We start from the raw sequence: 133575 nt of genomic DNA on the forward strand, positions 1-133575 counted from the left end.
CTCACCAGCCAGCCAAACACAACTGCTTTCTTCAGGTAGCCTCAGCTGGAAGGATGAGGGCCAGCACCAACAAACCTGCAGGGTAGCTGACTTCAGAACATGAATTTCCGGAAGGAATAAGAGGGGTTTATATGCCAGCCAAAAGCTTGGTATTTAAGCAAGCTGGAGTTCTGCCTCCTTGGAAGAGAATAGGAGAGGCGACGTCCTCACCTTCTTAAACCAGTTCTGTATATAATGTTGCAATTCCATTGTGCGAATTGGCAGTGGCATTTGGGCCGTGACATGTTGGAACCTGCTGTGTCATTTATATTATGTGTGATCACCTCCTTTGCTTCTGTTCACTGCCTCCCTCCTGCGCAGTGGTGCCTGTGAGGTTGCTGTGAAATGTGCACAATGAAACATTCATTCCCCAGCCTGGGGCACGTAACGTTAATGGGATGTAGTTTGGCAAGAGACTGGTACCAGAGACTGACTGCTGCATTAGCACCCACCATTACCTGAGTGGGAGGTTCATCGTGCAGTGACTGCTGCTGAGCTACATAGGTGACACTCCTGTGGTGCTGGGTGACCTCACCTTCCCAGCTCCCCTGTCTGCCTGCCTGCCTGCCTGCCTTTGTCTTTTATACATAAACCATTCAACTGCATCCTTTGAATTCACACAGCTGAACTGGGTGTACCTGGGAAACATCACGTATCCTCCCATTGTGCCTCGTATTTGCTTTTAACACCCAATAGTGAGGGCACATTTTGGAGACCTCCATTTAGCTGGAGTTAGTCCTTTTCTCCCATGGTAACAAATCCCCTTGGCTTAGCTTGTTAACTTTTACTGACACTGGGGGTTGGAGGAGCAAAGGGAATGCAGTGGAGTATTTGAGAAGCAGGGGGGCAGGGGACAGATTCATCCTTGGGTTAACTCCCTTGAGTTTTGTTCCAGATAAACCTACAGCTACAGTCACCACCTGTGTCTTTGAACCTTAATCAAACAGCGGATCTCTGGGTGGAGGGTTTAAACCATGTACGTGGGTTAAGAACATGCTATAAGGAGTGATGAAGTAATAGGTGCATGATTCGAGGATCACGAGAGATGTGTGTCGTGCATGGGCTGTTGGTGATGTTACAGAACAACTTGTGATGACCTAAAGACACAGAAATTAATATTGGGAGCCATGCATCTGCCTCATGCTAATCTCCTATGGAACTTACTAGTCAAATGAAAATATTTTCAAGCCAATTGCAATAAAAATATGGAGCATCAGAACATAAGAAATAGAATAGTACCTCTGCAGTCCATAGGTGTCACCTTTAAACATGCTGTTCTCCATGCTTCGCTAAATACTTTGCAAATCTCACTTAAGGGATCTTGTCTCTTGCTATACTATAAATGTGATATCCATGCCTTGCATTATGTCCAGTCAGTGGGGAGCAAGGGAGCCCACACTCAAGGACATCAGAAATCCTTACATGACAAGGGCTGTCTCCAGAGTTCATGTATGTGGCTGGAATTCACTGAACACTATTTCTAGCTGCTCTTCTTGCCATAATAAACGGGGAGTGTTTTTAAAGGAACTAATGAAAAACTTAAATGGTAAATCAAAATCTTCAGTGCATTTAATCTTCTTGGCTTCAGTATTTTCAAGGCTACAAGGAAAGCAAATGCACACACAGGAAATAAAGAACTGACACACAAGTGCATCTTGGGCTATATAAGTTAACATTCAAGTAAGTGGATGTGTGTGTGTAACAGTAAGAGGTAATAAGACCACACATGTGCCGTTGACAAGAGGCTGTAATTTCACCTGCCACCAACATCCTAGAGTACCCTGGCCGAGCAAACAGTAAGCCTGAACCCAGGTGCATTGGTTAAAAATACTTAGCACTTTGCAGACATTGGGTAATCTATTACCACACTGGCCTCCCATGACGGAGCACTGGCCTCCCACAACAAAGCAATGGGCTGAAGAAGTGGGTCTGTCCCACGAAAGCTCGCCTAATAAACTATTTTGCTAGTCTTTAAAGTGCTACTTGAGTGCTTTTTGTTTTGATGGTGTATAGACTAGCACGGCTCCCTCTCTGTTACTATTCAAATTTCACAAAGGGGTTCACCAAGACAGAGGGGTTCAGCTGACTTCCCCAAAGTGGCCCAGGGAGTGGGTGTCAGAGCTGTCGGAGTGCCAGTCCTGTTCTCAGCGCAGTAGACTGTTCCTCTCCTTCAGGACCAAATCCTGGTTTGTGCTCGCAAAGGCTAAGTACATGAGACAACACAAGGGGCAAGGAACGGCCAATCAGTGAAGTCCTTCCATTGCGGCCATTCCAGCCCAGGGCTGCAGTGTGGCCGGCACCTCCTTTACCCTCACCACATGTATGTCAGAAAGAGGTTTGGGCCAGTGGGGCCACATAGTTGCACCCCCGTTGGATATTTCCCCAACACTTCAGTAGCCCCTTCCACTGCAAAAAACAGGGGTGTCCCTCTAGGGTGTGCTGGCAGAATACTGCTGCGCCGCAGGCAAGGACAGGGAGTGTGCCCTGGGGGGCTTTTTGCTGGCCTGACCTCCCAGGCTGAAGAGCCTATGCTTTGCCGGCATTGCACAGCCAATCAAGAGGGCAACCGATGCAGGCCTGAGTGAAGAGCTAGAACCTGTTCAGCTTAACTGCTGCTCCCCTCACAAGGGTGGAGTGGGTTGTGTGCTCTGCACACCACACAGGAGGAAAGGCGGCAGCTGACCGGCCAGCAGTGCAGCTGAGGCACTGTGCCGCTCGGAGCCTGAAGTGTCTTGGAAACGAATGCACCTCTGGCATAGTGCTATGGCATGTGTGTTAACAGCTCAGCGCCGCCATCTGCACGCACACCCTGGGCCGTGGGGAGTTAGACTAGCTGGAGTATTTGGGCCAGATCACTGCTTCTGCCAGGGACATTGTGTGGAAAGAGAGATAGGAAGAGGGTGAGTCAAGTTCCCTGTGGTTCCCCTATCGGCACATTTCCCCCATTGATCCATGAAGGGGTTAAGGCTCTTCTATAGCTCAGAATGCCACGTCGGAAGGTTACGCTAAGTTACACCGTGAATCCTGAGTGAGTCAGGTGAGGGGAATGAGGGAGACCAAGAACTAGGGCCAGAAATAGTGATTTCTTAGTTATTGACAGGAATGTGTGTGTGTGTGTGTGTGTGTGTCTCTCTCTCTCTCTCTCTCTCACACACACACACACACACACACACAGACGTATCACACAGCTGATTTCCCCAGCATGTACCACAGGGAAAGTGGTGTGTGACGTGTACATATGTGGGGTGGAGGGATGGGGAGCTGTGCGAGGCGGATATGCCACTGGGGCCTAAGCATGCTGTGGAAATCCCAAAATGGAGAGCGGAAGGCTGGGCCAAAGCAAAGGGAGGAGGATGGAGACAAAGCAGCTGCAGTTGGCTGTGGAGGGGGGGAGCTGGTGAGGGTTCTTCTGGTGAAGGAGCCATAACAGTTTCTAATGATCTCCAGCTGAAGGAATGCAAAGCATGCCCTGGGATTCATTACTCGAAGTACAGACCTCCAGTCCTGCTGTGGGCAGCATGGGTTATTGGCGGGATCAATCAAAAACCCAGCAAGGGGAAGGGAGTTATTTCAACATCTGGTCTGTGAAATACTAGAACCTTGTTTGAAACCGGGACGGGCCAATCTGTCACTGCACAGTGCCCCTCTGCCATGTATTCAGCCGGCACATCTTTGTCTTCAGGGGATGGCATGTCAAGGTGCATTGGGGGGTACAAGAGTAGAGGGGAGAAGATAACTTTAGTGGCTGCAGCAGGGTTTCAAGGGACCTGGAGCAAACACCCAAGATAGTCAGTGCTTCTGTCAGGGAATGTGAAACTAAAGAAAAGTTTCCTCCTCAGCTCACTGTCGGTGCAACTCCTTGAGCTCCAAAGTGTCCCCTGCTGGGCAAATCTTGTCCAGTTTTGCTTGCCACAGCCATACCCCTCCATCCACCCTCTCCATCCCTTTTAGAGCCGAAACCTGATGCTGTCTGGCCTGCACAAAGGAATGGGGAGGCTGGGGCGTAACGGGCAGTGAGCCACAAGGATTTGCTCTGAGGCAGGCTTTGGGGGACACACAGAGCCTATTTCAGGAAACCACAGAACTGCAGGTCCTTATTCTGTAGGAATGGATTGGAGAGCGAGGGCAGTGTCCAGCCATCTGTCTGGTGCAGCTGAGCTGCCTTGCTAGTAACTATCACACCTCGCAATGGAGCTCCTCAAGGATGGCATGGGAGCCCATTGTTAAAAAGCCCCCAACCAATCTGCAGGTTTCAGGAGTGGCCCTCTCTCACCCAGTTCCAAGAGAATCCCTGGTTTCCAGGGCAGAGTTATGGTTACCTTTGAAACCAGGAGGCTGCTAGCATTTTCCAGTGAGTACTATTTTAAGTCAGACCCCAGACTTAGGGTATAAACCCACAGACCTTGAAAGACAAGGGCAGGGCAGGGCTGAGCAAGGCCAGTGGTTTGCATGAAACCCTGTAGACAGATATGTCTCATATTCCCTACAAATGGAATCAGCAGCATTTCTATCATGGCTTCTGATAGCAAACGTTAACCCTACCCTGTTGCTACCTGCACTTGCATTGGAAGAGACCGTACTCACGTGCTATAAGAGACCATGTTTTGGGGGGGGGGGTGCACTCCCAAGTATGTAGTCCCTTTGCTTAAGAATCAACCTTTGCTCTGAGAACTGATGGACTGTTACTGATGGAGTTAGAGCTCCTTTGTTAAGCCCCCTTGGGTTTATTCATTTTCCTTGCATTAGCTGTGCCAGTTAATGACCATGCAGTTCTGTCCAGGCAGGTACAGGATTTGATTCCCCCTCATTCATAATTCCAAACCCTCAATACTTCCCAGGCAGAGACGTTACTGGTTCCATTCCGAGAAGGCAATTTTGTGTCATGCCCTGAAGCATCTTGGAGGGAGGAACAGACTCCACACTCTCTATGGTCTCCAGAACATTGTGACCAACCTCCACAAAGCTGGAATGTTTAACCTGTACCTTTTTGGAAGCTGAGCCCCTGAAGTTAGTCTTGTATTAGACTCCACATTTCCCCTGAGCCATTCAAGGGAAAATTTAACAAAGGAGAGAAGTCTTTATATTGACCGCAGAACCAAAATCCAGTATCGCTGGGGCTTGATCCTGGTTGGAGCTTGCTGAGCTAAGTCCAAATGCCAATTTCCATCACCCTGAAATCTGTGGCAGTTCGGATTTGCAATCTCAAATGTTTAGGTTTGCACAGATGTTGTTCTATTAGCAGATAAGATGCTGTATCTGGTTCTACAGTTGGGATGGGGGGGTTCTTGTCTTTTGCTGTGTTATGTGGAGCCTTCCCTCCAAGCAGATTCCCAGTTGCTTTACAAGCCTATATAAGGGTTTATAACCATCACTTTGTCCATTGCTGAGATGAAGCCACCAGTGAGGAGTATTGCAGATCCAAGTGAATGACTCCTTCCCCCTCTCCTCAGTGATACTGGCGTGTTTCATTCATAAAATAAAGAAAACCGTTGTAATTGCAGGGTGGGGCATTAGGGTGGGCAGAACGTAACTATATTGACTGGAATTTCCCAAGAACAGGGTAGAACCCCTTTTTGTCATGTGATTGTCATTGCTCTGGCACAGTCGAGGCCTTGGTCTCACCTTTCCTTCAGAAGACAGCACCACCAGCAGGACAGTGGATCCCACTAGTAAGCAGGGACGTAGATCTAATACGGCGTCAGAAAGAAGAGTACCACTCTACTGTGAAGCATCAGCATGCTTCTTGTCAGCCTCTCATGATATACAGAACCTGCCTAGGGCTTGTGTGACCTAGACAGCAGTCCTTGTTCTGCCTCTCAACTCCTGTGAGCCCACGGGCAAGTCACATAAGCTCAGAACCACACATATTTAGGTTCCTAATTTCACTGGAAGTTAGGAGCCTAAATACATTTGTGGCTCTAGACAGCCTCTGTTCCTCAGTTCTCATCTTTAAAATGGGCATTACAGCACTGCCCTACCTCCCAAGAGTGGCAGGGAGATAAATTAATTAACAGTTGTTAGGTGCTTGTAAGTATCAGTTCTATTCCAGCTCCATCAATCAGCTAGAGCACCCACCCTCAGGCTCCCAGATCCCTTCCTTGGGTGGAGACATACGTCTTGCTCCCTTCTGGCCGGAGTATCTTCAGGTGGAATGGTTCCCTGACTATACTGTGAGTGCCCCAGCAAGTCAGATTGCCCCAGGAGGCCTGCTCTGCTTTTTCCTCAGAGGCATTACACAGTGTAACTGCCTCTAGGTATAAGGTACCACACAGCCCTTTCTGAGCAAACATGTTATTTGTAAGGTAAAACCATTACAGAGAAAACATAGTAAATCGACAAAAGAACCTACACATTTGTGACTAAGTTTACAAGAGATCACAACTCTACCAAGGGCTCTGGCCTGCGAAGTTCCCTTGGGTCCCCACCTAAGTTGGTTTTGTGAGCTCACAAGTTTGTAACAGCTACTAGTTCAGAACAAGCACCCCCCATGAATCCGAGACTCATTTCGTTATGGAGTTTGGGCCTCTGGTATGGTCTTCATGTAACAATAGGTTTCTCCAGAGGGCACAGCTTCATTTTTTTAATACAATGAGCTTTTAAAGTATTTAAACTTACAGAATTAAGTTTAATTTAATGAGGTTTAGCCAAGATATCGCAGGATATTGCCGTACCTGTCACACATAGAGAAGACACTGCTTCCCTTAAGTCTTTGGATCCCTTATAAAATAATGTGGCTGTGCTAGGAATTTCAGCCTCTCTTGACCCAAAACCCAGCCCGAAGAGTGTAGCAGTCTCAAAGCTACCATGTAATCGATGTTCAGGTTGCCAAGTGATTGTCCTACAACTGCAGCCCAGAAGAACTCATGTCCCGGGAAGTGGTAGGAGAGGACTCTGGTAAGTAACAGGACGAGAAGAGCCCACAGTTGGAAGAAGAGTCCCATGAGTGGTGGGAGAGCATCTACGCTGCAGAAAGTGGCATTGCAGGAACCAAGTCAAAAGAGTGCTCCATGCTAGCAGCCCTGATTTACCACCCACGCTTCACCCTCAAGCAGAGCGACTAGAGGTCCTGATTTAATAGGGACAGTCCTGATATAAAGGGCTTATATAGGCTCCTATATCTGCCCTCCCACCCCACATGCACCTCTTACCCTGATTTTTCACACTTGCTATCGAGTTACCCTGTATTCAAAGCATGAACTCCACTGTGCAAAGCGTCATGATATGTACGTTACTATGTGAACACATTGTGATGCAATCAGAGTTTGAAGAAATTATGGATCCAGAACCTGAACAAAGTCCATATTTTTGGCTGTATTAACCTTATAAAGTACCATTTCCCACAATCCTTCTGCTCCCTGATCAAATGAATCGAGCTAGAACCTCTTCTCCCTTTAATGTCCCAGGCATCACTTAGCAAAGATCTCTGGGAGGCAGAGAGCCTGAAAGCTGCTAGAAAGAAACAGATCTTGTGTTTTTCTTAGATGTGTTTGTCCCAAAAGCCTCTGTCAGAGTGAGACAACACAGTTATAGTATTACACAGCAGGAGAGAGGAGGAAGTAGAGCATGTTAAGGAGGGAAAGATACAGCTTAATTTCAGGAGAGACAGAGAATGAGTGAAGAGATGGTGAGTCAGAGAAGCCAAACCAGCAGTCATGTAGCACTTTAAAGACTAACAAAATAATTTATTAGGTGATGAGCTTTCTTGGGACAAACCCACTTCTTCAGATCCATAGCATGTCCAGTCCGGACTTCTTTATATAGTGAACAGGTCCAAAAAATTGCAATAAAAACTAACAAATCAAACACATGGAACTGAAGGGGGCCAGGGGGAGGGGAGGAAAGAATAGTGGATATTAAGTTTCTTGCCAGAGAAGTCAAGAGGTACTGCCAGAAGGCTGCTCCAGACTTTAGGAATTTCAAAAGTGAAGATTCTTGAACCAGTAATGCCATGATGGTGAGGAGGAACTGAAGGGCTCCAAAGGGTGTATCTGAGGCTATGTGTACACTAGGCAAATGCAGATACACAGTTGCACTTGTGTAGCTAGAATTGACATATCTGCACTGGGTTTACTTGACTGTCCTTACTGAAGAAAGTCAATGGAAGACTTTCTCCCAGTGACCTCCCTTGCGCCGCGAATCTCGCGAGAAGCACAGTAGTCGATTGTGATGTCTGAGAGATTGATTTCACGCATCTCTACCAAACGTACAAAATCCAACCTCAGAAGATCAACCCCTAAGTAGAGAGGGTAGGAGGGATGTAAGAAGATGTTAGGAGCCTAATTTTCCTTTCTCCTGGACATTACACCTCTGTAACTCCATTGACTTCTGTGAGGTTGCTCTGGATTGTCACTGTGTCAGTAAGAGGCGAATCTGGCGCCAGGATCTTGAGAGACGTGGAAATCGCTCTGCTGTGAAAGCTTTTTTTTTTTTTTTTTTTTAGAAAAAAACAAGACAGTCATTTTTGCTCTGGACCTCAATATGAACAGGGAGGGGGCCAGTGGAGTTGTTTGAGGCCAGGTTTGCTCACTCGTGATGGACAGTGCAGACACACGGTGTCCCCCTAGCTGCAAAACTTCAGAAAAGTGGCTCACAATCATCTCTTGTCCAGTGCAGTGCTTGAAACCTGATCTTTTTATACTGCGGCATCAGCTCTAGATTTCAGTGGTTGTTATCTGTATTCTAAAAAATACCAGTGCCTTATTGAAAGCACATCTCTTGAATGGGAGTTTAGGCTCCATAAATGTGGTTTTAATAGTGAAGTGGTATTTAGTTTACATCTGTAAGTGTGATATTAAAACTAAATGAAAACCTCATTGGGAATGCCTATTTTTAAAGTGTGGTGGCCCTTGCTGGTGGAAGCAGGATCCATGGGTAAGAGATGAGAACTGCTTCAGAGGTGCTCAGACTGGTAAAAATCTGAAGTTTACCCAGGTGTAACTAACCTGCATAAACATAAGTGCACAATGGAGGTGAGTGAGGATTGAACACAGGATGGGCCTCACCCAAGTCAAGGACTTGAGCTTTTGAATTAAAGTCGTGTGGGCTAATAAAAGGCTGCTGAAATCACAGTGAGCAGCCATTAGAGGGAGACATGATCGCATGTTCTGTGGTCGATGCTTCTAGGCCATGTGTCCAACTAACCACTGCTGGCCAGAGTGACTGCAACAAACAGCCTGGTAAAAGTTCCATCAATTTTGGCTTGGTTATGAATTTTTCATTTTGGGGGTATCTGCATGGCCTGGCTCTGGGCTGGAAAGAAGCAGAAGGGCACAATTTCCATGCTGACTAGACTCTGGCTGGACTCAGGCAATGCCAGAAATCCCCCCAGACTGCACAGGCAGTGAGTTGTGCAGGCCTGTGATGCCCAAGCTCCACATGTGTTGGGCTGGGTCTCTCCCCTAGCCCTGCCTGCTGACTCCAGTGCACCTCCCCTGAGTGTCCCTGCTGGCTGCCTGACCTGAGGGACCTGACCTGCACCCTGCCCTTCCAGCAGCCTACTTGGAGTGGTCTCCCTTGCTAGCTGCTGCAGCCTGGCTAGAGGAAGCAGCCCCAGTACCCTGCAACTGCTGCCACTGCTGAGGCAGGAGGGAAGGAGGCACATGGCATTCCCCATCATCCCCAGGCAATCTGAGAGGAGTCCTTCCTATCTGAGGCTTGGGTGAATGTGTTGGTGCCAGGTTGGGGAGAGGAAAGGAGAGGAGACAGAGGGAATAGGGCCCTAGCTCCAAATAACTCCCACACCTGAAGGACCTCATCCACACCCTAAGGCCTTCCAACTCTCTTCCCAGCCCTGAGCCCCTCCCAAACCCCAAACTCCTCATCCCCAGCCCCACACCAGAGCCAGAATCCTCACACACCCTGACACCCTTACTCAGCAAGTTGGGGGAAGGGCTGGGACCCACTCTGGGACCTCAAAAATTAGACAAACCTGCCAGACAGCCCATCTCAGGAAATGCCCAGCCTCATTTTTGCAAACCAAAGAAGTTCTAAAATGGCTCTGAGTGAAAACTCCATAGGAGTTTCATGTTCTTTCAGTTGGGATGCAGGCATCTGTCGTTTGGGTGCTTACCTAAAACAAGTCTCTGAAAGGTCTGAGCTTCAGCTGTTAGAAAACAGACACTTCCCTGATCCCTGAGCTACAGAGTGTGAATCATAAATCCTAGCCCTTTAAAATTCCTCTAGAGCTAGAGGAAGGTGGTCAGCATCACTCAGTAGAATTCATCCCACAGATAGGAAATCCTCTGTCCGACAGGAGGAATTTTATAGGGCTTGCAGAAGTAGTGTCAGTGAGTGCCAAAGTCATGCCAGTAATAAAAACAGTAGGATTTTTTGTCTCCATGTGTAGGCGAGGGGGATTTAAGATAATGTTCCCCCTAATACTCCAATTCTGGGAGGCTTTAAATCAAGGCTGGGTATGTTTCTAGAAGAGGTGCTCTAGCTCATGGTTTCTCAAACTGAGGGGTGTGAAGAAATTCCGGGGGTGGGGGGCACGAGGCAACCCAGCCTGCCCTCCCCCCCATCAAAAGAACAGGCCTTTGCTTCTGGCCCCTGCTGTTTTACACGGGTGACCCAGCACAGCCACTATAAAAAGCAGGCAGCCAGCAAAGACCCACACGCAAAGGTGAGTGAGTGTGGATTGGGGTGGGGGAGGAGGAGGAGGAAGATGGGGTTAAATGGGAAGCTGGGGGTGCCTGGCTCCGGAATGGGGGATGGGGATGGGGTAAGAGCAAGGGGTTGGTGGTGCCTGGCTTTGTGGGAGGGGAGAGGCTTGGCCAGGCAGTTTGCAGGGCTTGCAGGACTCAGGCAGCTGTCTGGCTTGTGGGAGTTGTGGGGCTTGGGCGGCTGGCCCTGGCATTGCAAGGCTCAGCCAGCTCAGGCTGGCAAGCGGGCAGTTGGCCCCAGCAGTGCCTGGCTTGGGTGGGTTGGACTGGCAGGTGGGTGGCTGGCCCCAGCAGCACGGCACTTGGGAGGCCCCGACTGGCAGGCAGGCGGCTGGCCCTGGAAGCGTGAAGCTTGGGTGGGCGGCTTGGGTGCCTGGCCCACAGCTGGGGTGGCTGGCTGACCAGAGCTCGGGTGGCCAGCAGGCAGGTGGCTGGACAGCTGGTCCCGGCGATGTGGGGCTCGGGTGGGCAGCTCTGGCAGTGCAGTTCTCAGGCAGGTGGGCGGCTGGTGTGGACAGCTCTGGCAGCTGGCACAGGGTTTGGGCAGCTGACTAGCTGGAGCTGCACCAGGCACCCACAAGGAGCCAAGATAAACTATGTGTGCTTATTTTTAATTTTAAATAACATTTTTATATCAAGTTTTGTGTTTATTTTAAATTACAAGTTGACTTTTTTGTTAAAATGGGAGATGGATGATGGTAAAGAGATGGGGGGCATGAGGGTTTCTCAAAAATCAAAATGGGGGCATGATGCCAAAAAGTCTGGGAACTGCTGCTCTAGTTCAACCAGAAGTGATAGGCTTGATCTGGAAATTATTGGGTGAGCTTCTCTGACCTGTACTATGCAGGATGGGTCAGATTAGGTGACCCTAAACCTTAAAACCCATGCCATGACAGTTAATTTCCTCACCATATATTGAGCTGTGGACTTTCTTGAAAGGAAAGTTGCCATGGGAAGGAAGAGTCTGGGGCTGAGAATAAACAGTACCTTCGCAATAATAAAAGCCAAGCCAGTGAGTTTATGCTGAGTTTTTTTGCGCAAGAGCCATGCCTGGAGAATGTCAGTGTTTACCTAGGAGATAGCGGAGCTGTCAGGACACATGACACGTGGCCACACATGGAAACACAGTCAGGATTCCTTGGCTCAGAAGGATGAATGAAGGAGGAGGAGGGTCACAATCACAGGAAAAAACCCACACAAATCACAAAGTCACACAGCCAGCTATGCAATCGCTCCTATTTTTACTTAGCAATTTACATACCTGGCCCCCTTCCTTATTTCCTCCATTATTAATCTACAAATATCTTCCAGTTCTGCTGAGACAGTAAATCGAGGCTCTTTGAAGATGTAGGGCTGCAGTACAGCAACACACACACTTTTTAAAATAAATGTTTTAGGGGTGAAGTCTCCCTTTGATGTGTGACATGCAAACCGTATCCTACGCGCATACACGCTCCATGCTGTTATTAACACATTACTTTCTCCTAACACACTGATGTTGTGTTCATGGACACAGGAGAGTTCTAAGTATGACATAAATGTATTAGTCATACAAAAATATGTTAAAAGAGCATTATTAAGGTTGCAAAGTCAAGCACACAAAGAATGCCAGCAACAGGACCACAGCACCTCTAGTAGTTTGCTAGGCCAATGTTCAGTCTTGATTCAGAGAGAAGAGTGAACTGACATCACATTGTGCCATATCCAGGCTTTCCCTTTGAGGAGTCACATCTATGGACTGACCTGGACTGACCCTGATTGATATGAATTGACAGGCTGTCAGCAGGAGGTAAGAACTGTGAGCTTATTGTTTGATCTGCCAACCAATGCCCACTCTGTCTGCAGAGCAACTTGAGGCTGGGAGCATGAAATTAAGGGAAGGGAAATCACTGCTTCACTAGGATTCTTTATGGTAAAGCTCATGTGTATTCTGCGGTTCTTTGGCCATAGAGCTGGGCTCCAGAATCCAAGATTTCATTTAAAAATGTTTCTAGCCCATATTGTCCTGAAAAAAAAAACATCTTGAAGATCTGATGAGTGTAACTGATACAATGTTGTCTTTCTAGGTCTGCCGAGAGCCTGAAACATTAACTCTGAGAGCATGTTAACTCTGAAACCTAAAGACAGCAATCCAGGTGTCTGTGGAACTATTTCACAGTTGGGCATTTTGTGAGAAACACACTGCTGAGGTGCCAGCGCCACAGTCCGAACCAGCCTGTCAAACCTCCCTGGGTTCCAAAAGCCCCTACTGCCCCTTGCTCGACTGCCCAGGCCTCTCTCCTGACAGCAGTTTCAATGCAGATATTTGTTGTCAACACAGAAACCTGTGGCATATCAAAAAATAAAAATATGGCAACAGCTGTGGGTTGCGTCAGGAGCCCCTGGACACCATTCCAGACTGGCCGTGGAGGCCCCCTGTGTAAAGACACTCCATCCCTGCCAATTACCCACCCAAGGCATATAGCGGTGGATCGTAACTGTTTATCAGGCCCAAGCCGGACAGTTGCAAAATCTGCACTCCCATTTGCCCCAGGTAGCAGTAGGAGGCCTGGCCTGGCCAGCCCCCAAAGGAGGTAAGAGTGAGGGAGTTCACATCATGTGTTGGGGCAACCACTGTGGCTTTTAGCAGTGGACACGTTTCCAGAAACATCATGCACTGCACTGCGGACAGATTAAGTAAGAATAATAGTGTCGTATTGATTCAGTTTCTTCTTCATATTCCCTTCCTCTGTTCCCAAAAACACAGCAAAGCAGGAAGGAAGCACTAAAAACTATCTGATGCAAATGAATATCCAGTGAATGCTGCTAAGTGAGTCTAACCAAACCCTGATATCTGACACAGCTGAAGCCCTGGTGAGACAACTTGACAAGTGGGATCCAGCTCGCTCTACAGGCCTCAGTGTGAGCTGGAAGCAAACCATGCCGAGTTGTTGTTGCTCAGGGAAGCAGAGGAAGGGGCTGATGTTTAGACAGATGTAGGTTGTATATCACAGGCAGAAGGGGCTGAGCGGAATGCAGAGTCCCTCATTGTATGTTATGGATTTATTTTTTTCCCCACTACAGTTTTCACCATCCCAAAAGAGTTCTCAGTCCAGCTGATGGCTGAGTTGATTGAGGTTTGTGAATGAGATGCTCTCTGCTGAGGAGTGGGTTATGCACTTTTTTTTTTCGGTCAGGAAAAGACCAGTGAGGGATATTCTATTGGGAGGGAAGGCTTTTCCATGTCGAGTTACACAAGGAAGACTTTTTAAAAGGGCCTCACCCTGTGCTCCCACCCTGCCTCATTCAAATGGGTGCAAATCATGGAGGTACAAAAATGTCTGTGATTGCACCTACCAACTGAGTCCCAGTAGAGAGATGTCTCCCTCCGTCGAGTGCATGTGTTGAGTTGTTTGTTTTTGTTAGGGGGCTGCAGGAGAAATGGAGATACAGAGAAGTTGCGACAAGTCCCAACTTTCAGAATTGTGAATAGAACTCAGGCGTTCCTGGCCAATGCTGTCACCGCTGTCTCCTGGCTCTTTTCAGTTGCTTAATCATTGAAGTTTTTTGTTTCTGTCTCAGGAATCCTGCAGTTTTCTGCCTCAGGTTTCACTGAAGCAAACAGCAAGGAGGGCTGTCTTCCATATGACCCTTGTTATGGGAGAAGAGATCCCATGCTGTCCTACTTCCATAGAGCAGTTTAGAACACAGGTACCATAGATGAAGAAAGATGGAAAGGAATTCGTGGTCACACTATTTAGAGCTGAGCAAACATCAGCAAGTTCCATTCAGATGAGCATCCAGGAGCCTGAAGGCCTAATTCTCCCTGTCTTAGATTTTGGCTGGTCTGATGCCACTGGCTTTATTTGAGTTACTTTTCATCTCCATCAGGATCAATGTAAGGAAAATCAAGTCCTGCATTCTCATCTAAAACTTAGTAAACACTCCTAGCTGTGAAAACCCTGAAAAAAACTGTTTTTTTCACGATATCTCAGTTAATACCTCACTTGGGTCAAGGTAGAAATGCAATGACAAGCCCTTCACAGGCTATCTGAACAACCACTAGCATTAATGGTTACAGTACAAGCCTGAGGATGGAGATGGAGAGATTGATTTTGTTCCCAGTGCTGCCATGACTTGCTGGGTGGATGGGTCATAGCAGCATTTTGAGCCTCAGTTTCCCCATGTGTAAAAAGTTTTATAATACTTATATCTCACAGGGGAGGTGGGGCCTGGGTGGGAAGTTAAAAGGCTTAGCCTCTGCATGTTAGTGCAGTGCTGTGAGCTCCTTACATGGTAGGAGCTTTAAAGAAATACATCTTAAATGACGTACAGCCATTCTCACTTCCAGTCAAAATTAGTGCAGAGGAATCACAAAAATACGGGCCCAAACCAAACCAAACCTCTGAGTTTGTGAACCTGTCTCTAGAATAAGCTACATTTGACCATCCATAACTGGGAGAGAGTTTAGACAGACTAACAGATTAAGTCAGGACCAAGTGTTGAGATGGCTTTACCTTTTAGAGAGGAAGGAGTGTGAAGACAGATGTGGGTCAAGAAAAAGGAGGCAGATGGGGAGGCAGGGGAGAGTGAAATACCTTTCTCCTTGCTTCCTTCAAAGCTCTAAGAACTTTACCTGGTTCCATCTTTCTCTCTTCATATTTGGCACCTCAAGAGGCTTGCAGATGGGCTGTGAAGTGGGAAGTCCAACTGGAGGTCACAGTTCTGAGTAAATATCACCATTTGGGTGTCTTAGGGATGTAGCACATGTGAACTTGGCAATAAATCTCAAATTGCTCTCAGAAATCTGATCTGATAAAATGGAGTACAAGGTACTGATGGGAAATTAGGTCATAGACTGTATGGTGTTGCTACATCCTATTGACACCGCTTAACCCTGCCTAGATTCTCAGACAAAGAGATGTTTTTATTTCTGGGAGTTTTATAAATGCCAAGGGCCTAATTCTCCATTGCAGGGGTCTGGTTTTATCCTGGTGTAAATCCATTGATTCCAGATGAGTTACTTTGGTGTAACTCTGGAGTAAAGCCATTGAATATTTTTCATAGTGAGTGTAATTAGGGGGTGGCTTCTCCATTGCTGCCCATCATCAGGGCCAACAGCTACCGCAGGCCCTGAGCAAAGTGTAAGGGGGCCTGGCTATGTACCCCAGGAGGGGCGGGGCCAAGGAGTTGACTTTATCTCCACCAGGGCCACAGCACTGGGCCTCCCACAGCTGCGCAGAGCAGTGGAGTGGCACTGCCAACGCTTCAAAGGAGTCCAGAGCGCTGGCTGCTGCCACTGCCAAAAAGGCCGAGCCTCTTGCCCCTCTGCCCCCTTCCCCACCACATCAGCGGGCCTGCAGACCATTTTTAAATCAAGGTGAGAGTTTTGCTAAAAGCGCTGCTCTAGGAATTATTTTGTGGCAGTTCTATGGCCTATGTTATCCAGAAGATTAGACCAGATGATCACAATGGTCTGGCCCAGGAATCTATGAATATATTAATAACCTCTGACATTACAGCTAATGTAGATCTTGGCTTATAAATTATTTTCCCAGACATAAACTGACTTCCTGGACTCTCAAACTTTGTTTATATGTAATCCCTCTAGATTTATTTAGATTGTGAAGTCCCAGGAGAAGGACATTGTCTTCCAGTCTTCGGTTAAGTATCATGAATATTTATGATGCTTATTTAAATAAATATCATCCCAGATTACATTGCAACAAAGCTTGAATAACTGTTATTTCACAATTGTTGTAATACTGCAGTCCAGTCCCTTGGACTTTCACTGCAAACAATGGGGCTAAAACTCAAGCCTATCTGCTTGATTCAGCAGTGGCTGCTCTCAGTTGAGCAGAAAGAAAATCGCACTCATCTCCCTGCAAACTAGGGCCTATGACACACAATAGAGCCATTCCAATTTTTCTCCTATAGAGGACTTTAGTAGTTAGTGCACATGTGGAAATTCATGCATGTATGTCATTTGCTAGGTTCTGTTTTTTCCTTTCTGGAGTCCTGACCAAACCTAATAACTCCCAGTGATTATCTCAAAAGGTTTACGTATCTCCATGGATCTTGGTTAACAAGCATATGAAGCTCAGGCATGAATCTGTGGCCTGGTTTATTTCTTCATTGAACTTGTGACAGGGACAGGCCTCGCCAGGTGCATAAATATATCAGTTACCTCAGGATGCTCTTGGACAGCTCAGCCAGAGTGCAGATGCTTTGTGTTCTGACCCCAACATTGCAGTCAATTCTTGCTACCAGCTTTATGACAGAGAGGAGGAGGAGCTCTGGACCACTGTTAGTTGTTTGCTGAGAGTCCCTTTTAATTTGGTTTAGTAAGCTCTAGCAATGCTTTCAAACACAGCCTGCTTTAATTCACAGCAATCTCTTGAGTGCCCCATGAAAGGAGAGCTCCATATGGACTGGATTATAGGGTGGTGCAGTTGCTTTTATAGCTACAGATTCCTGCATGTGTTTCAGAGCTGAGCATATGTATGCACAGACAGCCTCGGGATATAAGGGCCTACATTTTTTATGACACTGTGGGTGCCTCAGATATTTGGATGCCCAGCTTGGGATACCTTAAAGGGCATGGAGTTTCGCAAGGCAGGCTTGTCGCACTTTTGAAAATCATACCTCAGTTTTATCAGATTAGGTTCCTTCAAAAGAGTAGAGGCAGTCAAAATCACTCCAATCACGTGAAAATATAGGCCAACGGGTGGGAAGCAGACCCAGCAGTGTGATGTCAGTGGGAAAATACTCTCGTGCTGATTTTTCTAGCATTTTTACATCTACTCGGCACTGGCTTTACCTGAGTGTAAATAAGTGCCCCACATTCAAGGTGTGATGGGGTTCAGGGGTCCCCATGTTCTGCACCCCGTCGGCAGGCAGGAGTGACTCTCACTCGGCAGGAGAACAGCAGGTTTATTAGCTGACAGGACATAGCATTGTACAGAAGAGTCAGCACAGCAGGCAGCAACAGCCAGTCCAATCCATGTTGGGGGAAGGAGGCCCCGAGGGGCCCACGGAGCCAAGGCCTTGCCCTCTCCTTTGTCTCTCTCTCCCCCAGCCCAGACTCTCTGCTTTCCAACTCCCAGTTCCAATTCAAACCCCTCAGGCTCCACCTCCTCCTTTGTCTGCAGTAAAGAGGTGTCACCCGGTCTCCCGCAGCAGGAGCCCCACACCCAGTGCGCACAAGTATCTCCCACTACATCACACAAAGCACTGGACAATAAGACCCAGAGTAACACCACTGAACTCAATAGTGTTAGACAGGGTTTACACCCATTAGTAGGCCAGAGCTAAATTCTGCTTTCAGTATGTAATGAATTTCAACAGAGTTCCTCTGAATTTACAACACTTTACCCAGGATCAGAATCCCTTCCCGCAGCTTTTCACCCATGCTTGTTTCTCAGCTGTCCAGAAAAGCCTCTTGGAGTTGCCCTAGTGTTTAAGGAAAGAGACATTGATGCTGTGTGGATGACAAGGCAAAAAACATTAAATTAAATTAAAAAGCAGCAAGTCTTCAAAGAATTTGCAGCTGTCCCTCATCTCCACCCCCAGCCATTGTCAGCTGTAAATATTTATCTGGCAGGCTCTAATGAAAGACCTGGACCAAAATAATCATAATTTCAACATGGCTGCCCTCCAAGGCTCTGAATTCAGAAGACTGCACTTTTCACCAAGGCTGTGTTAGCCAACGGTGCCCTGGGGTCATAGGTAGTGGAGTGAATTCTTTGAAGAGAGTTGCATAACATCCCAACTGTGTTTTGTTGGATATAAAATAAAATCCCCAGTGTGGGAATTCAAGAGAGCTCTATCACCCTGCCATTAACAAGCTGGAGCCAGTTGGGAATTAGCAACAATGAAAGAAGAATTGTGAAAGACAGATGGGGTTTGTTAAGGGCTTTTCTAAATCTTTCCCAGAAGCCACAGACTCGTTGTGATTGTGCTTTTCCATTGTTCATCCCAAAGTGCTTTGCAAACTTTGCAAGAGGGGAATCACTTTGCTCACCATTGGCAGGCGTCCACCCTGGGATGACGTGCTAGCTAGTCTAGTGCATGGCAAGGCTGTGCAGCAATTTGGGACACGCAAAGGTACCAGTGATCAGCAGTTGTGCGTGTGTCTCAGTTTGGGGATCTCCTACTTGTGCCTCTTGTTTTTCAGGAAGTTCTGCTTCGTCATCTCTTAAAAATCAGACTATGGTTATGTGTCCCAGTTGGAAACCTGAAATCGCTAGTCAGTGCCCAGGGCTGGTTACATGTCCAACTGAAAGTGCAAAGGGGAGTTTAGGGACGACAGAATGTCACAACCGAGTCAGAAATTTGCGGTAAGGGTATGTCTATAGATACCACACGTTCGGTGCACGCAATCAATTCTCTGGAGTTTGATTTTGCCATCTGTGGAGATGTGGCAAAATCAAGCTCTATGAGTTCCACAGACAACCCTGGTACTCCACGCTATTCCATGGTTTAATGAATGTTGGCGCAAGCCCAAAAAGCTCCAATCTACACCAGGGAACAAAGTCAATCCTGATTTGTCCATTCTAGCTACACTAATGGCATAGCTAGAATTGCATATTTGGGATCGACTTTATTCCCTGGTGTAGGCCAGGCCTAAAAGTGGAGTTAATGGACTGATCTTATGGGGGAACGTTAGCTCCAAACAGGGGTAGGCTAGTCTCCCCAACAACAAAAGTAAAAATAAAAAGCACCACTGGGTGCATTAGAAGGCTTGGGTCTAAGTCTGTACCCTTGGAGATCTGGGTTCAAATCCCTGTTTGGCTATCATGTTCCTGTGTGATTTTTAGAGTTGTTTTTCAAAGCCTCAGTTCCCTCTCTGACCAATCATGCTAAAAATAGTGCCCTGCTTCACAGAGGTTTGTGAATGTATTAAGGATCAAGAGATGCAGAGGAATCAGCGATAGGATTAATTGCTCCATGAGTGGGCAGTGGGTGTCTAAGTAGATAAGTGAAACTGAAAGATGGCACAGAACCGTTGGCTCAGAGGGAAAAAATGCCTGCCTGCCTGTGATGGGCTGTGTGTGTGAGAGGAGTGGGGTCCTTGGCAAGACCATGCTTAAAACAACACCACCGTGCTGAGAGGATGATGAGGTGATAACCCCCCTTTTAATGGAGTCACCCCTCTGTGGATGCTGCTAAAGCATCCCTGGGGCACCAGAAATATTACTGAAGTGTAATTATTTTGACCTTTTGGAATGAACTATTGCAAAGATGTTTTTAAAAAATGTTCTAGAAGAGGGTGCCTCTCCCACTGACCCCCCCCCTCACCCCCACTCCCACTTCCACCAGCCCTTGCTGAGCACTGTGCTATACTCCCAGCATGCTCAGGAGCTTCTTCTGGAACAAAGTCTAAACATTTCCAGCAAGTGCACTTAATGTGTTTTGGTTTGCCAAGTGGCGCAGCCTTCTTCTTTGATTGTGGTTAAGAGAAAATGTTTCGTGTTTCATTAGGAAAACCAACCCATAGTTTCCCCCGTGGCTCAGAGACTGCCTCTGCAAAAACAGCAAAAAGTCTTGTGGCACCTTATAGACTAACAGATATTTTAGAGCATAAGCTTTCGTGGGCAAAGACCCACTTCATCAGATGCATGAGTGGGGTCTTCATCAGATGCATCTGATGAAGCGGGTCTTTGCCCACGAAAGCTTATGCTCTAAAATATCTGTTAATCTATAAGGTGCCACAGGACTTTTTGTTGTTCTTAAAGCTACAAACTAACATGGTTACCTCTCTGATACTTGTCCTCAAAAACAGTTCCACTCTCCCACTGCCCCCGAGGGGCACAGGATTCATCACTGGTGATGGGGCTGAGGCTAGTGCTATGGGAGCCCCTCATGAGAACTTTGGCAACACATCACTGCCCTGGGGTGTTGTCATCCATTGCTCTGCCTTGCACAGCCCAGTTCCATTTTGTTCATAACTGCTGACTTTATCATCTATGTCTTCTAGTGTGATGGTCAATGGTCATTCAATCCAATATTGTTGTTACTTCACCCACCTTGGCTCTCTACTATCCTGGGATTGACACAGCTACAACAGCACTACATGAGATGGTCTCAGCTGGGAGCTGGCTTCTCACAAGGAGTGTGCCTTTCGAAACTGACATGGACTCTCGTGCTGATGTTCACTGTGGGATGCACTGCAGATTTCCAGTGCCGCTGGACCAGCCGCATGCATTGTGGCTGGAAGATTTCACTCTCTGTGTGACTTTTCTTCATGCTCAGGAGCATTTGGAGGCATTGCAACCATGGGTAGCAGCTACCATGGGCAAGGGAAGACATTGCCTTCCCAAACTACCTGAGGAGTTCTTGTCCATGTGCTACCTGTAAGCTCCCTTCTGTTTTCCTGGTGCACCCGTGGGGCTGCACTGGGGCTGGCAGCTCAGCCTTGGGAGCGGGACTTCATGGGCAGGCCAGGTAGCGCAGTTCAGGGAAGCTGGGGCCACACCAACTGCCCAGCACTACAGAGCTGGGGGGGGGGAGGGGGGGCATGTTGCCTGGCAACCCCAGGATCCTGAGCCAGGAAGCAGGGGCCAGCAATAGCAATTGCAGGTGGGGAGGACTTAGGCAGTTGGGTGCAGAAGGAGCAGAGATTCAGGTGGGAGGGCAGCATTGGGGGCTGCCTTCCCTACTCTAAGCTCACACCCCAGGACTGCAACCACCTCCTCTGGATTAAGTTTAACCTTCCAAGGGGACATACAAAGGAATACTGGGGCAAGACTAATGTCACTGCCCGATACCAGTCATGTGACGTGAGCCAGGGTTACACCAGGCTGTTCTGCTGTCGCATGGCAAGTCTCAGCGTGCAATGATTCCAGTAGCTATCATGACAGCAAACCTCCTTCTTGGAAACGGGTGCCGGACTCTGCCCAACTGGGTGGGGGCAGGGCGGTCTGTCTGCCCAGCAGGAATGGATCCTGCTTGTGCCCCAGGGGGTTAACCTGCACCCAACTCCCTGAGCTGTACTTCTAATCATCTGTTTTGTAACAGGCCCAATGTCTTGCAGGCCAGAGCGTGTGGTAGTTGGCTCCTCTGTCAGCTTCCTGTCTTTCAGTGCTGGCCGTTACCACAGCAATCTCCTGAGCAAGGCAGACTGCGGCAGGGCTGAGGGTTATTATTCCACCACAATATGAAAGTGCTGCTGCTTTGCCAGCTGCCAGCCAGGGCCTTGTTATCCCACGATCCCTTCACTTTTCTTTCAGGCCAGTGGGTGAGATGCCAGCTCAGACTGTCGTTGCTGGCTGCCTGTCAATTTGCAGGGAGGCAAAGGGGCTGCGTGGCCTCTGCTCTAGCGTTGCTAACCCAGGCAGTGAGCAGAGTGCCCACTCAAGGATGCACTCTGTCCTCCTGCTTTGCTGAGCCAACACTTTTAATCTTAATAAAACCTCAGCAGTGTAGAAACAACTCCTTTTATCTCCACCTCTGTTCAGGCTTGGTATTAACTGAACCTCCCTTGGGATTTCTAGGCCCTGTGTTTGCTGGGAAGGAAACAAGTTTTCTGTGGTTCTATGCCACGTATGTTTTAACCCGTCCTTTGTTGCTTGGGGCCATCGGGGTACTTTTCACTTTGCACGGCACTGTCAATCAAGTTTTTGGTTTGTGAAACCAGCAGTAATTCAAACCCAGAATCTCATTTTTATGTCACTCTGCCAAGTGTGCAGAGACAGCGAGGGGGCTGTTGCTCCACTGTCAGCCCCCCACCCCCAGCCCATCTGCCTGTTGCTGGCCTGTGTACCGGGCAGCTCAGCTAGGCCACGTTCATAACATGAAAGGACGATCTGAGCTACATCCTGTATGTTTCCATCTCTGCTCTTTTGGCCCAATCCCAATCCAAATTACTAGCCAGATACTGAGGGAGGGAATGGAAAATTACTTCTGTGATCAGGAAACCTTTGATTCTGAGGAGGAAGAAATATTGTCCCCTCTGGTGCATGCGATGCATATCCAGTCCCACCAGCAAGTAAAGGAAATCTGTCACGCCCTTGTTTTAAGTCTCATCAACAAGCATCCAGGCCCATAGACTGGCTGTGGAAGTCATGGCCCTTGGCCAGAGATGTCCCACGTCAGGATAAAGTGGCCATGGCTGAAGAGGAAGGTTTATTGTAACAATCTCTATAACACAAGATGCCACAGTGGAGCCATCCCTCATGGACAAAGGCAGTAGAGCCTAGCAACACACACAAGATAAAGGACAAAATACTGGGGCTGTCAGCAGGCTTCAATAAGACGAGGATTTCACCTACAGGATGGGTGTAAATTGGCATACCTCCATGGAAGTCCAGCAAGCCCCCTCAATTTCACCAGTAGAGGATTAACCCAAAGAGTCAAATCCTACAGAGCTTAGGGCAAGGGATCCATTCCTACTTTCATGTACATGTATGCAGCAGCCAGGACCTCAGGGCAAGACCTGACTTCACCAGGAACTGCCCCGCCACTCCAACAGTGAGGGCTGAATTGGGTACGATGGGTCAGATGTACCTCTCATGTAACTCTGTAAAGCCAGTGGGATTACACCAAGCATTACTTCCACGCTGAATTTACTCCACGGTCTGAAGCGCTACAGGATTATTGCAAGGCGGGGAGGAGAAAAGGAATGTAGTTTTGCCACACTAGTGCTAGAAATCTCTCCTAGTCTAACAGGCCCATGTACAGCAAAAAACCAGCTGTGTGAGATGCCCAAGCTTGATTTCCAACCCACTGTGTGATCTTGGTCAAGTCATTTACACCACTTTTGTCTCAGCTCCTCCACGAGTTATATGGCAATATGGTCTCCTTTTGCCATGTGCTCTGAGATCCTTGCAGGGCCCATGTCCCCAGTGAGTAAGTGTCAAGTATGTGATTATTAATATACTAAACACTGTTGCTCTAAGCCAAAAAACATATGGCCAAAAGCACAAGGAGCTAGGCTTCCCATGACCTGCAAATACATTTGCCATTTAACATAACTCCAGCTGCGTATCCTGCTAGTGATCTGGAAGTAATTTGCATGGTTAGTTATGCTGCCAGAGCTATCTAAAGCTTCCTGGACCGAGCAGACACTTTACCCACCCTATTCCATTGCTGCCACAGTCATAAATTCCAAATCAGCCACCGGAAGAAATTCCGTATAACGAGAAGCTTGGATCTCTCAGTTTTGGCCAGTCATGTCCAGCTTGTGGCCAGTACTGAATCACTTCCTGTAAATGCCTTTTACATGGCAGGAACATTTGAGTTCCTCAGCTGCCTGTGGGCTACGTGGGATGTTCTGAGAGTGTTTATCTCGCTGGAGAGGTCGTGTGTGACAAGATGGGGGTGTCAAGCTGCAGAGCATGAATTTGCACCCCAGTAACACAATCCTTGTGGCCCCTACTGCTGCACACTAAGGCTACGTCTACACTGCAGTGATCGGTCAACAGAAGTTACTGTTGGAATATATCTTCTGACAAGACTTGTCTCAACTGATTGTGGTTACATACGAAAGCAGCTCACTCTGTCAATCCACTCTGTCTCTCTCAGCAGAACAGCCAACCGGAAGCACAGCAGCCAGGGCTGCCCAGTGACCTGCTAGCCCTGCCTGTCAAGGGAGGGCCCCACCTGGAGCATCCACATGACATTTTTTGGACAGATTCTGTCAAAAAAGGCATTTTGCCTCATGGGAGGGAGGGGAGGTGGAAGGCTGTCGACAAAAATGTCAAGTTCTGTCGCTAGCACGCATTTTTAGTGTGAACAAAACCGGGTCTGTGACAACAAAACTCTCTTGTGTCGACATAGCTCAAAGAATTCCCTCATTGACACTGACCTAGTCCCATTGGAAAGAGCAGTAGATCAAAGAGCATTCCCAAAGAGTGAGCCACTGAAGTCCAGGTCTTGGTTCAGGGCGCTCCAGCTGCCAAATCAATGAGCTTGAGCACCACGGGGGTATTTTTTTTTTTTTTCATAAATTTTTCCACTACATGCCTCAGTGCACAAGCAGTGCCTATCATCAACCTTCCTGGCACAAAGCCTTCTGGTTCTGAACTATCCTCTCCTCCAGTTCTTAGGCTCTTTATCAATGATCCTTGCTCTCATAGTTTAATTGTATGACTCATCACCTCTCGACCACTACAATTTGTGCAGTTGCCAGCAGCATTTTTCCCCTGTGTATCAGCACCAACATACTTCACCTCCATGTACCAGGGATCTTTTACCTGCTCACAATTGACTTGAACTGGAATGCTAGGAGAGGGATGGTGTCTGGTCCAAGCTTTTTTCATGCTTCAGTATTGAATTCTGTGAGGGTCTAGAGCCTTATTATTTTCCTTTGCTTTCACAGTATTTGCCATTTTATCAGGTGCGGTAGGCACCACTCCACCAAAGTTCATTATTTTGAAGTCACATTGTGCCCTTAAGTATTTTGCACCGGAAAACTGTTTGTAATACCTTCTTCATTACTACTTTATTGCGTAATATTGGTCAGTACCATATCATAGTTGATGAATCTCACTTCCTTTATAGCGTTGTTACTTCTGCCCTGTGTTTTCACTAACCCATGTGCTTCTTTTCACACTCTTACTTAAAGTTCCCCCAAAACTATTGCTTTCATTTTCACAGTAACATTTCTGGCAAATCTCTTTATATTGTTGTATTCCTCCAGATCTCATTTGCTCCTACTCTCCTGCCAGAATTTAAACTTCTTTTCCCTTACTTTTATTGCTTTTTGTTCTTCACTCCACCACCAAGATTTTTTTCTTTAAGAAAAGTATTCCTTTTTGAGGCACCCACAGCATGTTTAGCTCTCTGCAATGTATTTATTGCCAACAAATATCAAAATTAATTACTCCTTCCATGTGGTACCAACCACTACAAACAATTTCCTAAAGTTCTTTGGTACCAACCGCTTCTTCTCTGTAACCAAATCCCCAAAGTCCTCGTCAGCCTTACCCTGGAGTTTTTGCCACCTTATTTTTGGTGTTTCATTCTTTGATTTTCCCTGTAGCTTCATTCGAAGACACACATATAAAACTACTGGTTTATGTGAACTAGTAAGACTCTCATTTTATTTTCCCCCCAGGAAACAAGGAAGTCATCTGGCTTCTAGTTCCTCCACTCTTATGAATAATTAGATGTTTTTCTCATTGTAAAGAATGTATCAGACGTATATGCTGCACTTTCACCTTTTATTCTTGGATTTGTAAGGGACGAAGATGCTCTCCCATCAAATCGTGCAGGCTCTGAACTCCTTTTCTTCTTCTGTTTGTATTGGATTTTTCTCAGAGATCTCAAGTAATTGTACTATTGAATTACCATTGACCTGGCTCCTTGGTCTTTCCCCTCTCTTGTTTAATGACTGCTTTGAAATAGAGTGGGTGGATATGTTTGAATAATATTACACGGGCCACAAATGACTGAGCTTTTTTGTTAATTGTTTTATAATGATCTAGTTAATACAGTATTTGTCATCATAGATGGGAGCATGTGGTGCCACAATGGGTTTTATTGTGGTGGCCCTGCTTCAACACGCACGGAGGTCAGTGTGTATTTTTCCATTTACTTAAACAGGCATTAGAGCAGGCCCTGAGCCCTAAGTTCTGCCCATGGAGACATTCAGAGTACACCACATCCAACTGAGGGCAGAAATAGGGGCAGTGTGGTTAGGCCCAAATGCTGGGCCCAGTGCATAGCAGCGTGCCCAAAAATGCTGGTAGCGTACAGATTTTCTACCAGGCCAAGTAGAATGACAGAAAAGCTAGTCTTTGGCTACTTCTACCTGACAACACTGTGAAAACCTTCTTCCTCCTCCTCTTGAGTAGGGAGGAACAGCTGGTGGACCCATGTAATGAAGCCCATCGAGTCTGTCATAATCCTGTGTGTTTGCACTCACTCCTGAAAAGACTCGACAGTTCTGGCTTCCAACCCTGTCTCTGTCACACTCTCCTTGTGTGATCCAGGGAGATTCTTTAAGTTCTCTGTGCCTCAGTGACCCCATTAGTAAAATAGGAACAGCATGGCTTTGCCTTCTACGATGCCGTAAGGCTCAAGGCATGACAAGCTCTGAAGTCCTTCATTGTTCTTGGATTGCAGGGGCTACACTGAAGCCACAACTGAGTTTCTAACATGGCTGGTTACCGCTTGTCTCAGGTGAGCATCAGACCCAAAGACAGAGGGACTTCCACAATTCCTCAAGTGCAAGAAGCTAGTTCAGCTGTTCTGGCATGCCCCGTCAAACAACGTTAACAGGCCTGGCTATCCTGAGGGCTTATTCATGGGAATAGAGAGCTTGTCTCCTGTATAACCCTGGGGCCAATCCAGGCTTAGGTCAGGAGACAGACTTAAAGCTATCACTATCCAACAGCCTGTTTAGTGACCAATGTTGAAACCAACTGGTGGAGACGCAGCACCATTACTTGACACTCTGCTTGGTAGGCGCATCTTTATGATGCCGACAGGACATGTGCCTGCTGCATTCCTCGTTACCAGTCCTGGTGCTTCAGGAGGAGCATCACAGAAACACCCTTTGTAGCCAGAGCAACAAGGACTATTTAATAAGTGAAGTAAAATTGTCCCCACTTTCCTGCATGTGATGGGGGTGGAGTAGAGAGAGCCATGTACAGCAGAAAGATGGCCACATAGCCAGCTCAGTTTTAACCAAGTAAATTAGGTAAATCGCAGGCTTAACAGGCATGCTCCCTGAGATAGGAGCGGAGCTGAGGCCATGACTCAAAATAACAGCCTCTCAGAGGAAGCCGAGGTGAGTGGGTAGGGGCTGGCAAGCATGTGGTGCTGGGGAGTTACGCTGAGACGGGTGTTGCACACAGATTGAATTATTATTGCAGTTTAAAGCACAAGAACAAAATGTTTGGGACATGTTAGCAAGACCAGGAGAAACAGCCGCACTTTGATTGGGTAGTGATTGTTCTAACTATTTTTCACCTGAGTTGACACGACTATAACATAATTGCCCTGATTATTTCCTGGCTCTGAATATGGGGAAGAAAACAATGCCCAAAGATCAGGGTGGGCTTACTGCTGAGGGTCAGTGCAAAACTAGACAAGGGCAAAGCACCTTTCCAGAAGAGAGCCCAACAACCTGCTCGCAGGCTGGAGAAAGCCAGGTTGGCTTCCCCAGGTGATGTAAAGACCCAGGGCTTGGCTGTGTTCCCAGTGGAGTGGCAGCACTGCCTGGCGCAAGCAGTGCCCAATGCTTCTCAACATAAGAGGCTTCCTTATGACTTTGCCGAACCATAACCATTCAGGCTGAAATATTCCATACCTTGGGCCTGCCAAGGCAGAATGTTCTTTTGGAAAATTTCAGCAAAAATGGCTCAGTCATTTCAAAAATAGGGTTCAGGGAAACGACATTGGTTTGCCCATGTCAAGGCTCGCTTCTGGAAGAGGGTGGGGCAAGGGGGCCCAGGGAGAGGCGCTGGCTGGGAGTGTGTGGGACGCTCAGATTGGATCAGTGCTCTGTGTGGGAGACTGGGACCGGCTAGGCAAGGAGCCTGGGGAGGGGGATGGGGCTCGGACAGGGAAATCGTAGGGGGAAACAGGAACTGTCTGTGCAAGGCATCTGGGAAAAGCAGCTGAGGGTGGGTGGGGAGACTGGAGTGAGGGATCTCAGATACAGGCTTGGGGCTGGATGGAGGGCACGTAGTAGAAGAGGGTACCCTTGAGGGGCTGAGGGACGGAGGGGTGTGGCCATTAGAGAACGTCCCACAGCACCTAGAATGGAACCCAGTATTCCTGGGTCTAATGATTCCTTTGCTGTTAGCAAATTCCTCTGAAATCCACTGGCAATGTGTCCCCTCTCCCTGTCGTCCCCACATAGAGGACATAGGTGTGGGAACTAGGGCTGCCCCAGCACACACAGGTTTTGCATAGGGGCCCAACCTGGGAGCTCCACTGCAAACCCAGGTCCAGGGTTCCACACCTGTCTTCAGCTGTGGCCCCCAGCATCAGCTGCCTCCCCCATAGCCAGGTCCCCAACTCTCAGAGCCACTGCCCTCCTTCCAGCCCCAGGGTAGGTGAGTGGCACAGCCAAGTAAGAGGAGGTGCACAGCCCACTCTGACACCTGTTCCAGCCCCACAGATAGAGGATGACAACCTACTACTGCCACCAGGTACTCTGCCCATTCACAGTGGCTGTGGCACGTGGCTTAGTGATTACAGTGAAAGTCCCAGAGGGCCATTCTGCAGAAGACAAATTTCCTTCCATTGCAGCTGACAAATGCCACCAGCAGTGGTTACGCTTTGCATCTGACTTTTTTAAAGTACATCCCTTTCCGCATTTCTCGGCTCAGCACTCAGTAGCCACAGCAGTTTCAGTTCTTCCACTCATTTGACCTTGGAGCTAGTGGGTTGTGAATGTGTCATATTGGTTCAGCAATCGATACCAAGCTGGCCAACCTGCTAACAGACAGAGCTATTATTATAGTGGGCCCTGGAGTGTTGCAGCCACAAAAAGGAAAACAGATTGTTGGGCTCCTTGTATGTCCGGAGATATCTGCATATCCTGTCCCGGGCTAACTGAAAACATGTGGTCAAGCACAGTCAGCTACGCCATTTGCTAGCTACTGAAATCTCAACGTCTTTTCTTTCCTTACCTCGTGGCTTGTTCCTTGACGTAGACAATTCAAAGCTGACTGTTTGCCAAGATGCTTGTGTTTTTAAATGCATTTCGTCACAAATACTAATTTTTCTTTCCCAGGTCCATTGGCCTTTGAACCTTTCCTCCCTCTCCCTTAATGATTCCACTCGCCCATTGCAACATGAGCCAGTGAGTTATTGAGGGAAACCTGCCTGTGCTTGGCGCAAATCCCAGACAATAGATCCTTGCTCACCTGTCACACTATACCCTGGAAATCACACATAAAGCAAGGTGGTTTCTTGCCATTTCTCAGCAAAGATCCAAGGGCAGAGTCACTGGTGAGGGCTTGATACGCTAAGACTGTTTGCAAAAGAGAGGCCTGGTTCTACTCCCATCTAAGTGTGTGGGAATATGGCTCCTGGCTCCAAGGGACATCCCACAGAAAACATCTGTTAACAGACTGTGATGTCTTATGAACCAGAATTAAAACTACGTCTGTCAAATGACAATTTGTGATGGAGCAGACTTGTTTTTAATTACAGTTGTCCACTTGAGGCCCAGATCACGTGTCTGTTCGTGTAAGTGTCAAAAATACCCACTGACTGCAAAAATGCAGAACAAGGCTCTCAAAATTCAGGACTTTTCGGTCAGTCCAGCATGAAGAGTTTATTGGCATGACAAGCTGTGCAAGGGGTGCCATAAAGTCTGCCAGGCTGCAGCGCAAATTGCTGAACATCAGTAGGTTCCTATTCCAGAAATGCAGCTGTCTCCCCTGCTTCTACAAACAGACCCTCTTCATGTATGCGTGTCCTACCCTCATCACCTTCATCTACAACTGCACCCTCCTCAACTACACTTGTGTTGAACACCTGGCATACCCTAAGCACACATCACTGCCCCCTCTCCCAGTATCTATCATCATCCTGTGATGGCGCTGCAGAGCAGAGGACCTCAACACCCATCAGCTCCCTCCCCACTGTAGAGTCCCTGTCTCATGGCGAAGGAACTATGTTGCCCGTCTCCCCTTCCCCAGGCTTCTAAGGAGAAATATGATAGTCCTGTATATACAAATCCATGGTACACCCATCTAAACACCATGCGCAGCTGTGGTTGCCCCACCCCCAAAAAGATACCTTGGCTTTGGAAAAGGGCAACAAAAATGAATCAGCTGCCATAGGAGGAGAGAATAATAAGATGGGGACTTTTGAGCTTGGGAAAGAGACGACTAATGCAGGATATAACAGAGGTCTATAAAATCATGACTGGTGCAGAGAAAGTGAATAAAGACGTATTATTTACACCTCACAACACAAAAACTGTGGGGCAGGAGGGTTACCAAATGCAATTAATAGGCAGCAGGCTTAAAAGGAATTATAGAAAGTAGTTCTTCATGCAGTGTGGTCGATCTGTGGAACTCCTTGCCAGAAGATGCTGTGAAGGCCAAGACTTAAACAAGATTCCAAACATAACGAGCTAAAACCATGGAGGATAACTCCATCAATGGCTATGAGCCGGGTTGGGGAAGCAGGGTATCTCTAGCCTCCATTTTGCCAAATGCTGGGCATGGGTAACTTGATGATTTCCTGTTCTGTTCATTCCCTCTGAAGACCTGGCATTGCCCATTATTGGGAGACAAGATCCTGGGCTAGCTGGCCCTTTGGTCTGACCCCTATGGCTGGGCTTATGGTCTTAAAGCTTGTGAGGGAGCAGTAGCAGCTGAGCAGTAAGCCAAGGCAGAGGAGATTCAGAACGATGCTGAACCTGACCTGGAAACCTGCAAGCTCCTATTTGGTTGAATAAAAAGTGGCCTGGAGAAGGCAACCCAGGCTTCAGGCCTGAAGAGCCCTGACTCAATGGGGCTGCCCCAGGGACCCAAACTGGACATGCAGTTGCTCACTTTGAAATGTTTCTGTTTAAGCTGCAACCTTTCCCTTCCTGCCAGCTCTAGTAAAATGCCCTTCCCTCAGTCATGTGTCTGTGTGGTTGCTGGGACCCACCAGGGTTAGCCCATTCAAGGTTTAGCTACAGGAGCACCGATAGGTCTTGCTTGCGAGACATGGTGTACTGGACACGCAGCTGGAATCCCAATCCACGTGCTACAACACTAAGCCCACTCTTCAACTCAATATTACGTCACAGGAAACTAGGCAAATATAGCCAATGGATAACCACAAGGAGGGAGGTGACAGCCCTTGGGATGGTATGTTTGCATTTCACTAGTTGCTTAATGGTGGACGCTAAAGCGCGTGATGCACCAGAACAACAGTTGGCCTTTAGAACAGGCTTTTAAGTGCCCCACTTCAGTATGTTGATGAGGACAAGGACATTCCTAGAGCATGACCCACCCAGTCATACCGAACCACTGCATTGGGTAGTTTGGGTCCATGGCTCAGCATATTGGGGGAAGGGGGAACTTTGGCTCATCAGCTGGATAGTAAATAGATTTCTGTTGGGATGGATGAAACTCAAGCAGCTTGGTGACTTGGATAAGAATCCAAAAGGTTCAATATTTATCTCAAGGGCCTTGCCCTGGCAATGCAGCCAATTAAAAGTTAATACGATTGCTAGTCAAATGGTCCATATAACAGCCCAGTTTGCAATGCCCTGGTCCTCTTTCTCTTCTTGTGTCAGTGAAATTCAGGAGTGGCACCACGAAGGGCAGTGGGGACCCTGGATCCCCTCTCCCCATCTGCCTCCCTCAGGATGAGAAAGCAGCAGAGTGTGACACAATCTGCATCATGACTGTGGCACAACATCTGTTGTTTCCCAGGCAAAGTTCAACAGTGTTCTCTGTGCTGAGCGGGAAACACCTGCATGTCTCCAGCTAGAGACATCAGGAACAGGGGTGAGGGCTCAGAAGTTACAGGTGCTGCCCTGCTAGTCAACCGCAAGCAACTCCCACAGCTATACGCTGCAGGGGAAGGGCTCACTCTGAAGCTGTGAGAACCCAGGAATCAGGAGAAGCCAAAAAGAAGCCATGTTGAACCAGTTCATGCTCAGATGTGCTCTGCTTACCCATCAACCTTCCACCATCGTGTCTACAGTAGGTGACATGAATCCTGGGTACAGCTTGCGCAAGGTCCTTGGGAATCCTCAGGACTGAAAGAAGCTGTATACCTGCAAGTTATTTATTGGGTGACTGTTACTGTATGTGCTTGACATCACATCAAGAATTGCAATATTTGATGTTTAACAAAGTCCCCAACCACGAGAAACAATGGATTGAAGATGAATTTAAGCTTCCCTCCCCAGATGACTTTGAGAAAAGCTTAACAGACATAACCCAAATGCACCCTACTGTCTCAGAAATCAAAAATCCCCCACATAGTTATTCAGTTTTTAAGCCAATCTCTTGATTAGTTTTCATGGGGGCGGGCGGGGAGGGTGACTCATGACTGAGTAAGGTTTGGAGATGGCAATACAGCCTCAGCGCTTATATCTTTCTCCCTTTGTAAACATACCAAAGCCTGAAACACCAACAGGAGGGGACACATTAGCTGTTAAAGTTTAACTTTATTCTTCTTTTGATTGAAAAAGAAAAGAGAGAGAAACGTTACAAAAGTACTAAAGAAAGGCAACGATACAGACAGGAACTCTCTGTTCTCCATTCCCACTTTGTAGACTATCATACAGGGACTGCAGTCCAGGGCCCCTCCTCAGACCAATAAAAACACATCCCTTTGCTGAGCAATCCATAAGGCGCCTTAGGGCTGGGGGCCCCCACACTGTGCCCAGCTGAGGCCCACACCTAATATGCAGAAAGGGAGCCAAGATACAGCTGCCCTCATCTTTAATAAGGAGGTGCGACCCCAGAAGATGTCAGCTCTCACCATGCACTGCTCACACTTGATCGGCAGCAGTTATTAAAGACCATAGGCATCATCAGAAGAAGATATAAACAGAGCCCACCCCCAGAAGGGAGGAAGCTCAACTAGGAGTGACAACTGCTTTGAAATGAGTGTGCCCGGCCAGTAGCCATGAGAGGTGTCACTCCCAACACAAGCACCCAGAGCATAAATCTAGCCAAGGCCCTGATTTAATGCTGGTGAAAGGGGCATCAGCCATAGCCCTGAAACCTGCTCACAGCAAGGGCAGCATCAGACACGAGTCCCCCACTGTCCTCTCCTGCCCATGTGCCCCAACTCAGACCTGCAAAGAAAGAAGAGTTCAGTCTCCGTGGCCCAACTGGCCTCTCTGCTGAGGGTCCAGTTAGCCCCCCCTTGTGCTCCAGAGAAGACGGCAAGTTACTGCAGCCCTGGAAAGGATGAGGCTTACTCCCTCTTGCACCAGCCCAAAGCTCAGGATGCTTGCGTGAGGCTGGTGGGGAGGGAACGAGGACTTGTGCACAAGACAGGGATTCAGGATCTGAGTGTGTGGAACATGAAGACTCCCTGGCTCAGCCAAGTGAACCAAGGACAGCCCTATGTTTTCTGCCCCTTTAGTAGCACAAACCACAGAGCTGTCCAGTGAGACCTCAAAACTGGTTCCAGCCTCACTGGTGAGGAGGCCTTGAATGGTTCCTACACCCATGCCATGCCTCCCTAGGGAACGTACCGTGGTTTTCAACCAGAGTTCCTTCCAACAGGCACCAGCCACCATGCCTGTGTTGAAATAATTGGTTCTGCTGGTAGGTCCAGACACAAGTGAGCTCAGGATGTATGACAGCCCCACTGCCAAATCACTGGCAGGATGAGGGCTCAGCAGATTTCCGAGAGAGCATGTTGGACTTTCTAGAACAGGGCTGGTGCCACCAAACTAAACCCTGTCTTGGGCCAAGAGGAGGGTGGTACCCCATGTCAAACCCTACAATGCCTCTTGCGTAGACACAGCCCCAGTGGAGAGAGGCCCCAAGGACACCCTGCCCCATTCAGTTTTTCACTCTATCCCTGCAGCATGAGGACTGAAAGTTGAGGCCTCATGGTATCCATGGAAGGCTGAGTACAGACCTTCTTTTTCCCAATGCAAAGCTCAGCAGTTGTGGGGATTCCCTTATGGCTGGTGATCTCTGTCTGCCCATTTTGACCATCTTTAGATCAGACCAATGCCCCAGCAGCAGAATTATCAGGAGGCAACTACAGATTCTACATTCACACTTTGGACCCCCAATTCCCAGGGCCCCTCACCTGCAGCAGGGCTTAAAATGAGCATCAGTTCAACAACCTTGCGGAAGGACCCCATTCTCTTTGTAGGGTGTCCTACGCAACCTCTGTCTCCAGCCCTGAGAACTCTTCCCCCTGAGTCTGGGGGAGGCAGCTGGCTCCACAACAAACCATTAAAAGGCAGAGCACCTGGAGAGAATCTACTCAGCTCTCGTAGGCATACATTAGCAACCGGCTGCACGGTGACAGCCTGCTAGCCCTGCAAGGCTAGATACACCTGGCATGTCCACATGTCTGACGCCATCTTCACGGATCCACTGTATCTTATGAAGCAGAGTTGCTCATTTCATTCCAAATGCCGCGAAACTGGGCACTGGTACAAATCCACCTCTTTCTCCACCGCCACGGAGATTGCTTCTGCAAAGACGTCTCTCTTCCCCACCCCAAATCCCATCCCACTCTATCCCTGCCAGAGGGGGTTGAGTGGTATAACAGTTCCTGAGGCTTTGGAGAAACTCCTTCAGTAGGCACATGATGGTTCTTCAACGGGAGCTACAGGGCTCAGGGGCTTCAAGGTGCTGAGGGAACGGAAGGCAAAGGTTGATGGGTCGTACACTAAGTGAGAGGGTGGGCGGCTCCCACTGACACTCTGTATAGAGAAACAAGCAAAAGGAACAGGTTATTGCTCATGCAGGCTGCAAGCAGTGAGCAGGTTAGTGAGTATGTATATGACTGCCATCTCCTGGGTGGAATCACATCTGGTCCTGTGTGGGTCACTGGCCCTGCACCAACAGCTAACAGCACAGACAGTATAGTTATTCCCTCTTTTTTAAGGCTCCTGGGAACCCGTGTGATGATGACCCATGGCCCCAGCCAGTAGTTCAGTAAGGCAGCAGTGAGAAAAAAAGGAAAGGATGTCAAGTTAAGAATCACCACCCCCGGACTGCAAATTCCCAGCCACTCAGAGTATCACCACAAAACAAACAGCCTTGATATTTCAGTCCGTATCTGTCAGCGATGGCCCAGAACCAAAACCCCGCAATCCTTGGGGTCTGGATCAGGCTCTGGCCCCTGGGTCCATCCCTACCTTCTAGCTCCCAAATCTCTCATTTAGTCTCTCTCACCTCTTCCTATTCAGTCTTTAATTTCTCTCTAGTATGACTCACCACTCCCAAATTTCTCCCTCTAATTTGTTTAGTCTGCTTCATCTCTTCCATTTTACCCCGTCTTCCTCTAATGGCTCCCTAAGCTTTGTCTTCTCTAATCCCCGCGCCCCCCAGCCTCTTCCTTTCTGCTGTCTACCTCTACACAGATACACACACGCACATGCACACACAGCAACTCCACATGAATGAGCCAGGTTTAATAAACAGGAAATAAAATAACAAGGTTGCCAAGACAGCCCAAGATGTAAAGTGGGCGGGTGGCAACCCATGGAACTGATCTTATCTGAAGAGTTAGCAGAGAGCCCGTCCCAGGCAACCGACAATGTTGTTCCACAATCAACCACGCTGCCTTCGAAGAACGGCCAGCGGTTGGCTGGAGCACACTCAGGATTGATCGCGTATCAGGGCCTCACAACCTGGTTTGTACCATGGCCCCCACGAACCCCTCCCCCTACGGCCAGCACGGAACGCGCAGGAGCAGACTAAAGGCCCTGCCGTGATGCTGCCTTGCACAACAGGATGGAAACGCTGGTCCCTGGGAGGCCCTGTGGAATGCAGGCCTGGGATTTGTGGATCAACCAAATCCGTCCCTGGCCAGGGGTGGGACTAGGGTAGAGATGGAGGTTCATCCACCTTAGGGAGGCACAGTCTCTCCCTTGCATCTCACTGGGGTTTTCTATTACAGCTACATAAACTATCCAGAAAGACCTCCAGTCCCTACCCCAGCTCCACTCCCATGCCAAGCCCGCCAGTCCTGGCTCTGCCCACCACTCCCAGGAATGCTCTCCTCAAACACAGGCGAAAGCACAGCACAGACTGAGTTGTGAACAGCCCCAGCCTGGCCTGTTTTCAGCCTATCTGACATTTAGCTCTGTCCATGAAAGCACAAAGTTCTTCTGTCCCTGAGGAGGTAGTAATGAATCCACTCATAGAGCACAACACCAGCTCTCCCTTGGCCATGAGTGGGTCTCCAACAGCGTCACTAAGAGGCCGCAAAGCATGCAAGCGAGAATCCTGTGCAATCCCCCAGAGAGTGTACACCCTGCTAGTGGGACAGTGTCAACCTGTGGTTTGCATTCCTGGCCAGAAACCTCCTCGTCCACTTTATCTAGTTTCTAAGGTCAATGGGAATTGGCTATGCGCATCAGTGAGAGCTGCGTGTGCCTGGGAGAACGGCAGCTGTGGGCTGCACCTTAGACCACTCTTTTATCCGGTGGTACCAAAGACATGAGCACTACATCTCATGGTTATCTCATATCTAACATGTGGCAGCCATAGACAATGGGGGGCCCCTCAACCTTTGATCCCATTCTTCCCTGCCCTGATGGATTTTAATGTGGGATCAGCAGGGGGACACAGCCTTTCCTCACAGGTTTTCCGAACAGCAGTGCTAGTGGATAGGGTCGTTCCACCTTAAAATAGAAAATAAACTGCTAGACCTTTCAGCCCCTGCAGCATTTTCCCATCTTGTGATGAGAGCAGGGACTGGAGGCAGGTGTGTGTTTGTCATTTTTTCTAGGTTCTTTTCCCAGCTTGTCACTAAACCTCTGTGTCCCCAAGGGACCGTATTTATTTTAAAAGGAGACCCTTGTGTGCACACCCCTCCCTGCATACGCAGCTGCCCCCTCTACCCCAAATCATGGTGGTCCATCAGCATGGAAAATGCCAGGGTTGTGCCTGCCATCAAATCTGCTGAAAGCTCTAGCCAGCCAGTGGTGCCGGGCTACCTCCACTCACACCTCAGCTGGCCCTACGAGAAACAGGTGAGGCAGATTGAAGAGCCTCTGCTCAATGGCCTCCTGCTGTGGGTTATATATGGTGTGTGCTCTGGCAGGGCTTGGAGCTGGAGGGTAACACAGCAGCCCCCATGGGGGGCGGGGGGCAGAGAAGCTGTATGTCCATGCTAGGAGGGGAAGGGAACAAAGAGCAGGCAGTGCCCTCCATTTTGAAATGACAGCTGGGATCTGGGACAGTGTCTGAATGAGCCAATTTCTGGCAGGTAGCAAAGACCCAGGCAGCAGGAAAAAGACGTAGGGAGAGAGGGGCCCAGAGGACCTATGCACAGCCACCCACAGTACTCATCATGTCTTGGGCAGAAAGGAGCCCTGGAGTAACTCTGTTAGCCTCCAAGGTCCATTTGTGAAAAAAACTGCACACTGCCCTATGGGGAACCCCATGTGAGGAGCAGTACACAGAAGAAAAGCAGTGGTGGAGATGAGAAAACTGGAAAGGGGATGTTCCCAGGAAGCTGATCTACTCCAAATGCTGCTTCTAACTGGCCCATTGCTGCTCCACCTTCTACCCAGCCTGTCTGTTGCGTGCAGCTAGTTTCAAGTCGCACTCAGGTGTAAAGAATTTGGGGCAGAGGCTGCCTGTTTACTATTTCTTTGTGCAGCACCTTCTATAACAGGGCCCCCTCCCTGATTCTGGCTGTTTGGTCTGGGCACTGATGACATAATGATAGAATAATAAATTATGTTACAGTTGCATCACTTCTGTAAGACAAAGGCACTGTAGAGACGATACTGTAAGAACCATTTCCTCTGCCACTGACATGCTGCCGCCTCTGAGAAAGAAGTTGGCTCACGGTGCAGAACAGCCCCACACAACAGCCAAGGACAGGAAGTCAATATTGTATCCAACGAAAACCACAAGGGAGACAGAATCAAAAGAATAGAAGGGATCTCAACAGGTCATCTAGTCCTTTCCCCTTTGCTCATGGCAGAACCAAGCAACATCTATTCTAGACCATCCCCGACAAGTGTTTACCTAAAAAGCTCTTAAAAATCTCCAATGATGGAGTTTCCTTAGACTCCCTAGGCAATTTATTCCAGTGCTGAATCCCCTAGATAATTAGAAAGCTTCTCAGAAAGTCCAACCTAAACCTCCCTTGCTGCAATTTACACCCATTGTTTCTTGTCCTATCATGAGAGGTTAAGGAGAAAAAGAAATTCTCCCTCCTCCTTTCTAACAGCCTTTTACGTACTTGAAAACATGTTCCCTCTCAGCCTTTTCTTCTCTAGACTAAACAAACCCATTTTTTTCCCCATAGTCCTTCACAGGTCACATTTTCAAGACCTTTGGTAATTTCTATTGCACTTCTTTGGACTTTCTCCATTTTGTCCACATCTTTCCTGAAATGTGGTGCCCAGAAATGAATGCAATACTTTAGCTGAGACCACATCAGCTCAGAGTAGAGTGGAAGAATTACTTCTCACGTCTTGCTTACAATGTTTCTGCTACCATATTCCAGAATAATGTTTGCTTTCTTTGCTACAGTATTACGATTGTGGTCCACTGTGACCCCCAAATTCCTTTCCGCAGTACTTCTTCCTAGACCCTCTTTTCCCGTTTTGTATTAATGGAATTACTCGAACTGAAAGTTATTTAGGACACCTGGGTCCTTGAAGAAACTGCCACTGTATCTTTGCTCACTTTGCCCCTCCTAACTGGGCGGGAGGAGGGCACGCACTCACAGAGCTCATCTTCCGGCAGTTTTGCCCTAACTTGAGTTCCAGACACACGCAGAAACCTTCATTGAGCCAGGGGAGGGCTTTTAATACACGTGGTCAGGAGCTGTGTGATGTCTGACCCAAAAGGACGGCCTCTCCTGCAGCACCACACACCGTAGGGCCATGATTCAGTAGCCCTTTGGAGGGAAGAGCCCCACTTGACAAAACTGCTACCACCACCACTTCCTGAAGGGCTGGCGTTTTCTTTGGCGCTCAGGCTCTCATTCTGCATTGACCAGGTCTATGCCTGCTCAGCCTGAGACACCATTTGGGGGGGGCACAGCATGTGGTCATCTCACTCCAAAACCCTGGGTGATGTTAAGCCCTATTGACCACCTCCCAGAAAGGAGGCCTGCCAGATGGGAGAAGAGAGACACCTCTGGTTCTGCCCAGTGCCTTCACCTCACTGGGGGAGCTTTCCTTCTGGCCCTAGCCCTCTCACTGGGATTTGTGCTGTGGCAAAGCTGAGGTGAGATGAAGGAGATCCAAGTCACTTCTGTGTGGGCTGGTCCGTGTTGAACTTGCTGTAAACGTGCTTGGCAGCTGCTGCTGTGCAACCCCAGCCTGGTTCCTGGGGCAGCTCCTTGGAAGGAAAACCTTCAGTGTTTGATGTTCCAGGGCAATGTCTCCACTGCAGCAGCACTTTGGGCAGCCGGGAGCCTCGCGCAGGCAGCAGCCGGATATGGCTGCAACCTCATAGCAATCATTAATGCAGCTGGAGAGCAGGTTGAGAGGTGAACTGGACTGGTGACAGAAGGGCACACACTTGCTTGGACCCACACCTGGTCAACACACATCCACTTGCACACACGCACACAGAGATGCACACTTACTTGCCCATGCTCATAAGCACACATACGCTCATTCCCACACATTCACGTGCGTATGTACACAGGCACACACACTGATTGCTCACCTCACCCCTCCCCACTGGGGGACACATGCACCACAGGGCTCATCTTCCCTGCAGCGTCACCCTAAACTGCATCCTGGCCAGATGCAGAAGCCTTCCCTTGAACGGGATAGGGCCGCTACCTCCTGGCCTGGCAGGGGGTATTGGCTACAGCATGTATGTTTGCAGTCTCCGCAGCACTCCTGTCCCTCTGTTCAGCTGGAGTGTTACTTCCGCTGCAAGGAGGCTGACTTGAGTGGAGTCACTCCCGTATAGGTAACAGAAGTACAGGTTGATCCTCTCTCGTCCGGCACCCTCAGGACCTGACCAATGCCTAATGAGAGAATTTGCTGGATCACGGGAGGTCACAATTGTCTAGCAGTATTACCAACACATCCACTGCTTACTGGGCTTTTAGAAAATATTTAGGGGCAAATTACAACTAAACAACAGCACAGAACACTGAGAGCCAGCACTGTGGCTGGAAATGAACTTTGTGGGACTACAGCAAATTTGGCCACAGCCATTTTAAGTGGTCGCCCAGCTAACCAAAATGATGCTGGGTTACAGATGCTGCCAGATGAGTGCCAGGTTAAAGAAGTTCAAGCTGTATTACATTTACACAAGCAATGTGAATGGCAGCTTCCGTAGCTGTCACGAACCCAAATCTAGCCCTCTCACTCAAAAGAGCTGCGGCATGGGGCTCAGCCCAGGCAGTGCAAGTGAGCAGGTAACCAGCAGCGGGATGGGGGGAAAACCAGGCTTGAGCAGCTGGTACCCCAGCGACATTCCAGCTATTTTTAGTGAGTCGGAATGCAGCTAGCCAGAGCTGTCCATTCATACCCTTCCGCGCAATGCAGAGGTACTCCGTGCCTCAATCATCCACGCACCTGCCCTTGTTCGTATATGCCTACTTGATACACTTGCTCAGGCCGAGGCCCTTTCTCCCACATGTACTCTCTTGCAAATCTCTGTCACAACAACAGACTTACCAGCACTATACAAATGCCATAAATAAGAAACCCAGCTTGAAACACAGTAACTAAAGAAAGTCAGGATGACAACTGGACCCAGGAGCCCCCAAGGCAGCCTACATAACCTTGCAGATTCAAGATAAAGGAAGAAATCCAGAATTCTAGAGCCCATCACATTAGCTGCTCTGTGCCAGCAGAGGAGTTTGTAGCAGCCCCACAAATTGGCCATCTGTCATAACTGCACCTTAGGCATGAGTAAAGCACCACAGGAAAAGCTAAACAGGGAAGAGGTGGTGTGTTTAGCATTCCAGACTGCAGAGCTTGACCCCATATAAAGTTAAAACCCGAAGCTGCCAAGGCAAACCCAAGGAAAGAAAAGGATAAAATCAGTGCTGAACTAGCGCTGTAGCACACTGCTGCAGGATTCTGTGCCGAGATGCCATCTTTTGGCCCTGATGGAAAGTCAGGTTTCTGGGTACTTAACAACTTCTCAGTCCTTGTCATAACTTAGCCGTGGTTTCCTGGACAAATTCAAACTCAGGTTGCTTTCCACACTCTGCCAGCCTAAACGTCCTTTGAAGTTTTAACTGGACACAAAAGTCTTCTTTTCTTCCTGATCAACCTGGTTGCAAAGCCTTGCTGTGGTCTATTAAATAGCTGTGGCATTCATTGCATGCCAGAAGTTTCTGCCTCTTCGTGGGGGGATGAGATTTGCAGGTCCACTTGTAAGTTCCTGGGATGAAAGGCACCACAGAAATGCTCATACAACGTCATCCTCTCCCCCACCCCCCCAACACCATGTGTGGAAAGAAATAAGTAGGGCCCAGCAAAGGAAGACTATGACTGTGCATGGTGCTCTGTCCTCATGACTAGGCAGGACCAAAAGTGTGAAGGAGGATGTTCCCCAGCCACAGTTTGCAGGGAAGCCTGCAGAAAAACTGGGGAGAGCTAATGCTCCATGAATTCATGTGGCAGCACTGGCAGGAGTCGTGTTTTTAATGCCAGTTCCTTCTCTCCTCCCTGTCACTTCTGAAAGGTTGTCACAAAACACCCGTGACCTTTCAACTATGAGATGTAAATTCATAAACTGTAGGTGAGAAATCCGGGGTCTAGTCCTAGCTCTGTCATGGAGTTGGTGGGTGTGACTTAGCAAGTCACATCACTGCTTCCATGCCTTAGTTTCCCCATCTGTAAAATACAAGGATAATCACCACTCCACAGGGATGGAGTGAGGATTAATCAGTTAATGCCCAGGAACCAAGATCTCCAGAAAGGCAATTTCTTATTTTTGCTCTCTCACTTCAGGCAAGGTAAACGGTGGTAGCTCCACTAATTTCACTGGTGTAGCAATGGTTTGCACTAGCTGAGGATCAGAAGTAGATCAAAGAATATTTTTACAAACTCAAAACCCTGTCTTCCAATATCTTTTCCCCACCCCCATACATGCTTAGCTTAGTCTGGGATAATATCCAAAATACATCTCATGATGCCACAGTTATATGTAAACACAGTTCCCTCTATTGGAACTAGGAATGAAATCCCAGCTCCACTTTCTTTCTTGAGGAAGTTCAAATCCAGAGCCTAAGTCTACAGCTGTAGCCTGTCCCTAACATTTACAGACAACTTGCTGACTTCTCCCTCTTCCCAGACCCTTCTGTAAAATCATGGAACCGTCCAGGTCTTTGATTCCAACAGTTAAGAGCTGCCTGGCACCCACTTCATGCTGTGCAGTAACGTTGCTATGGCCAGTTCACCGTTTGAATGTCATGTAAACACCTCTAGCTCCTCACAGAAGGGAAAAATAACCTTCCAAGTGGTTGCAGGGTTGTCAACTGCTACAACGGTGCAACCAGACAATAAGTAAACTCCTTTGGAAAGACCTTCAAAGAGGCCTAACAGATGCTTTATGCTCAGTTACCCATAACCTGGAAGAGCAGGAAAGGTGCCAGATCTGTTTTTTTCTGACACCATCCTCCAAGATTCACCTTTTCCTCCCTTCTTTCTGGCACATTCTGGCATCTTTGAGAAAGCTGATTGCAGGCCCTGATATATCCGGCCTAATAATCCGAGACCCAGAGGGGATGTGCTGAAGTGAAAATGGCAATGCATTTAGCCGGGAATGCTTCTGAATGCAACATGGCTGAGCTGTGCCACTCACTGGCATGGAGAATGAGTGAAGGACTGCTGTCTGGACACTGTTCTTGCTATGCTCCCGTGCACAGGTTGATGCACCGGCCAAGCCTGCAGCCTGCATGGGTCAGGGCCTGCAAGTATGCCTGGCCCCTGTGCAGAGGGCACAAGGTGGGATCTCCTCGCACTGCCATGCATGGCCAAGAAACAGTCTGGTTCTCATTCTCTCAATTACAACTTCACAGGCTTCCCTGAGCATTTGTCTATACTCTGCTGAAGGGACAATGCTACCCTGTCCCCCTTCTGTGACAAGGACATCACATCCACCCCCTCCCAGGCAACGCTGCCTGGGTCTGACACTTACTCTGAGTTCTCTTCGGAGGCTGGCCCTGGAACTCACAGAGCCAGGGGACCAACTGTCTGGCATGTGGTGTGTGACCATGAGTGACCTCCATTCCCTACTCTGTGTTAGCCCAGGGCAGTGTGATTTCATGCAGCCTGGCAGTTTGGCAAGCAGGAGATTTTCCTTTTAATTTAGAATCAAAATGAACAGTGCAAAGTGAGTATTAATCAATCTGGCATAAGCAGGCCACTGGCACACTGCGTCTGCCTCTGGACAAACCACCTCAGTCATGGAAGCCAAGTATAACTGGGCACAGGACAGCGTGAGGTGCAGATGGGGAAGGAGGATGACTCTGCTGTGTATCAGGAGTGCAAACAGGCACAGCCACATCCTCACAAGCCTTGCAAAGGGGACTCTGGAAACAGCTGCAGCAGCACTGGATGCAGAAATTAACGAAAGTGCCCACCACCTTTGAGTTTACCTCCAGCTGGCAAACAGGAGCATACTGATGGAGCATCACTACTCATGGTGCATCCCACAGCTCCCTCCCCGACACCCTTGCCAGCTTGCTTTGCAACCTCAGGGACCACTTTCAGTCCCAGAATCTACCTAGAGACCTCACCAGCCCAGTTCCTACTTGTGTGACCCCCAAGCCCCCTTCTAAATTCCTCTCTGCAACCAATAGGTCTAACCCACCACCTAACTTGTGCTCCTGCGAGCCTGTTTCGCTCCCTCTACAACAGTCACAGCCCCGGCCTTTATCCTCCTTTGCTGTGGCTCTCCATGTGGAGGGCACTTTCTGACTCATCTTCATGAGTCCTCCTCTCAGGGCCCATCACAGATGGCATCTCAGCTGATGCTGAGCCAGCCTCAGACGGGTCAGGACTGACTTGATCAGGGGGAGATTGTGATCCCCTGTCTCTTCCAGGATTGAGGCTCACCAGTGGGGGATGATGTGGATGGGAAGTACCCCTGAAGTTCCTGTTCTGCAGCTAGCCAAGTTTTCAGCCTCCAACGCCCACAGCTGAGTTCCCTTTAAAACCTTCCTTTAAACCCCACCCTCCTTTACTGCTAGCCGTGGAACTTCCCACAGAGGCTCTGGGCATTCTGCTCAGAGGTGGGTTGATATGGCTCTAGCGCAGTGCGAGGGAGTGAAAGAAGGAGGGCCTGGAGTCCCAGGGATTAACGAAGGCCTCTGGGCTCGGCTAGCTCTGCCCTGCCTTATCTGCAACCAGTACCAGGCCTGGAGGGAGGAGACAAGGAAGGAGCCTGGCTCAGTTTGGGGCTGACGAGAGGGAGGCAGGAGGAGGGTCAGTGGTCTTCGGACAAGAACCACAGCCTGTCTGCTCAGCAGCCAAGGGAGCAAGTAAGCAGGGAACCCATTGAGACACCCCAGCTATTGGGTCCAGGCCCCAAAAGTCAGGACTAGTGAGGGAGTGGTTCAGGGTTTCTGGGCCAAGAGTGCAGTGGGCAGGAGACCAGTGGCTGGCTACGCTGTGATCTAGCCACTAGGCTACCCAGCCAGGAGGGACCTGGCCCCACGCAGTCACAGAACAACCTGCCTCTCGGAGGAGGTCTCAAAGGGACTGCATGCTGCCCAGCCCTGGAGACATTCGGGAGCATCGTTTTTTTCCCCTCTGAGGACCAATGGGAGTGTGACAACTGGCTTCACCCAAAAGGATCAGAAACTGACTCTAGAAGCAGATTCAACATTGTACTGCAAATCCCAAGGAGCGTGTTGGGGAATAGAAATATCCACTTCCTGCTCCTTTGGCCGTGAGCCACTGAAGCTCCTTACAATACATGATAGTGCTGTCGCTCTGAGCTACCCAGAAGGGAAGGAAGGGGAGCCACCGCATCATTTGGGACGAACAATGATGCTCACCAGTCACGTCGCTGCTCCCACACCCACTCTAAGTGCTTAAAAAAGCAGGGTTGGGGGACTAAAGCACAGGACTGAGTTCACCTCACTGATGACTTCTGGGTTCTCAGCCTCTGCCAAAGCCTCGCTGTGTGACCTCAGGCAAGTCTGTGCCTCCATTTGCCTCCCTGTGAAGTGAATCCTGACGTGTACCTGCCCGGGAGGCCGGCTTGCAAGGCACTTATCGATATACCAAGTTCCTCTGCCCGGAGTTCCCTGGGAAGGCACATTCTCTGTGCCTCATTGCAGAGCCGAGCACAGCCAGGGAAATGTGCGTCCGCCACCTGGCGTACGTCTCATTTGCAAGCAGCGCAGGCCTCTGCCAAAGGGGCTCTGGCCAGCACATCTTCCTCTTGGCTCCAAGCTGAAAGGTTCCCTTGTTTCAGGGGAAAAGACCACGGTGCATTTCTGCAGCAGCTGGTTAGAGCTAGATGCCAAAGATAAGAGACAGAGAAGCCATTCCAGAGACCTGGCCCCGGTCCAAGGAGGGGTCATTCTCAGGGACTGAGACTGAGACAGGAGCACAAGGGAGTGTATGTTCTGACTTTTAGTCCCTGTTTTATTTTCATATTGCAGAAAATCCCTCCTGGATCCAGCAGATTATCAGATTGGCCCCAAAATCCACATTCCCTCTTACCTGCCCCAGCAAGAACTCTTGAGACCTGAGCTCGAGTTCGTGTCCTCTACCTGTCCGTTGTCACTGAGACAACCACAGCTCTGACAGGCTCCCATTCAGAGTGGGTGAGTGAAGAACAAGGGCCGGGCTGGATTAAGGGCAAGAATGGCAGGGTTATAACAAGGGTGATCCCCAATGAGAAGGGGATCAAAGATGCTCCAGTGTTATCAATCAGCAAACCTCCTGAGCCAATGTGATTCCTCCTTTCACAGACCCGCACCCCACCCATGTACATTATACCCAGCAGGGGGAGATGGATTTACACCCGATGCTCCCTACGCACATCATCATCAGCAGACCTCTGTGTTTGACTTGAAAAACAAAGGTGAAAGTAAGCCAGTGTGCCCCAGTGTGGCATCCCGTAAGACTGGCCAGCTGCAGGCGGAACTGACTTGCCTTAATACCCTCAGCTCCAGCCCCAGCAGTCATGTTCAGTTCATGGCAAAGACCACTGACATGCAAGGCAGATTCATGGGCTACCGAGACCAGCAAGCCACGCACAGGAGGGGAAACGTGTCTGCCTCCTTCCTGCAACACAGGCCCACCCCCAAGTGGTAATCCCAGAAGAACTGATAGTAAAATAGAGTCTCCACCTGTCATTGAGGCCCTGCTCTTCCTGCTTGTTAGAGCAAAGTAGAAAATGTTTGGGGCCCCCATGGGCTTGGATTGTCAATGTCCAGGCCAGCTGACGGGGAAAGTGGCGGGGGAGAAGGTGGCAGTTGCCCTGGGTCCAGCCTTTCATGGGTCCTGGTGCTCCAGCTGCTGCCATCACAGCCACTTCAGCAGTGGCAGCGGCTGTAGCTCGGGGCCCCTTTGAAGTGCCAGTAATGCTGCTCTGCATGGCTTGGGGGCCCAGTGCCGCAGTCCCAGCAACGCTAAGGGTGACTGCCCTTGGCCATGCCCCTTCCACGAGCACAGAACCAGGCCCCTCTCCCACTTTGCCCCAGGGCCTGAGGTGGCTGTTGGCCCCGCTGTCAATGCCTCCTTTGCTGAGGCAAATCTACCACTCCTCTTCAACTGTGAAAGAGCTGGAGCACTCCAGGCTGAACCTCTCTAATCCGGCACTCTCTCATCCAGCAACACCCATAACCCAGCACGATTTTAGTTAGCCGGACGATCGCTTATCATAGGTGTGACCAAGTTTCCCATGGTCCCTTAATGTTTATTTCCACCAGTCCTGGCTCCCAGTGTTCTGTGATGTTATTTAGCTCTAATTTACCCCTAAGTGTCTTCTAAGAGCCCAGCAAGCAGTGGAAGTGTTGATAATGCTGCTAGACAATATTGACCTCCTGTGGCCTGGCAGATTCTCTCATTCGGCGCTGGTCAAGTCCTGAAGGTGGAAAAAAAAAAAAAAGCTTCAACCTGTATAACCATCACTCAGTGATAGAGATCTACGCAAATTAACATTCAGTGGCTTGTCTGTTTTTCTCCAGGCAAGCTGAGTCAAGCATCTAGCAAAAGAGTTTCCAGACTCATTTGTCAACTGCCATAATCCTGGATCCCTTTGGTCAGGTTCCAGGCTGGGCCATGGTACAGACAGAACCCTGGCCACTCCGACAGTTGAGCTGTGTAAACATCCTGCTAGGCCTCTCTGCACTTTTCAGTCTGTTCATCAGCAAGTGTGTTACAAGGATGAGGAAGAAAAATTATTCTCCTTAGCCTCTGAAAATAGGACAAAAAGCGATGGCCTTAAATTGCAGCAAGGAAGGTTTAGACTGGACATTAGGAAAAAAAATCGTGTCACGATGGTTAATTTCTGGAATAAATTACCGAGGGTGGTTGTAGAATCTCCATCCTTGGAGATATTTAAGAACAGGTTAGATAAATATCTAACGGGGATGATACGGATGGTGCTCACTCCTGCTGCGAGGACAGGGAACTGGACTTGTTGACCTCCTGAGGTCCCCTCCACTTCTAGTATGTTATAATTCTATGGTTCTAAGTACTCCTACCCTACCAGCTGAAGGGAGGATGGAAATGCCCTGAACTGACTCAGATTCTTCTTCTCATGCCAAACCCAGAAGGTCATTACAGATATTTTCCGGATCCTTCCCCTCTGCATGGCACTCGCTTCAGTCCTTTATCCCCTGTTCTTCAGCATTTATCTAAAGTGGTTAGGGGAACCTGTGTGACCACAAAAGCAGAAACGCGAGCCCAGCTCGTGGTGTCTCCTCATATTCAAAGCTCTTAATGGGTCTGGTCCTAGCAACCTGAGGTGTCACCTCATCTTCTCAAATGTGATCTCCCATAACAATTACATTCCACTCTGGAGCCATGAAACTGCTGTGGGAGGAGGGAGAAATGAACATGAGGTATGGAGCTTTGACAGGATCTGGGCCTAGACTAGGAACTTACCCTCACAAGAGGTAAGGATGACCAGGAACATTATCTCCTTGAGAAACAAATGCAAAACCTGTCACTGACTTGGCTTCCCCTCACTACGTTCCTCTCGCTGACACAAAACCCCAACAGTCTAATCACAAGACTTGCTCCTCCCCACGTATTATTTTACATCCCTGAGTGGTGCTACATAAGAACTCAGATGACTTCCACTCCTGTGAAGTCAATGTGAGTTCTGCTACAGCAACCACTGGGTAAATGCTTATGGAGCTGGGCCAACACAAGAGCAGTAATACTTTGGACTTCAAAAGGGCCTCTCAGCTAACAGCCTTCATGTTTTAAATGTTACAGATGAAGAAAACAAGGCCCAGATAGGTTGAGATTGCCCAAGATCACACTGCGAGACAATGGCAGGGACAGGACCTTGTTCGCTTTCTGACCTGCTCTCACCGTTCACCACAACCCTGCCTTTCTACCCTTTGGTTCTCTTCTGCGCTAAGCCTCCACATGGTTTCTTTTTAGCCTATCACAAATTAGGACAGCACTGCACTGGTATTTATCAGCATTGCTGTTGCAAGAATGACCCAGCCAGAACCACTACTGAACCAACGTCATCCAAAACGAAGGCAACCACCTAACACTGAGCATGTGGCACTACAAGTAATAGGGGTAAGAAGGTGTTTCGGGGGGGCAGACAAGAATGGTCCAGTGGTTAGGCTGCCCCCTGGGGCTTAGATAACCACAGTTCAAGTCCCTACTCTGGTACAGAGCGTGTACTTACCTGGGCTGCGCCTCAGTTTCACAAACACCAAATGGGGATAACAGTACCTCATGGGGGCTGGGGTTTTGCAGATAAGGATGGCAGAAGTGCTCCAATTCTACACTAACAGGGGCAATTTAAGTACACACAACTGAGAAGTGCCATTAATCCCAATTTCCCTGAGATGACTTCAGGATCTCACACCACCTCTCAGAAAGGCTGTGCTCTGCTTGTTTATTGCAGTGAAGGCCAGACACAGTCTCAGGTGGGAGGAAAGGACTAATTCAGTTTCAGATTCTCCAGGGCATTTGAAGATAGCAGGAGTAACAAGCTCACAGTGCCCTTCCTGGTATGTGTCACTGAAACCCTGGGGGAACTGTTACTCCAGCAGCACAGGCACAGCCCCCAGCCCTGGGACAGAAAAGACAAGCAGACTGAATGTGTGTGTACATAGGTGTACGGAAAACAAAGAACCTTGTACCAAAATACCAGGGCCAAAGCAAGACCGGCAGCATCTGTGTGCTGGACGGATGCAGCCATGTACTGGAACAGCAACAGATAGTTTCTGGGAAGGATGGAGCTGCACTGACCGAGCTCTCTAGAGGCTCAGGCTGGAACAAGAGGGGGAGCACTTCCAGTCAGGGTTAAGATACATGATCAGCATTGTGCTGGGTCACAGCTGGGGTTCTTGCAGGGCAGGACTGGTGTGCCTTGGCACAGGAGATTAGTACAGCTGAGGCAGAGAGAGAATGATGGCTTAGCTAAGTACTCCAGCAGCATTAGGGCCACAGAGGGTCTTGACATTCCGGTTCGCTTTTGGGAGGAGATGTCATGAGGCTATCATGTAACCACAAAGACACTTATGCCTGTTGGTTTGCATTTGCCATTCAGCACCTAGGGCATTCTAACCGTTGAGCATAATTACTGCAAGGGTAGTGGTTGTTTTTGTACCAGGAATGTTTGCTTCTTCTCTCTGGCTTGCTGGCGCCGTTGTTTTCACCTATGTATTACAGTTGCACTGCAGATCATCTGAGAATCATTTGGGATTCAGCTGTTAGCCAGCTGAGGCATTTGGTTTAGTCTCAGGAATGCTAGAGTGTGGAAGATCATTCTCAAATCTCCCACAATGTCCTACAGACAGAACTGGTAGATACCATTCAACAGTATGGAGCTAAGAGACCTCTCAATGAGATGGAGGCTACTCACAACAACAATTAGAACAAAGTCAATATATTAGGAGAGTATTGTGCAAACCTTCCCATGAAAATCTGCCAATGGACACCAATGCTAATAGCCCCCTGGAGAAGGGCAGCATGGTCCAGTGGGTAGGGCACTAGCAACCCAGTCAATTCTCTGCTCCTCTGCCAAACTTCCTGCATGACCTTGTGCAAGTCAATCTGGGCCTCAACTGCCCATCTGTAAAGTGGGGTTAATAGCAATCCCCTTCATTACTAGGGTGTCATCAGGATACAAGTATAAAGACTGTGAGGCACTCAGATGCTCTAGTAAGAAGGGGTCATAAATACTCACAACAGTCCTCACCGGCCGTTCCCATCCCTGGTTATTCCAGACCTGAGTCCCGCACAATTCTCTTCAGTTGCTAACCTGCAGCCATGCTCCCTGCTGCTCTGTACCTGGGACTCCCACACTGCACCGCCAATGCATTTGGCTCCTGCACTGCAAGCACCCTGCTATTGCAGACCTGGGCCCATCCCAATGAAGGAGCAGTACTCTACTGAGGAGAGGCTTTGTATAAGTACATGCATTTACAGGATGCCACAGACTGTCACTTTAAGCAAGATCTAACCCCAAGGTCTCCAGCGCAGAAAGGCTAATACATGATCCCCTTTAGCACCAAGCCTCTATTATGTTGATTATGGTCCATGCTTGGAAAAAATCTCCAGAATGACAACTCAGAGGAAACCCACCCCAAAGGAAATCTCCACAGATGAGCTTTCTTTTGTAGAGATTCAAAGGGTGCCATCCATTGGACACATCTGGAAACACACAGGAAATAGGCAACTTACACGAATTTTAATAACTCTTGTCTTTGCTCCACAGTTCTTCTTCAGCAGCATCTTCTGAAAGAAAAACAGAATGCAGCGGTTACTAGTAGTGGAGTCATGGGAACAGACACAAAACCTGAAGAGAATCATTTTTATATCAAAGGAGATGGATGGTCCCAAACAGCAAGATAAGACAATACCAGATCAGAGCAGATAGCAAGCAGTCCTGTAGCACCTTAAAGACTAACACATTTACTGGGTAATGAGTTCTCATGGGGAAGACCCACTTCTTCAGATTATGGGAGTAGAAAATTATAATCTTAGATTTATATGGGTGAGGGGAGACAGGGGAAGGAAGGAGGAGGAAAAAGGGTTACCTATCACTTCTAGGACCAGTTGATAAAGCAAATTAAGTCAATCAGGATGTGTGCCCTTCCTGTGAATAGCAAAGATGGGGAAATCGCCCTTGTAACGCATAAGATAACTGAGATCTCCGTTCAGGCCTAAGTTAAAAGTGCCAAATTTGTAAATGAATTCCAATTCAGATGTCCCCCTCTGTAATCCTGCGGTAAGATCCTTTTGTAGAAGAATGGCAACTTCTCAGTCCATTATGATGGATGGCATATATCGCAGTAGTGGATGTGCAGGTGCACGATTCCCTGAGGGCGTGGCTGACATAGATAGTGACACCATCGCTGGACCTCACATAGGAATGTGGACAAATTTAGCAAGGGGGTTTCTTGCAAGGATAGGTTCCTGGGTTAGTGTTTCTGCAGTATGGTGTGTGGCTGCTGGTGAATATTGCCCTCAGGTTGGATGGCTGTCTGTAGGAGAGGACCAGCCTGTCACCTAAGGCCTGGGAGAGTGAGGGATCATGTTCCAGTACAAGTTGTAGGTGGTCAATGATGCACTGTATCAGATCAGGCCCATCTGGCACAGGGGTAAGCAAACTTTTTATGTTGGGCCCCACTTTTCATCCCTGCCCTTAGCAGCCCCTCTCCCCATCTGTCTAATGTAATCCAAACAGAAATTTCAGTTATGTTCATATGAACCACCCCCACCTTTCAGCATGTGTAAGACAATAAGAATGTAGAATGTAAGAACTGTATGACTCAGAGATAAATGTGAATGCACAAACATAAAAACAGGAACGTATTTCAACATTTTTAATGAGATGGATAAGCCTGAGACCCAGCAGCTCATCCTTGTGAAATTTCATGCCTCCCAGTGGGCTGCCCTCCCCCGCCACACACACACTTTGCACACCCCTGGTCTAGCATGCAATCTTGGCACAAGACCAAGTACCTCAGCGGAAGGTGCAAGAAACCCTCTAGAGGACAACTGTCTACCAGGGGAAGAGTTTTTCCCCCCCTCTAATTTCCATCAATTAGTGGCTGGCTTAGCTCCTGAAACAGGAGAGTTTGCATTCCTTTTACAGGAAAATATTATCCTACTTAAGGTAAGAGTGAATGTTCCCATTATCCATATTTATTTTAAGTTACACAGTAAATTAAAAAGCATCTACCTGTAACTCTTGGTTCCTTTGCCATGAATTCAAAAAGCCACTGCACTTGCTATAAAATATGGAACCACGCACATTGAATAGGAGGAGCTTGTTACAGAAAACAGCTACAAAAAAAACTTCCACACAGCTTAAGTCCCAACTCTGTCTCCTTTGTTTATCAGGAAGTTTTACACAGTACCCAGACATGAAGAGATTGAATAACATCAGTGCTAATCCAATAATAATAATAAACGGACAAAAACTGTTTTTAGTTGGAAAATAAGTTTTACTGAAAACAAAATATTTTATGCGAAAACTTGCCAATGAAATTTCTCAATTTTTCAAAATGAAAAATTTGGAGGAAACACCAATTTTAAATAAACAGTCAATTTTCACTACTTTCTGTTTTCCATTGTTTACAAGTTGGAAAACAAACAACTACAAAGCATAGAAAAGTGTTTTGTCCTCATTTTCCTACACTTTGCATTTGCTGTTCAACTTGAAGAACTGTCTCCCACTTTCTGCCTGGTTTCCACCTTTTGCCAATTGTAAAATAGTAAGAATGTCAGAAGACTGGGGTATTCTCCATTTTTCATGCTTTTGTTTTTTAAACTTTCTCTCCTTTTTTCCAGGGGAAAACCAGGCAAAATACATAGAGGGTGGAGGGGAGCAGTGGAAAAGTAAAACAAAAACCACACATACCTTGTTAAAAAATGAAAACAAAACTTTTGTGGTTAAAAAACGTTTCTGCCCTGAAACAAAACAATGAATTCCCGTGGAAATCAAAAGTTTTTGATCACAGAATTTTCTGGCAGAAAACTCCACTGGGAAAAAATAACCCCAGTTTTTCACCAGCTCCTGCAAATAAACACACCTTTACAATACCAATGTAACTAAGAATACAAAGCAACATCCCAAAATGTGGAAACGGAAGAAAATGCCACCCACTACCAGCACAAATGCAAGGACAGGTATCCAACTCTCCCCAAATACCTGGAAACAAAAGAGAGGTTTTGTAGGATGTCTTGAAAGCTGATAGACTTGGGCTTATTTGGGCCAAGTACATTTCCAAATGGAGGTGCTCTGAGAACTGATTAGTTGACAGCTAACAAATATAACTAGTTCCTTGCCTGAATCCACCATTTTCATTGGCCATCAAAGGACTTTGTGGAAGCTACAGGTATTAGTGACCATCCCAGAATTCTGCCCTGGAACCACAGCCTGTGGTGTCAGTTCACCCCCAAGGTCCCTTACCCTGAAGGGACTCCAGCAGCGATTAGCACAAAGTAGGTGCAAGTGGACAAAGAAATGTGATGAACTCAGCAAGTAATTCTTTGTGAACTCCTACAGGAAAATTGAGAGCTCCCTTCCCGGCACTGCTGCGAGGCAGTTATTGTAAAGTTGGTATTTACTGACTGCCTGTTTTTAACAACCCCCAGGCCCCACCCCACAACATTAAGTGAGAAGCAAGGATGGAGAACCTAGTGGGGCTGTCCTCTTACAAAGAGATTAAAAGGTTCCTGCACAACCTCATGTAAGTCAAATTGCGCTACGCTGATAAATTTCCCCTCTCCTGTAGGGGAGCTGGAGCCTGGCTCCCAGCTCCCTGATGCTCACAGGAGACAGGAAACTGATCAGGGCTGCTGTGCTGGTAAGTTTCCCAGCTCCTATCAATGGCAGTAGCCAAGAGTCATGCTGCTGCTCCTGACAGGAGCAGTTTTCCCAGTGGTGACAGCCACTGCTGTCAGTGGTAGGAGCTGGCCCCTGACTCCCCGCTGCCCGCCACTCCCAGGAGCTGGGAAACTGACCAGCGCTGCTGCACTTCTCAGTTTCCCAGCTCCCGTGAGAGGCTGGCAGCTTGGAGCCAGGGGCCAGCTCCCTACCACTCAAGTCGTGTTAACCCAAGATTCATGCAACTTGAGTGTGCGTATCTCAGGGTTCTACTGTACAGGAAACTTGGAAGTGAAGAGTCATAGGGCCTGACAGGGTTTCATTCTCACCACCAGCTTCTCTTAAAAAGGCACTGTGATGTTGTCCCACTCTCACCATTTCTGCCCACGGGCTGGGTGGGTGAGGCAAGTCCCCTCAAGCCAAAAAGCTTGCATGGTGTTTGGCTCTGAGGGATGAACTGCATACAAGAGGGAGCTGTGTGGTCTAGTGATGAGAACCTAAGTATCAGGACTTCTGAGTTCTAATCCCACTTCTGAGAGAGGAATGTGGCTAAAGCAGGGAATGGCATAGCCAGGACTTCTAGCTTCTCATCCAACCTCTGTTACATGCTGCATGGGCAAATCACTTGATTTGTCCTTGCCCCTGTAAAACTGAGCTGATACCACTCAGCTATTCCCACATAGGGAAAAAGATCTGGTGATGCTTGTAAAGCAGTTTGGACTCCACAGCTGAAAGGAGCTCTCTAGAAGCACTGGCAAGCTGCCTGCTTAACCCAACCTCAGTGTGCAAGAGGTAAGTATGGTACCTCCCTATCTCCCCAGCCTAGCTTCCACTGATCCCTTTACTCTGGCAAGGTGCCATGTATTCACATTGTTACAAATAGCTCCTTTCAAATTAGCATGGGCACCAGGGCCCTAATGTTTATGCAGCCCACCCTTTGACTAAGCAGGACAATTCACTGTGACTGCCGCTGTACCTCTGTAGGTACCTATCTTAAAGAAGAAGCCAAAGATTACTTGAATAAATATGATGTACTTGAATTAACTGGCTTGGCAGGGGAGTGAACATATAGAGAGAAGGACCGACACACCCCACCGAATGGAAGAAGTATTGTTTAGCTGTACCATAAGGCCTATATTGCTAACATATGAATGGAGTCTCTTTTACCCAAAGTAGAAGGGCTGATCTTGAAGAGCGAGATGATTTTAGTTCGACTCCTTCTGCCATAAAGTTTCAAGTAACTGTGGTGGACAGCAGAGAATCATAGAATCATGGAACAACAAAACTGGAAGGGACCTTGTGAGGTCACCGTGTCCAGCCCCCCTGCGTGGCAGGTCCAATCACCATTTAGAAGACCATTCCTGATAGATGTCTGTCTATCTAACCTGTTCTTAAATATCTCCAGTAATGGAGATTCCACAACCTTCCCAGGCAATTTATTCCTTACTTCATATGGTGGCAGCTATGAAGTCCCAGGTTGCCAGGGACTTGTTACCTGATAATCACCTCTTCAGTTTGCCCCTACTGGGCTGTCTTTGGGTACAGAAGTAAAATCCAGGGATGAGGTTCCAAGATTTGGATAAGAAGTGGTGCACCTTGGTCCCTTCTATTTTCTGTCTCTTGCACATAATAGTCTCGTCACCTATGCCCCATAATACTTTGAACTCATTTTAGTTGCTGAGTCCAGCGTGCGGCTGTTGGTCAGTGCCAGTGATATACAGAAGGTCAGACTGGAAGAGCTGGTGGTGCCTTCTGGCCTTGAGCTCTATGCCCCTGTGTGTTCCTCACCTCAGGCTCTTTGGTCTGCAAAGCTGGGCCACAAAGCTCTGCTGAGAAAGCTCTCTCCTCTGAGGCAGCCGAGATGTCCTGCCTCTGCTTAGGCAGGAAATAAGGTGAGAGCAACTGAGCTGCAGTGTTTCAGCTTTGCCGTGAAGATCCAGGAGCTGCAGAAGAGCGTGAAATGGTGGGAAACCAAATGGTTTTGCCCTCAAAATAAGGCTGGGTCCAGCTGATATTTTAGCCCATGAAAATTTCATGCTGCCATCACCGCTCTCCATGGCGGGCTACAGCACCCCAGCAATGGAACAACTGCAAAATAAAGTCAAGCCTCTTTGCATATTTTTACACCGCTCTGGGTCCTTCTTCCAGAGCCAGTTTAATGCCAAGCCCAAGCGCTGCCTTTCAGATTAGGAAGCTAAAGCATGCTGCTGCCTAGCAACAACATAGGGACTTTCCAAGGCAGCCCCTTCTCCTCCAGGCTCTCTAGAGCCTTCCACATCTCGGTACGGCTCGGAGAAGCAGAGACTCATTAATTCACAGACACATAGGTGCGGACATGGTTGAAGTAACATTAAAATGACTGCATGACTTGGAGCAGCTTAAAGCTGGGGAAAAGGCCAATCAGAGAGGTGGCGTGCCCAGTTTAGTTACCTTGCTAGTATCCCCTAATTTCCCATTTGGTAAATGGGGAAAGTGAGGCAGGCAGAAGCTATGTGATTTGTCTGCCGTCATAACCTAGCAAATGAGAGGCAGAGCTGGGAATAAAACTGGACCCTGATTCTGAGGCCTGTGTTTTAAACACTAGACTATCCTTCTCCCCTCTACAATAAAGCGGATTTAAACTAAAATGTCTCTCCTGTCGACCTCAAATTGGCTGTAAGCTTTAGAAGCTGAACTAGTCACCAGAGCAACGGAAAGCACCTTGGCCCATGCCAGTGGCTTCCGAAGTGAAGGCAAAACCAAAATCACTGAAGGAAGAAAAGTTTCCTCCAGGACCACATACCAAGCTTCTCTGAAGTGAAAGCTGAGGGTTAAATTTCTGAGCACAGAATAATTAGTTCAGGCTAAAAAATCCTCTCACCCACTCCACCTCCTGCACACAAGAGCATGCACAGTGATCCCCTTTATCCCAGACGACACTTTAAAGGAAAATTGCAGTAATTCAGCATAATCACTTAGAGAGCTAGTGAATAGAAATATTGCAACTAGCCCATGATCCCCATCTTGGCTGTATATCACTGCCATTCAGAGTGGCATGTAAACAGCAGAGACAAAACACTGACTACTGATGCTCTTAAAGCAACACCCTCCTAGACACTTCTGCTACAGCAGAAATCTCCATGTGAGCATTAGCAGTGTAGATTCTCTGACATACTTTTGAGCAGTTCCGTTTCTGTGCAGTAGAAGTCACTGCACCTTCATGTTTCTACAACCACACAGAAGTTACGATGCTACCAAGTTCTTTACAATCTATATAAACAGACAAAAGCATGATTACCCTTTCAGTTTAAGATTGCCCCATGAATTAATATGAATGTTAAAGCACATGAATTCTAAATCGCATTACCCAGCTTTTAAAAGGGAGCATTTAAAACTATGGAAATGAAGAATGAAAGGAAGGTGCTGGGGTTAGTAATATTCAAATATACTTGCAGTTGAGACAACCTCCTCAATGCGCACATGTAATGCACTTTAAAAATCAGCCGTCACTCTCTGCCCATATGCCTATTCAGCCACAAATATTTTTGTACATGAAATAGTAAAAATGAAACCAGGATTTCTAAAATCTGTCTTCATAACATAACACCAAACCAAACCACGAGTGTTTTGTTCTCTTTTTTTTTTTAACCACAGGGCTTTTTTCCACTACCAAGTTGTGCTCAGGAGAACTACAACAGTTTTTTTAATCAATTTAATTCAATTGGTGCAAACTACTGTGGGAAGAAGAATCTTAATTCAATTTTGCATTGGTTTATATCACTTTGGCCATGTCTACACTAGCCCCAGACTTCAAAATGGCCACGCAAATGGCCATTTCTAAGTTTACTAATGAAGCGCTGAAATGCATATTCAGCGCTTCATTAGCATGCGGGCGGCCGCGGCACTTCGAAATTGACGCGCCTCGCCGCCGCGCGGCTCGTCCCAACGGGGCTCCTTTTCGAAAGGACCTCGCCTACTTCGAAGTCCCCTTATATCCCATCAGCTCATGGGAATAAGGGGACTTCGAAGTAGGCGGGGTCCTTTCGAAAAGGAGCCCCGTTGGGACGAGCCGCGCGGCGGCGAGGCGCGTCAATTTCGAAGTGCCGCGGCCGCCCGCATGCTAATGAAGCGCTGAATATGCATTTCAGCGCTTCATTAGTAAACTTCGAAATGGCCATTTGCGTGGCCATTTCGAAGTGTGGGGCTAGTGTAGACGTAGACTTTAAGTTCGGTGAATTAGAGATCAGCATAAGAGACATTGAAATAAACCAAGCTCAAAGTGAATGAAGAATGTCCATCTCAAGGTTTGGCCCAGTTTCAGGAAAATTATTTTAAAACACACCTTTCAGTTTAACTGCTGTAAACTAAACTACATGTGCAGCTCAGGCCCTTGTTATAATAAGAGGAATGCCAGAGTCATCATGCCCTAGTTTTCTGGAGGACTGGGAGTGGTCTCAGCCTTTAATGGGAGGTGTGTGTTTTTATCTGCAAGGGCTCAAGTTAAAAAGACGTTCACAAGGAGCCAGCCTAAATAATGGTCACTTGCTGTCAGCCAAGTGTACTTTCCATGCGAAAGACTGGGCCATTGATAGGGCTTGGGGGTCAGGGGCAAAAGGGGCAGCTGTCCCAGGGCCTGGTGACATGAAAGGGCTCAGAGCTCCAGGCTCTTTAAATCACCACTGGAGGCCTGAGTGGCATGGGCCAGGGAGTGCTGAAGGGCTGGCTTTGGGAGGCTAGTCTCCAGACCCACTCCTTCCACAGGCCCCAGAGTTGCCCCTCCCCACCTTGCCCAGGGGCTTGGCCAGTCGGTCAGCAGGCTTGGCTAGAGATTGTATACACCTACTGGTTCTCCGGTAGTCCATAGAGTCTTCCAGGGAAAACAGGGCAGGCAAGATCTAGGTTTCTAAAGTACACATAATATGCCGGGGGAAAATTGTCTGAGAAGGAACTTTTCAGGGCTTTCTTCTTTACCCATCATAAAAAAGTAGAAAAGGCTGAGACCACACACACACACACACACACCACTCTCCTATTGCAGGTAATCTTTATAGATCCACCTGGCCTCCATTGTGCAGTCTGCCTTCTCAGACAGCCACATTAGTTTGTGAATCAAAAGGACCCTTGCAAACATCACTGTAACTGGCTGTTACATTTTGTAAGCACAGAGGAAACTTTCAGACTTGCAGAAAGTGGAGACCATGGTGATCCTGGGGTGAGAGAGAAGGGGGGATATGGGGTAAGCAAGGGGGAGGGGAAATATACAGAAAGACCTGGATGGTCCAGAGGACTAGATTGCTTAGGAGACTGGCAATTGGCAACCTTGGCCTTTCACGTCTAGATCAACCAGCCAAATTAGACCCAGGGCACTAGGGTTGCAAAGCGCTCTCTGTCCAGCTCCTGCTGGGTGGGCAGCCACGTCACCCAAACAACGACTCATCAGCCTCCTTGTTGGCAGAGCCATCAGAGAAGCAAAGGACACAGTGGAGCCACCGAAAGACTTCCCCTCCGGCCCCAAGGAGTTGGGGAGACTGATGGCTAGGGCTGAAGTAGCTCTCCTTATCCAGGGTTCAGCCTCCACTGCTGTGGCTTTCCAGGGGGCCCTAATCCGCTTTGCAGGGAAGACCTGTCACTGCTGAATGGCAAAGTGCAGAGTGGGACTGAGTGAAGGTTCCTTTAGGGCAATCTCCCACCGCAGGCCCTTCAAGAGACCACTGGACACCAGCCACTCATTAGGGTGGAAGGAGCAACTTGCCCTCGTCCAGCCAACAGCACCAGCACAGGAACAAAGCAACTCCCTCCCACCGCCCCAGCAATTGTGTCTGGCTTGGCAGGCTGAGGGTTAACACCCGTGCAGGGGAGTGAGCAGCTGCAGCAAGACGGACAGATGAGGTCAGGCCCGAGCACAAAGTGGCTATTGTGAGGCACGCTGCTGCTGCTGCAGGCTTCTGCTTGACCGCGTTCCACCTCCGTCTCACCGCGTGTCAGGGCACAGGCCGGGTCAGGCTGTGGGGATGGGAGGCCCATGCCATCGACATGCTGCAGCCTCACCCCCTCACCACAAAATGGCATTTCAGAGGGACTGTATATAAAAGAAAGCCAGAAAGGATGAGTGATAACAAGGGAAAAGGCCACCTCCAATAACTGGTCAAGGGCTGCCCTCCTCGCCCAGAACCTCCTCTAAAACACCCTCTGGACACACTCAGAGCTCAGCGTTAAACCTAACCCCTCCAGATTCTCCCTCCCCGGCAACCGCACAGTTTCTCCACCAGACCGTCTCAGGGCTGGACTCCCTGTATCTTGTGCAGTCAGGCATGCTGCAGCCGAGCTGGCAGATCACCAGGGTTGTGCTTCACCTTCACTTTGCACTGGTGCACGAGAGAACCGGGCTCCTCCCTTTCACTTCCTCGGCAAGAAGTTTCCCCAAAGCACAAGGCAGGTTTCACCTTCTTGCGAGTCTGGAAAGAACAAAGAGTGATTTCCCTATTGCCAAGACTTGGCTTGGATGTTTGAGTTTTGAATTCCTTAGCACTAAGCTATCGTGCGAGAGCTTGGCCTGCTGAGGAGCTGACAATGCAAAAAAACATGGGTGGAGGCGGGGGAAGGTCAGATTCTGATCTCCGTATCACCAGTGTAAATCTGGAGTAACTCAAAGGGCTCCAGATTTACACCAGGTAGTAGGATCAGAATCAGGCTCAAATTGTATGGGGGGGGGGGGCAGAACTGAAAAGGGAAAATGACAGATGCAGATTAGACAGATTATTAATTAGCTAGATTAGATTACACTGGTAGACAGAGAGATCATTTTGCTTTGCTCAGCACAGAAATTAAAGTGGGGTAAGGAAGGAAGACTAAAGTGTCTTTACACCTCTTTTGCGTGTCCCCTATTGTGAGGGCGCCCTCATATATCCCACGCTATGCGTGGTCTCAAGGGGCAGCGGCAGAGACTAACCGGAGGCCACAACCACTGCAGTTATGCATGCTTTCCCTCAGCCTCATCCCCTCTGAAACGAGAAGGCTGAAAAGGGGAGGGAAAAAAAAAAAAAAGAATCGATCCCTTGTTGCAGACCAAATCCCCTGTCTGAAGGGAGTTACTTGGAGTCTGAATCCATTGGCTTTATGGCTAGCATAACAAATTAAACCCTGTGAGCTTATGTCCCATCATGGACTTGGGTCCATTGCCAGGGCTTCCACATAAATGTTAACCCAACCCCCCCTGGCGCTGCGCAGCTGGAACTTACAACCCTCTGGGGACTTCTGGAAAAGAAGTAGGAAATAATTACCTTCTTTTGGACTTCCAATAAAACAGGATCTAATACCCCTGGTTGCCTATGAGCTAACACTGGCATTAATGGCTGCTGGATTGGCCTACACAGTCATTGCCTCAATAGCTCTGGTGCAAAAACAAACACCTGGTCAGTCCCTAAACTTAGAAGGGGGAGGGAAGGTAACACTGGAGTAAACTGCAGTGATTTTGACTTGTACTATGGAATACTGTTGAGTTTCTTTAAGGCAGGATTAGAGAGACAAGGTGCGAGAGGCAACGGCTTTTATAGCACCAACTACTGTTGGTGAGAGAGACAAGCTTTCAAGCTAAAGAGAGTTCTTCTTCAGGTCCCAGAAGTCCAGTCAAAGACATTATCTCATCCACCTTGTCTCTCTTACATCCTAGGATCAACTTGGCTACAGCACCACTGTATACATGTAAGAGTATCCTCCTCTTGCGTATGTATGAACAGTAATTGGTTTCCCATCAATCTTCTCTCCAAAGACAGTGCCCGCGTTCCTCAAAACCACTGATGGACACAGCATCACCACACCCACTGGAGGGAGGGAAGTATTACTACCCCTCTTTACAGATGGGGCAGCTGAGCCAGAGAGGGATTACAGAGTACATTTTCCGAAGGGTACATTAAATGTGGGAGCCTTCATTTTTGGCTGGCATCTTGGGACATGTATTTAAGAGCTACGAAGTACCTGGAGTTCTGGATTTCAGTTGAAGATTTTGACAGCATCTCTTAAGATCAGAACCTGCTAGTCATCTAAGGTTATCCAGTCAAAAATCATGCAGCACATATGAAAACTAGAGTTTAAGGATGGGGGAGCAACTACTTCACTACCCACAAAATTCTTTCTCCTGCCTCTGAGGGAGAGGATAAGAAAATAAACAAACCCCTCGTGACAGGAATTAGTCACATAATTACTGCCCTGGTGGAAGGTGCTCAGATCCTAGAGTGAGGACAGTGTAAGAACCAATCTAGAATAAAACAAAATGGAAGAGAGCCCTAATTTCGTCATCACAAGTCAGGAGGTCTGTGATCTGATAGTGCTTCTGGATCCCACCTGTTCCTGAAATCCCATATAGCATCATTGGCACCTAACAACCCTCAGAATATTTGGTACTACTCTTGAGTATCACTTGGAAGCTACAGCTAATAAAACATGCGGTTACCCACTTGCACAGAGCTATGATCTCTCCAGGGAATGGGTCTCCTGAAGGTACATAGGTGACTGACTCCCTAATGTTCCCAAGTTCGCTCTATGACATCTGGTCTCCAGGTATTTTCATAGGCAGCTCCTTCTCCTTATGAACTGCTGAAGCTGGCAAGATAAGCAAAGCCACTTTGCTAATCCCCTAAGATTGGATTTCTGAGGCAAGGAAGCCAGACATCCTCTGGGGAAGAGTCCTCAGCTCTGCATTCACTTCCCAACTGGGCCTGACAGAGCTCATACCTGTTGATCTTCATAGCATGTCATAAGATCCACCTATTACCCACAGACAAATATTAAAGTCCTTATTCAGTTTTTTTCTCTGGTCTTATGCAAGCAAAACTCCATTTGCACATGGAAATGGTCTGGTTTGAAAACTCAGACACCTGGAAGGTGAAAAATAAACACAGAGGCCGTATTCATTCAATCCCTTTCACTCCAGTTCATATGGATAGCATGTGCCAAGATTAGCCACCACACTCAGACAAGTTAACTCTCCTGTTTGCAAGACCCTGCTGACACGTCTGGGGGGTCCAGTTTCACAGCTGTCAAACCCGGAAGGGGGCACCTCAGAAACAGCTCACAGCCTTCTCATTGATTGTTGCCAATGTGACATTTCCTCCCCAGGTTCCTGGTCCTGGCTCCAGTGCTGTCCGTAGGGAATGTCCAGTCTAGCCTCACATTATCCAAAGACTCCATGCTTCGTCTCACTTTTTACAATCACAGCCAGAGACCCTTGGAAACATTAATGAATAAATCCTGGCTTAGATCCAAGCTGCAATCCTGCCAGCAAATTTTGCCATTGGCAGAGCTGTTACACCACTGGAGACAACTCCTACAGCACTTTCATGCTCCCTTTGGTGTGCTGCAGCACTACAAAAGAGAAGAGGGAATTCTGGGGCACAGCTCATCCCCCAGGCCCAACATGTGCCCATGAAGGGTTTTCTTGTTAGCTGTTTGCATGTGAAGAAGTCAAATTGTTAACACAATCAGACAAAACTTTTCCTTCAACGGCAACTGGGGGAGTTCTCAGGCTGTGGAACTTGCACTGTAGTTCCTGGGTGGGAAAGAAATCACTGCAGGACGCAGACTTGATCAAATGTTGTCCTTTAGGTGGGCACGAGGAGGAACAGATTTGAGAAACATCAGCTCCGAAAACAAAGGTCACTTGTAACTTAAGCTAAAGGAAGGGGCTTACTTAGAATTCCTTGGCAACATAATTACATACAGCTGAGCAGGTTCTCCCCAGCAGCAGGAAGCGTACTGCCATCCAAACAGCACTAAGGGCTAACTGCTCTAGGCTCCGCCCTGCCCTGCTATTGGCCCTGCCCCTTCTGGGGAGTTGGGCCCCCTCCCACCTTGCTTCAGGGCCTGTGGTGTCTGTTGGCCCCACGGCTGCAAAGTAATCACTCTTTGTCTGGTAGTACTGAAACATATGAGGGTGTGGGGAGGGGGGCACTCAGAGGAGACACTACCACCTACATTTGAGGCTAAGCTCTTGTCTGAAAAGCAACCACACAACAATATACCCGTAGGCAATGCAGATTTGGTGGGTGACTGCATCATGCAGAGCACAACTCATTCATCACCTGTCATAAGGAACGTGTAAACTGAGCGTTGTTAGAGCCAGCGTTTATAGTGGTGTTTCAAGGGTTCACTGCTGCCACCTCAGAATTTTATTGAGAGCCTTATAACATCAGGCAATTTGTTTCTTAAAGACCCAGCTGTTGGAATCCACAGATTGCATGAGCATCTCCGGCAACGTCTTCGCTACAGGACAGATCAACCCTGCCACGGACATTCTTTGGGAGTTCAGTTTAGCTTGACGGTACTCCCGCCCCATTAGGGGTAAGGGAAGTTGACAGAAGCAAACATTAGCTTTGACCTTTCTTTGTGGAGATGGCACAGAAGCTGAAATTAAGGTAGATCGACTCCAGCTACGTAACTAATATAACTAGAATTGTTTGTCTTAATTTGACCTTCTGCTGTAGAGTAAACATGCCCTCAGCTTTCACTTTTTACAGTCAGTTTCTAGCCATTATGACTGCAGAGAAAATCTTGAGAATGAGCAGCACAAGCAGCCTAAAGGCTTAGAAGACACAGAAAAGCAGCCCAACGAGATTATCTGAGAACTCTCAATTTCTTTGACCGTGACTTGAAATTTTGAAGGCATGTGGTGGGCAATACTGTGTATTTGTGTTTAATGGGACAGATCCCAGGGCTCTGAGACAGCCCACAAGCAGTCAGAAGGCTGTGCTAATGGAGCAGCAAGAACAAGGGAAATCTCTAGGTGGCACAAAACCAGCATTGCAAGCTCTCTGGCCTCCCTCCCCCTCGACCCACATAAAAGGAGCGTGTGATGAGATTGTCAAGAATGGGCCTGGTATGTCATTCAGCTGATCCTTGGTCAACATTAAGGTCCCATCCAGGCACCGTAAGAGTAACCCTCGCATTACTCTGAATCACACTGGGGTCTCAGGTAACTTGGGACCATCTTCCCCTCCTTTCTTCGGCTCAGAATCTAGTCCATTGAGTTGATTCTGTGACAGGCTGCTTTATTAACCAGCAGAGGGCCAATTATGTGGGGGTGAATAAAAAACACCCACAAGATCTGCTCTTCATCTAAGATTTCAATACCTGCATGTTGGAGCGGCTTTAAAGAGACCAAAGCTCATTTATTTTGAGCGCATCTAGGGCTCTGTGAAGCCAAATCAAGGCTCCATAAGACAAACACACAGACATCTGCTGAGACAGTAGGGCTTGCTCAGTCGCCTGAGCACACAGCCCTAAATTCCATCCCTCTTTCCCAACATCCACCCCCGCCTCCAACATGTAACAACACCCGGTCCCAGTAGTAGAGAGCCTTTTGTCTTTACATGACTGGGCTTGTTTATGAAGGATTAGCTTTATTTGTGTATGCAAATAAGCATAATTTTGCATAAATAAGTACTGTATTAGGAGTTACAGGCCAAGGTGATTAACACACGGAAGGGACTACTCTGCATCACATTCTGAGCCACCAGGGGATAGGAATAACAGAAGACAATGATTAGAATAATCCACAAATAATAGGAAGAAATGCTGGGCTGATGCATTCACTGTCTGCCATTTACTTGCTCCCATATTCCTTCAGAACACCATGTACATAATAACGATACAGGAGAACATGCTGGAGTTTCCGGCTGGCTAATCAGATAAAAGGGTCTCACTCTTCAGTGAGCTAATCCATTTATACAACAGGTAATTAACCGCCGTTGTTTGCAGAACATTTTCCCCAGCAGTTGCTCGCCTGCCTGAGACTTGCACATGGCCTGAACACAACCGAACCCCACTTGCACCTGCCCCACGTCATGGTCATTTCGCTAGCAGCTGGCAGGGGTTAAGGCCACATCTGCAGCAATAACAGTTAGAGCCGTGCTGGAGTTTGATCGCAGGTGCTCAAGGGCTAGACCATGCACCTGGCTGAGCAACCACGATGGAACAGCTCGGACTTGCTATTCCACTGCCTGTCTTTCAGTGTGTGTTTATCTATAGCCCTCTTCACTGATGTCTTCAAGCACTATTTGCACTGGGCAGCGTTCTGCATCCACCTTCCACTGCAGGGGTGACGCGCGGTGGTGGAGAATCAGACCAATAGGAGTTAGATACTGCAGGAATCAGAGTGGGCAGCACTCTTCCCCATCCCCACTCCCACATTTCAACCCACATAGGACTGAGCTTCAGCAATTACCCTTGTCCAAGGCGGCTGGCACATCAGCAGCTACATGTCATGTCATTTTAAACTTCTTATGGCAACGAGATCCATTTGGGCTTTGTCAGAGCTCCACGTGGCCCATCAGTCATCATTCAAGTGGCCACTCACTAGCCTTGGTTGCCTATAACTATTCCTATAGTTTAGTTCTACCACCCTTTGCCTACCTCCATCCTCTACTGGAATGACCTTAGTGTGTGTCAATGCCTTATTTCAATCAAGTTAATTCCTAGCACTTTGAAACAAGCTCTCTCTCAGTGAGGCATATGCCAGCAGTATGCATTACAGCATGCATGGCCTGTGATGGTATGTATAACACCATACCTGCTTATAGCTGTAATTAGATTTGTATGGGCATCGGGATCTTCCCATTTATTTTTCTCATGCAGGATTTTGGCACCTTGCATGTTAAAGTAACTTTCTAGAGCAGTGGCGGGCACCCTGCAGCCCATTGGGGTTTTATGCGTGGCCTGCGAGACATTTTTATTTACCGTTGCCTACATGCAGGGTTGTCAGATTCTGCTGATTTCCATCTGTGCAGTTCAGCCCCTCCCCCGGTATCACTAAAGTGCCATGCATGTAAAGGAAGGGCACACCATCTATAGGTGCATGCTGATTACACATGACATTAACTGTGACTCCCTCTGCATCCAATCGGCACACCCCAAAAATTCTAGGTACGCAAATGAAGTTAGCAAAACCACTCTAGCCTGGGAGAACATCTTGGTTGTGACAATCTTACGGACCACTGAGATGGAGGGCCACTCACAAGACCCATTCGCTAGCCTGGGTTGCCCATTGCAGTTCTAGAACCAGATGGACTAGGTTGTCCAATACACTGGAAATAGGACACACATTTGGATCTGGAGCCAAACTCTGTGCAGGCTGGGAGCCAAGAGTTTGATTCAATCCAGAATAGCAACATTCGAAGTACAGGTGCAAATCTGAACTTTGTAAATTGCATTCTGATCCTCCTACCTAATGTCATTGGGATAATAAAAGGTGAGAGCTTATTTTACTATATATAGAAGCCTGCTATTATAATAAACCTCATGTTATATATTACACATTATATATCCACCGATTATAAAAGTTAAAAATTAGGACTGGACATGCCTCTGTATTTTAATACAAGTGATTTGGCTCCTGAATTCTGGATGGCAAACAAACCAGTGTCTGAATTTAGTGGCGAGTTCTGTACTGCAGAATGAGCAAAATATCCAAGCTACACAATTGCTAACTCCTGCTCTTTTCTCAATCTCCCAGCAGCCGCACTGGCACTGGGAAGAAAATAACCTGGTGTTTCTCAACCTCTTGTAATTTATAGTTTCACCCACCGCTGAGGATCCCCTGTGGAATCTTCAGAGCTTCCACTTGTAGTTGGAGAATTTGCAAAATGCAGAGAGCAGAGGAGAAGAGTTATGGCAACATGAAACGCCTCTCAAATGCTTTGTGCTGGAAGCATCAGTTAGATATTCTAGAGAAAACACTATGGCAATGAACAAAGCTGGAGAAAAGACACAAACATACTTAAGAGGGATCCTGTAGGATCACTAACTTGAGCAAAACACGATATTGTGTTTTCCAAAAGCCCTGAAAGCATTTTCCGTGATGGCACCAGTTCCACTCTTGACAACTACACAAATTCCTCCGAAAAGCATAACAAAAAAGGGCTAAACATATGATTCAGGGAATGATGAGCTCCATGATTAAACTGAAAGAATGTTTTAAAAACACTTTGCACATGGTGTCTTTGTGTTATAAACAAACAACAACCAAGCTGCACCCGTCAAAATATCACAGCAACATGACTCGCATTGAGTACTGAACAAAGCACTCCAGCTTTGCTTTGGAGGTCTGCAGTAACCTATGCTGACCGTACCATCTTACCACCTAGCTGGGCAGAGTGTATTCTTTCTGTCCGCATCAGTGAGCATGCCGCTCGTCTCTTTCTCCAGCAGAGCGTGACACTCAACTCCTCAGTGAAAAATGCTGAAAAAAGCCTTCTATAATAAATTTCATTATACTCCCTGATCTCTGAGAACTTCCCCAAACCACCCTGCCTGCAAAGTCCCACGTGTCAATGTACAGCAGCACAGAATTCACCTACCCAGGAAAACCGGAGAGGTGCTCTCACTTCTGGACATTTCCATAGCAAAGACCCAGCTGCAGAAATTGGAAATGTCCACAAGTGATATGAGCTTTGACAATTCTGAACCAACCTGCCAGATGCTTCCTGAACACATTCGCCCCATGCATCACTAAGCCAAAGCCCTCAAGAGCATCTGGCAAATGTACAAGCTCATTTCTACCCCACAGGGTTTGCAAACTCTGCAAGAGAAGCCAAAGGACACGTCCACACGAAGAACGGTCTGATTTTACAGCAAAAGCTCATGTGTTATAAAATCCTAATGTAGGCAGGGCAAGCTGTACTTTTACCTTGATGTACATAGGCAACTGGAGTGCACCTTCCCAGAAGTAAAAGTACAGGTTGACCTGGCTATGCTAGGATTTTACAACGCTGTCTTGTTGCAAAAACCACCATTTTCATGATGTAAGCATGGCCATAGATTTTACAACACAAGTACGGGATTCCTACAGTCCTCATGAGGATTCCAAGCTTTGCAAGCTCATTCCTATGCAAAGACCACTTGGTATTAGATATAGGCATGAAGGATACACCGTGTGGAAGATCTCCTGACACTAATTTCCCATTTTTGTTCTTTTCACTTCCCTTTAGCCAGCAGAAATGCTGTATTTTCTTGTGTGAGAGACTTTAAAATGACAGTGTGTTTTTATGAAGTTCTCCTTTAAACCCCAACCTTTCTTCACATTAACATTAGCATGACAAAGAGCCACGTGTCTGGGAATAGAGAGCTGGTGGGATTTTCCAGGGTGTTCAGCATTTGTTTAATTCTGCTCCCGCTAATTCCAAGGGGAGCAGAGTTCAACCAACACTGAGTGCTTTCAGCATAGGGTTTCAAACACAAAGGTCCCAGTCCTGCCTGCAAAAACACCCACCGATTCCAACAGGTGCAAGGGAGGAAAGATGGGTCCACAAAGACACAGTTTTGTAACTTTAAGAAGCTCTTTTGCACCAACAAGAGATGGGCTACTCAGAGTTAAGGCAGATAAATCTAATTTACAAACACAACCCACACTAGGACAGCTGTGCTAGTAACAGCTGGACTGCACAGACACCCAAGCCAAAGCTTTTCCAAGAGCTTATATCCTAGAGTATTAACTCTTGTTACAGGCCCAATGGCACAGCCCGTTCCTGCCACCAAACTGGAATGATTGACTCTGAAACTTGGCACAGGCAAGCTCTGTAACAAACTTCCTCTTTAATTCAGTCATGAGCCAGGATGGGCTCATGAGGAAACGAGATTTGCAATTAATGCCTGCCATTGGTTGGTAATTTTGTTGTATCATGAGACCGTCCTGTGCCTACTATCTCCAAATCCACTCTGTGCCTTTCCCTCCCGCCTGCCTTTCCCTGGTCTTCTTGCACCCCGGATCTTCCCGTGGGGCAATTACTTCATCCAGATACATCTGTGCCATGCCTCACTGCAGCAGTGCTTGGTGCTGTCAGTTCAGAGCAGGAGGGTGTTATTGCAAGGGTGAGACCATGTATAATGGCCAGAGCATGAATAGGGCTCTGGGGTTCTGTCCCACACCTGCCACCAATTTTGCATAACTCTGGGCCAATCATTAGAGCCAAAAGCACTCCGCCACCAGCTCCTGCTGTTCCTCTGTTGAAAGTCTGGCCACTGAGCTGGGTACCTAAGTGAGGGAGCTGGAGAGGCACAGTAAACACAAAGGTGTATTGTAAGGCTTAAATAATGAGTGTAAAGTGCTTTGAGGCCCTTGGATGCAAGCCAAAGTGCAATGTATCACTGACACGAAAAATGGACAATCTAGACTACGTGGAGAATAGCTGAGCATGTGCCAGCATCCCTGCACTGCCCAACGCCTGCTGGGTCCCAACCAGCAATGCTTCCTCCTGGAGATGCGCTTTGGAGCTCTGGCCTTTCAGTGTGTTCTAGTGCTAGCAAAAGGTGTAGCTCACCAGGCCTGGAAACAGACCGACTCTCTCACACAACAAATACAACATGGGCAGCAATAGCATGAGGAAGAGCTCCCTGCCCTGTCCACTCTTGCAGCGTGGTGAGGAGCCTGCAGAAAATGTGTGGTATTGGCACCACAATGAAGAGTTCACGCTAGGGTGGCTTGGGCCCAGCAGACAAACAGCCCATTCAGAATCCAAGCCGTCTCCCTCACTCGGATATGCCAAAGAGAATGTTGGTGGGATCGCCCTCCCCCGTCCCGTCTCTAACCGAGCACTACAGGTCAGACCCCGCCCCTTTGTTCCCAAGCAGCATCTGCTCACTGGACTGGCAGGGAAGCACAAACAGGTTCCAGCAAAATGTATCAATCTCCCAGAGCCAGCTGGGGCGAGTTCAAAGCCAGCAAGAAAGCCAGCACTGTCCTTCCAGGCAGCATCAAAAGAACACTCTGGGGTAACCCTCTGTGGAAATGAGCTATCTGAGAGCAAAGCAGGGGGGAAATCCCAGAGGACAGATAGGACCAAGGATCTACCCCTGTGTCTACGCACTGAAAGGTGCTTGTCCTGCCTTAGGTCATAAATTAAAACTGAGTCACTTTTGCTTTAGGACAGTCCTTGGTTTACAACCCCAGCCTACCACGGGGAACCTGCCAGTCCAAAACGGATAATTCCAGACGCTGGCAGACAGGCACCTGGCAGGGAGGAGGAGTCAGACTTTGCCAAGCACTGCCGTATGTAACAACATGACTGAGCAAAAAGACATTAAGGTTCAAACCCAAACATGTTCCTTCCACCCGTGCAGATTCCCCAATAGCCTCGTGACGAGCTCCAGGGCAAGGTCAGATCCCATTTGCCAGTAAGGCCAGGCCACCTATTGCAACAAACTCAGGGGCCAGACTAGCCTCTCACAGATTTGTTCCCTAGAGACATGTACACATCTCAGCTCCAGCCACAGGCACAGCCAATGTCCTCCAGACATTGCCCTGTGCTGGAGGAGCTCTGAAGTTTCTAAGCCAATGTGCCCATCTGACCTCATTTCCCTCTGGCCTGTGGCCAGAGCACCAATCTTAGTCTAATGCCTTCTTACCAGGCATTAGGGCTCAGGGATACTGGAAGACAGCAGGGCTGGGAAGGTTTCCAACTAGCCTGAGAACCCCAATTAAAAGCCAGTAACTTCAACTTTAGGTTCACAATTAAGATGGAATAATACTGGCCCTTTGAAGACTCATATGCGCCAAAGTCGGCTTCCTCTCTTGCTCCTCTGGGGCATCTCTAGGTCTCTGTCCTCTTCAGCTCATTCTCTTCCCAACCCTCCACCCCACACAAACCCAACGACCTTCCCTTCTCAAAGCCCTGTAATACAGCCACAAGCATCACCAGGACTGAGCGAGAATCTCTTTGGGACTTGCTGATGCACTAGTTGGAAGGGGTCGCTGTTGGGTCACTGGCCTTTTCCATGGGGCCTGAATGCATTCCTCTTGCTCCATGCTGCTGTGGGGCTCCATGCTGTGGGGCTCCATGCTGCTGTGGGGAAGAAGAGACTGGGAGTATTAACACAGCTGTAATTTCACTCTTCGTATGTGACCACTAGATCCTCTGGCAGCTGCAGTCAGCAAAGAGATGCTCAGTCTCATCTTCAGTCGGGAACCAAAGTGGGAACACATCAAGCTCCAGGTGCTCCCAGAAGAACCAGCCTTGGGTTTGCTGCTGCTAGCTGGTAATAGCAAGGTGGTGTTACGGTGATGCCCAGAACAGCTGTAACCACCATGAGACAGAGATATGGAGACAGTGCTGTGTTGCCAGGTCCTTACGGAAGAACAAGGTCAAAGCACAGTTGCCTTTTAACAAGAGAAGCACCTATACAGGGTCTCACCCATCCATCCTCCTTCAGCCTAATCTCATTGCATGTAGGCAACAGCAGCTCTTAATTTACTCCAGGCAGGCCAGGACCCAAATCAGAAGGGAGACACTAAGTCAGGGGTCTGCAACCTCTGGCTCCAGAGCCGCATGTGGCTCTCTAAGGACTTCGTGGATCCCGACACAATAATTGCAAAGTAAAAACAAAAAAAACAAAAACTCCTGATTATTTTCAATACACAGTGAACCTCTAAAACCCCCAAAATGAACAACTGATACCTAAACAGCAAACAATATGTGATCTCTGAACACTGGATAACTCCCCCAGCATCCTCCAGGAGAGAGAAGGTTCAGGAATGAAAGTCAAGAAGAAAGTGGTACAAACACACACATAGTGAGGAAAAAGAATAGTAAAAAGTTGGTGAATGTCCTGCAGTCAATAGGTATCACATTACAACTCAGTGTGTGTGTTCTGCTCTTAAAATAAGGGCTACAAAAAGTACAGTTTGACATTATTTATTAAGAACCGTCTCGTATTCACATGCATCGGGGCTCTTGAATTATTGAGTTTTGCACTGAATTGGAAAAAATGGCTCTCCTTGCTATTTTGGTTGCTGACACCCGCACCAAGGTGACAGTAGCAGGGATGCGTGGGCCCAGGCATGGAACTGCACACTCGGACTGAAAGGTGCTGAGAGAGTTGTGGGAGAGAACAAGTGATGGAATTACAGAAGATGCAAGGAGGTCGGAACGGGCGCGTTTCTTAGCAGCGCAGCTATCTGGAGACCTAATAATGCTGCAGCAGCTCAGCACTAAGGGGCACTACCAGAGCTGAAGGGGGGCTGGGAACTGGAAGAATAGAGGGTGCGCATGAGTCAGGATTACTGACCTGCATCAAGGAAGCCTACCAGTGAGGCAGCACGATGCACTGGCAATCAGAGCAGCTGGAAAAGCGATGAACACGAAGTCACTGAGGCAGAGGTTCACCGATGGAGTTGTGGTGACCCACACTCAGAGGCAGCTTGGCAACTCTAAGCGAGCTGACCTCTAGCTGACGAGCTCTCCTCCTCCTGCTCGGATGCAGCCAGCCCTGCCAGAGCACGAGAGCCTCCACTGTCCTTTGTGTTTGCATAGAAACCATCTCCTTGACATTAGATAATGCTAACCATCCACCAGGCACAACAGAAGAGACAAAGCTATCTGCTGGCTGGCAGAACCATAATCACCTCCTCAGAGGCAGGGTTGGGGTGCCCACACCCTGGCTGTTGAGCCTCCCTACCTCCGAGCACCTGGGTGTTCTCAGCAGGCCCCCCTCCCTCCTCCCGGCTATCTGCCTACACTGACTCTATAAATGTCTTAATCAGGGGACCAGACGTCAGCTCTAAGGGCATGGAGTCAAAGATTCTTTCAGACCGACACTGGACCAAGAGAACAAAACAGCTGCCATCTGCCTGCCTCCTCCAGGGAAACAGATAGGGGCAAGAGAGAGAATGGGAACGGTGTGCCATACCTCATCAGCCCGGCTGAGGGCTCCGGGGCCGCAGAGCTCCTGGCAGGGCTCCCCACAGTGGGACTTTCCAACCCCAGCCGGGCTTCCAGCAGTGGGGCTCCCCGCCCAGGGGCTGCCCCTGGGGCTTCCCAGAGCAGGCTGCCAGCAGGGCTCCACTCTGCCCCACACAGCTGGAGCTCTCTGATCCAGCAACATCCATGGCCCTGCCAGATGGGGGGATGTTGCTGGACAAGGGAGTTTCAACCTGTACAGTCCTATGATTGCCTCAGAACAGTCAAACTCCCCTGCTCCCATAGACGCACACACACGCCGTGCTCTGAACTCCAGGTTACATCTGGCATATCATCCCGGAATGTCAGCTGGGGGTGGAGCACAGAGCGACAGGAGATTCTCCCCCACCCCGACCTCCCGCTGCCCATTGCGATAGGGCAGAATTGCAAAATGCACTTTGCAGGGGGAATCCAGGATTTCATAAATGCAGAAGCCAGAGGGTTATGAAAAGCAGGAATCAGGACACCGATCAGGCTGCTGTCATGATTTCTCACAATACTGCTCCAACCAGGAAGTGAAGCTGCTCTTGGAAATAACAGTAGCTAAGGGCCACATTTTTCAAACTCTTGGGCCTATCATTAGGCCACTCGGTCAATGGCTTGATTTTCATAGTTGAGTGACCACGACTTCTACTGAAACAACGGGAGCTGTGGAGGCTGGATTCCTGGATTTTAAGGCCAGAAGAAGGCCACTGTGCTCGGGCAGTCTGAGCGCCTGAACTCCTCAGGGCAGAGAATGCATGATGGACAGCCCTGGGGATGGAAGTCCTCCATTTAACCACAGTGCAGGACAGCACAGGTAGCAATAAGTTAGCACCGACTTTGGCAGCTGTTTGGCAGGGTCCAGCAAGCTGAAGGGCTCCGCAGGAGTTCAGAGGCATAAGCAGACTAAGCAATAGTGTAAGGCGAGATCCTGAACAGCACAAGAAGGTCCCGATAAGTTTTCTGAAGTATTGCTGCTTAGGGCCCCAAGTGGCTAGCACAGCCTCAGCAGCAGACGGCAATCGTTTTCAGTCATTAATGACCCTGACCTTGATCCAAACTGGTGATCTAGATGTGAAAAAGACTCTAGAGCCTTCTCTGCCCCAAGCCACTTCTCCTGTCTCCATTTGCCAGACAGAGGTAAGGCCCAGCTGCCAGGGGGATTTGTAAATCATCCCCATCCACAAAGTGAATGCGATGAAATCAGCTGCACGTTTACAGCTCTGCAGCTGAAGGCTCTGTGCTCAATCTGTGACAAATTCCCCTCACACGCGGGCAGACACATACACACGCAATTCCAACTGCTTCCCTGCTCCTTCATGTTACCTGTAAGTGGGGCAGGTGAGCTTTCAGCACTGCCCCACATACCAGGTTCATTCCACCTGAAACGCCAGTATTCATCAGCAGTAGAAAAAAAAAAAAAAACAGGTAATGTGGCCTGCAGCCGTGCAGAAGCTGGAAAAAAAGGCAGTAAGGGGTGGATTCTGTGAATACATCCAAAGGAGAGAATTGCCTCAAGAAGCCATGGGGCAGACGTTTCTCAGATCCTTCACATTTGGTAGGTTACCCTCCTCCCAGCTTGGTTTGCTTGTCCACTGAAGGTTTGTCTGTCCACCAAACAGTAGGCGTTCCATTTCTCCCCAAAGACACACTCCAGATGAAAACACAGGGTAATGGCTTCCTCTTGCATCTGAGGATAAGAAAACACTATACAAATAGGAATTAATTATGCCCCTAATCACCCTATGGGAGCTAGATATTATCCCCTTTCACATGCGAAGAAACTGAGGCACTGAGGGGCAGGGACTTGCCCCGAGTTTGGGCGTTCCAAATAAAAGTTGCCCCAACCCCCTAAGATCAGCAACAGCCCCAGCCTCTCTGGCACATGCACAATCCTAATTGAAATGCATGCGGCTGGCAAGGACGCTGCCTGAGGACAATGATCAAGCGACAGCTGGGACAGGCTATTCACTGTGCCTGCACAGGCCAGGCTATTTCAGCCCAATTAAAAGGAAGAACAGAAAAGATTGTCTAGGCTAATTTTTTTAAATCCTTTGCATAAGCAAAGAAAGAGTTCACTGACCGCATCGTGCCAGCTCCAAGTTGGCAGATACAATGTGGCAAGTAGGCATGGCAGAGAATGGAGCTGCCACTTGTCCAACCTCATTGCTACGGCACAAGGATGCACCATCACACTGTGATGTAATGCTGAGAAAGGACAGCCAGGCACCTGCCCAGAATGATTTGCTTTTGCAACTCCACCTCTTTGGGGCTGATGAAAGGTGGTGGACTGAGAGGCCAGAACAGAGTCCTCTGGTTACCTATAGGACCCATACGGTGTGGGGAGCAGCAGGGCATGCTTTCCCCTATACACAGTGTCCCCTAAATATGTTTGAGTCCTGACACAGGGGCACCATGCCTCCATCAGGGAGAGAGCAATTCAGATTCAATGTCTATTACTTGTGCCACTGTCACACCTAGGGTCTCCTCCACCTTGGCCCAGGGCCCTGTTGTGCTAGACATCATATAAACACAGAACAAAAAGACACTGCCTGCCCCAAAACACTTATTCAACTGGTTGTTGTCCTCTCTCCAGAGACTGCCAGAGATAGGGCCAATTGTGTCAATTTCTTTGGACACTGGGAACAGGCCTGGGACTCTTCTCACAGAAACCCAAGTGACTTCCTGGACCCACTCTGTGCCATTATTGAACTGAGATTGGGTTTGAGGTGGAGGTAAAGGGCACAGCACTCCACCTCTGCCGTAAGCCACACATTCACCACTCCACCAAAATAAACAGGCATCTTCTTGCTCGTTGCCACATCTTAGCCGCGTCTACACGTGCACGCTACTTCGAAGTAGCGGCACTAACTTCGAAACAGCGCCCGTCACGGCTACACGCGTCGGGCGCTATTTCGAAGTTAACTTCGACGTTAGGCGGCGAGACGTCGAAGTCGCTAACCCCATGAGGGGATAGGAATAGCGCCCTACTTCGACGTTCAACGTCGAGGTAGGGACCGTGTAGTCGTTGCGCATCCCGCAACGTCGAAATTGCCGGGTCCTCCATGGCGGCCATCAGCTGAGGGGTTGAGAGACGATCTCTCCAGCCCCTCAACTCAATGGTGGCCGCGTGGAGAAGCCCCTTAAAGGTCCCCTCCCCCTCCCTTCCTGTGCAGGAAGCTGAGGGATCGTGCAGGCGGCAGCCCACACACGCGGCGAGCCTGCACAACCCTCAGCCACCCACACAGCTGCGATGGCTGCCCGGCAGCCCCCCCAGCGCCCCCAGGGGACCCCCCCAAGGGGAGCCAGGGCAGCCAGCCCAGCCAGGCGGGCAGCCAGGCTGGCAAGCGGCAGCGGGGCCCCTCCTGGACGGAGGCCGAGCTGGGGGACCTGCTGGGGCTCTGGAGCGAGGAGGAGGTGCTCCAGGTAATGGGGAGCAAGAGGCGGAACGCGGATGCGTTCGCTCGGCTGGCCGCCGGCCTGGCTGCCCGGGGTCACCCTGCCCGCACTCCTGACCATGTCAGGAGTAAGGTGAAGGAGCTGCGGCAGGGTTACTCCCGGGCCCGGGATGCGGCCGGCCGATCTGGGGCCGCCCCCGTCACTTGCCCCTTTTACAGGGAGCTCAGGGACATCCTGGGCCCCCAGCACACCTCCTCCCCTCCGGCCACCCTTGACACCTCGGCTGACGAGCCCCAGCAGGCCCTGCAGCCGGAGTCCGCCCCGGAGGTAAGCCCCGCACCCCGGGGGCCCCCCCCGGAGCCCACCCCCGGGACATCGCAGCCGGAGGAGGAGGAGGAGGAGGAGGGGGCGGGGCTCCTCCTCTGCAGAATCCGGGCTGCAGATCCTCCTCCTGCCATCCCGGAGCAGCAGCAGGGCCTCCGCCCCCCGGGGATCTCCGGACCGTGGGAGTGGACCGACAGGTAGGTAACCCCCTCTGGTGTACACCCCTGGGCTTGAGGGGCGGGGGGTAATAGATGTGTCCAGGGCCCCCCACATGCTCACATGGCCATGGCCCCAAGGACAGCAGGGCCATGGCCCTCACAGCACTGCATCCATCAGCCCCTGCTCCCCCCCACCCCGCATGACAGTGCCATGCCCCATCCCCGGGCCAGGGGGGAGCGGAACCTCGAGGGGCCCCCAGGAGGAGGGGGTGGGACACCCCGCAGCAGCAGCATGTGATGGAGTGGGGGGAGTGCAAAAGGGAGACTCAGGCTACATATGAGCAACAAGAGCCGAATAGCTCCCGGGGCAAAGGAGGATCCTGGGGCTACAGCTGGCAGGTGACACCTCTGCCCTGAACAAAGAGGAGGGAGGAGCCGAGCTGGCTTGGAATTGTGGCGGGGAGGGCAGGGCCCACAGGTAGAGGCTAGGGGAAGGGAGAGCTGGAAGGCAGCCAGCCTGAGGAGGGGGAAAGCTGCATCCCAGAGGGGCCCCCCTTGGGGTCTTCTCCCCACGACGGGTTGGAAGGACTGTCTCTTCTGACAGCTGGTGCTGTCACTCCTGGGAGAAACTGGGCATCTGTGGCCTAAGAAACCTCTCCTGCTCTCAGACCCTGCGGGGTGAAGTGAGAGTCGCTCCCACCAGGGGACGGGGTGCAGGGCAGGGGGACCCCTGAACCCCATCCATCACAGCAGCATCTCCCGGGGACGGGGAACCTGCAGCACAGGGCTGGGGGGACAAAGGCCACGGCTCGGGGCTCACACTAACACCTGTCTTCATTCTTCTTCCCCCCCCCGCCCTGTGTCCCGCACCTGCACCATCAGAAAGAGCGGAAGAGAGCGCCGGCGAGGCCTCAGTGGTCCCAGAGAGCCCTCCGGGACCCTTGCTCCAGGCCAGCCCCTCGGCCGAGGACCGACCAGCCCCACGGCGGGCTAGACGGCGGACCCCGCACCACCACCACCCAATGGCGACGGACCCCCAGCTGCGGGCCATCCACCAACGGCAGCTGGAGGTCGCGGAGCAGCAGCTGCAGCTGCAGGAGCGGGCGCTGGCCTGGCGCCAGGAGGCATGGGGGGCCTACATGGAGACTTTTAACCGCCTGGTGGACTACCTGGCCCCCCATGCCGCGCCGGCCGCCGCAGTGCCCGCCCTGCCTGCTCCACCAGCCCTACCACCAGCTGCTCCGCCCGTCGCCGTCCCGTCTGCCGTCGCCCCGCCACCCACCGCCGAGGGCTGGAGCGCTGAGGGACCCCTGGAGCCACCTGAGACTCGCCAGGCATCCTATCTTCTGGTCCGGCCTGCCCCCAGCCAGCCCCGGACAGGGCTGTGACCGCGGCGGGGCTCCCGGCTGACCACGCCCAGTGCCGGGCTATAGGGGCAAGGGGCCCGGGACGTGGCCCCCCCCCTTGTATATAGTTTACAGTTATTATTTGGTGCCCCCCGTTTGCCCCGTGCCCCCCATGTAAATAGTTCTCCCCTTTATCCTCCCTGGTTTTCTTTTTATTCATGAGGACACTTGCTTCTTAGTATTGTTTTATTTTTGTACATATTAGTTTGTTTCCACGTTTGTATATAGTTTGATCTTGTTTCATATATTTACAGTTAAAAAAAAAAAGTTCTGAAAGAAAAAGAAGTTTAAGTTCAGCCACAAGTGCGTGCTGTCATTTGTCCAGGAAAAGTGGGAGGGGGGTGCGGTGGGGTGCTCCATGGTGTGGGCATTGGGGCAGGAGTGTGGTGGAGGAAGGGGCAGGCAGTGGGGGGCCTGGCAGAGTTCACCCCGCGGCCTCATCATTGAAGTGGGCCCACAGGGCCTCCCAGAGCCGGGTCCCTTCGGGGTCCACCTGCCGACTGGGGGCAGCAGGTGGCTGCACGTCTGCCCTGCTGGCCTCCGCAGCCCAGCCCTGGAAAAAGGTCTCCCCTTGCTCTCCACCAAATTGTGCAGGGCGCAGCAGGCACCCACAATCTGGGGGATGTTGTTGGGGCCTGCATCCAGGCGGGTCAGGAGACATCTCCAGCGTCCCTTGAGGCGGCCAAATGAGCGCTCCACCACCTGGCGTGTGTGGTTCAGGCGCTCGTTGAAGCGCTCCTGGCTAGCAGAGAGATGGCCCATGTAGGGGTGCATGAGCCACGGCCGGAGGGGGTATGCCGCATCTGCGATGACGCAGAAGGGCATGGTGGTGTCCCCCAGAGGGATCTCCCGCTGCGGGATGTAGGTCCCTGCCTCCAGCCGGCGGCACAGGCCCGAGTTCCGGAAAATCCGGGCGTCGTGGGTGCTGCCAGGCCAGCCCACATAAATGTCCTGGAAACGTCCCCGGCTGTCCACCAAGGCCTGGAGGACGACAGAATGGTAGCCCTTGCGATTCAGGTATCGTCCTCCACTGTGATGCGGGGCGCGGATGGGGATGTGAGTCCCATCCAGAGCCCCGAAGCAGTTGGGGAAGCCCAGGGTGGCAAAGGCCGCGATGGTGGCATCTGGGTCCCCCAGCCTCACGAGCCTGTGCAGGAGCATGGCGTTGATGGCACGCGCAACCTGCAGAGAAAGCACATGGGAGAGCACCAATGAGGGGTGAGCAGGGTGTGCGTGGCCCTGCCCTGCCCTGCCCTGCCCTCCTCTGCCCGGGCCCCCTTGCCCTCCCCTCCCCTCCTCTGCCCGGGCCCCCCTCCCCTGCCCTGCCCTCCCCCCGTGGGTTCTCTTACCTCCATGAGGACAGCCCCGACGGTGGCCTTGCCGACACCAAACTGCTGTCCCACGGATCGGTAGCTGTCGGGAGTGGCCAGCTTCCAGACAGCGATGCCGACCCGTTTCTGCACTGTGAGGGCACGCCGCATGGCCGTGTCCTGGTGCCTGAGTGCGGGGGTGAGCCACTGGCACAGCTCCATAAATGTCTGCCGGCTCATCCTGAAGTTCCTGAGCCAGCGGTCGTCGTCCCACTCCCCAAGCACCAGCCGCTCCCACCAGTCGGTGCTGGTGGGGTAGCTCCACAGCCGCCGGCGTGTGAGGCGGCGGGGGGGGCGGGGTGCTGCAGGGTTAGGGGTTGAGCCCTGCTGCCCTGGGGGCAGCTCCTCCTCCGGTGTAGCCAGGAGGTGCTCAGCTGCCTCCCGCATGGCATGGAGCAGGGCAAGCCCTGCTCCTGCCGGGAGGGCTGGGTGGACCTCTGGCTGCTGCTGCTGCCGCTGCTGCTGGGGGTCCATGACTGCGGCGCCCGGGGTCTGTGTGCCTATGGCTCCTCAGACCGCGTGCTGTGCAGGCTGAGTGTGTCTGGGAGGGGCCCTTTAAGGGAGCGGCTAGCTGTTGCCCCGGAAGCGCTAGTCCGCCCTGTGACCCTGTCTGCACCTGTGCCTGGCATCCCTATTTCGATGTGTGCTACTTTGGCGTGTAGACGTTCCCTCACTGCACCTATTTCGATGTTGGGCTGCGCAACGTCGAAGTTGAACATTGACATTGCCGGCCCTGGAGGATGTGTAGACGCTATTCATCGAAATAGCCTATTTCGATGTCACTACTTCGAAATTAGGTATTTCGATGTAGCATGCATGTGTAGACGTAGCCCTTGACTCCCTGCCTGAGTCCTACCTACCCCTCGGGCCGCACAGACCCAGTGCGGGCAGGGGGACAAGAAGTCAGCCTATTTTCATCCTTGCCTCAAACAAAAGCATTATGCAGCTACACTCTGCTGGCTGAATTTGTACTAGTAAAGATAACAAACAAGGCAGAAGGAACAGCTTGATGTTCAAATCTCAAGAGGCGTATGCAATTCCTGGCCATTTTTATAATTACTCATTTGTATTACAATAGTATCCAGAGGCCAGGGCTTCTCTGCACCAACTGCTGTACAAGCATATGATAACGGTTTCTGCCTTGAACAGTACATGAACTAAAAAGTCAAGACAAAGAAAAGCCTATTAGCTGATTCCCATTTTATGGAGGGGGGAACTGAGGCACTGGGAAATTAGGTGACTTGCCCAAAGCCAAACAGGAAGAGAAAGAGTTGAAATCAGGTCTCTCTGGGCCACATGTCCTAATCACAAGACCATTAACGTACTTGAAGCAAAGGTCTGGTCTACACTCAAAATTCAGGTCAAAATGGATACAGCACTCAGGGACAGGAAAAATAAATACCCTTGAGCACAGGAGCTATGTAGACCTAAACTTCAGTGTAGATGCAGTTAGGCTGATGGAAGAATGATTCTATTGGCCTAGGTCAGTGGTGGGCAACCTGCAGCCTAATCAGGGTAATCCACTGGTGGGCTGCAAGATGGTTTATTTACCTTAAGCATCAGCAGCCACAGCCCCCTGCAGCTCCCAATGACCACGGCTCACCATTCCCAGCCTATGGGAGCTGCAGGAAGAGGCAGTCAGTACACCCCTGAGACCCATGCCACTTCCCCCATCCCCACTGGCCAGTGCTTTCAGATTAGTCATCAGAACACAGGGGAATTACTCTGAACTTGGGTCTTGTCCTGCAGAACTGTGCACAAGTACCTATCAATGAGGACATAAATTAGAAGCCAAACAGCCCTTCCAGGCTGTGATCATGAAGCTCAAGTCAGAAGCGTTTGGTCCACATATGGTCAATATTTTTAAAAAGGAAAGGAAAAATATTTCAAAATTTGTTTCACAAGTTACGATATACCTACCCATTTTTAATCACCCCATACAGCCTCACACAGACACATTACTTTTTAAATCTATACCATTACCAACATTTCTCATTTACCAAAACCTAGGTTTTCTGAAGATGAAAAGTGTCAATAACACTCAATCAAAATTTCTTTGAAAAAAGAGTTACGATATATTTTATAAATACCAACTTGCAAAATGTCTAATTAAAAAAAAAACAAAAACCCTTTTTATTCAAAGTATTTCCAGCCTACTCTTCTTTTCCAGTTTCCACACTGATCTGTGCAAGGAGGAGCTGCTGTGAAAAAGGTCTGTCGGGTGGCCCTTTCCATTCCAGCAAGACATACCTGCATACAGGAAGTACGAGGAAGAAGCCCATTTCTGCAAGATTATCCAGTTAAATTCACGAAAAAACTTGGCCGTTTGGGAAGCTAAACCCTTTACCAACACGTAATCATGGTACGAGGCGGGCAGGCAGATTGGGGGGGATGAGGGTAGTTACCCCCAAGCCCGGCTTTTCAAAAGGGCCCAGAGCTCTGGCCAGTGCTACTTTGGCCCCTTTGAAGTACTGCAGCAGTGCTGCTCCAGCTACTTGCGACTGTGAGGGAGCAGGATGGGGCACCCAGCACCATAGTCTGGGTGGCGCTGAGAGCTGACTGCCCTTGGCCTAACCCTTCCTCTCTTGGCCTCACCCCTTCCAGGGGTGGAGAAATGCCTCCCCTCCCACTTTGCCCTGGGGCCTGAAGCGACTGTCAATCCTGCTGCGTGGTGCATTACATAGGGATCTTGGGAAGAACCAATTCACCTAACCGGAAATTAATGATGTGTGTCAAGTGCCAAGAAAAGGTCCCACCTCCTGAAACCAACACATTTTACCGAGCACTGGCTCTCTGCTCCCTTACCGCTCACCTCTAGCTATGCAGGACCCAGATCTGTTCTCTCTGCACAACTAAAACATCTGTAGGCACCACTGGATGTTTTGGGTGCTCCGAGCCCTCTGAATGTTCTGTCATTAATTGCTTGTTGAGCAAGACAGAAAAGAGGGTGGATGGGAGCAATGCAAGGACAATCACGAGGCTGGGCATTATGCATTCACAAAGCACATGATGCCTGCTGTGATAGGAAGGGACAGCTATTGTATCGGGGTAATAATATCTTGGAGACAATGGAAAAAGGACCCTTTGTTTTTGTTTCTTGAGATAAAGAATAAATTAGATCGCTCTCTCTTGTTGGGACCCTCACACAAGTCAAAAAGGGGCCTTACTAACAAAAGCTAAATGTCACACATCAAGCTAAAAAACAGCAGGGAAAGTCAGTGTTAAAGGCCTGAAGGCAGGAAACTCTGAATTAAAGTAGAGGCTCTGTCCTTAACCCCTTGTCCCTCTACTGCGGTCACCAGCTGTCTTGGAGCATAAGACACCCATTTTCCACCTGGTGGGATTTTAAAACTTGACACTATATCAGGGCAGGAAAAAAAAAAAGCAAATAATAAGATGAGAGTTGAAATACATAACACTGGAATCTAGTGAAAGGGGCAAATCAAACAGGCATGAAACAGACCAACCAATCCTACCAGCACATCTATTCAGCCCAGAAATACCAGGTTTATTTATACTCAATAAGAGTCAGTGCAAGATCTGTATGTCTTGACCATGCTCAGATGCAGCATTGTGAACTCAGAAGGAATGCCATTTCAGTTAACAGTAAAACCGATAACAGTCAGCAAAAAGTAGACTCAAGAATTCAAGTATTTAGAAAGGGACCCAACATTGTCTGGCTTACAGAATCTCAATGTAGTTTTACAATGTGACTTAAAATAATAGGAGGCTACCAACAATCCTGTCTGCAAAGAACTGCATGTTGTGAAGCAACCCGAGACTTGGAAACAATAGACATAACTCCACTGAAGTCAGCCAATTTGAATCTGGCTCTCTACACAGTGGTGAATAGGCTGCATCACCATAGTCCACTTAATGGATGGAAATCAAAACAGCTCAGTTGTGTCTCAGAGTCAATAAAGTTAATGGAGCCCTCTCCTCAAGCCAAGTCCTAGATGGCCTCAGATCTAAAATTCTAGGAAGGAGGAGAAGACGGGTGGAGTGCTAATGCAACCGGAGATATCCTCACATGAAGTTAAGCAATGTATGGAGTTACCAACCCTACCTCAGCACCAACCAGGCCTCCATTTACCCTTAGCTTGCAGTGCTTTCTTCTCAAGTTAGAAGAATGGCCATACTGAGTCAGATCAATGGTCTGTCTAGGCTATCTTCCCACAATGGCCAGTGCCAGGTGCTTCAAAGAGAATAAATACAACAGGGCAATCAGGTTATCTATCCCCTATCATCCAATCCTAGCAGCTGACAATCAGAGACCTAGGGACATCCAGAACAAGGGGTTGCCTCTGTTACCATCCTGGCTAATAGCCATCGATGGCCCTAGCCTCTATGAAAACTAATTTTGTTTTGAATCCAGCTATACTTTCAGCCTTCACAACATCCCCTGAGCAACAAGTGCCACAGCATGTCTGTGCACTGGGTGCAGAAGTACTTTCTTTTGTTCATTTTTAACCTGCTGCCTATTAACTTTATAGAGTGAACCCTGGTTCTTGTGTTATGTGAAGGGGTAAATAAAACTTCTTTATTCACTTTCTCTACATCACTCCTGATTTTACAGACCTTCATCACGTCTTAGTTGTCTTTTTTCTAAGCTAAACAGACCTAGCCTTAAATCTCCCCTCTGATGAAAGCTCTTTCATATCCTTAACCATTTTTGTTGCCCTTCTCTGTACCTCTCATTTCTAATGTATCATTATTGAGATGGGATGCCCAGAAATTCATCCAGTATTACAATTTTTTTGAGATGGGGCAACAAGTATTCCAGGTGTGGGCCTAACATGGATTTATAGAGGCATTATGATATTTACTGTCTTGTTATTTATCCCTTCCCTAATGGTTCCTAACAGTCTTAATTTTTTGACTGCTACTGCCCAGTGAGCAAATATTTTCAAAAGAACCATCCATGGTGACTCCAACCTCTCTAATTTAGACCCCATTATTTTGTATGCTTAGGTGGGATTATGTTTCCAATTTGCATTACTTTGCATTTATCAACATGGAATTTCATCTACCATTTTGTTGCTTACTCACATTGTTCTGTGAGATCACTTTGTAACTCTTCATGGTCTGCTTTGGATTTAACAATCTTGAGAAATTTTGCATTACCTGCAAACTCTGTCATCTCATGGTTTACCACCTTTTTCCATATCATCTATTAATATGTTGAAATACTCTGTTCCCAATATAGATCACTGGGAGACAACTATTTATCACTATTTACTTCTCTCCATTCTGAAAACTGACCATTTATTCATAACCCAGCATTTCCCGTCTTTCATCCAGTTACCAATCCATCAAAGGACTTTCTGTCTTGTGCTATGACTGCTTACTTTGCTTAAAAGCCTTTGGTGAGTGACCTGGTCAAAGGTTTTTCTGAAAGACTTAATACACTATAACTTATATTTGTTGACCCCCTCAGAGAATTCTAACAGATTGTGAGGCACGATTTCCTTTTACAAAAGCCTCTCCATGTTTTCCCAACAAATCATGTTCACTTGCGTGTCCAATAACTGTTTTTTACTGCCGTTTCAACCAGTTTGCCTGGCACCAAAGTTGGGCTTATCATCCTATAATTGCCAGGATTGCCTCTGCAGCCCTCTCCTAAAAAGTAGCATCACATTTGCTATCATCTAGTCAACGATTACAGAAGCTGATTTAAGTTACAGCTTACATATCACAGTTAGTATGTCTTCAATTTCAAATTCTGAGTTTGTTCAGAACTCTTGGATGACTGTCATCTGGTCCTGGTGACACTGATGTTTATCAATGTGTTTCAAAATCTTCTCTATCAACACCTTAATCTTAAACAGTTCCTCAGCTTTGTCACCTAAAAAGATGGCTTCTGTGCAGAACTTTCCCTTATACCTTTGCAGTGCAGATCAATGCAAAGAACTTATTTACCTTCTCTGCAATGGCCTTGTCTTCTTTAAATGCTCCTACAGCATCCGAATCATCTAGTGGCTGCTGTAACTGTTTGGTAGGCTTCATGCATCTGATGTACTGAAAATGATTTTTGCTTAGATTTTGAGCCTTTTGCTAGTTGCTCTGCAAATTCTTTTTTGGCTTGCGTAATTATGTTTTTATGCTTGACTTGCCAAAGTTTATACTCCTTTCTAACTTCCTCAGTAAGATTTGACTTCCAAATTTTAAAGGAAGCCTTTTTTACATCTAATTACTTCTTTTACTCTTTGTTTAACCACAGTGGCACTTTTTTGGGCTTCTTACTAGTCTTCTTAATTCACAGTATACAGAAATTTGAGCCTCTGTTATCGTGGTTTTTAAAAACATTTCCATACGGCTAACGCTGTTGTGACTTTTTTAGTCACTATTGTGACTTTTTGAAAAAAATATTTCCAATTAACTAGCCTCCTCATTTTTGCACAGTGCCTCTTGCCGAAGTTAAGTGTTGCTGGGGGCCATGTTTGCTATCCGCCCTCCACCCCATCCCACAAAAAATGTTAAATTTAATTATATTATGGCTGCTATTCCTGAGAGATTCAGCTATAACCTCTTCTTGGCCCAGGCCCATGTGCTCCATTTAGGGCTATATCAGGAATTGCCTCTCCCCCAGTGAATTGCTGACTCTCGTGTGTGAAGTTCAGCCTTACCTGCTGCATTTTTTCCAGGTCAAGGCTGGGTCTGCTGACCTTGTCCCCGTAGCCTTGCCGGTGTCTCTTACAAGGCATGACTTGCTCAAAACCAGCTCCAACACTCGTAAAGATCAGAGGCCTGGAGGTTGGGTTCCGCACCAGGGGCTGGAGTCTCCTAGGAGGGGAGGCACTGAACAGCACTGGGCTGGGGCTAGCATGCAGACCATCGGCTTGTTCCACTACGGGCCGGAATGACATGCCACACAAGTTCTTCACTTCCTCGTCACTGGAGGAGGTGTTGTTGCTGTCACCACAGCAGGAAAGCCTGCTGACCTGCGACCACTTCCGCTTCTCAGTAGCAAACTCTCGGTTGATGCGCTCCAACTCCTCTTCCGAGCTGTGGCGATCCACGCTGGCATGGAAAAGGGCCCGGACCTTACAGCATTGATTCTCCTGGTTCTGGAGCTGATTGGTTGCAAGAGGGGTCAATGTGCAATTCCGTCTTCTCTCTGAGGGAAGGAGGAGAAATATGAGTAGTGGGGCACATCTGAATCACACCTGCTATATAGATGGGACTATTAGCTTCTGGTCTTGCCTCTTTGCTCCTCCAAATAAGCATTACCATTGTTTGATAGCATATAGCTGAAAGTCCAAGGATCATGACTCATCTTCAAGCTGATTCACTGAACCTGAGAACTTCACACACATTAGCCATTTCTGCTGAAATTTCCCATTGTTAACCACAGGGATTTCAATGGGAATCACTGGTTGGGCAGACTCGCCAATCTGACCTAGAGGTTAAACGTTCGCGCTTATCCCTTGGTCAACTTCTATTCTAGTCCAGTGCGAGATACACCCTGGTCTCTTAAAGTGGTTCTTGGAATTTCCAGCAATTACCCAGGCAACATGGTTTAGCAGAACTTATGGTTTGTTTATTTTAGCAGCGTGATGGTATTTAAACAGGAAGTAACATACAAACTGAATGGTGTTACTTTACAGTTAATATCTGATTACAAATCAATGAGTTTACTTCACTATTCTAACACAGTTCACTTAACTAACGGCACTTATGGTTTATATCTATGCTACCTACTACCTCTTCAGAGTTCTCAGAGTTGACACCCACCCTAATCCACAGTTGGTGAAGGAGACAGTAGTAAGTAAGAGTAGAGAGACTTTACAGATTTAGAGAGATTGGTACTAAGAACAGATATAGAGATAAAACAAAGGTTCTCATGAGTGCATGAGTCTGTCCTGCTTGAGGCATTAAACACACTCTTCAGTGTCAGACCCACACTTTCACCATGCATAGCAAGGTGTTATATGGGCCATTCTGCCTCTCTGCACTTAAACAGTGACTCTAAATTAAGCTTCCATCTTCCTGGAATTTCTGAAATACCCAGAATTGATCAATGACATTAATTTTGTGGTCTCCCCTTTGACTATACCCCTATGAGCAAGGTATGATATCAGTCCTTATGGGTGAAGGCACAAAAGCACCACAAAACAACATTACCTGACTTTTAATTAGACCTTTTAGTCAACAGGGCAGGGGGCTGCTGTTGCTATCACACCTTTCTGGCCTTAGCCGTGTGTATAGGTTTGAACACAAGTAAGGCAGAAAACTGATGCAAATATAGCTATTCATCAATACATACTAGTTTGGCCTTAACCTCTCCTATAAATGAGGAAAGGACAAAAAAAATCCCTTTGCAAAAAGCCCCTTCTTGCAGACTTTTCCTGCAGATTACTTGTGGTTACTGCTAAAGTGAACAGAAAGATAGGCCTCCCCTTTGACCTTAACTCATTAACCTATGATGGCTGCACAAGCTATATGGGATTAATATATATAAAAGCATAAGCTTTAATCAAACTAAAAACACTCCTATAAGCTAGCAGGATACAGCATCTACCTTTGATCAGTTTCCAAGAACAAGGCTAAGGAAAAATACATTTGTTTTGCCTATGTTCTGGCAACCTCTTCTTTGAGGAGCTCTACTGCCTTCACAGAGCAGGGTATTAAAATTTGGCAGGGGCCAGGAACTTGCATTTCATCATCCCCATAAAAATCCACCCAAATTCGGCCAATTTATAAACAAAAAAAAAAAAGACAATTCACAGAAGCTCAAGGGAGGCTTGCTAGAGTTTTGCAGCTAAATACTCTGAGGAGTCCATCTGCACTGCACCTGCTTCAGCAGACTCTCCCTGCATTCACAGCAGCTTTGAGCTGCTGTGGACCATACCGTGGAGTTCTGGCGACGACCTCCCCCCTGCCCCCTTGAACTCGGACAGTGTGGAGGAGGAAGCAGTTTGTTCAAATGCACAGAGGCCACAAGCCACACCCCAGAGGTGGGGAGCAGAGAGAAGCAAGGACAAGGATTCTGGGAGAAGGAAGGAAGTGGAGACTGGGACCATTTGGGCAAAAGCACCAGGAACTGCTGGGAAAAGAAAATTGCAATGGTAGGGCAAGAAGACTGATACAAGAAGCCGGTGGAAGGAAAAGACCGGCGAGGGAAATGGGCTGGGAGAGAGGTGGACTGAAAATGGAATATGGAGGAGTGAGACTAAGGCTGCGACTATACCACCATTCTCCTGTCGGAGGTGCCATGGTAATAAGGCAATTTGAAGCAGGCTAATGTGCCTATTCAGTGCCTCATTAGCATAATGGTGGCCACACAAACTGACTTCGAATTGCAGATTGACAGTGAAGATGGGGGAAGCTTTGAAATAAGTGCCCCACTTCGACATTCCCTTACTCCCACAGAACTAGTTTGGAGTGAATGTCGAAGTGGGGCGCTTATTTCGTAGCTGCCCCCATCTACAATGTCAATCTGCAATTCAAAGTCTGTTCACGCGGCTGCCAATATGCTAATTAAGTGCTGCATATGCACATTAGTGCTTTATTAGCTTGCTTTGAATTGCCTGATTACCATGGCACCTCCGACAGAATGGTGGTGTAGCAGCAGCCTAAGACTTCCTGGGTAAGCAGACACGGACAGAGCTGAGAAGCCTGAGAAATAGCTAGAGGGACTATGTGAGGAAAAGGGGGTGGGACAAGGTGCTGGGGCAGGGAAGGGACAGGACTGGAACAGCGACAGGTTGGAGTATGTAGGGAAGGAAGGGTCAAGTTTGGGACAGAAGAACCTGGAATGCCCTCTAGAACTTGAAATGCAACCCAAGATTCCTGAACATCACATATATTCTTATTCTGTCAGCAAATATGCGTGAAACCCTCTGGCAACATTCCCTGCAATCGGAGCACTTTGGTGGCCATCAGGAGAAATTCAAATGCCACCCTCCTGAGTAGCAGAGCACCCACAGCTGGCAGCATGTGTTTCCACAGGAGGTGCACCTTTGTAAATGCCTCGGTGCACAAGATTAATTCTGCACATGGATGGAAAAAAATTAGAGGAAACACTGGCCAATCGTCTCATCTCCCTCTCGTACTGATCCACGGAGAGGGTGGCAACCTGCTCCTGCTATCCATTATTTTATTAGCTCAAATGGCAATGGTCTCAAAGGTAGATCTAAAGGTCCTGCCCTTCTGCTAACCTAAATGGATGTCAATATGATGCCACATGATAGAAATTTGTTATTTTTAGGGTTTTTTTTAATGAAATGGCACCCTCAAAACAAATTAAATTAAAATAATTCTATTGCGGGTTGCAAAAAATCAAGCACTCAACTCCAGGAAGTGCCAGAAGTAAGGTTATGCTTCTTTATATTGTCCCCTTTTGCGTATGCGTTGTGAGTTGGTACTGCATGACTGTCTACTATTTTTTTCACAGGACTCTGCCTCGTCTTGTGCACAAGATGGGCAATGCTCTGGGGAGAATTCATAGTTGAAGAAAGAAGAGACTGTGGCCTGTACAAATCCTGCCTCATTTGTGGAGCGCAAGAGTGGCTAAAACTCACCTCAGATGAAATCGGGTGTATAGAGATTGAGGTACGAGATTATGCAAAGAAAATGAGTGAACTCGTGATGAAGGTAGTTGAATGCTCTCCTAGAGAACTGGGTTCTACCCCTGCTTTTGCCAGAGTTCATATACAGAGGGAGCAAATTGCTTAAACTGAACTTTTCACAGGTGGTCATGAATTAGGTGTTCCTTATTTTCTGGATGACTGATTTGAAAACCTAGATCTGATCTGCAGAAGTGAATATTCTGCTCATCTGCAATTGAAGTCAAAGGGAGCTGTGCTTTGGACACAGAAGATGTTATATAAAGATAAGTGCTCTGATAAAAGCAGAACTTGTGTATCTCAAATGGGACACAGGTGTGCTGGGGAAATAAATTCATTCATCTTTGTGATGCACTCCCATACTGTAGTGATGAGCACCACAGAACTACCCATGAGGAGGAAACTAATCACTGTGTCTTCACAGCAGTTTGAATGGTATGTAGCAAATAAGGGACACTCAACATAGATGAGAAAACAAAATACTGAAGAGCTGCTCATTCAGCAAGCATTGTACATCTGTGCACCCAGTGAGCCAAATGTGCTGTGGAAAGAAAACCTGTGCGCACTCATGTAATTAAAAACTGACTCTCGCTGTATACCTCGAAGGGGACTGTTATAAGGTGGCAAAGGCAATCTACTTCTGGCGCTTCCTAATTTTTGAGAGCGAGACTTTGCAACGTGAATTGTGTTTTCCTTTAATTTTGTGTGCGTGCGTGCGTGCATGCACATGCAACATGATCTACTATACTTTTGAGTTTGTCTGTCTGCCCATCTGTTCTGTTCAAGAACTCCTCCTAAACGGTGAGAGCTTCAGTATACGTCTTCTTATCAAAACTTAAAGCAAGGCCAGGGTTTGGTTGTGCCAGGAAAATGGAATGTGCCTGGAATGAGAATTGTCTCTCATAAAACCATACAAAAAAGAGAAAGACTCACCAGACAGGTGACAGGGACTGGCCGGGGCTTGCCCCACGTATTCTGGGACTGCCCCAGCTTTAAGCCTCCCACCCGCCAGGTGCCTTTTAGGGAGAAAGGGCAGAAGGGCTCCAGCTGCTCCCATCCCAGTTTGTATGGGGACACTGCTGGCTGTTTCCCCTCCTCAGGGAGCCGGGGAAGTGCAAAGTTGGCTGCATTCCTCGCTCTGGCTGGGGAGCACAGGGGGAAGACAAACCCAGACCTGCCCAAGTCACAGGACATGCAGCCCTTTTCTGCTGTGCCTGCTAGAGCTGCAGCTGTCATGGAGAGGTGCTTCTGACCTGGTCCAAAGCTGCTGCAGTGAAAGAGCACCAGGGTAGACCTCTCTCCCTGGGGCAGCCTGCATACTGAACCCTTCAGACCCAGCTGCTCCCCACAGCAAGGACTTAAATGAAGCATATATATTTTCATTTTATTTTCCAAAAACCAAAAATTAATCGAGTTAAGGACACAAGCAACACCAGGTACATTTTCCAGGAGTAAATAAAAACAAGGTCTGTTGTCTGAAACTTATGAAGAGACAGCATTCTCCAGTAGGCGGGGATCTGGACTGTGAGCCAGAAGACTGGTTCTAAACTCTGCCATTGAGCTGCCCTGAAACCTCCACCTCCCAGAGCTAAGGGCAGGGAACCCACAAGGGGAGGTTCATGATACTGACATTTCTTAGGGCTTGTCTACACAGGGACACTCTGGATAATTAAACTGAATTAACCAAAGCGGTGAAGCTAAGTGCATGAACTAGGGGTGTAAAATCCCATTTAATTAATTAACTGGTTAAATGACTAAAATGGGGGGCAGGGACAGTGTGGCAGCTGGGACTATTGCAGACCAGGGCTGCTGTGGACAGGCAGCAGAGCACCTACCCACAATGCTCCCAGGACTACTGTGTACCAGGGCTGCTCTGACCAGGCTGGAACACTCCCACCTACCCACGCCCTGCATCACCAAGGACCAGGGCTGCTGCAGCCGGGCTGCAGAACCCGCACCCACAGTGCTCCCAGGCCTGCCACAGATGAGGGCTGCTCTGGCCACACTGGACTGCTCTCTGCTCACAGTGGGCCCTGCAGGGCCGCAGAAGCCCCCCTTGGTTAACTGTAACCAGTAAGCCTCACTTGTTTAGGGTGAGGCTTATTAGTTAACTATTAGCATCCCTAGCATGAACCCTACCGCATGGACAATCTCCTTCAGAAATCAAGGGAAATTAGTTCACTTGCTTAACTCCCTTTAAGGGAGGATTAAGAGCTTGTCCACGCTGGAAATCCTACTGTACGACCACTGCAACTGCACTGCTGCAGCACTTCACAGGGAAAGGTTCTCCCACTGCTAACTCACCTCCCTGAGAGGTGGTAGGTAGGTCACCAGAAGCACTGTGTCTAAACTGGGGGCTAGGTCAGCTTAATTACCCCAGTGAGGGGTGAGGATATTTCACACCTCACATGAGTTAATTTTTGTATGTCAAGCAGGCCTAAGCTAAGGCAAAGCAAGGCCTGGGCTACACTTACCACTTAGCTCAACAGAGCTACATTGGTTAGGGTGTAAAAAACCTCACATCTGAGTCCCATGGCTATGCTAACCTAACCTAACCGCCCTTCCCCAGGCACAGCTCTCTCAGCAGAAGAAAGCTTCTCTCTACCTAGCTACCGCTGCTCACAGAGGCGATGCTCCTGCATTGACAGAAAAATCCCTCCCCCTCAGTCCTGCGCCTACACTATGGGGTGATGGCAACAGAGCTAGGCCAGCACTGTCTCTGTATTGTAGACGTGCCTTAAGACCATTTTATTTTACAAGGGCCTGTCATGTCAACAGGAAAACGTACACACCTGTGTGGCATAGCTATGCCAACCTAACCCCCAAGTAAACGTGCCTGGGACAGGTGCCAGAAAACCCCGTCACCGTAGGAAGCATCTACGCTCCAGCCTGACAGCTCTGTAGCTGTGCCGCTGTGACCCACCGCGCAGTTAATGCAGGTTAACATTCAGGAGAGCAGCTGAGTAGAGAAGACCCACGTGAACAGCTTGGAGAACTGCAGCCTTGGTCCTGCAAACACTTGTACAATTTCATTGATGTGAGCAGTCCCATTGACTTCCAGGGTGCTCCAATTTACCCTGGGGGCTGAGCAGGTCTATGCATGGCCTCAGAGCACGCAGAGTACAAGGCTGGCTACAAGCAACTTAAGCAGCATAGCTGAAATTAGTCCCATTGTGTATTTATACATAGGATCCTTCTTAAGTTCACCATTCTCCTGATATGCTTAAGAGCTGCTGTTTACAACCTTGCTTATTCCAACAGCCCCACAGGGCCTCCTGAGCAAAGGTTGCCAAGCGAAGGAGGATGGGCATGGAGATGGGACCATAAACAAAGTCTCCACTAGGGAAATACAGGCGGGATGACAGCACTGGCTGTGGTGCAGGAAGGATAAGGCAGGTCTCTCTCATGGAAGAGGTGAAAGGCAAAACGCACTTCCATCACGGCAGCCCTGATTTGTGCGCTCGACTCCCTTGTCCCTTTACCTCTGTCGATCTGAGCAAGCTCCTGGTTCTCTCCCTCAGAGTCGTCGCTGTCTTCCTCATCACTTGGGGGGTAGGAGATCTAGGCCACGAGTTAGAAAGGAGAAATGTCATCGTTGGTATTAAACGTCTGCTGCCCACTCCAATTCTCCAACCTCTCCCACTCAGACCCTGCAGCCGCCCCTCTCCATGAACCATGCGCCATACCACCACACAGACACAATACATAAACATCCTCCTCCTCAACCTCAAACTCCACCCTCGCTCACATGTACCCAGCCAGCTAAACCGAGTACAAACACACACTGCCTGCTTCCACCTCACATCCCCAGCCTGTCCCTGCAACACAAAAATCCATTCCGACAAGTGCTGAATCTTCCAGATGTGTTTGGAACAGACATTTCATCTTGTTGACAATCCCAAGTACACCTGAATTTGGCCAACCAATGCACCCAAACCAAAAATCCCTATCCAAGCACCTAGCTGCATGGGAGTTATGGGCTGGTTTGGACTTTTTTTTCTTTTTTTTTTTAAATCTAAATGGGGCTGTCTTGGCCTATTCCCAAGAGGGACTGAAGCAGGGCCCTGGATTAAAATTTTGCAGCTCGGGTTCATCTCTAGACAGAACACCTCTGACACTGCTGAACATCCTACCTGTACCTGGCTAAACTGACCTATTATACTGCCACATATGCTGCTATTCCTATGGAGACTGTGCAGGCAATGCTACTGAACGTAGCACACAAAGCAGTTACCCAACACCCAGCTATCCTAGGATCCCATCTCTGCCAGTTGTGTGAGGGAGACAGAGAAGATATTTCCTTTAGAAAAATGGTTTCCCAAACGGGGGGGGGGGTGTGAAGAAATTCCAGGAGGGGCACAGCCCATCATTCCCCGCCCCCCACCCAAGAAAGACCTGGCCTTTGCTTCTGGCTCTCAGCCCCTGCCATTTTACATGAGGGACCCAGCGCAGCCACTATAAAAAGCAGGCAGCCAGCAAAGACCCATATGGAGCTAGCTGCCTCCTGCAAAGGTGAATGAGTGTGGGTTGGAGGGGGAGGAGTAGGATGGGGTTAGATGGAAGGGGTGGAGGTGCTTGGCTCAGGGGTGGGGGATGGAGATGGGGTAAGGAGTGGGGAGCTGGTGGTGTCTGGCTTTGTGGGAGAGGAAGGGCTCAGACAGGTGGCTCACAGGGCTCAGGCAGGCGGTTCGCAGGTCTTGGGCAGCTGGCCCCAGCATTGCGGGGCTCGGGTGGCTCAGGCTGCTGGGCAGCTGGAGCGGCTGGCCCTGGCAGCGTGGGCAGCTCGAATGGCTGGCCCTGGCAGCATGGGCAGCTCGGACGGCTGGCCCACAGGGCTCAGGCAGCTGGTGGGCAGGCGGCTGGCCCCAGCAGCATGGGGCTCAGGCAGCTGGCAGGCAGCTGGCCTAGGGCTTAGGCAGACAGCTCTGGCAGCACACGTTTCAGGCGGATGGGTGGCTGGCGTGGGCAACTCTGGCGGCTGGCCAGCTGGGGCTGTACCAGGCACCCACAAGGGGCTAAGTAAAACTATTTGTGCTTATTTTTAATTTTAAATAACATTTTATATCAAGTTTTTGTGTTTAATTACAAATTGATTTTTTTGTTAAAAGAGGGGCTGGATGATGGTAAAGAGGTGGGGGGTGTGATAGTTTCTCAAAAATCAAAGGGGGGGGTGTGATGCCAAAAAGTTTGGGAACCCCTGCTTCAGAAGCTTTGAATATGTTTGCTTTTAAATGTCACAGCAATCCAAGGGGAATACGCACATCATGCCGATACACATCCATCCTTTTATGCTCTACTGGTCCTCAGGAAATATCATCAAAGTGGCACAACCTAAGAGCTGCATGCAGGGACTGACAGCGAAGGACAAAATTCACTTCACCGAGGCCACATGTGGAAGAAACAAATAGGAGGAGTGGAGAAGCTCTAGAGCTGGCACTGAAGACAGGCACAGGAACTGCATCTACCTAACAGCCATCCCGCAGTTCCATGGATGTGGACATTGTCAAGGCTTCTCTTGTGCCCTCTTCCATTTGCTTCTCACCTTCTAATATTTGCAATGGCCTGCTAGAAACTGGAAAATATTTTCCTTCATCTCTGGTTTGATTGCTTCCCAATCCTATGTGTCAAACCACGCCCGAGGGAGCCAGATTTTCCTGAGCCTGGCACACTGCTGAAATCAATGCCATTGCTTGCTTCACCACAACAGCTAACATTTTATTGTGCACCTGCACAGATACACACACAAAGCCACTTAATAAGGACATTTTGCACTAAGAAGAGGTGCCAAGTTAACAGCTGGGGATTATCAAGTCCTCCATTTGTCCAGAGCTGGTACAATATTATTATTATTTGCATTTTAGCAGTGCTTAGAGGCTCCAACTGAGACTGAAGGCCCATTGTGAGATAAGCCCACTGAGTTTTTGTATAGCTTATCTTCAGTGCAGACTAAACTCACGTTGTAACTCTGTTACTGCCCCTACCTTGAGTTCTGTCCATACACACTGAACTCCACTGTGGTGGTGGTGGTGGTGGTGGTGGTGGTGGTAATTCAAGCTCACTGGCCTGGCAAGAAGGATAAGCTAAAACCTGTCAGTTGCTAACACAACCTTTATGCTGTACAGAAGCAGGCTAGCTTGTTGAGCACTGCTATTCCTCCAGTGCCTTCCCACAATTCCCCATGTGCCCAGACAGGGCAGACAAGTTCTGCCACAATTCCTAGGGAAAGAATACATAGAGTGGCTTAGCTTTCTGCAGTGCTAAGCATGGGGCATGATCTCAGAAGTCTTAGCATGCTATACACCATGGCAGCTGAAGTGTCATTTCACAGTGTAACTGCTCTCTCTCGCGCTGAGTAACTCAGATGGAGATAACTGGATTTTATGCTGCAGTGAAGGCTTTTCCAGCTAGACATTCCCTGGCCCCAAAGAGCATACTCTGCTTTCAGCAAGGATTACAATGGAAAAACTGAGCTTCCGGCAGTAATACCGCAGAAGTGCCCATCCTCTTGTATGGCCAGTCGTGTGCCTATGTGGACAGAGGTGGCTTCTAGTATTGGTATAACTATTCAGCTTACTGAGACAGTCAAGTTTTTAACACTAAAGACAACAAGCTATGCTCTGTTCTGTCTCAAATAGCATTCACAAAGCCACAAGCGGAAGGTCTAATTCCAGTATCCCAGCAATTAGAGATGGAAAACACCAACCAAGACATTCTCTCTTCCCACCCCATCCCCCCAGCGAATACACAACCCAACATATCTTACCAGTAGGGCACTTCATCCGATACTCAGCCTAGGTTTTTCCAGGTCACATCCAAGACTTCTGCTCCCACTTTGCATCTTTCACCTTACAAACATCTGTAGACAAATACTATGCACCTCCAAAGCCAAGCTACACCTGCATTTAGCACTTCCACTTTCTCTTTTTATTAATAAACCTGTTCACACCTTAAATCATATCTTGGTTTTCAGTTCTGCTGTTCTAAAACATGAGTGCAGCTAAAAGGCACCAGACTAGCAGCTCAGGAAACAGAGGTCCTCCATTCATCTCCAGAAGTGATACCGCACAGACAAGCAGCAGTGAAGCATCCCCTGCACCATGCCCAAGAAATGTGCCTCAACCTCAACAGATGGGCTGCTTTCATGTTTTTGAATATTTTTCCACATAGAAAACAATTAGCCTGTGCAATGCATTGCCACCAGACAGTGCCAAGACCAAGAGGTTAGCAAAAGTGAAAAAGGGGGCGTTGGACATTTATAAGGACAAGAATTTCCAGTATTACAGTAAAATTTACACAGACCTTTTACATTCATGTTTCAGGGCACACGCAATCTCTAAATCAGAGGTCAGCAACCCTTGCCATGCCTGTCAAGAGTGGCATGTGAGCTGATTTTCATTGGCATGCAAGGTGGGAGATCAGCCCCACACTTCCTCCTCCTCCAGGCAGACAGGGAGCTTGCTGAAAGCCATCTGATGAAGTGAGTCTTTGCCCACAAAAGCTTATGCTCCAATAAATCTGTTAGTCTACACAGTGCCGCAGGACTTCTCGTTGTTTTTACTGATACAGACTAACACGGCTACCCCTCTCACGGGGTACTGCCAGTGGATTAACAAAAGCCCAGCTATTACTACCAACCACCACCTAACCAGCAAAGATCTGCATCTTAATTCATGTAATAATGAGCTGTTGTAACTATTAGGGACTTCATAAAGTATCACTGGCACTTAGACCCTACATAGAGGTCAAAAGGTCAAATTTTGGCACTCTGCCTTGGAAATGTTGCTGACCCCTGCTCTAAACAGTAGAGAACAGATTCTCTTCCCCGGCTCCTCCTGACCTTTACCCATAGTACTTTGCTCTCCTAGGTACTCCCTTATACACAATATGAGCCACATGCCCCTACCCTTCAATGACCCATACTTTTTATTATTTAACCTCTGTCCAAACAATCCTTCACATTATGTGGCAGAATCCATCAATGAGTTGTCTGCACCACAAACACAACGGTGATTCTGAGGTGATGGAAAACCTCGTATGTGCCAAAAAGGTCAATTATCCCTTTTCCCCACTTCAGTCACTACACAACAAATGGCGTTTGCCTGTGTGTGTGAAACTAGTGAGAATGGGGGAGTCTCTAAATCACATACTCAAACCCTCAGTGTTTCCAAGATCACGGGGTGGTGTGTGACGCCAGATGTGTACACAAAGTCTGTGTGTGTACGGCAGTTTGTCGGTACACACCTGTGACGGTGAAAGTCAGTACATCTGGGAGTGCGTCTCGGTGCAAGAATAGAGGTCTGGCTGTTGTGTGGGAACACGAGCGTTGGGGAGTGAGAGCAAAGATATGTGCTTGGGGGGGGGGGGGTTTGCGCGCGCACGCGCGTGCCTCTCCCTGCTTGCGAGCACTGCGTCTCTGCACACTAGCACGTGTGAGAACACCGCTGGGCATGCGTGAGGGCATTCAGGAGAGACAGGCTGGGAAAGTGGGCGTGCACACACAAGTGCGGAATCAGCGATCCGCTCCAGCTGTCTCCAGGATTCCACCTGAAGCACACTTTGTCTCAGCGGGAAGCCAGAGCTGCGTAAACACCTTGGTGAAACAAAATGTCCTTGTGGCCAGAGGAGTAGGGGATTAACTGCAAATCATCCTCAGTTTCGCTTGTTCACTCTCCCGCTCCAAACTGAAAAACTCCTGCCTTGCCTCAAGCTGCAGCTTGTTCCATCCAAACGGATGATGGTAAGTGTCAGAGGCATCCGGGTTTGCTACAAACACTCCTCCCCCACCCCTGGATTGCAATATGTACGTGTGCAAGACCCAAGACCTCACTCCTGATGCACCTAGGAGAGCAGGCCAAGTCTGAAATGCTGGCTTTCTAGGACAACTCACTTGGTGCTTCCAGCCTCCGAGCTCCTTGCTACGTAGGCTTAGCTCAGTCCCAGCTCTCCAGTCACGACTAAACGAAGGCCCCAGGCGCCTGTCCTAAAAAGAGGCTTAACTGAGCTAATCTCAGTGGCTGCAGTGGGCAAAAACGAACCCATCAGAGAGGAACAGAGATCAAGTCCTGCTGTTGGCTGCATTATCTATGAAGAACGCGTTCCTGCCCTGTCCCAGCTTAGATTTCAGTCAGTTCTCACCTCGTTCAAAATAGTCTCAGTGGGGTAACCAGGCTAGTCTGTAGCTTCACCAAAAAAAAAAAAAAAAACACACAAGCCGTCCTGTAGCACCTTAATGACTAGCAAATGTATTAGGTTTTGTGGGTAAAACCCACTCCAACAGATTCTGGAGCAAAAATGAGAAAACATAGGCTATATCTCTATATCCTATGTTTTCTCATTTCTCCTCCAGAATCTGATGAAGTGGGTCTTATCCACTAAAGCTCATTACACAATGAATAAAATTGTTAGTCTTAAAGGGGCTTCAGGACTGCTTGCTTTTTTCTCCTTCTTCACAATGGTTTTGCTCACTCCTTCTACAGTGCCTCCAAAAGGCACTACAAGGATGGGCATCCTACAAACCCCACAGGCAGACAGGGCCCCTATGGCTGGCTCATCTCCCTCCCCACTGCTGGACTGAATTAAGAGACAGTTACAACTGCGCAGTGTTTCCCCAGTATTATTTTTTCTAGACAAGCAGAGGCTGTAGCTGCCCCTGGGATGTTACGGACTCACAAGTGGGAGGAGGCAGTCAGCATGATGGCAAATGAGACAGGAGGTCTCCACAAGACTAGAGTGACTGGTTGCATTCCACCTTGAGCAATGGCCATGCACTAGGCCGGGCACATGGCAGGGAACCCACAGCAAGATGGAGAGAGGAGGACAGCCATCCTGGAGCCATAAAACCTTCCAGTTCTTCCTGCCCTGCTGGGCACCTCCTGCTGGGCAGGGCGAAGGTTGATGAACACCGCAGGGGTCTTGTAGCTAGTGAATTTGAAGGCCATGAGACGCAGGGATATTGTCTCCTCAAGCCAACCATATGTTGTCTGCCTGAAGGGCTGGCAGAACCTAGCAATTTATCGTGGGGAGGAGGACAGTTGGGCGGTGCTGAGATTCTAGTCTTTCCTTTTTCAGTGAAGCTTCCCACACATACTTCATCCTGCAAGACAAGTAGGTGGCCTCCAACACACTTCTTCCACAACACCCACCCCTCGAATCCAGCCCGTAGCAAACTCACCTGCCACAGCCCTGCCTTCCAGCAAGCCACCCATGACAGTGCTACACAGCAATTCTCTCCACCTTTGTGTCTCAAAGCTGATGCCTTTGCTGATGCTATCAAAAGATTTCTGCATGACTGATAACCCCTTTAAAGGATTTTCCCAGAAGACAAACTCCCTCCTTTACTATCTCCTCATCATGCAAGCACAGAGGCAGCAGCACAGAAGCAAAGAGGGCAGGAAAAGGGTTAGTGGAGGAAGGAACTTGGCAGAAGCGTGTACGGCGACTTTAGCAGTGGAAATGAGTTAGGGAGAGAGGAAAGGAGATGAGTGGTGCCTAGAGAAGTCCTAAGTCCAGATTCTGTCAGGCCAAGTGATGACTGGGAAGGGGTGACACCTGTTCACAGTACGCACCTCAACTCACACAAATGTGGGGTGGGGAGATGAGTGCTGCTGAGATGGTCCTATCCGCAGATCTATCTGAGGTCAGAGAGGAAGACGAGGGAAGCTGTCAAACTTTAAATACACAAGCCTCCCTCTTCTGAGAGAGGCAGCAACACTCTGAGCCTAGCCTACTGCTTAAGGATTTGTGCCAAGCAGGGACCAGCTGGCAAGGGGCCAGTTCAGTTGACAGTTTTCAGTGACTCCCAAGAACAAGGTTTCCTCTAATTTTTTCCATCCATGGGTGGAATAAATTTTGTTGTGTGCACCAAGGCCCGTGCAGATGCACACCACCCATAGAAACACATGCTGCCACTGTGGTCAAGCATCTGAATCTCTCCTGGGTGGCTGCCCAAGCACTAAGCTTACAGGGAACACTGACTGGGAGTGGCCTGGGAGCTTCTGGGGCAAACAGACACAATCAAACAGTACTTGGCATGAAGGGAATACCTTCTGAGCCTCCCAGACCCCTCCTCAAGAAAGCCAGCCGAGGCACCTGCAGCCCCCAAGAGAGGTGTTGTTAGCTGGCGAGAAGCTCCTTCTGTCAGGAGATACTGCCTGACAGTCATAGCTACTCACCCAGGTGGAACTACATTGGCCAGGCATACACGTGCTGGCAACAGTATATTGTATGGAGCAGTGCCTATGTTTCAGGCAACCCAAACAAATCCTGGTTTAACCCTTTCAGGGCCAGCAGATTTAAGTGCCCCTTCCTCTAGGGATTTACAGCAGGTCTCTTGCATTTCACCGACAAAACAGCCAAGAATGTTGGGCTTGCGGTGCAGGATCAGACCTTGGGTCCACCTGCTCAGATGTCTCGAGAGTAAAATTCACAGCTTGTTACCACTCAGCTGTCCTGGAACCCTGGGCTTCTCTCCTTGCTCACTTCAGCTAGCAGAGGGAGGGGAACATTTTGAGAGCATGAAAAAACGTGCCTGGTCTCTGGAACAAAGCAGGCCAAAACAGTGGAAAGGAGCTGTCTTGCTCTACAGCGACCCCTGCAGGCTGATTCAGAAAGGCCACTGACAGGTGTTGCAACCAGAACCAGTTGATGTGGTGGCCTTTGTCACCAAGAAAAAAAATAAGAGTACACAGAAGCTGTTGATCTCTCAATCTGCCAGGTGGGCTCCCTCACACCATAGCGCACACACATCTGGCAGCGGCACAGCACTCCCCAAAAAACACTGGTCATGGGGCCAACAGCACTATTAATTCTTAGTTGCCACATTGCCTTGTTACCGCCTCCAGATAATGAAGATGACTGAAGCCGGTCACCAGGAACAAACTCTTTGTTCCATAAGTAAGAGATGAAAAAGCAAAGGAGGATTTCTTTGTCCTCCAGTTCAAGCGCAACTCCTTCCGCCCCCGCCACCACCCCTGCCCACAGCTGCAGCGTTGAGCTGGCAGGCTGGCACTCCCATCTCGAGAGAGGAAATTCCTTCATTCAAAGGTTTCCTCTTCTGCCTCACGCCCAGGTATGCAACTGTAAACTATAACCTCCAACACAGATAAGAGAAATCATCACACAGACAAACATGTTCCAGGCTAAAAACGACAGCGATGACCAGCTTTTGATATCAGAGGGATGTACGTCACAGAACAGGAAGGGACCTTTGAGAAGTCATCAAGTCCAGTCCCCTGCCCTCTTGTTGGCAGGACCAAGCACCCCCATATTTTTAAAAAAAAATATATCTTTTTGCACCAGATCCTTAAATACCCCCCTCAAGGCTTGCACACTCAACCTCAGGTTTAACACGGCAATGCTCAAACCACCAAGCTAACTTACGCTCAGCTTTTTAAACAATGGAAAATAATAATAATAATAATAATAATAAAAAAGAGATGGTTGCTTGGACCAGCAGCAAATATGAAATGTTCAAAGCTAAACACAGATGGAGGGCCTGGGGCAACCCCTGGAACGCTTGTGGTGCATTTTAGATGCACTTCTCTGTGTGTTAGCAGCTCCCTGGCATCCAGGAAGAGAATCCAGCCTAAAATGGATCATAAATCAGATTAAATGGACGAGCCTATTTTCACTGTAATGCAGATATTAAATGAATGACGTTAAAATGTGGGTAAAATATATTAGCTTTTTAAAAAAAAATTACATGCAATAAACTGAGGTCCTTTCTTGACCCATAGCTAAGGAGATTTATTTTTAAAATCTACAGGTTGACTCTTTCTCAGTTATAAATCAACGTTGCTTCACCGGTTTCTCATGTTGTCAGAAGCCTCACAACGTGTGAAATTTTCTCCTATCTTCTGAAATCAAAAGATTATGTGAAAGTCTCGCCTTTCCGTTTCGGGGTTTTCTTTATTTAAGCTTATAGCCCTCAAGACTGAGGAGAAAAGCTGGCAGACATAAGCCCTACAACCTCAAAGCCTGGAAGCACCACCAAAATTGTTCAAGGTCTCATGATTTTTAAGCCAATCTCATGACTTTTTACAACCTGAGCCATGATTTTGAGTGACTGTGGCTTGGCAACATTGCAATATGGATATATATCTCAAATAAAGATCTCATTTTAACCTACTGATGTTATTTGAGGCCCCAATTCCACCACAGACTCAAGTTCATTTGAAATCAGGTGGTGTCCTTACACACTTAAAATTAGGCACATTGCTTAAAAGTTGGGTCCTTAATTATTTCTTGACTCCTGAAGATTGAAACTACCCAAAATAACAAAAAGCTAACAGCCGTGGTTAGGAAAGAAAAAAAAGTCTTCCAAACAAATTTTAAAAGAGAGCCTGACAGTCTTAAGCGAATGAATTCTTTGTGCTGGGAAGAGCAGCAAACAGAAAGGGACGCGGAATAGCCTTCTTAAGAGACAGAGACGAAAATAAATTCCACTGAGCAAGACTTTCATAAGGGAGGCCAGTGGATAGATGGCACACACAACTGCAGCAACAGCAGAAAAATCAGAAAGCCAATACTCTGTCCTGATGAATAATAATCATGAGCACTTATGCAGTGCTTTGTAAGGGAACCCATTCAGCACGGGTAATGAGCTAGACGGCAAATACTATTTTCTTCATGTTACAGATGGGGAAACAGATGGAGATGGGCCAAATTCTGACCTGGACGGGCTAGAGAAGTTAAGTATGGCTCATGGCAATACAGAATTGTGAATCAGAGCAGGGTCTGAAATCCTTGTGTGCCAGACCAATATTTAGTCCATTCCACCAGTGACACTCAACCTTTTTCATCCAAGACACAAAATAATAATAGAATGAATCATGATTATTATTCGTCATCCAGGATCCAAAAAAAATCTACCCATGGCTTCGTGCCAGGACCAATCGAAACTCCAAAGGGTCACTGCAGAATTGCATGGCTGATTCTGGCTACAGGTGCCAGTGGAAAATATATGAAGGAACAATTGATGAGGTTACTTAACTTAATAAACCATACTATTGACGGACTTAAACCATGCTATTGACATATGCTCTGAACAGTCACGAGAGGCTGTTTGCTGTTGTGATAAGATTCAGCAAAGAATCATGTTTGCTTTCCTTTCACGGGCTAAACAGTGGGCACCCTTCTCATCCTCCTAACCCCAAAAAAGGGCTTCACACCGTACAGAATTAGTACTGCAGATCCTGAACCACTTCAATATTTCCAGATTAAAATAATATTAAATGTGTTGCTACTACAGTCATTCAACATTTCCTGTGCTGTCAATAAAGTTATTCATTACTGTGATGGAGTCAATAAAAGGTGACTGGATAGAACCCCACACTGGATGCATCAAAGCTATTAATTTTGTCCACCTTGGACTAGGTATTGCAACCTATTATTGATTCTTTGCACTGCAGCAGCCCCTAAGCACAAAAATCAAGGCCTTAGCTTGACCGACACTGTATGGACATGCAGTGAACACGCAGCCCCTGCCTTGACAAGCTTGAAATATAGCATTAAACATAAAGCTCCCAAATTGCCCCAACTACATATGCAGGCAGGGGTGACAACAGTTAACCAGAGATGCAAAAAAATGCACCTGGTGATCTGTGTAAGTGAAAAGTAGCCAAAAGACTGCTGCAGCTGCACACGTAAATTCATTTGGACATAGCCATTTTCCAAAAATACGCCGTGAAGTTATACCTATCTCCATGGGATAAATCAGATACAGGTAACCACAAGTGCAAAAATATCAGTGATAGGAACAAAATGGCTTTCTATGGTTTGGTCTAATTCTTCCAAAAATGGTTTCCAATGCAGAGTGTGATGGTTCTCTGCATATCCAGGACTGTAAGTTACCTTATCTTCTGCTTCCAGTGAGTGGTAAGCTTACCCTGAGCCATGGTAACTGGGTATTAGCTCCTTAATGCCATCAGCTTATTAACCACTCAAGCGCTCTCCTCTGGGCTAAGCAGTCCTGCCTTTGCCCTGCAGATTAACAAGAGGAGCACCTCAATCACTGTGTTCCCCTTGAAGCATTTCCCTGTTATTCCCAGCCCCTGACAACTGGCTATTCACAGAAATCCCGGATCCTCTGTGGCTCAGTATACCACTTTCCCCTACATTGCCACTTGTGTAATATACTGCACTTGCAATGAAACCACGGAAGGTTTATTTAAGAAAGTATAATGATCCCACTAGATACAAAAGAGAGGCATGGAAACAATGCAAAACAAAATTAGAAATACCAACTTGGGCTTTTGCTTATTAATAGATACCTTTCCCATCTAATACACTAGGCTTTCACTGCATAATTCAGTCTGTTGCAGAGCACCTTGGCTTTGCAGGAACAAGGATCCAAATGTGCACGTAAACACCCCACCTCAACAAGATGTCTCCTCAATGAGTGGATCCAAAGTGCCACTCCTTCTGGCCTCTGTGATATACTGAAACACAAAATTTGTCTTTAGCCATAGGCAGGGCAACCCCCTGGTCTGTAGTAATGGTCCTTTTTCCCCACCAAATGGCAGTTGTCTGATGTTTTTCCATTATCTGTTCTGGGATACGACAACTGAGCTTGGTATTGCTCATCTGCTAACCAGGGATGGGAAGCAATTCCGTTCTGCATGAAACAGATTTGTCACTAAATAGTATCACTCCCTGGTGACACCTTTTAACCGTAAGATGATGCAGACATAAGCACTGATATAATTACATTATTGTTTACATACCACCAGTACATAGGTAACACTATGGTTATGAATGTTGATAATTTGCAATCTTTCAACAGAGACCTTAAATGTTCTCTTAATGGATAACTACTCCCTAAGCAGTGTACTTGTATGAGTTTGTCAGGTGTGAGACAGGAGTTGTTTGCAAAGAACAGGGGGGTCATTTGCTGGCGTGTATCACAAGAGGTACAAATAATTGCACTCATTTGGACATCTAATGGCTTCAAGGGTTCAATATTGGAGACCTGGTTGAAGCCAAACTGTAAAGCAGGTCTCTTGGAAGGGTATGATTCCCTCTGATACCATCACTTAGAAAATCTGAAAAGAATGCTGTTCATTAGTTTAAACTCCTTTCTTCACTCTCCAAGACACCTTTCCCTCCCTCCCAAGTCTGTTCTAGAGCAGATGTGCCTGCCAGTTGTTACTGAAGATGGGTCCCGAACTGTAAGATTCAGATCTGGCTTTTCCTCTAGATTTTAACTTTCCTCCAAGGTTTGAAGGATTTTGAATTTCAGAATTCAAGTTAGGCCTCCTCCCTAGAGTTGTGTCTATATTTGCATTCCTCTTTCCAAAGAGGAATGCAAATGAGAGAACCAAAAATGCAAACAAGGCACTGATTTACATATCTCAGGCTTCATTTACATTCTTTCAAAAGAGAAAGAGCAGTGTAGACGGGACTCTTTCAAAAATAAACACCATCTTCAAAAGAACCCTTCTTCCTGAAACAAAATAAGAGGGGTTCTTTCTAAAATGGTGTTTATTTTCCAAAAGAGCCCCATCTTTACTGCTTTCTCTCTTTTGCAAGAAATCTCTTCCGAAAAGAAATTATGCAAATGAAGCATGATATGTAAATCACTGCCTCATTGCATTTTCAATTTCCCTCATGTGTATTCCTCTTCTGAAAGAGCAATGCAAGTGTAGATACAGCCTAGCAAATATGGTCAAATTACAAAGGCAACAGGTCAAGCTGTGTGTGATGGCTCAGTGTTACAAACATATAAACACATGCATACGGACACCATCTTTAGTAGAACGTGGGGCCTCCAGTGCTGAAAGCACAAGCAGCACCTGAATGAGCTAGAGCAGTAATTCCAATAGCTGCTATGGTATTAGGTTCTAATGCTCAATGAGGCCAACCACAATAACAAAATGACTAAACACAATAAGCTCATTCATTACATGCACTACCCTTAGGAGATCCACAAACTGTTCAGAGGCTCTACTCTGAGAAGCTCACACAAGTTTGACTGCCAATCTAAAAATCTTTCCATACTTCTTCAGTATGCAAAATCAGGCTGGAAATCCACTGAAGAACAGCCTGAGTAGCAAGATTTCAATGCTGCCTGCTTCCAGGAATGCTACAGATATAAGAACAGCTTGTTCCATGGTATTAGGAACTTCCAACCAGCATCTGAAGTGCAGAAGCGCATGACTATGTGGGTGGAAGCAGCTAACCAGATTTAAAAAAAAAAAACCTAAGAAATTGCTCAGTTTGGGTTTTGGCTGGGAGGTCAGATCTTCTTTTATTCACAGTGATTGACTCATCCTTCATCTGAAGGCCGTGGACCTGATCCTTCTCCCATTAATGGCAGAACTCCTACCGACTTCACTGCCAACAGGACTTTCCAAACTGCCTTGGGCGAGTATATGTAACTCAATAATACACGCATCAATCATGCAGCAAAATACGTATGTCGAGAGGCTGAGGGGATGCTGATTTGTGCTCCAAAAATGCAGAGCTCAGCAGGCCAGTTTGTGACTGGTTGCTCCCAATGTGTGTAAAGGAGCAGGTGGGGGACTATGTCAGGCCACAGAAACTAGGTACTATTTTCCAAAGCACAGGTACTCCACAGGTCTCTGTTGGTACCAAGTCAACAGTCACTGGGAGATTTGGCCAGGCACACAAGGGATAGTACTGTGAACTCCACAAAGCAATGGGGAAAGGCTTTCTGGCCTGAGGTAGAATCCCACCCAGAGCTCCCTGCAGTGGTTCAGCTCCAAGTTGTCCCCAGTGACCTATAAAGCACATTTGAGCCTACAGTATGGAACATCTGGCTTCATGCCCAGGCACATTTGTGCCAGCTATTGTACTAGCAACTCCAGGGGTTGCAGCGGCACGTGCTTGGGTTGAAGTGCCAGGCTTTGGACAGACACTGTGATTTAAAGGCTGTATCGATAGGTCTTCAGAAATGCAACTCACTTGTTTGCTCTGCAGGACTTGGCACTTGCGCAAATGAAATTGGCTGCTGATGTCCTACAGCGCAGGTTTCTGGGGATGCATTCGGAAAGCATATAGGACCCTGGTGGTTCTCAATAACTCATTTGTAATCCCACAAACCCTCCAGATTTTATAATTCAAGGCTCAGTAAGAAAGAAACAAAACAAAAGGCAGCCAGAGTCACAAGACCCAAAGAAATAGTACTGTGCACTACCCGTTCCCAGCACTTGCCCTGCACGGGATCAATCACCACAATCTAAAATAATGCCTCTACCACTTCTAAACAACCCCTCCCCTCTTGAGCAACAGAATCTACCAACCAGCCTGGAAGTGAACAGGACACAGATGGCTAAGGAAATATCAGCCCCACTTCTCAGAAAGTAGCCAACCACCTAGTCAGAGCAACTCTGCAGGAACACACGTGCATGCTGCAATCTGCCCTTGTGCAAGCCGCACAAAAGTCCCCACTGAAGACCACTGCATTGACCCCACCCCTTGGCATGTGCCACCTCGGGTGTACTAAGCATGCTCAGCCGAACTGGGCATGCTCAGTAAGCGCAGGTGTAGTTGCTGCCCTAACTCTTACACTTACCAGGCGTCACAGCCGGCTGTCCTAGCTGCACACACGTTACCAAGTGTTCCAGGGGCAACTCGCAGCGGGGAGGCGTGGGGGCAGAAATGAACCAGCCTGGGGCAGGGGGTGAGGTCAGTGAGCTGAGCGGAGATGCTGGCAGCAGCTGGGGGGCCGCTTTTCTGTAGTTCCCCACCTTCAGGGAGAGACCAAAGGGGGGTAACAGTTCCCCAGGGGGTGAGCCCTCCCCCCACTGCGTGTGCGCAGCCCGGGTGGAGAGCACAAGGGGCTTTATTCTCCCCCTCACTTCCACACCGGTCTCTCCCCTGCCGCTGCCTGTTTGCTCGTAAAGCTATAGCTGCACTGAAGCCTTGTCTCTCCCTGGCAGCCCCCCAGCCTCCCTCCGCACGGGGAGCCACCCGCAACCGTGCGTTATCAGGTCACACTCAGGCTCAAAAGTCTCTGAGGAATCCTTGTCAGTCCCCATTGTCTGAGCTCTCCCCGTGATTCCCAAACCTGCACTCCCCTCCTTGTAACCCATTTCTAGGGGAGTTTTGCCCCTTTACAAACCTAACCCGCAGGGCACTGGGACCACATATGAAGTAGAGTGAAGTCTGCTCTATAAGCTTGGCTGAGAACCAGCTGGCTCTTAGCTCATGTGGCAGAGCACAGGGCTTTAGCCCATAAGGTTTCAGGTTTAATTCTTTGCCCCAATGAGCCAGGTCTGTTGGCCCTGCACAAATGTTATTTTTATTAGTTTTATTATTTTGCAGCCAACCCCCCCGCCCCCAGTCTGGGAGTTTGAATGAGCAGGATGGGAATGCAGGGTCTCAGCTTGGGTGGGTAGGTGCCAGGGTTCCCTAAAAGCTGAGCACTAGGACAGATGCCCAGGAGTGTCAGGTGCTGTGCAGCTCATTGGCATAGCCCTTACAGCTGACAACGGCTGTGTCTACACGTGCCCCAAACTTCGAAATGGCCATGCAAATGGCCATTTCGAAGTTTACTAATGAAGCGCTGAAATGCATATTCAGCGCTTCATTAGCATGCGGGCGGCAGCCGCGCTTCGAAATTGACGCTCCTTGCCGCCGCGCGGCGCGTCCAGACGGGGCTCCTTTTCGAAAGGACGCCGCCTACTTCGAAGTCCCCTTATTCCAATGAGCTCATGGGAATAAGGGGACTTCGAAGTAGGCAGCATCCTTTCGAAAAGGAGCCCCGTCTGGACGCGCCGCGCGGCGGCAAGGAGCGTCAATTTCGAAGCGCGGCTGCCGCCCGCATGCTAATGAAGCGCTGAATATGCATTTCAGCGCTTCATTAGTAAACTTCGAAATGGCCATTTGCATGGCCATTTCAAAGTTTGGGGCACGTGTAGACATATGTGTTTGCAGTGGTGGTGCACATGCTACAGCTTGGTGCACATAACAAAATTTATTCTGCCTATGCATGGAAAACATGATCAGGAAAATTGGTGCAGGTCACTTGCTTTCAGACAGCTCCCAGCCCCATAGCGTAGGCACCATCTACTAATGCGTTTTAAAATCTAGCTAATTTGTTTTGCATGACTCAGTTGAGGAAAGTACAATTAAATGAGCACCTTCATTCAGAATGAACCTTCATTCCATAGGTTGAGTGTTTGCTTCCTCCAGCACTGCTGGCTGTGCTCACTTTTGGTCACCCTACTTCTACAAAGGTGTAGCTAACATGCCCCATCCACAGACCAGAGGGAAAAGGCTACTACTTTTCCCTGCTCTCTCCTGTGATTTGGGAGCAGATTTCGCTCTCATTAATACCAATGCAAAACCAGTGAAGCTCCACTGATTTCAGCAGTGATTGCTGCGGATTCACCACAGAGTCCTGGAGCAAAACCTGGCACTTTTCTTCCATTCCTCTCACCATGGCTCCATTTTTTTTCCCACAACATATGGCTGATAAATTCTTGGCATTTTGCAGAGTGGCTTGGATATACATTGCTCTGAGCTTGCAGTGCCTAGTTTTCCTGTACAAACTAAACAAGGAAATAAGCACGATTCAGAAAGCCTCAGCTCAGTGAAGAGAGGCAGGCTGCACACTCCAGGTCTGAAGCAAAAAACACAGAAGAGACCAGAGCTCAGACTAGTTCTGTTTACACAGAGCCTACCACAATGGGGCTCCAGTCTGGCGGAGATCATGAAGGTGCTTCTGCAACATCAAAAAGGTGTGAGTTTAGATACCTATACAGAGATAAACAGCCCTGTACTAGGCAACTCCCCACTCAGAGGCACCTTATTAAAATACCACTAGGCTAAAAGACCAATATATATGTTTCTCCATCACACGATCCTTTCATGTTTTATCCTGCATTGACAAAGGCAGCCCTGCATTCATACGAATAAGTCTTAACAACATTAATTCAATACAGGCCAATTCCAACCCTGACTCCCACTCCCAGCAGGGTGAAAGGCAACTGACCCAGCACAGGGCATGCAGAGAGTTAATAGTTTTATTACCCCTGCTATTTAAATAAGCTGCATCGTGCCAAAAGGGGGAGGAAAATAACATGCTGGGAGCTTTGCTTACCTGTAGCTGGAAAGGCTGGATCTCATTCAAACTCTGGTCCCTGAGCTTTTTGGTTAGGGTCCTCAGCATGGTATAAATCCCGCGAGCAAAGAAAGGGTTAAGCATGCACACACGCACACATCTACATCTGCTGAGCTGCTGCTGCTGCCGCAGCTTTGCCGGGAGGCGCTCAGAATAGCTCGCCTTCACGCACCCCCTAGCTACACACAGACCTGCCAAAGGGGGCCAAGCTGCCTTCGGTTACCCTGATTTCACCACTGCCCCTCCCCTTCCTCCTCCACGCTCTGCCTTTTGGCCCTCGCGTTAAAAAATAAAAAACAAAATAAAAAAAATCCCTTTTCGACACAAAAAAAATTAAACGTCCCTTCTGTCTGGAGGCTGCGGGAGGAATGGAGATGCCCCAGCCGGCAGGGCGCTGCAAGGGACAGGAGACATTGGGTGGAAGGGTTTTTATTAAGAGATGGAAAAGCCCTTTAGCAAAGGCCCTGGGCTCTGCTCATGGTAATGGTCTAATATGCCACCTCTCTCGCGCCTTGATGCCTGCTGCTCCAGACAGGCATCCTCCCTCTCTCGCTCGCTCTGTCGCGCCTCCTTTGCCTCTCTTCCCCCCGTCATCCACGCGCCCTAACACGCACACACTGACTCTCGGTTGCTCGCTCGCTCTCAGCCTCTGTGTCTTCCAGCAACGTGAAACTTGTAACAAACAGAACACCCAGCCAAGGCTCCCATTGGCCAGCCAAGGAGGACTGCGTGAATCTCAGTGGGCGGGGCTTCCAGTTAAAGGGAAATCGAAGGGGGCAACGAGTCACCCCTTCCCCCAACCCACTTTAGGGGACCTGGAGTGGCAGGATAACAAGTCTCCCGAACCTTCTCCCTTCCCCCCACGCTGTAAACCTTGGAAAGGGGGATTTCTATTGGGGGGGTTCAAACAAGACTATTATACACAAAAGGATCCAGATGGGTTGCTGCTACCCTTGCCCCTTCATAGGCTGTCGCAGGCTGCTTGACCGGATCATAGTGCTGTTCTTGTTACCCTGTGGGGACCCCTGACAAACAAGGTGGGAAATGAAATCCAAGCAGCCCATTAGCTCTCTGAACCTCCACAAATGCACACAGAATGTCTGGGTTTCCCTTATAGCAGAGTCTATTCTGGGAGTAAGGAGAGACTGAGATTACGAGGCAGTGTGTGTGCAACCCAAATACCTAAGGGTGGTTCAGTCATATGCAGGGGCACCTAGATCACTTACACAGGGAAAGAGCAAGTCTCCTCTGGAGCCTTAGCTGAGGGCTAGCTGGCTTTTAGCTCAAACTGTAGAGAGTCATGCCCGAAGCTCCAGCGGGCCCAGGTGCAAGCCCCACCTGTGGGTAGTTACATGAGCACGCAGACTGGTATAAGCCCTGCCGCCAGCATGTTGGGATGCAGGGGTCTCGTCTTGAGAATGTCAGTCAGGATGGCTTTATGGAATCAGCGGATTGACTCCACCCACATAGTGGCAGTGACATAAAACCTTACTAGTTAATGGGTACTGAGTGGCCTTGTTATAAGTCCACTTACATAGGAGAAAGAGAGAAAAATGGCCACAAGAACTGACCTCCTGGAATCTATCCATCCAAGTCACGTTCAGACCCAGAACCTAGCAGCAAAACCATCTGCAGCTAACCCCTCAGCCACCCAGGCACCTTTAGAAAAAGCATCGCAATGATAGCTGTGGAGACAAAGCTTTTCACAGAGCAGGTGCAGTACATGAAGTGACAGCACAAACTTTCCCCATGCCATGGTGCCAATGTCTCTGCAACAGCCACCTCTGTGGGCAAGAGGGGTGGTTCAGGCTCCAGCAGTCATATGCTCCTCACCCTGGCTTACAACATGAACAAAAATGGTACCAGTAAGCCTTGGCTATTCTGACCTAAGAAGCAGGCACCCACCTCCTTTCAGAGAGGCTACCATGCATCCCTCAGCATGGCTTTCAGTAATGACAAAGTTATTTCCATCACTACTATTTACGCTGAATATGAGCCTTCCATTTATAGGTGAAAGGCCCCACTGCCCGGCTTGCAAGCCAACTGAGCCTTTCTCCAGAACCTGTCCCTGGGCAAAAGAGGTCACAACTAGTGTAGGAATGCCAAGGGAGGTCAGCATGGTTAAAAATGTCAGTTCTCTATTCTCAGTCAAAACTCCTGTAACAAGGTAAGGCAAGAAAGTGCTAATCGACTGACTGTGGAGGAGTGAAAGAAAGTTTTAGCTTTGCAGGAAAGGGACTGAGTTCCACCCAGGAAAGCTATTTTTCTTATTGAACCACCACATCGCCTGAGCCTGCATCATGAAGACACCTTCTTCATCTTCCAATGGTGCATCCTTACACGTTGCTGTGAGTGGAGGACTTCAGCTTCTGTGTCTGGTACAGTGTGCTCAGAGCGTAGTCCACTTCCATCTGACTACAGGCCTGATTGTTTCAGTTTCAATGGATTTTCCCCAAGTCTCTCCATTGACTCCCAAATGACACCAAAGTGAAATCAAAATCAGGCCCTAGAACTATGTCTGAGCAAATTTCAGGATAGTTTCTAGGTATCTCTATATGTGTTTCATGTGCACAGGAATATGGTATGGGAATATTAGACAACACCACCGGTCCAGTTAATACAACATCTTGCCCACAAGACAGGTTAATACCAAATGCCAGAGGAAACCTTAAAACCTCCACAAAGCTGTATGATATTATATCCTGTTGGGCAAGGAAGCATCCCTACCCCCAGCTAGATCTAAACAGATGTCCTGATGCACAAGAATTCAGTGATCTTTCAGCTTGGTTGTCATTGTTCCAGTGTGTGTCACTGCAGAAGTTTGCACAGGGCTAGCTCCCAAGGCCTTTATTCACGCCATATTCAAGCACTGGAGAAGTGGGAGCTTTGCCCAACTAAGGCGTATTGGCTGTAAAATACGACCCATAAATCTCAGTCAGCTAAAACTAGAGGGTTTGATCCCTTTCCTGTATTTGAGCAACTCCTCAGACCATTCCAGGCTTGCTCACACTTCTTACCAAGAATCAGAACTGGGGCATGTTTAGAGCCCACTCATTTGCTTCAGGGAAGAAGAGGGAATAAAATAACAAGCTAGAACACACTGCCCGTCACAAAACCTGCCATCTGATGGGCAAGCAGCTGACACCTCAGATTAAACCTGCCTAGACTCCACAGTGCAGAATGACTGCTGTGAGAGTGACCTGACATGTCCAGCACCAGAGGTATCTCACACGGTTCCTGGGTTGGTGCTGCTAGCAGAGCACACGACAGCAAATGATCATGAAAGTTTACGATTGTGCCTGAAACGTGAGACAGACCAATAATTACACTTTGTATTGAGACAGGACCTGATTCTGCAGTGATTACTAACACTGACTAGCACAGGCTCACATGAGCAAGCCCAGTTTGTACTTGCGTTGAACAGTACATCTCATTCACAGTGAGCAGCTCATACTTGCACAAGTGGTCCCACCACACACATGCTCCCAGAGGCAGCCCTCAAGGGCTTGTGGGATTTCGTACATCAAGTTGAGTAGGGTTGCGAAATTTGAACATAGCAGCTTTCCTATAAAGATTGCAAAATATTTTCCAGGGGTGGGTAAGTAGTGCATCCTCCCCGAAGGAGAAAACAGAGGGACAGAGAGGGTAAGTGACTTCTTGAAGGTCACACCAGAAATCAGTGGCAGATCCAGCTACAGAGGCTGGGAGTCCTGGCTCTTGGGTGCATGCTCTAAACATTATATCAGACTGCAACCTAACCTGTTGTGCAAAGAAGGATCATAGAGCTGGAGTTTTGCAGAATTCAGTGGTTTCATTTCCCACATTTCGTATGAGCGTTTGCTTTGGGTTTGATTCTTGTGGGTTTCTCTTCCCATGAGTTTTGTTTTGAATATTGGGTTCACACCAAAGCTAAATCTCAAAGTGAAACTCAGTCAAAGTTAGTTCTATCTGGCTGCACAAAGGAAACACAACAAAATGGTGAATGATGCACAACAATGACGTCAAATGGAACCCCAGCTCCGTGCTTTTGGCCTAGGGACAACAGGGACTGGGTCCACATGTGTTGAATGCAGTGTGGAGGGGAGGAGACCCCGTTGCCTTTGCCACGTGGCCCCATGTAATCCCCAGGCCCCATTACCTAGGGAAGTGTCAGGAGGGGGCAGAGCTGGCACAGAGCAGAAGTGGGAGGGGCAGGGGTTGAGCCTGTGGCATGAGGGAGGTTGCCTCAGGCCTTGCACACACACACACACACCCCGCATGGCAGCCATGGGGGTGCACCATCATAAACAGTCTCAGACCTGGGATGTCTAGTGAGCCTCAGCTCCTAAGACATGAGACAACCCATCCAAACCTACCTCTGTCCCCTGAGGAGCCAGATGGAATGGCAACGAAGGAAAGAAGAGAGGCTAATTCCCTGTACAACATGACATTCAATGGTGCAAGTTCACAGCCAGGTCAAGGATGATGCTGTGAGCCGAGCCAGCTACCTTGAGTGAGAGCCACCTGTTGCATTGCTTTACTCTCTTTGGGAAAGCAGTTCCTGGAGAACACGTCTTATTGCTCTGTGTGCTGCATCTTCCTCAACAGTACAGCCCTACCAGATTCACGGCTGTGAAAAAATGCATCACAGCCCCTGAAATCTGGCCTTTTGTGTACTTTTGCCCTATACTACGCAGATTTGATGCGAGAGACCAGCATTCCTCAAATCTGGGTCCTGACCAAGAAGAAGATTGTAGGGGGGCGGTCAAAAGGTTATTTTAGTGGGGTCATGGTATCGTCACCCTTATTTTTGCACTTCCTTCAGAGCTAGGTGGCTGGAGAGTGGCAGTCATTGGCCAAGTGCCCAGCTCTATAGTATGCCATCCTTCCCACTGCACTGCTGCTGGCGATAGCTCTGCTTTCTGAGCTGGGTTCCTGACCAGTCACCATCACACTCTACCTGCCCAGCTCAGAAGGCAGCTTTGCTGCCAGCAGCATAGAAAAAAGGATAGCAGTACTGCAACTCCTTTTAGGGCACAGATTCCCTCTACATTGCCCTTCATGCAACCCATCTTCCCCCCACCCCACAACTCCCTTGTTCCAGACACAATAGGAAGCTATGGAGTAGGGGTACCATACCCAGGCAGCAAGCCCAGCAGATGGGCCGACAACAATGGTACTTTGTGCAAGCTGTGATTTCCTTGGAAATCACCAGGGGATTTGTTTGGCCCATAGCACTCTGTGGTGGGAGGGGACAGCTTACTGGTTAGAGTTTTGGCCTTGTAAACTGAGGGTTGGGCATTCGATCCCTGATGGGGCCTTTCAAGGGTCTGGGGTAGGTTAGGTTTTAAAAAAATGTGTCAGGGATGGTGATAAGTCCTGCTGTGAGTTCAGGGGACTGGATTTGCTGACCTCTCAAGGTCTCTTCCAGCCCTATGAGGTATGTGTGTGTCACCTGGTCTCTTACCCTCCCTCCCTAGCTACCACTGAGCCAAAGGGCATCACACTCTTCAACCAAGCGCAGGTAGGGGCAAGATATGGCCTGCAGGCTGGATGCAGCCCACCAAGCCTTTTAATCCAGGCCACAGCCCACCCCTGTGGCAGGGAGCAGCTCAAAGCAGCTGGTAGCTCCCTGTAGCACTCGGCACCTCAGAGTGATGACAGTCAGGTGCAATCCCCCTTCCCCCCACCCCCGACTCCCAGCAAAATCTTTCAGCTCCCATTGGCTGGTTTCCAGCCAATAGGAGCTGAGAGACTTTGCTGGGCATGGGGGAAGCATAGGAAGACCTCCTTCTCCAACCTCCCCTGGAGCAAAGGGTTCAGGGGAGCTGCAGCACCCCCTGGCCTGAAGCGGTTTCCATAATTTACCAGCTTGCCAGTTTGGTTCAACAGCTCTCAGCACTCCCACTACAAAAACTGCTCCAGCACCCCTGTCCCCCAGCACTGAGAGCCACATGGAACAGCCAGTGGGCTGGGGCTGCTGGCAGGCAGAGAAGCCCACCTGAGAGTGCTGCTCTGTGCAGCTGCCTAGGTAAGTACCTCTTGGCCAGACCCTACCTCTGGCACCCCACCTCAACTCCCTCACAGACCCTGCGTCCGCTCCCACACCCCGGCCTTAGGCCACAATCCCCTCCTGCCCCCATACCCCCTCCAAGACTCCGCATTCCAAGACCCTACCCCAGGTTACAACCAATGTTCCCTCTGTTATTTTTTTCCATCCCTGTGCCCAATAAATTTTGTTATGTGCACCAAAGCATGTGTGGATGTGCACCACCAACAGACACACATGCTGCCCACTGCGGGTGCTCTGCTGAGCATCACCTGAATCTCTCCTGGGCGGCCACCCATGCACTCAGCTTTCAGGGAACACTGGTCACAATTCTCACCTTCAACCACACTCCCTCTCAGATCTCACACGCTATGCTGCACCCCAGGCTCCTAACCCGAGCTCCTGTCTGCACCCAACCTCCATCCCAGACCCCACACCCTCCCTATAGAAAAGTGTAACCTTTGACCATTAAGCAAACTCTAGGAGCATGTGCCCACACTCATCAAAAATTATTGCCCACCCTGACCTAGGGTGTGAATTGAGAAGCCAGCTGGATGGAAAATGAACTGTAGGCCAGAATGTTCAATCGCCATCTAGAGGGCATCTGCCTTCATTACACCGAAAGAAGCCGCAGAATGAAAAACTGCAGGGTCACATTCCACCCCAGGAGGAGTGTTAGGGGAATGCCCTCAGGGCTGCCTTTGGCCCTGCGCCTGGAACCATGGACCTAAATGGCTTACGAACATTGGTGAGCAGGTGCAGCAAAGCAAAAACGGCAGGCCGCAAAAGCAAGGCCACATAAGGATGCTGAACCAAAATAGGATAGTTCCAGAGGCAGATGAGCGTCAGCCAGATTTTGGCATCTGTACCAAGAAATGTGGGAGGAGGGTTGTTTCCAAGACCCTAGCATGACTAGAAATGTCCTCAGGAAATTGTAAGTGGCAAAGGAGAAGTAGTATGGATCTCTGATTGCAGCACGGCCGGGGGCCTCATAGGAACTGGGCTGGATTTCTGGCTTTGCTCCTAATCCACCATAAGCAAATTTTTTAACTGGTTTGCACACTATTTCCCCTCCCGTCCTCATGTCCTTTTAGCATCTGAGCTTGACGGTCTCTTGCTACGTTTTTGTACAGTGTCTATGCCGGTGGAGGTCCCAGGCTTGGTTGAGGCTGCTATGCACTGCTATAATATGAGAAATAATAACATAACTGACCTCCCACTACAAGCTGTGGTCAGGGTAGCCATTGCTGCATCCCCAGAATACTGGGCACTCCAGTACTTCTAAAAACACTCAGGGGCCCGCCATTGGGTATATAGCCCCACCCGCCCTGCTGGCATGAGCTCACCACCCAGCACATGCCTGCTCGGGTCAAATTGGCATGCTCTTCAAAATGGCATCCTCCATTTGTGATGCTGATGAACCCAGGCCTGGTTTTACAGTATCACAGAAACCACATAAAAAGAGGATATCTGGCTTAAAACTGGAAAGGTGGCCTGCCTGGGGTGCAGTCCACGTCAATCTCCTTGGAGGTCTGGTAGCTAGGCAAGCCCAGGACTCTTTGAGTCACTCAGGACTCCTTCACCAGACAGCCAGTAATAAGAGATGCAAATAGCCACGGCACATGATCAGATCAACTGAGTCGGTCACTGTCAAAAAAAAAGTCGTGTGTGGAGAACCAGGAGTGGGTGTGTGATTAGAAAGCCACTCAGGACTAGGCACTGAGGATGTGTAGATATTGACAGGTGCTCTCACCATCCTAGTGGTCTTTATAGAGAGTTTTGAGTAGTTTCTCTTTATCTGTGATGGCTGGTGTGGGCTCATGTTATATTTTATTTGAAAAAAGAAAAGAAAAGAAAAGAAAAGAAAGATGTTGTAACAGTGGGTTCAGTGGCTATTGACCCCTCCATGTGAGAGCACCTATTGTAACTCTTACTCATTCCATGTGACTGGGACCAGCCTTTTAACAGCATTGTTTTGTCCCCGCCCTTTATGGCAATCATTCAGGCTACAGCAGGCTACTCATCCCTTCCTCTGTTGCTGCCAGTGTGATACTCCCTTGCTCAGCCAGCCCACCAGGGATCACACCAGCAACCTCCAAAATAAAAACACCAGCAACTATGGCTTGTTCTAACACCCCTTTAGCTGGGGACTGCAAAAGAGTCACTCTCTGTGGATTGACAAAGAGGGAAGGCCCTATCATATAGTTGCACTCACAGCGGTTTACACCAGCAGCGCTCACAATAGGACGCAGACAGGTGCTTAGCCTAGCAAACATGTGCATCAGGCCCAGTGCTAGCAAGACAATCCTGCACCTCCCAAAGTAAGGCAAATTAGATGAGAAGACTCTCACAGCTTCAGGAAGCTGCTTCCCTTTAATCCTTGGAGGAGGAGGTGGCTCTACCTGCCCCACCCCACCCCACCACCCCGTGATCTCCTTTCTTAGCAGTCCTTCCACCACATATGTACCCAGAGCTGCAGAAAAGGGCCCTGAATATTACTGTCCACTTGACCCCTATTCATTGCGCCATGACTTTTCACTCTCCCTGCCTCTCTTGCCATAGGCATCAGAAAGAGCCTGGCTGGGGATGCCTCTCCAGTGCACTTCCTGCCAACTGCCTGGGCAGCTCCCCTGTGTCCAAACCTCAGAGGAACAGCTGGAGGCAGGAGGGCCAGGTTAAGGCTTGCTAGGTCTCAATCCAAATTGGGAAGATGGATGTTTTGTAGTGGGTGAATGTGGAGCAGCCTGATTTCAGTGGGAGTTAGGCACCTTTGAGGATAGGTTTGAGGATCTGGGCCAGTGATAATGTTTGTATTCTGGGATCCAAATATCCTCCATTGAAAAAGGCCCATATATATAACATCTGATTCAAACATCAGCCTGTTCACCTGCAATCCACAGGTGCCAGGAGGAGAGATGTGCTGCTGCTTCTTGGAGGCTTCAACGTGAAATAAATTGTCTTTAAAGGGTAAGAGAAAGGCTGGACCCAAGGGATCAAGGGGATCCTTTCCATAAGCCTTACGCACACACACTCACACACAATGCTTCTCCTTCTCCCCAACGAGTGGTGGGTACATCAGCAGAGCCCACTACATTTGCTGCCAAGGCACTGGTGTTTCCTGCTAAACAATCTTTAAACTTAATTTTGCTCTACTCTGTTGATGTCATGCTACCACGCCCATCGCTATGGTATCACAGCATCTTCCATCACTAATTTGCTCCTCCACCAGATGGCCACGGAGACATAAAGACCAATTACATACCACAGGGTATCCTAGTCTGTCGAAACCCAGCAAGGGTTGCCACGCATCACAGCAGCTGGGTTCCCTCTCAATCCAAAGTTACTAGGTTGACTCTGAAAGCTGCAAGTCTTCCTCTGAATCTGTGCTGAACACAATGCCCCAGCCTCAATGCTTAGACCCTGTGGCGATGAGCACATTATTAATAATTAAGAGAAAGCCTGTGTTCAGATAAATTGAAATAAGGAGATAATGATAAATAATTATGATGAGAGTGTCAGGGCTCTGAAACCATGCTGCACGTGCAACTAAGGAATCAATCCTTCCTGCTCCTCCATAACCCTGTAGCATGTTGCTGCAGGACTTGTCTATCAGCTGATAAAGTTTTGACCATTCATGCTTACTAAAGCCCTATAGAACTTTTTCCAAAGAGATGACTTGCTTTTAGGGCCAATATGAGTTAAGGGTTGAAAGAATAGTATCTCTCTCAAGCTAAGGTTGCAACCATGTTCCTTTATAGGCCTTAGTTAGTTCCTCCGTAATTTTGCTGCTAAAGTTGGTTGGGCCTGAAAGTTACCAGGTTTCCTTTGAAGGGAAAGGAAGATTTTTCCTGAAAATTTTGAAGATTGGTCAGACATTTTTGAGATGCAAGGCACTGCAATTATCCTGGTCTTAATGTTTCACTTGGCTCTGTCATTTTTGGTGTGACCCAGCTGAAAAAATGTGCATAAACATAAAAATATTTCAATTAAGTAGAGTTAATGAATGAGGCATGTAGTTGGGGTCATTACAGTGCATAGAAATATGCACTAGAGTTGTAGCCGTGTGGGTTGCAGGATATTACAGCAACAAGGTGGGCAAGGTAATACCTTTTATTGGCCAGCTTCTGTTGGTGAGAGACACAAATTTTCCAGCTATACAGATCTCTTCTTCGGGTCTGGGAGAGGTACTCTGAGTGTTACAGCTTTCCCAGACCTGAAGAAGAGCTCTGCATGGCTCGTAGCTCAAAAATATCTGATCAATCTTCTTCAAAATTTGCAGAAAAAACTTCCTGTGCCTTCAAAGTAAACCCTGAAACTTCTGTTGGCCCAATAAAATGCATTATTTTACCCACCTTGTCTCTAATGCATGGCAGAGCAGTATGGCCTGTGGTGGTTGTTGTTTAGCAAGAATTGTAAATGTTCTTTACCATTGTGAGATGGTTTTCTTTAACTTAGAGCGTACAGGTCCATGCTTTAGGACTTCAAAGACCAGGATTCCACTCTCAGATTTGCCACTTGCTGAGATTTAAGCAATAAGAGTGATGTTCCCAGTTTAAAGCAAGGGACTAATTGCGGTGATTCCCCACTGGTTCCCCTCCCACTATGAAGTTGGAAGAAAGCATGCCAAGTTTCTGAGTTACAGGCCATGGAAAAATATTGTGGATATGGAGGCCTTGGTTAGAAATTCCACAGTTAAGATTGTAATAATGGTTTCATTAAAATGCAGCATCCTTATTAATGCAACATTAGATTCCCCTTGCACTGTGGGGAGTAGCTCACTGCCCCTGTGAAGTGTAGAAATGGCAGTTCAAACATGTCCAGCTAAGCAGAGATGAACAAATGTCTGGATTAAAATTAGATGGTAGCACTTCCATACTATATTTGGGCCCTGGCCTCCCAAAGGCTTTACTGCTTCTGGGGAGTTTTATTCCACCTGAACTCATGTCCCTGAATCTTCAAGAGATTCCCAGATAGGAATGTTTGTCAATCCACAGCAGTGACTCAGACAGCCCGTCAGGAGCGCTGGCGTTACACACCCAAGAGACACTTTGAAGTTTAAAATAAAACACCAAAAGTTGGGAAGTCAGGAAATTCATATATGAGATACCACAAACAGCTTCTCTGTGAGCTCAAGTTCCTGGCCACTGTGGAATTGTTATGAGTGTGCCATGCATGTGGTTTCTTGAAGGGTTTGAGTAGAGTTACCATCTCAAGTGCCAGACCTGAAAAGTTTCAGTAGGACCTGTCAGACCCATTTCTTCTGCCTACATATTTTTATGACCCTCTTCAACTATCATCTGAACACCTCACAAGCATTTCTGGGCTATCTTCACACCACCGCTGTGAGTCAGGGAAGTAGTAGATTTGGCAGATGGAACCGAGACTTGTCCACATTAATGCAAGAAATCATTGCTGAGCCAGCAATAGAACAGATGGAGGTTGTCTGGGGTATATTAAATCTCCTTCATGGCTGCCCCTACTTATAACCTCAGGAAGGGAATAAGAGCTTCGCCACTGGCTTTTGATTGGTGCATGATTTGGCACAAACTTCTTAAGAGTCCAGGACCCAGTGTTCTGAAAGGGGGAAGCAAAACACAGGCAATTTATTGATTTTAAATGTATATGATGCAGCTTCTAAGACCATTAAAGGCAGATCAATTAATGCAGAGCCAGAATAATGCCAAGGGGCCCAAAAATAAAGCGCAATAAAAACACAAACTCAATCCAAATTCACACACCTGCCTAGGTCCAACTGTGAGAGTTGCCATATAAATACTAGGCAGAATTGCACACACCTATCAAATCACCATTTGAGGGAAGCCTTAACAAATACATAGGCACTGCCTGAAGTTCAGCAAAGCCACGCTCTGCAGAATATTACGGATTCAAGGGGGTCAGCGTGATTCAAGGGCTCTCACGATTGTCAGTGAAAGTCCCAGCTGCCATTGGGTGCAGGATGAGAAAGGTGAGGCCTGGACAATACAAGGAAATTAATTAGAAGCCAGCACATTCTACTGTGATCTGTGGGGGGAGCAGCTGCATTCTCCATCGATAGACATTTCAGAGTGCTTTTAGACGCAGCAGATCTAGTGTGGAGGGAGCAAGGTAATGGGCAGCTAGGGCCAGGCCTGTAGCGGAGAGGAAAGGTCCTGCTTTCCCGGCCAAGAAAACAGCCTTCCTGGAGGAAACCCCTCTGACCTAGGAATGATCAGTCCTGCGAGGTGGTATTATCTAAATAACAGGAAGTTACTCCTGGGAGCTGCTGGCTCCCTTTTAGCTACAGTTCATGGGCAATGTTAAATCATCCCACTTTTTCTGTGTGGGTTTTCATTCAGTGGAACTCATCAAATCAGTTGGAGTTAAAGGGTTTGAGTGGCCTGCTAAACCCAGGGTTGCAAGCTCAATCCTTTGAGAAGTCTATGTAGGGACTGGGGCAAATAGATGTCAGGAAAGGTACCTGGTCCTGCCAAGAGGGCAGGGGACTGGACGAGATGACCTCCTGAGGCCCCTTCCAGCTCTATGAGATGTGTGTGTAAAGGCCGCACGAGCATTCTGGTCCCTGATACGCCAGACCGGGAAAGCAAAGCAGCTGTTTGCCGTTATGATGAGTCGTAAACAGCAGGGGGCTCCCAGGCCCCTCTGAGCTCCCCTCGGTAGACTGCAATGTGGCTATTAGCCACCAGGGGTCAGCAAAAGAACGTGACTGCACCGTGGTATTGTGAGCCAGTCACATCTGTAGCCAAAATACAGTCCAAAGTGTTACTACGAATAATTATATCTTGAACTGGAGTAACTAAAAATGGAAACCTTTGGGCAAGTTTAAAGGCAATGGGACAAATTCATCCCTAATTAATTCAGTGACAGTTCGTGTTGAAGTTCATGAAGGTTTACCTTGATTGAAGTTGTTTGTACTTTGTTTTAATACTAAATGCGTTCCCCGAGAAGAAACTGCCCCTTCCTGGAACCCTAATAATCCTGGGTAATTATATGCTTCTTCCATTTGACAATGTCAGAGCACTTTGAATTAAGCCTCAACAAAGTGCAAGATGGGGAATGTTATCATCATGTTAAAGGTGGAGAAAACGAGGCATAAGTCGGCAAAGTGACTTGCTCAGAGTCACACAGCCTGGCTGTGGCAGAGCAGGGGTGTCCTAGGGTTTCCAAATAAAAAGGAGGACACCCCTGGGAGGTGAATTAAACCTGTTTAAAGTTTGCTTTCATTTTTAAAAAATTGTCTCAGTTCCGTAGCCCTGAAATCCCGTCTCTACAGTCTCTTAGTGGGATTAAACGTGTAACTGGGAGGCTGCCGCCCACATCCGGTCTGCTCTCCTCTGAACCCCACTCTCAGACAGTTCAGTAAGACACACAGTTCCAAGGATGACGACAGTGTAGCGTGGTTGCATTTATTATTTCCTGTACATACACCCTCCTCTGTGTTTGCCTGCTTGGATAACTCATGAGGTTTTGTCAAAGCAGGATGCTGTAGAGCAATAAAAGTCATTGTGTCACCTCCCCCTCTAGAATTCCCGTCTTGGGTGAGTTGGGGCTTTAGATGATGCCGCAACTCCTTGCCAAGATTTTCCCATTGTACAGCTTGCAGAGTTCCTTCCTTTCCCTCACCCACCAGATCCTGCTATGTTACTGGAATTACTGCAGTCATAATATTAGCGTCTCCAGACCACCCATATATTACTCTTGGAAAAAGACATGCTTGCAATTCACAACGACAATGGGGCCTTGTTTGGCCCCTACCTTGTCATTTGTCACCCCTCGTTTTGCCTCCCTGACTCTGGCAATGGCTTCATTCAGAGCTTTGACCCTACTAACTGCTAAAGAAGGGCTCAAAGCAGAACTGAATCCCACTGCCCAAACTCTGGAGGTACAGCTACAATGGGAGCCACAGTAGACATGGCTCTAATTTTGCAGGAGGGGATGGAGTATTAGGGGATTTCAAACGGATGTCTCACCCACCATTCCCACAGAGGTGACTGAGGGTAGAGAGGCTACCTATTTACTTAAAGCTGTGTATTATCTTGCTGGGGTTTCTCAAATGAGAGGTTTAAAGAATGTAAACTCCCTGGATGTTTTACTAAATTTCCAGAGGGGCGCGGATTTTGCTTTCACCCTTTCCCTTAGCAGAACGTTTTTATTATCTTTCATAATCAGTCACACTGTAGCTCACAACTATAAATATTTTGGCATTGCCTGACAGCTGCAATGTTCCATATGGTTGCACCTCAAGCTTCACATCATCCATTCTCCAGGCCCATTTGTGGCAGTTTCAGCGTGGACTTCCTCTTGCTAAGCCCAGCAGAGTGCAGCCCAGCAGCCCTCTGGCCACAATGCTGATCAATGCCTGGAAAATTAAGGCAAAAAAGCAGTAAAGTAGCACTTTAAAGACTAACATAATAATTTATTAGGTGGTGAGTTTTTGTGGGACAGACCCACTTCTTCAGACCACAGCCATACCAGAACAGACTCAATATTTAAGGCACAGAGAACCAAAAATAGTAATCAAGGTTGACAAATCAGAAAAAAAAAAATTACCAAGGTGAGCAAATCAGAGAGCAGAGGGGCAGGGGAGGGGAATCAAGCATTAGATTAAGCCAAGTATGCAAAAGAGCCCCTATAATGGTCCAGAAAATTCACATCCCGGTTCAAACCACGTGTTCATGTGTCGAATTTGAATATAAAAGAGAGTTCAGCAACCTCTCTTTCCAAAATAGTGTGAAAATTCCCCTGCAGTAAGACACAAACTCTAAGTCATTAACAGAATGGCCCACTCCATTAAAATGTTGGCTGACCAGTTTGTGGATCAGGAGTGTTTTTATGTCTGTTTTGTGCCCATTAACTCTTTGTCCAGAGAGTTTGAAGTCTGTCCAATATACAAAGCATCTGGGCATTGTTGGCGCATGATGGCATATATGATGTTAGTTGAGGACCATGAGAATGTGCCCGTGATTCTGTGACTAACCTGGTTAGGTCCAGTGATGGTATCCCCAGAATAGATATGTGGACAAAGCTGGCAGCGGGCATCTTTAAAGCAGTAGTACAGAACTGTAGGAATTTTCGAAGTGTCCCCGCGTGACCAAGGAGATGGGGTGGCTGGAGAGAAAACAGGAAGACAGAGAAGTGGGATAGTTTGTGTGAAAGGCTGGGAGGAGAAAGGAACTGAGAAGGGAAAGGAATGTGTCCATCAGATAACGTGGCATGGGAAAGAGGAAAAGAACCATGGGCATTGGAGGAGAGAATGGGGTAATTTGCAAGAAGGAAATGGGATGTCTGAGCAAGACAATGAGTGATTTGGAGTCAGAGAATGGGGCTTTCTGTGAAGTGAATGGAGGCCTCAGAGGAAGATGGTAGAGTGCATCAAAGGAAGCCAATAGGAGGGGCAGGTTGGGAGGTTTACGGGCAGACTGGTAGAAATCTGGGTGTGATTATACAGGACTGTGTGGGGAAGAGTGGAAGTATCTGTGCTGAGACTAGGGATTCCACTGTACCCTAGTCTCCTGTCAAGGTAGCAGCTCCTTCCAATCATGTGCAAATATCCTAGAAGAAGCCAGTTTTGCCGCAGGCCTTGCAGTTGATGCCTCAGTCGTTTGTGACATGTTGCTAGCAGGGAGAGACTTAACCTGCACTTATTGAACGTTGCTAAAAATACTCCAGCCGTTCAGGGAAAGGATGTGGGAGACCAATTAATGGGGAAGGGGGAATAGTACTGGTGACTTGCGCATACTGAACCAGTGTGTCTGGATTTGGAGGGCTTTCTGATGTGAGCCTACCAAGAACCCAGAATGTCTTTAGTCTGTCCATATGATCTGCTGTTGTGTCACTTTATATCAAGGGCAATGGGTGCAGGGGCCCAGCAATGCCCTCCTAGTAAATAAAGATTGGTCAAAGGGAGGAAATTACAACATTAGGGTCCCCTCTAAACCAGACAGGGCCTGTCCAGGGATGAGGGGGGGGCGCAAAGTGGGCAGTTGTCCCAGGGCCCAACGATTCAGAAGGCACTGAGGCTGCCTGGGGAAGGCAGAGCATGTTTTAGGTAGCTCTGAGGGCTGCTGGGGGGAGGCTAGGCCCAGCCCTGTCCCTTCTGCTTAAGACTCCGCCCCTTCTGGGGTGCAGAGCCACCTCCCCCGGCCTTGCCCACAGATCTGGCAAGGCTGTCAGCCTCACTTCATGCCAAGTTACAGTGCTTCAAAGCACCAGTGTAAACAGGCTCCCAGCACTGTTAGCTGCTCCCCTTGCAGAGGTGGTTTACGTAGAGCTGGGGGAGCTCTAGCACTCCTGTTGTGGCCAGACTCTAAGGTTAACGCGCTGCCACAGCTGCACTTTAATTTCAGAAGTGGGGACAAAACCTCAGTTTCCCTAGCCAACAATGAGAAGGTCTGATCTGATTTCAATCCAGACAGGTGTGTAGGTTTCTTTGTTACAGTGATTCCCTTTGCTGCTCTTTCTGGGCTGACTGACAGCCCTGTAAGCCATTGTCTACTTCTCAACTTCCCCATGCATGTCCAGGGAGCGGACAGAACAGAAGGCCATCACTCCCACCGACATCCTGCGGTACTGCTGGATGGACCATTCTCTTTCCCTTCCCTCACCTGGTAGATCTCAACTTCCAGGCGTATCCAAACCCATATTCTACTGTGTTGTGGCACTTGCTTCTTCCCCCAGCTCCACAACTAGGTTTTCTCTTCAGCCCACCCAGGACCAAAGAGGGGAAAAGAGACAGCAAAGAGCTCAGAGAACCACTGTAGCCAGGTCATGCCAGATGGCCAGGAGAAGATCGGCCACAACAGGAGGTTTTTTCTCCCACACCAGACGGCTCCTTTCCCGTCGCTGTGAGTGAGAGATGAGCCTAAATGAAGAGACGGGATTCAAACATCGTTGAACACCGAAGGAGCTTGGGCCCAGATCAGAAAGTGCGTGGATGCCATGGTGAGTGGCAGTACATATTTGATAGCTCGAGGGAGCACATTAGAAATAGATAGTAATTTTCAGCCTGGGTTCTTCTCTGCTAGTTATTATTATTCAAGATGATATTTTACATCAGCTTAAAACTTCTGTGCAGGGATTGAAGAAGAGATCTCAGCCACCTAGAAGAAGATTGCCTGGATTTGACAATGCTCAAGCCCAGTGGGCTCTGCCAGGCTGCATTATTTAAGCCTGGTAACCAAATTTAGTAACTAACCCCTGAGGCACTCTGAGAAAAATGCGGCTCCCAGAGATCCATTTCCCAGCAGCCGTGAATCCAGCAATAGTGGTTGGCTTCTTCCCTTAAAGGAGCCACACACTTTTCCTCTCCTATGCCCCCTTCTCTAGGTAGACCAGGGACTGATTCTCCATGCTGTACACCTAATGTTGTTATTTACATACATGCAAAATGAGCGCTGAGTGGATGTGAAATGCCAATGCAGATTGAACCTTCCTAGTCCAGCATTCTTGGCACCTGACTGGTGCTGAACAAGAGGGACCATGGGAAGTCAATATTGTCTAGCAGCATTACCAACACTTCTACTGCTCACTGGGCTCTTGGAAGACAGTTAGGCTATGTCTACAAATGCCCCTCCCTTTCAGAAGGCACATGTAAATGAAGAGGGGTGAAAATGTTAATGAGGTGCTGCTATGAATATTCAGCACCTCATGTGCATAACAGCAGCCACCCAGAGCATCAAAAGTGGCTGCTTTTGAATTGCAAACTGGCTGTGTAGATAGGGTTCCTTAGAAAGGAAACTCTGATTTCAAAAGCACCCTTCTTCCCAAATTTGAGGTCATATCAGTGTCTCATTAGCATTTTTGCCCTGCTTCATTTACAGGCCCCTTCCAAAAGGGAGGGGCATATGTAGACATAGCCTTCTGGGTAAATTAGAACTAAACAATAGCACAGAACCCTGAGAGCCAGGACTGGTGGCTGGAAACAAACTTTATGGGACGACAGGAAACTTGGCCACACTCATGACGAGTGATCGTCCAGCTAACTAAAATCATGCTGGATTATGGATGTTGCTGGATGAGAGAGTGCCAGATCAGAGAGGTTCAACCTGTGCAGCCAAATGACTCTTTTACATCCCTGTGTACAATGGCAAATTGTGACCTGACCATGCAAGTGGAGACTCAGACCCACACAGGTTTTTCTAGCAACTCAGTGGGGACTAGATGTCATTGAAGCTTCCAACCACGCGTGCAGTTGTGAAACCATGGAGGGGGGCAGCACTGCAGTCTGGGCACTGCTGAGGGCCAAATGCCCTAGTCTCACCCCGCCCCTTCTGTCCTAGCACCCACCCCTTCCAGCATGCAGAGCTGGGCCCCCCACCCACTATGCCCTGGGCCCATGGTGTCTGTGGGCATTGCTGCTTTCAACCCTTATGTTTCAGGGCATAATAGGATTGCCTGTTGGGGGGCGGGATCAGGAAACCCACTCCTCCCCACCCGCACGTGCCAGGGTACAGCACTGTCCAGTGAGTTGCACGATGCAGACTGTTCTATTGCAAATGAGCAGTGAGCGTGCCCCAAGCCCCAGCGCCAAATAGCCCTCAAAACTGAGGCCTTTTCCCTATTATACAGAATGACAGCAGGGGGAGGCAAGGGATTACGCAATGCATTGCAGTGAGCGGGGAGTGGGATCTCGAGGGCTTGCCTGTATACATGCACCCTACGACTCACCTGCACAGGTGCCTTTCCCAACAGCATTCCATTTCCCTGCCCCTGGTGTAGCAGGGACAACAGAGTCCAAGGCGGGGTTTAAGACCACACAATCCTAAAGGAGCTGGGGGAAGGAGGGGTGGGATGAGGTAAATATTTAACCAGCACCAGGCCTGAAGTGACCGCACATGCATTGTTTTATTTATCCGTACACAGCGATGACCTCATGTTTATGCTGAACCCAGCAGCCTGGAGCCTCCTCTAATCCCAAAGGAGCTTGTTTCAGAGTCCTGGGATTTACCTTGGCATGCAAGCAGGCTGTTTCATTAAAAGCTGATCTCACCTCCTGGGAGCCAGGCGACGACACTGAAACCTGCCAGTACTCTAAGTGACTCCCACTATAATGGTTATTAACTACAAGGTGTGTCTGCTCCAAGGCAGCAAGCAGACACCACAGACTCTTAAACCTGTCTGCTGTCTCTCGGATCCCTACACGGCTCCTCCTTGGGGCTCGGCAGGCAGTAAGAAGCAGACTGGTGTTTACAAACATGGACTTTTATAACCTGGTGTGGAGCAGGGAAAAGGCACAAACCCAGCTGAATGGCCCCAGGAAGGTATGTACAACTGGAGTGTGCATCCTCTGTCCTGATCCACTTTTTGGGTCACAGTGGAGCCGCTTCCGAGCTGCCAGAGGAAATAACAATGGTTTCAGAAGTCTAGGCCGTGCCTTTTTCCAAGTGGAACCCCACACTGAATCAACCCTCCTGCCCAAGCTTCCTTTGATCCCTGGCCATTGTAGCCAATTGACCAAGCTAAAAAGACACGGTGTGATTTTGGAAGGGAGCCTTATCTTCCCAGCAAAGGATAGCTTGGGGGGACTGCATGAAACAGTGCCGATAAGTCAGTAGGCAAAGCCACCTGCTTTCCCCTATACGTGGTGCTAAGGGTCAGCTGTGCTGCTGGAAGTGCCCTTTTTCAGCTGTGATGCATCTGACCATCTGTAGTTATTAAAGATTCCCTGGTGTTTCTCCAAAAGCATCTAAATTATTCCCACTGTTCTGGGCAAATTGCTGTGTGGGTCTTTTATGATCTACCTAGCTTGTTGTTTCAAATATGGCCCAGCACAACAGCAACCAAACTTCCTCACTGTTTGTCAGTCCTTTGATTCATGTGACAGTAAATGGGTCTCCGTCTTCTTCTTGGTTCACAAATGCTCACGTCTCAAGAGTGACCACTACAGGTGGTATCTGTGTTGGCCTCTTTGTTGACATTCCCAGTAGAGAAACCAAAGTCTTGGCATACACCATGGACAGTGATCTTCTCTACTTCTTTAGATGTGCTGTTTTGCCCCAACCTGTTCTTGCTCTCTTGGCTGAGCCTGCCAAAAAAGGCGGTGAGTTGGAACAACAAGGATTTTTCTGATGGTGAGACTGGCCCGTTAGCAAGGGACCCCACCAAACTCATTCCAGGCAGGATGGAAATGAAGTGCCACCACTAGAGAACAATTCTGAATTTGAAATCACAGCCTGGCGATGGGGGAAGTTCTGGCATTAAGATATTCTAACAGCCATTGATATTTGAACCTTTCTGAGGCCTTGTCTACACAGAGAGATTGATCAGCAGGGCAAGTGTGGATTAAGCTATTCTGAAATGGTTATTTCACCATAGTTCCCCATGTAGACACTGTATTGTGTATTAACAGTTGCTTTTACTCTGAGGTAATTACTTTACTTAGCCAGCCTGCTTGACTCCCCCTCCATCATTACATGAGGGTGACAAGCCCTTTGGAATTAGCTTGCAAGCCCTTTGGGCAGTGTGTCAGTGCAATATGTACTGCCATTAGCCTCCGGCTGCTGCTGCTACTACAGCAATAATAAACTGAGCACCCATGCAAAATTAGTGTGAGCTGCTCTAGAGCCTCAGCCCTCCCACATGGAAGCCAGGCTGGGAAAAGAAAAATACAGATCTTAGCATAAATACAGCAAAGGCTGCCAACATCTGTGACTAACAAACGCCGGCTTGGCAAAGGCTTACGGCCCCACCTTGCGCTTTCTGTCCAGGGAACCTCAGCAAGGGCAGGGCTGGAATCCTTATCTGATGAAAGGGAGGGTGGGGAGTATATATCCACCCAGTCTGGGATTTCCCCAGCACTATCACAGAACTAATGCTAGTTTCAGACAGATCTGGGCCAACCGAAGAGGCTCCAAAAGCAACCCACAGGAAAGCGAAGGGGAAAGGTTGTGTGTGTGAAAAAATAGATGAGCTCAGGCCAGTACAAAGCCATTCTGGTAACAGCTCTGAATAGCCCAGCAGTCTCAGTCTGCCAGCAGCCCCAGACTTCTCTGCCACACTGGCTGGGGCAGGCAGAGTTCCTTCCGCTAAGGGCAGCAGTCCAGGCAGAGGGTATTTCTTGGGTGGGTGGAATGGCAGGCACGGAGGACAGTAGAGGCTGTTGAACAGGCCGAAGGACAAACCTGTGGTGTGCCTCACTTGTGATCCCAAGAAAAACCTCTCATTTCCTCCTGGGGCTCAAACCAACTTGTGCAGCAGCCAGGAGCATGAGCACTGGCGCATGCATGGACATAGCCATCTTTCCATGCAGGGATGGGCCCTCCCCGGGACAGCAGGCTTCCCAGCCTGACCCTGGGACTGAATTGGCCAGGGTGCAG

General features: G+C 48.4%; 1 protein-coding gene across 4 annotated transcripts; it reads right to left on the reverse strand.

Moving 5' to 3' along the window:
- Positions 1 to 32700: 32700 nt before the first annotated feature.
- Positions 32701 to 112882, reverse strand: LOC142010272 (uncharacterized). 4 transcript variants are annotated; one of them, XR_012644751.1, is made up of 6 exons: positions 112216 to 112882; positions 94634 to 94712; positions 87210 to 87700; positions 51091 to 51141; positions 47183 to 47293; positions 34860 to 34998 (listed from the first exon to the last, which is right to left on the reverse strand). XR_012644751.1 is itself a non-coding variant. In XM_074988572.1 (5 exons), exons 1-5 carry the CDS (start codon positions 112318 to 112320, stop codon positions 34870 to 34872), a joined length of 855 nt encoding a protein of 284 aa, XP_074844673.1. In that variant the 5' UTR covers positions 112321 to 112882; the 3' UTR covers positions 32701 to 34869. The 4 variants fall into 4 exon arrangements, 2 of the variants coding, with proteins under 2 accessions (XP_074844673.1, XP_074844672.1); XR_012644750.1 differs by having other exon boundaries at positions 51091 to 51144; XM_074988572.1 differs by lacking the exon at positions 47183 to 47293 and having other exon boundaries at positions 32701 to 34998.
- Positions 112883 to 133575: the final 20693 nt, after the last annotated feature.

Source organism: Carettochelys insculpta, chromosome 3 (assembly GCF_033958435.1).
Source record: "Carettochelys insculpta isolate YL-2023 chromosome 3, ASM3395843v1, whole genome shotgun sequence".
Classification (NCBI taxonomy): Eukaryota; Metazoa; Chordata; order Testudines; family Carettochelyidae; genus Carettochelys; species Carettochelys insculpta.

What these genes read in the sequence shown, in the direction of transcription:
- LOC142010272 (XM_074988571.1), bottom strand. Translation starts at nt 112,320, where the DNA reads ATGCTTAACCCTTTCTTTGCTCGCGGGATTTATACCATGCTGAGGACC. An exon ending in TCCAGCCTTTCCAGCTACAG is followed by an intron (nt 94,713 to 112,215) that starts GTAAGCAAAGCT and finishes CTCGTGGCCTAG; the next exon opens with ATCTCCTACCCCCCAAGTGA. An exon ending in GCTTGCTCAGATCGACAGAG is followed by an intron (nt 87,701 to 94,633) that starts GTAAAGGGACAA and finishes TCCTTCCCTCAG; the next exon opens with AGAGAAGACGGAATTGCACA.